Source organism: Lepeophtheirus salmonis, chromosome 8, assembly GCF_016086655.4.
Source record: "Lepeophtheirus salmonis chromosome 8, UVic_Lsal_1.4, whole genome shotgun sequence".
NCBI lineage: Eukaryota > Metazoa > Arthropoda > Copepoda > Siphonostomatoida > Caligidae > Lepeophtheirus > Lepeophtheirus salmonis.
The window spans coordinates 21457411-21601589 of NC_052138.2; positions in this window are offsets into that span (position 1 = coordinate 21457411).

Genomic DNA, 144179 nt, shown 5'->3' on the forward strand with positions numbered 1-144179 from the left:
ATTCTAACATCTTGATTGCACAGTATATATTTATAATTCATCTTCTAATAACACATTTAGAAAATGGGATTGATAAATATAATGCATATGTAATTTAAATGCAAAATAAATCTATATTTTAAATTATCTTCTAATTTGACTTAAAATGATATGTTTGTTTTCGTATATGTTTTTAAATAATGTTTCTAAAATGCTCAAAATTTGAATTAATACAAAGAAACTAATTGAAGTCATGTAATTAGCTCATCAAGTACTTATGACTTCAATTAGGAGTTGAAATTTTTTTTATTGACATGTAAATATATTTTTCCAAAAAAAAATATTTTATGATTCTAGATCTTGGCTATCGAAAACCCGAAAAAAGTATCTGGTCAAATCAGTAAAATAATGTTGAGAAATGCGTTTGTTTGGCTACAAAAACTTTTCCGTACAAAATGTCGCTTTTTAATTTTATATTACTATTTTTTCCTCGTAAGGTATGCATTTTTTACCTTTGCAAAAATTACTTTTTCAGTTTAATTAAAATGAGGAACTAATGTATGTTGCGTTGTAAGTTAAAGAGTAATGTAAGGCATCATCATTGATCAGAGTGGGGCAATAAGAAATCTCTTAGTTAACTTAATTTGGGAATCAATAGATTTCCTGGTCATCGTTTCTTTATTTGGTTTATAGCTTTGGAGTAGATCATGACCAAAAGGGAAATGATAGCTCCTACATTTAAAATGATTTAACTCATCCAAACTTCTGTAAGGTGGTATTGAAATAATTTAGTTTATTAGTGAAAAATAAGGCTAAAAGTAATTCTAAATCATTATTATTGGTTTTTAATAGTCTTTTATATAAGTTAAAATAATTTCACTATAACAAGTGGGGTATCAAAATATGGCTCAACACATTTTTATTAACCTTAGGGTCATGTTGAATTTTAAACCGCATATACCCATAACATCAATTGGACATGGTTAAAACTTTCCATAAAACTCAAAATGTAGAATATATTAGTTAAAAGCAGTTAGATATTCAGTTTATCATAATTTTTGTTTGTTTTTGTCGTACAATAACAGGTAGGATAACATTAAAAAGGTAAAAAGAACGCTGTTGGTTAATTGTAACAATAATTCATTGTACTGAAACATGCATTTTCCATATAAAACAATAACTATGATTGTAAAAATACAGCCATTTATTTATATATATTTGATTTAGAACTTCAAGAAAGAATCTAACAATCAAAGTAAGATCAAATAAACGACCTTATCCATATGGATGGTCCTTTTTTTGAAACTCACATAAACACAAGTTCCCCTCAACAACAAAGAACTTGAGTAAGATTAATTGAAGGTGTATTTTTTGTGTGTCTCTCTTTCTCTCTGAGTAGAAGTGAAGAAATCATTACTTATTCATCAAACTAAAGTTTTTTTTTCTTTAGAAAAAAAAAATAATAATAAAAATAAATAAGAAATGGTTTTAGGGAGTCTCAAATTGTCATTTGAGAACTTTTTTCTCGGGTTTGGAATCATCTCTCATGGCTTGAAACAAGGATACATCTAAAAAAACAATAAAATACAAAAGTTCATGACCTTAGTAGTGTAATTTATTTTTGTCCTTAACATGATCTTAAATAATATGTACAGTTCATGGGGAAAATGGAGTGAATGTTATCATAAACGGTGTATAATTAGTGGGATCTCTGACACAGACAGTGTTATTTTTGTCAGCTTTAACTATAATAAACTTATTTGACAACTAATATTTTTTGCATGCCAGCGAATAGACAAAGAAGAAACTAAACTATATTTTTGAATGTTTCGACTGGCTTAAACAATTCTTCTTCTTTTTTGATGGAATAAAGACCAAATTAAATGTAACTAAGTCGGGACAAAATGTAATACAATGAAATATGACGAAATAAGACAAAATTTAAATTGGACAAAGTATATAGTTTTATGTAAAATAACGAATTGATTCGAATATAATTTAAACTGAGACAAATTTCAATTCTCATCGCTAGCAAATAACTAACCAAGATATGTCAGATGATAAAATGCTGAACAAAAAAAACCCTATTTACAGTGTTCAAATATTTAAAATTGAATGCCTGAAACAAAAAAAAATAAGATCACTTGGTATCCGTTTGACCACTTGGTTTTTATCTTTGGAGCAGACTATGGGGACTTTTTTTTTTTTGTAGCTTACTCTTTCACAGTCTCTAATTCTTCTACAAGTAATATCTTTAATGCGTAGCGTTGTCAAAACGCTATTTAAACAAGCTAGTTCATAGCTGAAACTGCACTTATTTCTTTTAGCCAATATCTTAGTGTACGGTAACTAACTGCTTTTTAGAATATATATAAATATGTAAATGTACTTTTAAAAAAATTTCAAATATGTTTTTGTATTGAAACGTATTTTTTAGGTATTTTTAAAAAGCTTTTAAATTATATTAAGTCATTATAATAATGCCAGATTTTTATATATAGAGCATTGCCTTTTTGTTTTGGGTAAATAAGATATGGGTGTGAGTTTTCCTACATAGAAATTCACACAAATATGTTCATAGATAGATAACTAATACATAACCTGTTGCGTTCAAAAAATATCACAAACAAACAGATAAAAATATAAGGTATTTGAAATGATCATTTTATAAATGAAGTAACATTTTGCTCTTGCAAAACAATGATATCAATTGACGAAAGATTCATTAGTTTGAAAGAAAAACATAATAGGTATTCGAAGGAAATAATGAAGAAGGTAGTTTGAATTACGTACTTATAACAATCTAGATAAACAGTTGTTTGTGTTTCAATTTTTTTTTGTAACTGAAAAATAGTGACTTATATGGGCAATAATTATGATGGATATTTTTGTCAATGTTACAGTCTTATAAATATATGATGAGTCAAAAAATTATAACCATTTTTGGGGTAAAAAATAAACAATGACTTTTTTGATATGTTTTATTTGATACAAAGTTATTTATAATAATATATCAATTGTATCAAATTCTTGTTTAACTATTTTTCCACAAAAACATATTAAAATATTTGAAATACTTTCATATTATAAATCACAATAGCTCTGGAATGGAACGTCACAATGCTGCAAAGTGCTGCATTGCAAATATTATTTTTCGAAGGTGGTTTTTTATAAGTTTTGCTAAGCATTTATGAAGAAAATGAAACTACGTTCAAAATCTTAAAAACTTAATTTGAATATGATTGAACTTATTTTCCACACAATTATTTTATATTAAAATATATTTTTAAAATTAAAAAAAATATTGTTTACTATCACAACCAAATGTCATTCATTGCTAGTCTAATATTAGAATTCAGATTATACATGTCTTATAGACGCCACCATTCAGTTTCTTTAAAAGTTTAAATGTCCAAAATGAGCTAAATGCATTCAGCGGTTTCGTAGTCTATAGTGGACAAATTATAAAAATTTATCTTGTTAAAAAATGTTGGCCTTACAGAAGCTTTGAGATTTAACTATTGTAAAAAAAAAACGATAGTCTATTTCGTGTTAGGCTATTGACTTATTGAAATTTTTTATTTAATGATATAAGCCTTTACCTTGCTCAGTTTTATTTATGAATTTCTACCCATAAATATTTTTTGGGCGTAACCCCCCAAAAAAAAAAATGATCTTTTATGCCTATAAATCTCATTTTTAGTGTAGTTGATTCAGATCACAAGTAAGAGAAAAATAATGTAAGACTAAAATTTTGTATATATATTTTTTCAAACGTGCTAATGAGGCAGTATTTTTATTTATCGAGACTCCAAAAGACACTCGAGTTCTCGAGGCAGAAAAAAGTAACTTTTGTTAAACACCTTATCCCGAGGGGGTCAAATCCTAAAATAATCGTAATAAATCTAACCTTTTTTTTTATTTTATAGGTCAGAGGCAGACTTAACTCTATAAATATACATTCAAACCTGGTTTAAGCGACAATATGCCGTTTTCAAATTTAAAATTGTTACAAATTAAGAAATATTGTTTTAGAAATCAAATGCAATAAGAGCTCAGCTCTTCATTTCCCCCTTGCCTGACTGCTTTATACAGGTTTGATAGTATACGGGTTTCTATATGAAATAACATTCATAAATATTGGTTGAATTTTGATTCTATGTGACGTATTACTCTCATTTATTAACAATGGAGTCCATATCTTGTTATTACTAGGAAAGTTGATAGCAAATGTATTTCCTGTTGAATGTTTATGTAGATATTCAAAAGAGTTTAAAAAATTTAATTGAAGAATTGTTAAAATCTAATCTCTCGTATGATATAATTAAATATATATATATTTAAAAAATACAATTTAATTAGTGTATTAGTCATTTAGAAATAACATGCATAATCTGTATTTGAGATAATTAAAAACAGACTGCTTTTTGAAAAAAAAGAAGAAAAAAAACTTATTAATATTCCAAGATGAAAATGACACAAAAGGATTATCGTAGTATCGTCGTTCAAAGTGGAAGTGATTTACTTTAACAAAAGTCTCAATTGATTTTTTTTTTTACAAAACACGCCCTAACTAAGTTATTCGTATCGTATAATGAGATGATACTGTTTTTATTGTCTGGATTACATTTATATTTTAACGACCTTATAGATTATAAAAAATTGGATAAAAAGAATGTACTAAATTAGGTTGAAAATATAGAAACAATGAATTTATTGCCATGGATATGTTTAGTATAAGGGAGGGTTGGTTAGCCGTTCACAGCAATTATTGTTCGTAACCATTTATGAAAATAAAGAAACTAAAATTAGAAACACTAATCCGGTAGATTTAGACGTATTCGTTTGTTTACGACGCACCTGTTCATCGGATTATATCATCATAGTTATTTAAGGGACATTAATATCTTCGATAAACCCTCCCTGATTGAATGTATGTAATTGTTATTTTTGAGTCAAATAGTCAAACAACTTCTACATCCTGGAAATCAATTTAAATCCATTTAAATATTTACGAAAAAGATTTTGTTAGTTTATTTTTAGGATGAGTTGACTTTCTTGATCATATATCTGTATGACATTTGATCTTTGTATATATTTCTATTTTTGCAAGCTAATATGTGTTTAAATAATATTGCTTAGATATATTGTCATCTTGAAAAGTACACAATGGTCTATGTGAGATGTTATTATTATTTTTTTTTTTTGCATAAATTTTTTCTTATCAGTAACAACATTAATATATGTCACTTTTCTTAATTATAACCCGTTAAAATGATAAGAAAGTACAATGCAACTTAATTAGCAAAGGTTTCAACAACAATAAAAAGAATAAAAAATGGGTGACTTGTTTTCAGGTTTTTGGATATCACTATTAGAATGATCTATTTACGTACATATATCCATACATATGTTCCGGGTGTGGTACAAGTTTTTGAAACGTATTCAAATGATTGGGTAAACCTAAATAAACAATTTCTCACTTAGGTGTTTCCTTTCAAAAAATATGAACTTCCTATACAGTCAACTTTATTTACTGATATTTGACTAGAAAATATATTTGTACAATTTTTTTCCTCTTAGGGACCTCTTTTAGATTGCTTGCCCAAGTTTCAGTACGCCTGAATCTTCAACAATTCCGCTTTTTGGGCATCCAAATCACTGCTTTGCATACTCCATTGTTTTTTTAATAATCCACATGAAAAAAAAAGCAGATATTTAAATATTGTTCGTATTTATTCGAGAGACCTGAGACCTAGGAGGAAAACATGAAGATGCATGACATGCTTTCAGAGCTAACCACCCCAATCACTATAACGTGGGCTGTGAACTTTATTACTATGACTACGTGCAGATGGCCTACCACCTGAACGCCTCACTGAGTCCCAGAATTCGAACAATCCTTATGTTGTCACTCTGCGCCTTTTCCAAGCATTTAAGACAACAAACTCGACAAAATGGATTCCATTTTTTTCCAACTAGTGCAGGTTTGAAGTAGCTATATAAGAAAAAATAATCAATTGTCGGAGTGTCTGCGTTTGCCCAAGAGGGTGCACCAAAGTAGCAGCTTAGATAGCTTGTGCATCTTTTATATATATATAGGACTCCAGTTATGATAAATAGGTTGCACGTGATGTATATACCATTCTGAATAAAGATCAATATTATCTTCATATTTGAGTAAGTAACATATGGAACACAATACATTAATGAATATAAAATTGGTTAATTACTTAAAAAAACATCAATAATACTCAAAAATTAGTTGCTCAAATTAAATAAGCTGTACATGTGTATGTATGTAGTTTTTGTAATTACTTTGCGGTTTATTGCAGAATAGATTTATAAATATATAATTTGTTATTCAAGAATTATTGTTAAACTTAATTACTCAATAATAATATTTGTCCTCTTAAAATAGATAAAATAGGATAGATTTAATTGATAAAATTTGTAGACATATTTGCTTTAAATTTCAAAAATTATATAAGGTATGATAATTAATTTATAGTTTGAAAATCCCATTGAGCGAATTGATATCTAGTTCCTCAATCAAAAAGTAATAAACTATTTGACTTCCAGACTGAGACAATTGAATGTTCAAGTTATAAAAATATTCTTTCATAAATATTATTTGTCTTTTTAGTATTTGAATACAATAAAATTAATATAGTCATCATCACCAGAACAATCGAAATAAATTGCAATTTTGAAGCATTTTGAATGTTTAAAATTAGAAGAAATAGAGGAGGTAGATATTTATGCAGGGCTAGTAAAATTATTAGCCCAACGTTTTGTGGCTGTGTTCTTACTTTTTCACTTGGGATAATATAATTTTAGACTTCCTGACCGACGAGCTTCCTAAAAATATGCCCAATATCTTGGCTGGGAATGAGTGGAATCCTTTTGTCTCGACAGAGTACTCCATTTCTGGATGTTGAGCACAAGGTGCACAGGGCATATTATATACAAAATAGGAACAACAGTAAGTAAAGAATAGGAAACTGTGACAGAAGAGAAAATATTTATAAATGAATAGACTACAGCAACTGGCATTTTCTAATTTGAGAGAATAATTTATTTTTTCTACTTGGTCTGTGTTCATAAAGTTCGAAAATTTTTTAAATGTAGTATCATGTGCATTAAAACAAAAACAAAAAAACATTCTATTTCATTAGAGGGTATTGAAACCGGAAAAGGCCTCCTAAAGGAGTTTAAAATTTTGCAACACCTTTCATGTATTACTTTTCCTCCAAATCCAATTGATAATAATTTACTTATATAAACATCTCCATTATTAATTGCTACTACTATTTTTTTCCATATCAATAAATATTTATTTAATTTGGAAGACAAGTTATTTTCATGGCCACAAGGTTAAATTTACATGCATACTTATACGTTACTTATAAGCTTATCACGACTATTCTTGTTTTTATAATAATTAAAAAAAATCATTAATATTAATATCTTTATTCCGGAAATATAATAATTAAATAATCTCTGCATTAAACTCATGATAAACTTATAAAAGGATTATTCTAGCTAAAAAGGATTTCAATGCAAAGTTTTTAATAGCTTTATTACTATTTATATAACTGATGCAATATTAATCTCTATAAAATAGTTATGTTGCCTCTCTGTATGTGTTTCTTTAACTTGTACTTATTTTTCTTTATAGACACAAAACGAGTAGAAGAGCCTAATGTCTTTCTACCAACTATCATATAATATGTCTTTTTCAATGGTTATTCAGCTTTTGATAATGAAAAGTCTGAATGGCCTAGCCTTATAAAAACTATATTGTAGACTTTTCGTATATTTTATACTAGAGATGTTCAAAAGTAAGTCTTACAACCACATCATTCCAGTCGAACTTTACAAAATGACACTTTTATATATACATACATATATGATAAAATGATTGGCAATGTTATAAAAAAATTCTTAAAATTATCAGAAGAAAGATATTTTGTAGATCTTTAATATTAATTCAAGAATCTCAAACACAAGTTTATGAATAAAAATAAAAATGTGGTACCCTAGTTTGAGCCCCTTTATGATCTCTGAACTGAGAAAAAAAATGACAACATCATTCTTTGAACTTATATTATCATAGAGGAGTGAGGTCCTAATATGTACCAATATATTGATAGTAATTTTTTGAAAGATAAAAATATTGGCTTATATTTTGTGAACAACTTCCTTCTTTAAAATCTTAGTTTTATATAAAACTTGTTACAAGATTAATGGAAAAGTAGACGTATTTAAATGGTTTCATAGTTGAATGAAAAGAGAAAGAAAGTCATTTTAGGAAACATTGCCGAAATGACACTTTACCCAATGGACAGTTTGTCCAAGGATTTGAGTCCCTTGAGTGGCTAGGCAATGCAGCCTGTTTTTACTCTTTGTTTAAGAAAAACGGTTCATAAAGAGACAAAGAACCGTCGTTGTTATCTTCCTATTCAGATTCCAGATTGCTCCAACTTTACTGAACTTTACAGTTTTCCTCGCTTACATCTCTCATTTCTTCGTGCTCTCCTACGACCCGACCTTTAGAGTGCCTCCCCTAATCCTCTCAGTGGTTGGCTTCCCCAAAGCCAACCTCCTCTTCTTTCTAAACATCCTAGATCATAAGGGGGTAAAAATCTGAAATCACTACTCTTCCCTGACCTGATGCTAATTGTTATTTTGTATACTTGTTCGTCCATCCATGGCCACTTTTTCCATTCTATCGAATCCATTGAGATAGAGTCTCTATGATCGAATCACTGTAGTATTTGTTTATTATTTAATTTATTTAAAGTACGGTATAAGATTCGAACTACATGCTACTGTGTTGTGTTCATATAATGATCAATAATGAATATTATTTTTTGATGCATCCTCATAATTAAATGCATTAATAAAATATTCATTAATGAACACTTAATTATTGCAATTTGTGACAAATAATTAAACATTTTATCTTTTAATTTTGGAGTAACATGGATGGGAATCATAATCACATAGTATTGAAGCATCAATCATCATCAAATATATTTGTTATTTTATTCGGTAAAGTGTGAATTCGGTCAAATGGATTTCGGCAATGTGTCCTAGAATCAGGAAATGTAGTCCTTTATTATTTTGTTAATAATTTCATATTTGTGGATAACAAATTTGGGATTTTGCAAATTTTGCATTGTATTGATGTGGTGAACCGACATTGAGGGATCAATGGGCATAATTATTCAGTTGATGTGGTAAGGGACATGCCTACTGCTTCCCTTAGAAATAGTAATCACTTCTCTAGTTTCCTTTTGGGACTTATACAAGGTCTTCCTTCCCAGCTAATATTTACATCTATTACCCTGGGCTGTAGTTTTGGCCAGATATTAGATAGGTGATCTATAAAATGTGGCCAAAGTCAAAGTATATTTGGATAAGTTGAAGAAATATGTTATAAGAAGAGTTGTCATTTTTGTTCGGAAAAGCTGAGTTAAGAAATTAGAAAAGGAAATACGGTTGTTGCGTGTGCTCATTCTTCTTTTTTCTTCATTATATAATAGGTCGTCGTGGTGTTAACTTATCCCTATTAAGTCAGAATTATCGCTATATTTGGTTTAAATTGTTTAAAAAATGTATAATATATATATATATATGAATTGATAAATAACTATGATATTTTTCCTGAACTAATGTAATTGTAAATGTAGAATACTCGCGTTTTTATAGCAGTAATTCATTTTCTTCCACCAATATCATATAATAAAAAGTAGAATTAATTCCATTGTATCGCTCCCGCGTTTTCGTTGTGCCCTTTCCCCCTTGCAAAGATATCAACTCTAGATAAGACACAATCCTGAAAATTATCTAATTTTTTTTTTTTTGCATGATCTTCTTGTTTTCTCGTGAATTTCTTATGTTAGTCAATTATATGAGTGTATATTTTGAATATCAGATGTTTGATTTACTTTGAACAGATATTAATAAGCTTCAACTTATCACATATTTCCATTCATTTGATAAAATTGAATTTCTATTATTATTAGAGTTGCATACAAATAATATTATTATTTTACTTTTCCTAGATCATATCGTGTCCAAACACATTTAAATATGTTATACGTAGGTGTTACAATTATACAAGTATAATTGTTTTTCTATGAATGCATGATAAATTGTCAAAATAAACATATAATGAAGAAAGTTTTTTATATTTGTATATTTAAGTATGTAGTAAAGACTTACTATCAGACCTGTATGTATAAATTAGACTGCCCCTTTTTCGGGTTGATTTTTGTCACTCTGTGTACAGATTTTTTCTGTTTGGGACAATTATTAAACTAACTTTTCCTAAGTTTAAAGAATATTTTTGGCGAGGTATTTAGCATTTTAATTTGAAAAAAATGTAATTCAGACGACAAAGTGCTCTAAAGAAATCATGACAAGGAAAAATGGATGTGTATATATACTTTAAAGACAATCCTAGATCAGATAGAGTAATTGTAATACTATAATCCATAACCCAAAGTTTGTTGACCATTTTAAGCACGGTACATGTCGTTTTGATTTGAAAAAACTGTGGCTCAGTCGACAATGCGTTCAGAAATAATTATTTTTTAAAAAGCAATGCGTATAGATTCGATTCACAGTTTCTTCTAAACAAAGAAATTTATAAAAATATTTCAAAGACAGTTATAGATAGGAAGGAACTTTTGTTATACTATAATATTTACAAATACTTCATTGATACAGCTCTATCGAAACAATTAAATATTTTATTTCAAATGAATGAGACTTGTGGGCCAAATTGGCTAATATTAAGCCTCTTAATACAGTTTCCCTATTAAATCAAAGATAATTCTTTTTTTATAGTGTGATATGTTACATATGCTTGATTATGGAAAGAAATTACAAATCCTTGAACACTTAAATTAAAAAAAAACTGCGTAATATTTTTATAGATATGAAAATTACTAAAAAGTATAATTTTTGACCCATAGCATCATATTTGGTACAGTGTAAGAGGCGTAAAATTAGTACATTTTGATTGCAAAATATAGAACTATATCGATCCTTGATATGGAACTTAAAATCGTTCCCACATCACATACTGTCCAGTTGTGTCTGGGGCATTGTATTAGATATGATGAAAGTCCTAAATTTTAAGGCATCTTCTTTAAAAGTATTTCAGTTTAATAATTGAATAATTTGAGAAAACTTTCAGTGTTTTTAAAAGACGGGAATAGTAAGCCATTGTTTCTAATTTTAGCTTCATCAAAGTTTAAATTCTGCTTAAAATCGTAAAAAAATAGTTAATGATTACTCTACGGTTAGATATATTTGATGACGCCATTCATCAAAGATTTTTGAATAGAACAGCTAATGCATCAGATCTGGACGTGTCTTTTAAATTTAGGAGGGGAACTGACAAAATTTCTCCTGAAATTACTTTTTTCCATATTAATATGTCTTGTAGAACGTCAAAAAAGGTCAAAGAGAAATTAAACTCTGCCGGAGTCAATTTTTGGATTTTTCAATTAAACAATATTTATATGCAAGGTACCACTGTTTTAGACCAAAAACGGGACAATCTAATGCAGAGATACATAAATTATTTATTAAAGTGGCATGAAAAAGACTAGATACATTTTTTTAAATACTATTCAATTATGCATTACTTTAGTTTTATCAGTTAGTAGTAGCATGTTTCCCACAACTCATTTATCGTTATCTAAATTAAAACAAAAAACAACAACCAAAAAATAGTGAAAATTTCCACTCTATTTCGCAAAAAAACTGTTAATATTTAGTTACACATATGTAGGCAGAATTATTTTATAAAAAATATGTACATACACATGTATGTCTGTAGATAAATATTTATATAATTCTAGAAAATAAATGAAGTCCCTATTTCAACTGTAGGCGTTGTGTAAGTCACAATTTTTTGACCTTACATACAAATACTTATTATGGATATGTATATTCCAAGTAATTAGAGAAGTACGATTATTACCAACCACCTTAAATATGCGTATGGTTTTTGATGAATTAGCATATTTAATGTCTATTAACTCATACATATATGTATCTTTCTTCCATTCTTCTTCATAATTATTACGAAAATAGAACTCGTATTTATATTTGGCAAAACAATTATCAAAAGTCCCTGGGGTCTATGAATTTTTTAATAAGCATATTTTTCTCCCAAATTTTTTTAATTTGTACCTCACTTAAATAAAGATAAAATATTCGATTAAAAATCTGTTAGTTATATTTCCTTATCTTATAAATAATATGGTGAAATTTTGACAAAATTTTGTTATAGATTGTAGTATCTTGGTTTAAGTATTAAATACAACAATAAGTGATTACCGAAAATCACTTTTTTGTTTGGTGTGTTGTAGGTCCTAAATAGCAAAGTTTTGTTCTATAAGGGGATCTTTATTTATTTAACGTTAAGTAATAATAATGGTGAATTAATAAAATTATTATTATTTTTTTTCTAAATAAATCAACCATTAAACCAGTTAAAAATCAGATCTCTAAAGTCGATTTATTTTTTGAGTAAAACAGCCCTCAAAAAAAGTCTATAAAATTAGTAAAAACTAAAACAAATGTATCAAAAAAACACAGTAAAACAAAGGAAATTTAAAAATTTGTTTTAACAATATGTAGAACTTTATCGATATCTATCATTGATCTTCTTTTTACATCATTCAATCAATATGCAATAATTCATATATTAACAAAAAAAAGTCTCTACTTTTGAATCAGCACATATTTTCTTCAAGAGTTTAAAGAATGTAAACGGAATTTTAATAATGAAGTGATTAACAAAGATAAGTTAAAAGGAAGATAAAAAGGGAGAAGTTAATGAAACGGTCTTAAAATACAAATAAATATTTTAAACCATCTATTGGGTGGTTTTTCTGAATAGAGATAAGGAAACACGTGTCTGCCAAAAATGTATACTAATACAATTATATTTGATTTAAAAAAAAAGAATAAAAAAGTTAATCGTTCACTTCCGATGCGAAGAAATTATTACAAACAATAATTTTACATACAAGGTTGATTCAATTATGAATTATGATAAGTAAATAATCAAATCTCAATGTGGTGAAATGTGAATTAAACACTTATTAATACAATGGTTTAGAAAAATAGAATTTAATATTCAAGACATGAAATCTTTTATAAAATATACATTTGTTGGTATTTTTCCTTCAATTAAATATATATTGAAGGGTTAACTATCAAATTTCTTTAGATATTTGCAAGATTTAAATATATAGATGCATATATATATATATTTATTTGTCCATCATGAAATACTTCGTTTGAATATCAAATTATTTCATGAGGATTCCCAATTGTCACTTTTTTCATTTAATTATTCAGGAAGGTCTATGTATTTTTTGTATCATCGATCATGTTGGGGAGTTTGTAAATTATTTCAGCCTTTTTTAAGAGTTAAAAAAACAAAACAACAAAAACCAGAGAGATTATAACTCAATTTACGAAAATCCCTAAAAAATATAAATGAATTAATATATTTTTAGATTCTAATTTCCTTTTTCCTTTGAGTATTTTTAGAAACTCATTTTACAGCATTTACTTCGAAACAAATGAAGAATAACAAAACATATGTACTGTGGTGAGTAAACACAAAAATAATCTTGAGCAAAAACTAAAAAAATTATATGCATATATATTCTTACATAATATATATAGATACAACCCAATAATTCATAAACATATTTCGACTTTTATTTGAATTTACGGGATGAGTCAAATACCAAATAATGTTTAATTCAAAAAACGAGGGACATAATGATATTTCCATAAATCAAACAAAGTCTATAGGTTGGGAGCATAAAACCTTCAGTAGCATTTAATTACAATTTTATCTCTGTTACTTATAATTTTGAGGTTTTTACGTCACCAAATGACAGAAAAAACAAAAAAAAGTTCGTTTTTATTCCATTTTTCTAAGTGTAAAGATGTCGGAGTTTCAACCAAAAATATGTCCATTACAGCCCCATATAGCCAAGAAGAACCAAAACTTATCCAGCAACAATATCATGGACTTCCCGCTTGCCTCCATGTGGCCCTCCTGCAGGCCTGACCTCAGCCCACTGTACTTTTTAGTTTAAGCCGTTTGGAAAGAATGTCTGGCGCATCTCTCATCCAAACTTGAATTCGCTTCGATCTGCCATAATGACAGCGTGGTACGCCATAGACACTGCCTTTGCTTCACCGGTATGTCGAGATATTGAATAAAAAATTAAGGAAAATATAATATTCAAACATATCACAAATTGATATGAAGTTGTATGTTATTGATTGCATAAAAACAACTGTTTTTACAAATTAGTCATACTAATGAAAGTTTTGAATCCCCATTCTCTATTAATTTAAAGTTATTTCATTGGGACGATGAATTTTATGTCCTGTTGGTGTGCAATTTACAACCCCTTCAAAGGATTGGTTCATAGAATTTGATAATAATAATTCGTCAAAGAATAGAAAATATGCATTACAAACTCAATTTTGATAAAAAATATTTTAGCTACCTATTTTGTTAATGGGCTACATATGCAAGCATATTATAACAAATTATTTTCCATCTTCCTACATATCCTGCGTGGCTTATGCTCAATTTCCGGCTTAATGCTGATGTGTCCATAATGACTTGCCTCTTGTCTTCGAATATCATTAAAAGTTATTTTTTATATACGGGTTTATATTTATATATTATCAAGTTTTAATGAATTTTAATTTTCTCCCTGTTGTTTTTAATAGGTCAAACACTCGTCTTTACTATGACGGATCATTTTTTTTCTACATGTACTTGTATGTATGTATACACGTGGGTGGTCACCATGTAGTTGTTTTTCCTTCTAAATTAAACCCATGGTGATACGTCATAACGTACGGCTAAGGATACATGTAGGTGATAGCACATCCAGCTCTGAATAAACCCGCAGAGGATTCATGTGGTCAAATATACGACAGTAGTATTTCTAACAATTAATTTCTCAGAAGTAGGGGTGCACAAATGCATCGGGATCGGCAAGACTTGGCTTTCTTTGAAGTAATCTAAATCAGTTATAAATCGGCTTAATACAGCCGATTCCACATATACCTTCCACATATACATTGTGCATTAGAAAATCATTCTGTTTTTGATAGTAAGATATAAATCAACTTCATCCAGAACAACGTGTACATGGGATCAGTAGTATTTTTATTAAAAATATACCTTATAACAATAATTATTTCTCTAAATATCCCTCTACTGCGGCAAAAATGGACAATAGTCTGGGTCTAAAGGTCTTGTACACCTTGATGACGTTGTCATTGGACATGTCAGCCCAATCCTTCTTGACGAAGGCCTTCAGGGAATTAACATTGCGGTGGGATATTTTGTAGGCCTTGTTCCCTACGAACCCACCTATTCCATAGTCCAGTGGCGAGCAGTCTGGCAATGAGGGAGGCCACAAGTTCGAAGGCTATAAATTGTTGAGATTTTACTCGCAGCTAGCTTGAGTTGTTATGACCGTATGAGTGTTGTTGCAAAATGTAATCTCCTTTGGAGTAGTTGGCATCCAACTTGGGCTTCACAAACTTGTTTACCAGCTCCTGTTTGGCGAAGCACCATTTTCAAAAGCCAACTAGATCAAGAAGTTAAAATATTGTTGTATCTTAAACTTCCTATATTCTTGGAGAGGATCTTGCCATTGTTAATTAGCCTACTTACATTACTGACAAGTTCAACAGAGCGATTAACAATATCTGCGACATATTTTTGCCTTCAGGGTTATTGTTTGTTGACGTATCGCAAACAATAATACAACGTTTGAAAGCTGAAACCTTTTGAAACGATTTCTTATTTATAAACTAACATCGATTGCAAGTAATAATGGTTATATGGAGCTTACGTAGACTGTATGCAAACTTATTTTTAAAAATTATGAAACACAAAAGAAAATCTAATCTTATAATTTAAAATGGTCAACCAATGAAAAAAAAGTAAGGATCATAGTATAAACCATGGAATTGTAGATACTTGGAAGTCTATCGACGTCATTTTGTTTTCATTTTTTCCCCACGTGAGTCATATATCCTCCTACTTATTCATACTTTATACACTTACAGTTCTTAGCTCATAATTTTTATTTAAATTGCACCAATTGGAAAAAATGGAATCAATTGACGAATTCATTTTCCAAAATATTTTGAATAGTAACAGATCCCCCTTGGAATGCACGCTGGGAGCAACAACGTAAAAGTTACTCAAACTCTGGGACTTGATGAGGCATTCGTTTGCAAGGGTATTTTAAGGCCTCTAAGTGGGATTTTGAGGCAAAAACTATACAAAAATGTATGAAATGTCTCCAAATAAACTTTAGCTACTTTATCTCACCAGATTTTTTCCCTCCAAACTCGCCGAATCTGAATCTGATGGATTTTTTTTGTCGGGGACACGATCGAATGACAAACCAACCGAACGTCGTGTAACAAGTTAGACGATCTTATCAGTTGGATCAAGAAGGAATTCTAGGATTTGCCAAGGGGCGAAGTAGTGCAGGCCTGATCGTGCTTTCAGTCTCGAATAAAGACTGTTATTGAGACTGGAGGTGATTTTATAGAATAAAATAAGAATCCGTCAAGCTTTCGGAACTTGGTTTATTTTTTTAATCTGATAACTGGTTGGAGAGAAAATTGCATTTTGTAAAAAACAACATTTTTGCAGCACAGATAGCTTGTGCACTCTGAAGTGGTACGCGTACAACTTAAAGGGTGCTCATAATATCTCTGTTTTTGTGGAAGCTTTAATAAGAAGGGAAATTTTTGGTGGCCATGCAAAAATATCTAATTAAAAAAAAAAGAAATTCTAAATTGTCAAATTTTAAAAGTTATAAATAATGTTGATAATTGGATATCTTGATTTTTGTCAAGAGCTTTTAATTTGGAGTTTTTTGTAGCACTGTTCTTTCATGCTTATTTTCAATATTTAACTCATCATCGAAAGGCTATTATGAGCTAATAACAATCGATTGTGGAAAAACAAATTGAACAATTATCTTGCATCCACGTGTTAAAGGAACAAAATGACAAAAAAATCATTATTTAATTACTGTTTGTTACTCAGTGCTTACTGAAAATGGAACGATGATTCACTACCACCACCGTTATTATAACAAGAGGTTTAACATAATTTTCGTCTCTTCAAAATTAACCTTGATATATGTATGTACACACTTGTAAATATATGTATCTATGACATAAGCTTCTTCCATTTAAGGGAATGTGATATTTAATCATTTAAACCCACAGAGCTCTTTAAAAAAAAGTTAACGTTTGAAAATTAGGGCTATTGTAGAGGACAAAAGCAAATTTATTCTTTCAAGAAATGTTTTTGGCTATGAATACTATGTATATATGTACATCGTATATTCAAAATTGTGGACATGGGTGTCACTAAATGTAATACTTACTATAACTTACAAAGGTTTTTTTTTCTTCACATAAACTGTGTTTTTAAGGTGGAAAGACATAACTTTTAGTGAATATGATTAAATTTTAAGTTAATATGATTAAATTGTAAGTTCTTCATGCATACAAAGGTATTATAAATTACTGTTCAAACCGAATTGTCTCATAACTACTCTGGATTAAGAGTTATAAAATAGTTTATTGAGTAAGATTTATTGTCTATTGGATACATATAAAAACTATACAAAATTGATTAAATATGTTGTCCTTTGAATAGACCCCAGTCTTAAGTCTTGTAAAGCAATAACACAGTAGATTTGCATACTGTACAGTAAACCAGTATAATTTTCAACTTTTTTTGAATTTCGATCACTGGTTGTCCGGAAAAGTCGTCATGTGATATGAAAATTACGAATGCAAATTTAATTTTTTTATTATTTCATTTTTAGGTAGCACATCTTGTCAAATTTTGTAAATAATCAAAATTGATTTGCCAATAACGGTTGAAATACTGCATTAATCATTATGTAACTTAATTTATTTATTTGTAGTTTAAAAAGTATCCATCATAATTAATTTAAGTGTTTTTCTAAATCTCCTCTATGGAGTAAAAAGATACATTTTTTTTAATATTTTCCTTCTGAAAATGTAAAAAAAGGATGCACGCTATACGGGCATCATCAAATTTTTCTCACTTTTTTTCTTTTTTGCTCAATAAGACAACTTTAGAAAAATAAAACTTTTTGAATACTTTTTATAAGATGAAAAATGGCTTTCAAAACTATTTTATGGAAAATAACTAAAAATGTGTCCTTAGTATCTATAGTCACTAAGTAAATAGTTTTTGCTTTTTCATAATTTCATCGAGATGTACTACCTAAAGATGAATCGTAAGACAATAAAATTTTGCAAAGGTAATTTTCATATCCCAAAGTAACGTATCCGCTCAACCCGTAATCGAAATTCAAAAAAAAGTTAAAAATCAATCCGGTTTACTGCACAACTTGTTTTTGAGTATTATCTAAAGCAGGCTTTGCAATTACCACCAACTCTTGGAACAGTATTGGCCTTCTTCTATAACTAAAAGACAAACTATAAGGGGTTGCAATACAGAAAAGAAGGGGCCCCAAAATGCTCAAATCATACTCGCACCTTATTTCTACAGTTTAGAAATTATGGCGTGTGATCCATCCTATTGAAAGTAGTTTGTGCTTCCTAAAAACATCTTCTAGATTCATGGCAGTATTTTATCCTTCTGAAAGGCCAAGTCGTTATCCTTGTTGATCTTAATCCCATCAGGAATAGGGACATATGGATTTTTTTTTCTGCCACTTGAGGCCACTGCATCTCATATCATACTGGTTTTCAATGTGTGTTTAATATTACTCACCTGCAGGGAAGAACACACTTGAACTTCTCAGAAATGCATCAAAGTTTAGAGAAAAGGCCAAAAAATTGATAAACTTGAAATTTTATATGCATGGACACAATGCTTGTCATTCATCCCAATACAGAAAATATAATAAGGAAGTTCCTCTTTATCTTAATTGAAGAATCTATTTTATACCTCAGCATAAATTTTCTTCCCATATCAAATTTTGTTATTCTAATAACAATTATTGATCATCTCTCGAGATAAATTAGACCTCTGTATTAATAACACTGCAAAGAATTGTTGCTTTAAATACAATACAATTTGTATATATACAATTTGAGCAATGAATACGGATAAAAGGAATAATAAACGATAACAATATAATTCTAATTTTCTGATATAGTTTTGAACATTCTTATGGAGATTAAACAAATGCCAGTCGAATGTATGGATTATGCTTCACAAAAAATGTGCTTGATTCATTTTCCAGATAATAACAACATATGTACAAGCATTAATCCCTAGCTCATACATTTAATTTCGTATATCTTCAATTTTTGGTAGAAAAATATTGAATATTGAATTTATAAGTGTACATACAATTTTCAAAGATGTAAACAGTTTTAAATGTTTCGAAGAGCTAAAAAATGGGATACTTCAATTATTTAAATATACTAAATTATGTGAACCTTGAAATATACTGTTATTGTTTAATATATCGGTACTGTAGTATAACGGGGATATTAAGTAAAGTTTCATTATTCGGATCCCATTTCCCCAGGATTTATCGGGGCTATAAGAGTATATAATATAAATTTCAGTTAATTAAAAATAATCCATCAAAAATTTGCTTTTTTATCACTTTCTATTCAATTTTCTTTGTTGCAGGTCGGATTAGCTTGTGGAATTCAAAAAGTGGGACTGGCAGCCTCTAAAAAACAACCTATGCACTATTAGTGATAACGATAAAAATTAAGAACATAGAATTGAGGATTTATGTGCAGGACTATAAAAATTTAATAGTACTTATAACTGACTAACGGAATCCTGTGATTAGAAAATTGCTTCCTGGGATCCCACTCAAAGGTAATTTCCTGGGGAATGAGAATCCTTAGTAATGACGGATACAAAATGGTTCTTTCATAAATAGGTAATGACACCGATAATTTCAACACTCTTAAGTTATTAAAAAAATTGGCTCACCGAAGTCGTAACCCCCAAATTTTGCACCAACTCATTCGATCCAAAATTATACTTAATATAAAAGCTGGAATGTAAGTGAACATTTATAATTTAAAATAGTCTTCAAAGTGAAGAAGATTAATTAATTAATTAATTTCCTGAGCATAGCAATATGCCAATTTTCATATGGTATTTTATCAAATAAACCACTCAAATTTCTGAACTCTACTCCCAACATAAATCTTACTAACTCCTCTGTAAGTAGAGTCCTTTAAATTTCCCTTCACGAAACTTTTGGTTTATATTTATAGTCCACAAAATATCGAAATGTAACAGAATATAGATACCTATTTTGGAACCAAAACTGCCACGAAAATGTTGGTATCAGGACAGCACTGATCTATACATAAAAGACCGAAGGTTAACATTTTATAAGAACACTCTATTTCATTTTAATTGTAGTAAAAAAAAAAAAATTAAAACGAATTTTAATAAATCAAATTGACAACTTCAATACTTTCAGTCAAGCGAACTTTTTCCTAAATATTTCATCATAATCCATACAAGCTTAGTATTTATGAGAGTAATTCATAGATTAATATAAATTTGAGGCTTTTCAAAAAGATTTAACAGTCGAATAGCCAAGAAATGTATCAAACATAACTTAGGCTTCTACAATACAATGTCTAGAAAATCTATCAGTTTTGATTTGCTCCATTTAGTTTAACATTAAAGATAATATATATGATATAATAGTGTTGAAAAAGTTTTGATACTCTTGTAGGAAAAATTATATTAATGGATAGTGCTCAAAACTTTGTATTTTTTAAACAATAAAATCCTTAAAAATTATCAAAAATATTAGGCAAGAACTTTAATTTTATAGCACACCATTAACTTTAAATTATCTCTCAACCTTAATTCCAAAAAGAAACAGAAAACAGGCCAAAGATCATCTGGTGGGTTACTCCATTCTTCCAAACTATTTTCCAACAAATCAGCACTCAGAACACTGATCCCGGGCACAAAGTAGAAAAATCGATATTTGACAACATATTGCATTGTACATGTTCATGTAGGTATGGTAATGTCATCATAGGTACAGTTTTTAAATTCTATTCAAACCAAGAGTGCATAAGTTAATGTATAATAACACATATGCTTCAAACAAGAAATTACTAGTTAATTTTGACCAGTGACAACAGTTAAAACCTATGACAGTCGACTTTGAAAATATTTAGTTATTACTTTTTTTATTTTCTTATATATATTTTGCATAATACACCGGTCATTTTGACAATTTTGAAAATTTAATAGTTTGGTAAAGGAAAGAACATGACTTTTGACTTTTCTAAAATTATCTATCTTTGTCAGCAATTTCAAAATCCCCCAAAAAAAAAATATTAAAGATAATTTCGAGTGAAAAATAAATTTACGATAGTCCTTGACTTTTTTATAGTTGTATGGTTTAAAAAATGCGAAAATATGATTGGTTGTCTTCATTTCAACCAAAATTTGTCATTTTGGCCTGATATTTTTTTATTTAATACTATATTCTTTATATTTTTAATAAATACAATCAGACAGAGTAGATAAAAACGATGTCTAAAAACTGATGATACATATATGTACTTTGATAAGGAGTTAGGAGACTTGAATTTATATAGATAAATTAGGTTTGAGATCACATTAATTTAATTTTATTTATATATATATTTGTACCCGGTTAGGGCCTGGAAATCCTATAATAGACTGAAACAGTTATAACTTTTTTTTGGATCGATCAATTATGCCCTTTAAAGAAGTTTGGTCACATAGAAAAATTGGGTCTAGATCGGTGCACTAACAAATTATCTTTAATTTTTCCCATCTAAAATTTGGTCTATACCTATTTTATATATAAAGGGATGATGACGCCATCTGGTTTTTTTTCCTTTAAATTGTAAACATATGTCCAATGATGTAATATTAAGTCTAAAAAGTTTTATATATTAACAGTTCGTATAATTGAGATTGGGAGGAAAACAGTCACTAGATTGAGATCATTCAAGATTTGAAAATGAAAATATTTTGGTCCACGGTCTAATAGTGGGTCGAGATAATATCACTAAAGACAAAAAAGTAAACAATATCAGTTTTGGGCTGATTTTCAAAAAATGGTTTGTGCACACATTTTTACCCATCAAAGTCGTTTTCCAGATGGTGATGGAATATTTAAGTAGGATTTGGCGCCGTATCATACATACATCAAAGAAGATGAAAAAAAATATTTGATGAATCTACGATGAATGTTCCTGAGTAGCCAAGTAATTCCCTTACCTTTAATCCGTTACAAAATTTTTGTATACTAATGAAAAGCTAAACTCAGAAAATGTGATTATTCGATAATGGAAAATCTAATTTCGGTAGTAGTTCAGGTCTGATATCATGATTTCAATATATTATAATGTAACTTAACCTGATGAATTCAATGCTATATCGAGTTAAAACAGTTATGAATACAAAAAGCGGACATGTTGACTGTAATATTTTTCCATTAAAGAGTTCATTCTATGCAATTAAATAGAATTTTCTTAAAAAGAACAACTAATTCTCTTATTATTCCCTTGTACCAAATAATATGCATCACCCTATATTCATATACCTTTTATAAACAATTAAATAACATAAAAGGTTTTTGGGTGTAAATGAAAACCATTGAACGTTCTAATATAATGAAAAAACCGGCCTTAAAAATGTTAAAATCTCTATTCAAGAAGGTATTTAGTTATAATATTATTGTCATCACAGAAAAAAAATGTAACTTTGAAATTTAATACTTGTTTATCAATACATCGATTTAAAAATTGATGAATAAACTTATATTGCATTTCAGCGTCAGAATAATCAAAATGAGACAAATAAAGCTAATATATTATTTTTTTGTTCTGGTCGTGAGGAGCCAAGACAAAATTTTAATTAATTTTTAAATTAACAATATATTTTTATTTATTATTTTTTTAAATTATTTTGTCAGACTACTTTGGGTATACCCCATGTAATATAAATATGTGCAGGGCGAGGATTTAAAATCTGGAACAATTTAAACATCAATATCTTGGCAACCCTGAGATCTATGTTTATGAACCCTATATGACCCAAATTATGTTAAAGTTAGATTTTTAAATTTTTCTAGTATTTATGAACTATATTCTGTATAATTAGTCAATATTTAGTATAGAAATAAAATGTTTTATTTTATTCGTGTATTTAATTGATATGTCCAAAATTTGGTACATCAGACATAAAAATATATTTAATTATAGGTCAAATATGTCACATTGGGCATACAAATGCAAAATGTCATGATATGTATTTATTAGTAGATAATAATTAAAATAATGATAACATTAGCACATATCACATATGATTCATAGCACACAATTGTTAGAGCAGATGAGGAGCAATCAAAACACGTACACACCTATTAATGTTTAGATGTAACTGAAATACCACGCATGTTTTTGCGAAATACACAGTGTCAGTGCTGTTCCAAACGTGAACTGCACCAGTATGATCAGTTTCTAACAGATACATTCACAGTTGTTTGATTTATAGGTAATATTCCAAATGTACCAAATTTTGCACATTGAATCTTAAAAGGTGAAATTGTGCTCATCACATTCAAATAACTAAGCTGTATAAGAAAAAATACAAAATACTTTCGATTTTCTCCAAATACAAGCACCGTGTGGCTATTATTGTGCGCCTTTTATGCCAGACGCATACCCAAGGATGCAAATAACTCCATAGATAATTATGCTAGTGAGCTTAAATTGATGTTAAGAAATCTATTGTCATATTAGAATTTAAAAATTTTGCGGTTTGACCAAGTTGTGTTATAAGAACGAAATATATTCTGGAGAACTCAACAATTTTTAGATTTTTATGTTTTGAAGTAACATAAATGTGGCCTCCTATCTGAAACCTTCAAACTACTATGTTTGCCCGTCTTTGAGAGAGAGTTCAATAAACGTGTAAATACCACTTAGTGAATCCTTGCAGGCTTCTATTATCGAGGCTGCGGCCAACATGGACAGAAAGTTCATGATCAAGGCCTGTGTTAAGTCTAAGCCCATGTTTCGAGTCTGTGGTTGAAGCTGGAGGTGGTTGGTTTGAGTGATTGACTTAACTATGGCCCCCTAAAAGTAACAGCAGATGGTTTATGAATTGCTGAATTTATTTTTCGGAAATAAATTGTAACATACATTTTCCTTAAATTTTCCGGACTAAAAATCCCAACCCTGTGTATACAGTATTTCAATTTACTGTTTTTTTCATAAAGTATTTTTAAAAATAACGTTAATAATATGTATATATTTTGACCATAACTAGTGATTGATCAGGCCTTTTTTTTTTTTTTTTTTTTTTTTTTTTGATAAACTACTTTTATAAAATCTAAAGTCTATTTCATTATAGAAACATACTATCGAATTAAAACGCCCAACATATACCTAGAGCCCCTACAATAGTAGTAGTAGCAGCAAGTGCTTGAATATTTAAAAAAAAATAACAAAAAATCTCTCATTTCTTTTAATGAAGTAGGCGAAGTCTTCATGAAGGGAGAAAAAAAATCACTTAAAATGTGTCTAAACACGAGAGTTGAATATTTAATTTAACTCATTTATGCAGTGTGCAAAAATAAATAGATCTAAATATATTTATATATAATAGCATCACTGATAAAAAAAATATGATAAAAAACACCTCACGAAATTTATCTGAATTCCACACTTCCTTACGTCTCTTATTAACACTCTCATCTCTCAGTAACAAGGCTTACATAATGAGTCGTCTACTTAATAATGATTACTAATGAAATTTCGAAGATATATGATGTAGCTACCTATCTTATCAATCTTCAAAGTTATTACATGGTCGATATACATACATTTGTATAATAAAAAGTTAAAAACAGGTTTATTAAACCAAATTAATTTCCGTCAAGATATAAGATAGCTCGTGTCATAGAAAAGAATATGTATATATTTAAGTTCGTTACCAAATCCTTGGTGGTATTATTTGTACTTTTTGTGTACTTTGATTCCTTTCTTAATCTAATTAACTTTTTGTGGTACGTACATTTTTTTAAATATTCTTTGTTGATAACGATTTTCCTACTTTCGAACTACAAACATTTTCTGATAAAAATCAAGGGGCCACAATGTAACATTGTGTGTACATATATATCTAATATATATACAGTAGACCCCCAATCTCGACTGACTTAGTACTCAACATATTTGGAGTTCGACGCAAAATTTATGGAATAGTTTGTGTCGGAGTTCTAATCAAACTTTTAATATCATGTCAGATTAATGTGACTTTTGTAAATAAAAAGTTTTTTAAGCTTTGGACAAATGCTGCTGGTTGGGGATGTTGTTTAGTGAGTGATAACTATTGTAAGGCTGTCCTCCAAGCTTTGACCGTAATGTTGGTATGATGTGACTTAATGTACTCTTTCCGACACACACAAAACAAAGATTTTGTAGGATTCGATGCTTCCAGTCAGCTTGAAGTTGACACTGAAGATCAACAATTTTATTTACCTGATCCTGATATTGAGGTAATCGTTGATGTGGCCAAGTCAATACCAATGACGCTACAGAAGAGTATTCTGCTGAACTCTCAATTATTATTTTCAATTATTTCCAATTTTTCAATGATTACTTATGGCAGAAATTGATTTGGAATCCGACTGTGTCGCTTTTTGAATTAGTATCGAGTTTTGGGGTTCAAATTTATTCAGAGTATGGATTTTAAATCCCAAACAAGTTTATACCTCAATATCTTGGCAATCCTGAGATTTAGACTTTTGAAAGTGCCCTCATTGGATTCAACTAACAAAAATGTTATAAGAAAAATACAAAATCTTTGATATGTTCTAAGAATACAAAGGCCGTGCTGCCATTATTGTGTACGTTTGTACGGGACCCACAACCAAGGATGCAAATAACTCCATAGATTATGATGTAAGAGGGCTTAAACTGATGTTAACAGATCTGGTGTCATGTAATAATTGGTGTAATTTTGTACAGTTTATTCATATCGAGGCATTGGAACCAGATTTATTCCGTAAAACCAACATTTTTAAGATATTTATGTTTTTGGCAAGTAAATTTGTACCCCTTAGATTTGAGCCCCTTGGACTAATATTTGTGGGGTCGCCTGGAAAGATAATCAGATAAATTTCTAGATAACACTGTGACTTCTTCCCGTCTTCCATATTTGAGGCAGTGGCCCACATGGAAAAAGAGTTCCTCATCAAGACCTGTATCAGGTTGGAGGCTGTGTTTGAAGCTAAAAATGGTTGGTCAGACCTCTAAATTTAAGAAAAAAAAAAATTTCTGAATTGCTTAATTAATTTTAAGATATAAATTTGTACATACGTCATACATTCTATTTATTACAACGCATATTTTTATACCAAATTTGTTAAAATTCCACATGGAAATAACCACTGTGCAAATTGCATCTTTTCAAAAGATTGTTAGTTGTGAGTTTGTAAAAATAAAAATCAGTTTATGATCAAATCAAAAATACTAAAGAAAAAGGTGAATGCTCTTTTAGGATAATTCTATTTATTTTTTTAGAATGCACGAATGTTTTTTTTAATACTTGGGATCTTTTTTCTTCATCTTTCTTCAGTAGCTCATTTGCAATTTAAATACATATGTACTCATGTAGGTACATATTTTTATTGTATGCCGTTGTTGAAAGAATGAGGATTTTGCATTTATTTGTTGATTAGAATCATATCTGAGCTATAAATGTTGAAATAAAAGAAAATAACAATTTGTTTGAAACGATTCTATTGGGATATTATTAAGTTTGTTGATACCAACAATCAGAATTTAATAGTGTGCGGTAATGAGATATTATTTCTGGATAGTTAATAGAATTTCATGTAGGAATTTAATAGGAATATAAATGTATTATTTAATTTAAAAAATCCTACTTCAACTGTTTTGGGATAGCAACATCATGGGTTCATTTTTGTAGCATTGATATAATTAAACCCACCATTACTTCCCCGGGGTGTATATTCTAATGTTATCATATAAAGGAATTTGCAGATAAATTTGGAATATATTCCTGGCAAACTATAATTTTTATGGTACCCTCATATAGGAATGGCTATTTTGCGTTTGAGGCACACCACTCGGCAGAGTTCTGCACAAGTACCACATTGTTCAAGTCAAACTTATTTTCCATCTAAGGTAGTAAGACGACCTTCACGATCTTCAGGTACTCAGCTCTGTTGATCTTAATTCAGTTTATAAAAATCTGGTGGAAGGATCGAACAATCACTTGCTACAGCTGCAAAACCATGACTCCAGCTGGATTCTTGCACTTTAAAACTGTTGGGACTTTAGTTGGATCACAGGCAATTACTCTTGCACTTTTCTAATTAATCTCTGCGTCCAACACATTCATTTTTTCATCAACGTGCACAATGACTTTTGAAACCCCCTTGGGCTTCAAGTAATTCAAAAGTTATGGACATCAATCCGCTCTTACGGCATTGTCTTATTCTGTATATGACAGTATATATTTTTTGATAATATTTAATAATTTAACTATAATATTACATATTCTAAATGAAAAATTATTTCATACAACTAATTTTTGAATTATGAATTGACAGGTAAAGCACATATTGTGGCATTTCATTTAATTGTTGATAGTATATTACTACTATGTAGCAACTATTAAGAGTAATTAAAGTTTTAAATCTTGTGCTAAATATATTTGTCAATGTTGGAGGGGCTATACACCCCCAGGAAGTATGCGATTTTAGATTAGAAGGAAATTAACATATGGTAAAATTATTATAAATTTTTTTATAGGTAATAACTGTGTTTTTCAAATATACGACACACTTCTTTTGACTTATGTCTGACTCATGGAAGATATCTGTTCCAAAGCAAATAATAATGTTTTCCTTTTCTTTGCAAGAATATTCGACCAGGCCAAGTGTGATTATTTACCCATCTCTATTATTCAAATTCTGAGAGGTTAAAATTCATTTTATTACAATGTTCCTACGATCAATATTGTAGAAAACATAATGAGTTGTCGATTGCTAAGAAAAACATTGTCCCAGTCGCCAACATGAGCAGACAGTAAGAGAAGAGGATTAAGATAGCAGCGCTCCTTTCCATGGAATTGTCCCAGAAGGCCATCGGTGAGTAGACTTGGGCCTCTAGAAAAACGATTTACAATGTCTTCCATTCATGGAGACATTATATATAATATTATTGTAATGTAAATAAACATTTTACTTTATATTCATCCCTCTTCTAAAAACCTGCAAAAACAAATAAATAAAAACTGTCAGTATACCGAATTCTGAAAACACATTCAATCACACAACAAAAACGGAAACACGACCAAATAAAAATAAAATACAATAAGTAATAACTCACCATTCCAAATGCCATTGTAATACAATTTTTTTTTAATTGCTTATTTTTTAATTATGAAGTTATTATATAAACTATTTATTATCTTTACTATACGACAAACTATAATTTTTGCCAGTATGATCTAAAATGAGAAATTTATTGGACTTACAAACAAAAAAATCAATTTTTTGTACTTAAAATGGTTTTTTTCTTCAATTCAGAGGCAGATTGAGAAATTACTACAGTATTTTTTGATCTAAAAATATATGTATCTACAAATAATATTAATATTTATAAAAAATTTAATTTAGAACTTTCAAATTCAAAAATAAAACTAAATCAAGGGGTTGTTGAATTTTTTTAAATGAATTGAGTACAAGACAAGAATTTTATGTTCATCATTGTTATTTTTATGTATACTTTTTTTGTTGCATAAAAACAATCAGGAACACACCATTTCAATCAAACGGCTTAAAAAATCAAGATTTTGTTTACCAGTCTTGTCCCTCCAGAAAAATGAGACAAAGAATTATAAAAATTTTAAAATGTCATTTAATGTTGTCTCATTAACCACTAAATGTATCAAATTACACGTTCTTTTTGATTTAGTTAATACACAATCATCAATATTAAGTATACATTATGGCTTATTGTTTGGAATATTTCTAAATATCTATCTTCGAAACAAATATTCTTTGAATTTGTTTGACCATAAAATATATATGCGTGAAAAAAACCACTAAGTAGGAATTATTCTTTAATTAAATAGATAATAATTATTTTTTTTAGTCTCTTGAGAGGGTTTTAATTAAGTATATCTTACATATTATATGTATACCTATTGATTTAATTCTTTCTGTGGTAGCATAATTCTTATCAAAACATGTTTAATTATTTTTATTTTTTTCTTGAAAAATAATGATTGTTTACTCAGGTGCTTCAAGATGAAGAAAAAAAATCCACGAGTAGAGTGAAAACTTTTCATCATGCTTACTTAACTTTACCCCTTCAGTGATTAAAACCCTTAGATTGGAAAATACGTCATTAGTTCACTCTTTTTTCTATGTTATTTTACTTTCTAAAACAACACTTTTGATCATTTAACAATAATATATAATAGTGTTGTTGCAATACCAATATTTTTGTAAGAGTTCCTGTATCAAATTTCGTATCGTTATTCTGATGGTTTTTTGACTAAAATATAAAATATGTGTCATGTTTAGTTGAGTTAACGTATACTTGCAGTTTAATAGGGCAAATTTAGTTTGTTTTTGTTTTAAAATGTTTCATTTTCTAGCTCAGAGATTTTGAGGGTAATGTGACCGACAAGACAATTTGTTTATAAGATAATGACGCTCTAAGTACTTTTGCCAATATCAGGTTGGCATAGTACCGTTTTAAATGTATAAATACCTAGGTACTACATTAAGACCAATATACCAAATAACACTTATAAATATTCAAATTACTTTCAAAAAAAGTCAATGATGAATTAGTACACAAGATATTTTTTGTGTTAAATTTGCGTCTTTTTTTCCCTTTTCAATTATTTTTTATTCTGCAAACGTTTACATTAGAAATTAACATTTTTTAAAAGTGATTTTTCTTATTTTCAACATTATTTGCATATTTTGCCTATATTAAGATATTTTTTTTAAATATGTATAATCTTATGAACATTGACACTTTTTCCTAATGAGTCATTAAAAGAGGAATTAAGAAAAATACAAAATATTTGACTCCTAATAAGTAAAACTTAAAATATTTGAACGTACTTTTATTTTTTTGAAAATTTCGATTTCTATCTTTTTTTTGATCGAATGGAATTGACAAGTGCCTAAAAATCGAAATATCTCAAGTGTTTTTTCGCTTTGCTCAGAAGTATCAAAATGTTCATTGTAGGTAATCCGTAAATGAATTTACCAGTTCATATAATTATGAATTTTTCAACTGTTCTACATGAAACATTTATTAATTAGCTTTTGACTATATGTCGTAAAGAGTACTCTTCTTAATTTATATTAAAAAGCAATGTTTTTCTGTATTTGCATATGTATGTACACTCTTGAATCTTTATAATAACATAAACTCTTGCTTCATTCCATCTAAAAGAATGTTTCATTATATTGTTAGAGCATTTGATTATGTGACCATGAGACCTAATTGGAGTATTTAGTGAGCTTGTACAATTGAGAGGATAATCTGTTCTTTTACAAAAAAATCTTGCTGTTTGGAATGAAAAAGTATATTAAGAATAACATTGATTTGACTTAAGAACCATCTAGCGAGTAAAAAATAAGATGTATGTCATCTGTATAGTCATTTTAGCTAATGAAATAAGAAAAGAAAGGAATTTTTGTATTTAAAATATTGAATGTGACTTAAAATTAAGTTTAAAAACAAGCTTGTGTAAGAAAAGCATAACCATTGGGCGTTCTAGAGACTAAAGTACTACCTGGTATATCACATCATATTTAAAAAAATCTTAGTCTGTTATTATCACTATTGCATTTTTTGGGGATAACATACACGTAGTAAGTAGCTACATGTGATTAATGGTAGGTTTATTGAGATACATTTTACGGAATATAACCTCCAGAAAATGTCTGTCAATGTTGATTATGATTATGTTTTTGACACTTGATCCATACTCCGGAAAATCTTGGTCGACAACCTACTTTCAGAAGGCCAAAACATAGACAATAGGTTGTGTACTTGATCTTCTAGCATAATAATGACTTAAAATCCTACCACCATGTCAACAAAGGAGTGGCTCAACTGGGGTGGGAGTAGGAAGTTAAAATTTTTGACCCAGGCCAGAATTTTATGAAATGACCTCCTTTTAGAAAATAAATTCTTGAAAAATTGTTTTACCTTGTAAATAATTTTTTTAAAAGTAATTCTAGCAAATAATGGAGATTGTACGTAATTTATTTTAAATAGTTACAATATATTTATATCCAATTAGATCCAAATAAAAAAATTATTTGGATTTCTAAGGGTTAATTAGATATTTATTTTACTAATTTGCTATGTATTATCTTAATAGTGTCTATGTATGAATTTATATTTATGCTATATAAAAATAACAATGCTCCAATGATGGAATATCCAATTAACTTTTGTTTAAAATAACAGGTTTTAAATTGTATACAATATACGGAGATATATTGATAAATGCATGTCAATAACTTTTTGTGCTTTACTAATTCAGATAAATAGCCTTATAAAGCCCACTAGATTAATGCATGATCATAACTTTCTTTTTATATAGAAAATTTATTTGTTTTTTAAATTTAAAATCAATCATTTACGATAATTTAAAAATTCAAATTTTAATTTTTTGGTTAGAAATTAAGAATTTCTTAAATTTAATGTAACTAAGAGACTGTGCTTCCTGATATTTATAAAAAGAATGTTTTTATTTATTAAATATCTTCAAAATTTTATTAGATATTTTTCGAAAAACATGTGCTTCTAGAACTAATTCAATGACGAAATATCGTTGTAATAATATAAGGTCATAAGCAAGAAATTATCATTCTTGTCTGTTGAATAATCATTTATATGTTTGTAAATACATCTTTGAAGTTATTAAATGAAAAAAAATTCAAACAGCTCAAATCTAGGTTTAAAAAAAATGATATATACTCGTATATGATACGTATGAAATTTTAGAAATATGCATATTTTTATTGATTATTCATTATTTAAAATTAAAATTTGTGAAATACTAAATACTTTGATAAAAAAGTTTTTAAATCAAAATTGTTTCATTTAGTATACAACCCTTTAAATTTAACACAAAGTCGAATTGGTCTTTTCCACTGCTGATGCTAATTTATATGCCGTTTTTCCTTGTGTGAGTTACTAAATATATATTAAGCGTTTTGACGTGACGTCATCATTCTGCCAGCCATCTTGTATACATCAAAAATCAAACTTTACCCACATAAAATCCTTATCTCGTTTGATTTATATTAGTTTTGTTTATGTGATACTAAGGTGATTTCATGATTTTTTTTATATATATTTTTTGTAAATGTGTCAGTTTTGTATAATACTCTATCAATAACTTTGCATCAAACATGACTTCATTATCGGTTTAATATGTAATCTGTGACGTTAGTAAAGACATTCCATTTTACATATATCAAAAAACATACAGTGTTTGAGAATCATACACAATATAATTCTTGTATGTAGTTAACAACAGATTTAAACATAAGAATTGAAAGGATTTTTTTGTTCCTCATCATCAAACTAAAGTGATCTCTTTTTGTTTTTACCAAAAAAAGAAAAGAGTAGAGAAAAGATTGAGTGAGCATCAAGATAGTAAAATTGATGATTTTGTAATGATTAATAATATAACCGGTAAAAATAAATGATAATTGTTTGATATGATGTAAAAACCCAATGATATACACAACCATAATATAAAACCTTTTTTTATTGTCGATGTTCTTTTAAAAGAGATGATGATGGATATCTAGTTAATTTTGAACGATGTTTCCACGAATTCTTATTTTATATTTATTTCAACTACTATGAAATTGAATGTTACAGTATATATTATATTATTATTATTTTTCGAAGATGGAGTAGAATACGAGTAGAAGAAGCACTTTTATGTCGAAAGTGGACTAAATCCTTTATAAACGCATGTCTCTATTTCAAAGGGTAATAAGAACTTTTTTTCTTTATGTAAATTCAATTCATAAAGGAAACAAGTGCAAAGAAAAATAAAATAAAATACTGTTGCAAATATTATCTTTTGATTTCAAATAGCACCTACAAAAGTAAGTTATTCTTTCTATACTTCTTGATTTCTTCAAATTCATTGTGCTAAATATATTTTCTTCCAAAAAAAAAATTAAAAAATAAGAGTAACTCTTTTTAACAATACAAAAAAAACCGTATGAGTAAAAAAAAACTAATTGATTCATTGTTTGGCTAAAGTTTTTTTTTTTTTGAAATATGATTTACTTATTTTTTTTGAAAAGGTTAGTATTCTACATCTGTTATTTTCGCTAGTTTAAAGATTACATGAACATAGATCTATACATATTTGTAAATTGTATTGTAAACTCTAACAAAAAGAAACCGATGACTTATTACTAATTGGAATTGTGTTATAATAATATGTTTACAGCATTCTTGAGATAAGATTCACAAAATATTTTTTTTTGTATATAACATTCATTCAAAGTAATATTTCATAAACTAATAAGAATGATTTAGAAATGGGAACTCAAATCTAATCAACTCTGTAATTAAAATTTAATTTTAATATTTTTGTATTATTTTGTAAGCCAATATTAAAAACAAATTAGTAATAAATACCGGGTGTCAATTTAATTCTGATATTTTTTCAAGTTCATTTAAGTGGTCAGATGGAGTTGCACTTATTAAATATAAGTAATCATTATGGTATTACAATTACTCCATCTGAACTATGATATGTCTTGGAAATAAATATAAATAATATATGTTTACTTCTCTAAGAGCAAACGGGAATGAAACTTATGCAGTCTAATTTTAAGGTATAATGCTTATTTATGTTTTTTTAGTAACTTATTTCTTCCTAACATTTTATATTGTTTTAATTCTTTATGTACATTATCAGCAATATAAAAAAGTTATGCATATTGAGTTCAAAAGTATAATTTATCTTCAGTGCGTTGTCCACTGAACTACATTCCACTTTTTTAAATGATTATAGACTTACTCTTAATATGAATCGGAGTTCAAAAGCTCCGTAATTATAGATTTTCATCTGTTTGGTTTAAAAAAAAACAAAGTTTCAAAATATCTTAACGTATATTTAGATGCAAAAAAAAAACTGCAATAAGATTTCAGGTAGATTACACTTCAAAACCAAATTTTACAGATTTGTAAGGAATTAAACATAACTAGGACAGCTTTGCATAAAATAAAACGACTTTTCATGGGTGTGAATACCTTTTTCTTAGTTCATATAACTAAAATAACCCCCAAAACATAAAACTGATGGGACAGGTTTACATTGGTCAAAGCACTTTTGGTCTATGCACATCGAATCTCAACCCTCATGTATTATGTACTGTATATCAATGCGTATTGACGCCAGAGCCTGCGCTAAAAGTGAAACAAATTTGAGTGTAAATAAAAAAATGAATGACTGATGAATTGACAAAACTTGTGCCAGGATACTCTATTAAGATCTGGTAATCATTTAGAGGTCGTTGAAGTGCGTTTTTGAGGCCAAAGGGATTCATATTGAATAAAATATGAGTCCTATGTTATTTATACATTTTTTGCTTTTCAAGTGCCTAGTAATAAAAGTATACAAGATAAATACACAAATTTTTTATCTTATCTAAGAAAGGGTTCAAAATTGAATTTAAACTCTGTACAAGTTGCAATTTATAATTTTAATGTCATTTTACTAAACTTTAGCACCATATTTTATTCACCCTATATTCATTCATTAATGTAATCATTTAGTAATTTTCAGAAAATGTTTAAGTTACACAAATAATTAATTGACCAACTAATGCAGTTCCAAAAATGTTATTGTACTTAAGTCAGTTACGAAAAAAAAATGTTATCTTGTTTATAATTGGATATGTTCAAAGAGTATTTAAAGCTCTGCTTATCTTAAATAAGTACAAATGTGGTCACAATCTCAATATTTTTGTATTGATTAGAGTTCTAAAATAGTTGTCATTTTTTTATAAAACTCGAAACTAAAAAAATATATTTTACAGCTCTGTTACTTTAAAAAGGCATTAAAAAATGATGCAATGTATATTAATTAGTTACTTTTTTATAGGGATTATTTTCGAGTGAGGTAACTTTGACATTTATTTTTCCCCCTAATATTTTTATAACATTATATCACTGCAAATACTGATCAAAACACAATATTACTTTTTTCATATTTGTAAACTATAGTGTGTACGGTGTTTTGAACTACAACTGTTGATTGAAAATCTTACCCAATGAAAGGAAATGCTTGTAAAGCTTCAAAACGTATTCCTTGTGTTCAATAGAGTGAGTGGTATGGCATTGCAGAATAATGTCAGAATACTAATATTAATGTTATAAATTAGGATATTTTAAAGAACGGCAGAAAAGACTCAAATATACTTAAATATGGCATGAGTATGACGTGATTTAGTTATAAAACAATCTTATTATTATTAGAAGCTTCTCATAATTTGCAATCTACCCTAACAGCCATGTTTCAACTTAAATGTTGACCAGAATTTATTCGTATTATTTTCAACAGTATGAGATTGTATATAAAACTAACAAGTGTCATTGTTGAATGCAATACTTCATTGCAGCTTCAGGATTTTAATTTTACCAATGCTTAAAGGAGTTTGTGTCCTATGACTTCTACTAAATTTAACAGTATGAATGTGCATAGTTTAATTACTTAGTTTATAACTAAACTTTATTAGGATTGATTGTATATAATATCATTTTATTTTTTGTTCGATAATGTTGCTTGAATAAATACATATTAATAAATTGCGCCAAGAAAATGTAAAAGAACAAGTATTTGTTTTAACTTTTTAGACACCACAAATGAGTATGTCTTTATTTCTTTTTTACGTCAATTATGAGCCGTTTCGTCAGAACTGTATTTCCTTTTATCATACAAGTATATCGTTAAGTACTAGTATATGGTTATTGTTAGGACGTATGTACCTACCTTTTGAAAAAAGTCCGACATTGAATTTATTTTTAAAAAAAAGCAGAAAGGATATGACGAGTCATTCAACGGTGAGAACAACATAATTAGAGACTTGTCTAAACAATGTTCATGAAAAAAAAGCTACTATATATTAATTACAATGTTACTCACAAAGACATGGATTGAGTTGAAGCGTTATTCTCTTTTGAATATGAAGCGAGAAAAATTAGTTACTTTTTGAATGGTAAAATTTATTAAGAACTTACTATAAATTTTATCTTATTGTTGTAAAAGTTAGATGGACCAAATATAACTAAAGGTATATTATTTCGAATTATATATTTAGCCGAAGAATTTGTTAATAAAATAATTTACAAATATTTTGTTGTCAACTGTGTACTCTTTTGCACCTCCTGACTAAATTTAAATTAGATCTAATTAAACTATAGAAAATTCTCAAGAGTTTATTAATAATTATTCCGTGGTTTGGTAAAATTCGGTAGGTACAAGCAGATTTCGGACCATTTTTTCTGTTGTTGTCATATATAATAAAGTTTATGACGTTATTAATCGTATTTTATAAGTAGCCTTGGTCATTTATATTGGATATTGCAAAATACAATAAAAATGACAAGTAAATACATAACGGTCTTACCAAACTAATATTAACATTTATTAAGTATTTTGGTTAGCTGTATAACTATCTTGTATTGGTATATTTAGAACTCTGTGTTTTGATTTGTTGAGACTGAATGTCCTTAGTATGGAATAAAAATAGCCCATATAGTATGAATAAATGAAGACACTGGCTAACAAACAATCATTTAGTTTGAAACATTTTTTTTCTTCTCTTTTTGAAGGAAAGATAGAAATACAATAAAGATCATTTCATGACATATTTATCCATTTTTCCATATGCAGAGTTGTAATAAATAAACGTTCTTTCAAAATTGGATAAAACCTGCTCTGGAATACGAGTTACAAAAAGTGTGTTTAATAAGATTTATTGCCAATATTATAAGTATTAAAATTGTTATCAATATGTTCTCCTTTGAAACATACCATAGCCACTAGCCTTGTAAAAGCGCTAGTGAAGCTAGCCCACATAGTTTCGGATATAATATTGTCCTAAGCAGCTGATGCCATAAGCTAATTCTTGCTAACTATTGGAACAACATTGCAGGTATCAGAACAAAAATGAGGTTAAAAAGGTCAAAAATGCTCAAGATTTGACGCACACCACACCAAAACAATTTTTACATTATAAATATTATTCATCCTGTTGAAAGTAAAATTGAGTTCAACTCCTGGATAAATATCAGTACTTTAGTATTCAGAAAATAAAAAATAAAGTCATTTTTGATCTTCTCATTTAGGAATACCAAAATAATATGAGGCCATTGTACACTGTACCATAATAGAAGCCGGTTTTCAATCTGTGTTTATGACTACTAACTTGAATGGGATACTAAGTTATGACAACCTTGTAGTCAATTCTTAAGTTCATTAAGCTAATTTGGAAATTATATTATTAAAAACGTCATTGTGGCATTATATATGATATTAGTAGTATATTTGTTTAATTATTGTAAAATTAGTCAAAGTTGATTGATGAACACCATAACGAGTTAATGGTTCGCAGGTTTTTCAAATTACTAATATTAAGTCAATTTGAAATTAGCATCAACAAAATGCCTTGTATGTTTATAATATTATAGCTCATTTGCCAAAAATAAAGCATTCATCAACAGAGTAATTTAACCTCATCACAAATTATTTTATTTTTTTAATTGTTCAGTATACCTTTACTAAAGTTTATTCTAAGTATATCTTCAATATTTTTTGAGATATACAATTACTACTATTAAGATATAAAATTATTTCTGATTACCCGACTTAAATTAGTCAATTACATACTCTTACAAAAGTCAGTGACCTTAATATACATGTAAGTATTTTCAAGTACATGCATGATGTATACCTAAAAGTCATGTATAAATAAAGGACCATTGTAATTAAATACTTTTGGTATTATTCCACAAATAAGATAATCATTTTTTTTTGATGAATTTTTAATTTAATTCTTTTAAAACATGGAATAACTCCTAGAAATAACTCAATTATGATGGAGATTCAAGTTACTTTTTTTCAAGTAGTATTATACTCTATAGAGCATCTTACGAAAACAAGGGGAATATACATTACACATAAATATAGTATGAACTATTAAGAATTCATACATTTTTTTTAAGAACAAGAAAATTAGAAAGAAAAAAATATGTAATTGATATAATTACAGTACTTTCCTCGTTCCTACTCTACAGTAAAACAAGTACAAAGACTAACAAAGACATCTTCATTTTCTACAGATAATATTTTTTTTCACAAAAAAAAGAGATTTTAAAAACTATGAGAACGTATTTTTCTCTCTCCTTCTTCAAAAAAGGCAGTCAATGAGACTTAAAATGGCAGTAACATTAATAAGTGGACTACTTTTTTCTTAAGGAACCGTTGTTTTGCTTCAGGGAGATATTTCTACCGTGTTGATGCTAATTATTATAAATAGTAAGCATATTTAAATAATCTTCGTATTCTTTTCCATACTTTCTTTAAACAATTTCTTTAAAAGTTTTTATTATTAGTTCATGTTATTCAGTCATAATAAAGAAATCAATCGCTCAAAAAAAGACCTCACATCATCAAGAGAAAAAGAGAGTTACTTATGTCTATGAAAAGTATATTCAAAGTATAGCTATTTTTGTATGTTTGTATGTAAATATCAAATGAGTCGAGAAAGAGAAAATAGTGATTTATCATTGAATGAAAATTTTCTAGAGAAACGCCTCAAAATAAAACTGTCTGTAAAACATATATATATATATATATAAAGTTGCTTTTAAATGTCATGAGAAATGATTTTTGGAGTAACTTTGAATAATAACAATTAGACAATTTTAGTAATTATCTGTTGGAAAGGGTTTTTAGTACACAAAAGTTATATTATGTGGATTTTTTTAAATGAGGCATATTAGATAAAAAACACAATGCAAAAACAATATTTGAATAGCCATATTTTTGTAAATATGAGTCAAGCCCATCTTAATGACTTTTTTTTTTTTTGTGGTATTTGTTTATTATCAGTAAATGACACTCATTTTGTGAGTATTCAGTTAATCAATTTTTTTTGTACAAACAGTCCCTGCTTACAAATTCTGTTTTCTTGAATATTTTTATAGAGTCTAGCTCGGGTCTTCCAATTTATTTTAGGATAATTTCAAATCCATAATTGTAATATAGTGTCTATATTGTTAACTTTTAATATACTAACATACATATTACCAACACAAAAATCATATTTTGGTAGAAGGCATAAAAAAAGATGAAAAATATATTTGAGTATAATATATCCTAGATGGTATTTTATGTTTGTTTAGTATTTTTAGTAAGTTCAGTAGAAACTAGATTTTGAGTCTAAGTCGAGTTGCATGTCATAAATATTGAGTAGAAAAAATTGACCCTATGGGTTAAAATTTCACAATAATAAAAATTCAAAGCCTTTTTCTTTTTAAAGGATTGGTTGAATGAAGTAATTCATTGACTAATAAATGGTGCTTCATATAGTTATCAAGGCTATTTATTGATGTTTTCTTTAGTTTATGATATTTATTTCTTTTTAAAATTGCTTTATTAAATTTTTGAACTTTTATTGAATTTTTAGGTTGTATTTCTGTCCATAGTTAACTGTATTAACTATGAACTATCGAATAATTTGATGTAAATGACTCAAGTACATCTTTTAAACTATTTGTTCAATATTGAAGGATATTTATGAATGAAACATATTGTATTTTGTTAGTTGTATATTAATGAAAAAATAAAAACGTTTTTAAATTGTTTTTCCTTTCCAAGGAACCTTAAACATCTTTAAAAGAAAAAAAAACATTTAAATAAATCTTGATAAATGAAAATATTTTACCATTGGCTTTAAATTATGTGTCATATATTAGAATTTAATTAAGTCTTTGTGTTTGAGGTGTGCGTAAAATAAATGTTTGGATTGACAAAGATATTTTTAACAATTAAAATGAAGACATGTATGTTTAAGAATACATTTGTATTCTTTATTTATTTGAATAGTCTTTTATCTTATGAATAAATTAAATCATTTTTTTCGTCTATATCCATGTGCTAAATAATCCAATTAAAAATTAAATAAGCACAGAACCGAAATAGAGCATGATTACTTACCTAAAATAAAACGAAACAGTTGAAATAAAAACAGGTAGATCTTTAGATATGTTATAATATATACCATACATAGTATACATGTGATGATGAGTTCATTATAAGAAATTGGATTAAGGTTTTCTTTTACCGACGACTTGTTGTTGATATGAAAAATAAATTATATCAAAAATCATGGTTTTTTAGGGTATACATATAAAGATTAATTCTCATCCATCAATCGAAGAAGCTACTTCAAGCCCTCAAGATAAGATTTTTCTTATTCCTTAGTTGCTTAATCTTATTCATGATTCCTCCTACCAATTTTAGAACACACATCTGGATATAATTTCATGTTGTGTCCATTTTTATTCTTAAAAAAATAGAAATATATTTGGTTACTGTTATTTTAAACTAATTTATTTATTTTGAGTAAAGACAGTACGCTATTAATAAATATAAAGGTCCTTTGAAATAATAGATCGTAAGGTTCTTCTTTTTCTAGCATATAGTTTTTGGGCAGGATCCCTAGAAATATTTGTTTTAAATTGTGGGGTTCGTGAAAAATATCAGGATTGCAGAGAAATTTAAGTATTTATTTTGCTGTGTTTTTCTTAATTAATCAATTTTTGGCCATTCTCACCAATATATGTACTCTCGATTCTCATTTTCTTCATTTGTATCGATTAAACAAAATAGTGCGCAGCTTGTTTTTTTTTAATAAAACTCTAGCATCATGTTTATTTAAATTATGTAACCTGATCCTTCCCGCTATACAAAACTTAAATAATAAGTGATGAAAGAACTAATTTTTTTGCAGAGATGAGATTTGTAAAATTGTAAACTAGACAACCAAACTCTCGGGATAAATGTCAATTCGGTATGCATACATAATTCATTGAATGGGCTAACGTAGTTTAGTGGAGAACGTGTTCGGAAGAAATTTTAACTTGAACTCCAAGTGCGTATGTTCGATCTACGGTAGCTCCTAGATAAGTATATATACATAATTATGATGTATTCGGAATTACTAATACACGAAATTATAAGGATATTATATTTGTGCTGCCACCTTATGGTACATCACAATAATGAATATAGATTTTTTTCTTGGTCTTAACTTGGCTTGGAATTATTGAAATCAATGCACGTAACATACTTTCAATAAAATAAGAAGGCGTAAAAATTTCATAAAAGAGATAAAATAAACAAAAATTCATATATCAGGCAAAAATAAAATATAAGCCTGTCGAAAATTCTTAATAGGATAGTTTTTTATAAAATCACTATCCGTTTTAAAACATACATGTAACTTTCTCAATGGATAAAACATTGGAGATATCATAGTCCAAGAAAGCAAGTTTTGCATACAAAATATAAATAACCTTTGTAATAGCTGCATTAATAATTTTCTTCTTTTTTACACTAAAAAAAAACTAAGAAATCCTCTTTATCAAATTATAATAAATAAAATGATCCTTTAAACATTCGCCGATGGCGTCGTATATTGTATAGAGTTTTTTGCATTCAAAAAGAAAATTAACACGCGTCTCGTTATAGAATGGAGTAACGTAGCTCAGTGGACAACGCTCTCAAGGAGAAATATTATTTTAAACTCCATGTGCGTAGGTTCGATTCACGGTCTCTCCTACTATAATTCATACTGACTTCAAAGACCATTCCTAAGTCCGATATAGTAACTATAGTACTATTATGTTTACGAATACTTAATCACTCAAACTCCATTTGAAAAATGAAAGGAAAACTAAAAAAACTTAAAAAATATATAATATAAAAATTGTATGATGAAATAATTGAATGTACGATTTCTTAAGAATTCACCATAGGTCAACACTCCCGGATATCCCGGGACTGAAACCTTAGTAGGTAGTAAACGTCGTCAATATAATTATACTAAATTTTTTTACTAGACATTGAAGAGTCAAACCAAAGCTATCAAATATTCCAAAAGGGAAAATCAATTATACCCTTGTCGGCATTTACAAAAACTCTTTGTATATTTATTAATAATTATCTGATAGATTGACTCGTTTTTATTAATTGCTACGTCTGGTATGTTGGTATAAAAATGGCTATAACATGACTTAATTTAAAGATTTTCCGATTTACCATTCATCATGAACCTTTGAAGTATTTTTATAACTAATTAATTATCATATAAAAAATTTGCAAAAATAAACGACCTATATAATTAAAAGTATTTTTTTATTATATAAAATTGATAAATTCTTGTATGTATCAATGCTAATAAGATTTCCTGTAAATATTTTTTTTGAGACGGATGAAAATTTATATGAAATCTACTAATTTTTTGGATTGCAATGTTCGATAAGCTTCATTACTGAAAAAACCTTGTCTAATTATGAAAACGATAAATTGATGTTGCCTTGTTGACCGTATCTTTCTAATTACTTCATTATATGCTATTAGGCATTTATGAAGCATAAATCTTCAAGAAATATCGAAGGTATTAATAGAGCTTATAAAAATAGAATCAGTTTTATATAAACGGCATTCAATGATTTTGTATTAATATATTAGACCGCCAAGGAAACAATTAAAAGAAAAAGTATTTATGGACTATAAATATATATATTAGAGTGGTTCTTAAATAAGTCGTGATTTTTTTTTTTTTTAAGTTTGGTAAGATATAGTCCCAACAATGTTCTTCTCGATAAGTTATTAGGATATATCAAGTTTGAGTCATATTGATCAATGTTTAGAGGTTACGTATCGTCCATAAAATTAGAAATTTATTTATTTTTTGAAGGAAAAATAATATTCTTTTGTAAAATATTCAATTTAAGTCAAAATAGAACATTCCTTAAAAAATGTGTACTTTAGTTTAATAAAAAATCTTTCAAAAGTTATTGAATTTTATATTTACAAATGTAAAATACAGGTTTTTTAGTATATGTACAATGGACATATATTTTTCTTTTTAAAAAAAATAGCAAATAACTATTTTAGATGAAAAAAGGTTTCATATAGTTTTCACCCACAAGGATAAATTTTAATTGAAAAATAAATAAAAATATTGTTTTTATATTGCATATTATAAAATTTTTAATTTGGAAATCAACGAACCAACAATCTTAAATCAAAAAACCTTTATTTAACATGAATAAGAAAAACACTTTCAAATAAAGCTAAGACTGATATATTTTGAGAACGGAAAATGGTTGCATTCGGTGTGTAAAAATTAACTCATCTGCATAACTTGCACAAGCCAATTCTACAATTGTATCCTCGTACAATTAAAATGGCACGTGTTTTCTCTTCTATACTTATATTATACATTGATAAAGAACAAAAAAAAGTGATCACTTTTTATTTAAGCTGAAGTTTACTCATTTTAGAATAGAACTAATTTAAAATTTACTTAGTTTAAAAAAAAAGCATTCTAATTTTCTTGAAGTAGGACTTAACGTGAATAACTACAATAAGAAGTACTAAACAAACCAAATATATGGATACTCTATCTTCTTTAAGATGTGCATACATATGCCTACATATAATTCAAGAGATTTGATATTCCACATATAGCATTGCAGGTAATACGCCCTATTTTAAATTTTCCGATAGACACTCCCCCGTTGTCAAATTATTTTTTATGTGAATTTTGAATGAGGCATACAAAGTCATACTTATTTACATATGATAATGATAAAGTATATTCAAATATCAGAAAAAAAAGGGAAAAAATATTAGATTTTTTTTTGTGTAAAATGTTCTTTAATAAACTTGAAAGTTCAAATTATATACTTTATTATGTGCGCCTGTTTTTAGTTATCTTCTTTTAAATACGGTTTTAATTAATAACTTCCTAATTTTATTCACCGATTATAAGGTCAAAAATCTCTTTAGTGTTTGATAAACTTTTCAAGGATACAGATAAATAAAATACTACTCTCAACCTTAGTAATGAATCACTCAAATAAAAAATAGAAACATAATTACTAAGCTGTAAAACAATTTTGAATAAATAAAAAAAGATTTTATTGTTTGGCTTGATATCTTGAATAAAAATACAACAACAAGTTTTTTGAACTTATTGATTAGTCAATGCACCATGACGGTCATATTTACAATTCTAAAATTTTGAATCACTTTGTAATAAATAAAGATCTTTTTTCCCAAAAAAATTAATTATCTTTTAATTAACTTGAGTAATTCCTGTGGGATTTATGCACCCCAACAATTAGGTATGTGACAAAAGAAATTAAATATTTTCCTATTCTTTCCGTTTTATCTAAAAGATAATATATGATAAGAGAAAGTACTTCATATTGCACAGATCTAAAATTTGAAGGGGCTGATGTCGGTTTACAAATGGCATACTTTGCATTACCAAAATAGTAAAATGAATCACAACATACTAGATTTAAAAAATTTAAAAGGGCCATTATATATTTTATTTTATCCATTACACTGCATTTGTGAGTTTAAAGACTATTTTGAAGTACTTTTTTCCATTGAATGATGAGATTAAACAAAGCAAGGTATTGAAAATAATTTATACTGTGTTAAAGATAAAAAAAATTTCTACATTAAATATCTATTGATATCTATTGAAAATATATAATTGATTTTCTCCATTCTAGTAATAAAAATCTAGCATTTATATGGTCACTTCTAAAATTCTAGACATCCATGCACGCCTTTTGCAAGTTTTTTTGCACAGTAAATGGGCATTTTGTAACATACTTACAGTATTAAAATGAATATTTTAGCAGTATAAAACTTTGTTTGCTCTCTGTAGTTGTGTTATATAAAATTGCATTATTTTGGTTGCACAATAATACCCAATGTATATTGTTCTTAGCTGTCAATTCCCTGGTCTCACTATCCCTAAACTACTTCATAATTTATTGTTTTGATTAATAAACGAAACAATCAATTATTATATACTTATGGTATGCTCCGTTTCCAAAAAGACCGGAATAAAATTTCATGTTGATCCTTATTATTATTTATTAGAAGAAATGTTGGCATACAAATGTATAGATAAGTTTATAATAAATATTACTAAGCAATATGATAATACAGTAGCAAATAAAACATTATGTGTGTCTTTAATATTATGATAAATAATAAGTATTTCATTTTAAATATGGTAGAAATAATTTGATAATGATAGTTTAGAAGTGCTTAAAAGATAAATAACAATGGGTATGATTGACTTATTTGTCTAACTACAAACTGATTTTACGTCTTTTTATGTTTCTTTTTATATGAAAAGTTGGGTGATACAATAGATTTATGAACGTGATGACGCTATAAGTATAAGTGAGCAAGTTGAATACGTTTTTATAATTATAGTTATACCTGTTATTTATACACTATCTAAAATAGTATTTGGAGAAAAGTCTCTTAAATTTTAAATATTGTCGAAGATAGATTATTTCTTAAATTATTGGTAAACAAAATATATTCTTTACATAATAAGGCACTGCCTTTTTTATATGAATAGTTGAGTTAAATAAATAATATAAATGCATTAACAACATTCTTTGAAACCTCAATAACTATTTCTAAAAAAATATTGAGTAAATGAAATATATGATAAATATAGAAGTAACATAGAAAAGAGGTTAAAAATATAATAAAGACAAGATATTACAAGGAGTATTTCATTTTTTGGCCTTAGAAACATCCCAACGAAGGGTTCAACAGTAAATACTGAAGGTCAGTGGCTATATTTGTTATGGGTAAATAATAACATTATGTTTTTGTTAAATTACATCATAACACTCGTTAAAAAAATATAATTACGACTGGAAATGTGAGCAAAGAGGATAAATAGGGTAAAGACCCATGTTGTCACGTTTTATTATTTTTCTTAAGTGTGGGAATCTAGAAATTGACGTAACTCACAAAAAAAATTAATCTTTATTTTTAAAATATTTTGTAAAAGTTGGTTGCTCACAAATATTTTACATGTTATAGTATTAGATATGCCTTTAATGTCTACCTCAACTCCCCTCTACAAAAAAGAAACCTCTATTTTTTATATTGAAAACAATAGGATCTATTATTCACTTCCTCCAAGAGTCTTGAGATCAAATATTTACTAGTGAACACGTTTGAACGAAACATGAAAGTAGTAATTTTTTTTCTAATTTTAGAAATTATCTCCTATCTTTGTAATAATCCAACGCCTACTCTCATACTTTGAATATGATTAATTCTCTAATAAGTATTTACATAGAGATTTTATTCCTTGAAAGGGAAATCATCGGTAAGAATCTCCTTCTATCATTATGTAATATTTATCATTCTATGTATTTGATTCAGACAGAGTCAATTCTACCTACAGGAAATGAAATCATCAAAAAAAAATCCAGCTTTATTTAAAAAAAAATATTTTTGTATGTCTCAAAATATTTACATGTTACACAATTATAAGATTTATCAGTTTAAAAAATTTTTAAGAATAAACCAAGAACATTTTAATTATAAATTTAGAGAATCAAATTATATCATCAGAATGAATTTATCTTTTTCTTTTTATAATTTAGTTCAATTGCCTTAATTATTTACTGATTTCGAATTTCATTATTAAATTTATATATATTTGCTCATTTTTTTTAATCAATTTTCTGTAATGTTTTGTGTTGGCGTCGACTAAAAATAATCATGTTTGATAAAAGTTTTACATTGAGTCGAGATTGTGTTTGGGCAATATTATAATTTTTGAGTTTGATTGACTTCAAGTATTTTAGAAGATTCATTTATGTAATTTCTATTTTAATATGTAAAGTGTTTTTTTTTATTATAAAGAAGTAGTGATTACATTTTTTTTTACTTTCTTATTAAGGAATACTATAAATTTGGATAATCATAGTTGAGTGTTTAGTATGTTTTTATTGGAGTTCCAGAAAAGTTAATTTTTTCAAAAAGTTGGAGTAATTCATAAAATATTTTTGACTTTAGTAAAGTTACGTTTTTTTTTAGTTCGAGTAATACTCGAATCAAACACTTTTAATACTTAGAATAAATTTAAAAATTGGTATTAAAGTACGCATTAATATTAGTATTTTTAGGGCTTTTCATATTTATTCTAGCAAAAAATTCCCTTCCCAACAAACCGCTTTACTTTTTTTTTATAAATATATTCAATCATTTGGCGAAGAACCAAGTATAACAATGATTAAAGTTATATGCGAAAGTAGACACATTTGTAAATAATCTATAATAAAAAAATCAACGGATTATCATCATGCCAAAAATGACCAATTATATTAGATTTTTTTCACACTTTTTGACAAATATATAACGTTTGATTGCACTTTTGTAAGGGATTCAAGGTTGAATCTCATTTAGTCTACAATGTTCCAAAACGCTTAAAGGTTTGTCAATGTCTCAATGATCTTCAATGATAAGTCAGATTACTCAAGTTCAAATACATGGACGCTAAAATTTGATAAAAATTATTTTTTATTTAAACATATAGAATAATATGTAAAAATTTTAAGGGTTTTTTTTCCAGAATAAATGAAAAAAAATTAACTTAAGGTAATTCAAAAATATCAAATTGTTAAGAAAAGCCTTGTTGTCAAAAAATGACTCAAAAATTTGGGTAACAAATACATTGCTCCATTTCAATATATACTCAATATTATGTAACAAAATTAAATCAAAATCGTACATAAACAAATTCAGGAATAAATATACCAGATTGAGTTACATACATGAAATAAAATATATTTGGCCTAATAAAGAAAACAAGATTAATGGAATTTAGGACGTGTTGTCATCATAAAAGAGACTTTTTTAGACTTTCTTACACTAATACAATTTTTAATCTTTTATGATGGATTGGATTAAAAAAAAGAAAATACAAATTAAGAAACAACGAGTCATGAAATAAATATTACACATTTGTATGATTTGATAAGTATCATTTTATATTTAAACCGGAGGAACAAATTTGAGAGAGCCAAACTATGAATGATTATACGTTAGACTATCCTGTTTCTAGGTTTTTATTTTTTTCCAATTTTTGCTCACCCAAATTAGATGATTTGTCCTATTTACTCAATAAATCCCAAACAATCATAATTTAGTAACTTTTTTTAAATTTTCAGGGATTCATTCCCTCAAAATTTAAAAAAAGTTTCAATTAAGCAGCTCCAATTAAGAACATTTGCAGGCCTCTGTCAAACTGTTTATTTGAATTTTCAACATTATGGTTCTGGTATAGAGTAGTAACAAATACACTTATTATTGATAGTATACATAAGAGTCGTCCTCCTAAAGATCAATTTTGCTTCTTTTGACCTCTAGGGAAACTGCTGATCATTTCTTGTTAAACTGTTATGCCACAAAAATAGAGATAAAATAATACTAGTAAATTACCAAATATATAATATAATTTTTTTATATTGACCCCTACCAATACGAAAATAGATATTTTATATCATATATTTTACAATGCTCTATAAATTTAAATGCACGAAAAATCCCTACAACTAAACATGTTAAAATATGTTTAAAAAAATTCTACACTGTTGACTTTCAGAGTTTTTTTTTATAAATATCATTTAATTTAATTTTATTATTTAATTCATTTAAACAAGAATAAAGTTGTTGTACTTCGGTGCAAAAAACAAAACAAAAATACTAAGTCAATTTGACTTAAATTTGATGGTTTGTCAAATTTCCTCTATGGGGCCCAGGAAACCATAACTCTGTAATTTTATTTGTACCTCTACATATTCAATGAAATACAGGTTTTGTATTACTACAGTCTGATATTATTTTCTACATATTTACATATTCTAAAATATAGCATATAATAACAATGAGTTCCGTAAACCCATTAAAAGCTCAAACGCATATTTACAAAACTTTAACCCTATTAAAGAAGAAATAGTTTCAGATTATACAAGTATACAAAAAAGGTTCACTATTTATTTTTATTTTTTCAAATAAGATACTAAAGCTAATATCAACGGTTCTTCATTAGAAAAAATGAATAATATATTTAAGCGCAAACTATTTGGTCTTTCGTAAATGAATTCCTTAATCCATATATAAGTGCAGTCGCCTAAATTATAGACTACCTATGATTTGCTAAGGAAGACCCCTTGTAATAAAAACCACATCTATGTTTTCTATGAATGTATAAAAACATGCCAAAGAGTAAATATGGATAAAGTCGATCCATACGGTATGTGTCGGAAATTTTCTGGTTTTTTAGAGTTAAAAATGTCCCAGTACTCGCCTGCAATATCCCCTTTATGAGAAGAAAAAAAATTGTATCGTGCCAAAAATGAACTGAGAGTAGTGTTGTGGCAGTCCTCATTTAGGACTGAAGACTGGAGTCTCGTCAAGCTCATTTTCTGCCCGTTTCAATTCAGTCCCGCATATCAGTCCTAAAACTTATAAAGTTCGACCCTTGATGGCCCCCAATAATTATATTGCTCCCAATCAATATTATTTCCTCTTTTTTTAATAAGTTCTGTACTGATTGTTCGAAGGAACGACAGCCTTAAGGACCACTTCCAAGGATTGATAGGACCGTTCCTAAGGCTGAACTGGACTTGACCAAATAAATAAGGACACTGCCCGGAAGTCCTTAAGTTTTGCCAAAGTCAGTTTTTTTTTTTTTTGGGGGGATAAAAAATATTAAATAAAAACGACAAAGTATAATATACTCGTACGTACATAATGTCATATTTACAGAGGTACACATCTTTATAAGTAATAAATAAATATATACCATTCAAAATTAGACAAAATGACTTGCATTTTGGAATTGAATACAAGAAAAACTTTTTTTGTGAGTATGTAAATTTGTTCAACATGGTATTTATTTATTTTTATACTTTTAGAGTATTGTGGAAAATCAATGTTTTTCATGGATTAACAAGATGATGAATTGGTTTTACATACGGAATTCTTGACAATATTTTTCCAGATCTTTACGATTCTTTTTAATTTAGTAAAGTTATTTTTATTAACTTATTTTGATACAATAAAGTATTAGATTACACTGGATTAGCAAGTTTTTGGCTATAAATCCTCAACTTGTTACTAGAACAAGGTTAGCAACAATAAAATGGCTTGGTTTGTCTCAATGAGGTCACCAGAAATAGAAAGAGAGAGATTTATTTAATAAATCTACTTTGCTTGCCCAGCCATTTTCTTGTTGTCTAACCTTGTTCTAGAAAACATTGTAAATACTAGTATTTATTTCAATCTGAAAGTCCTATACTACACTTTGTTCATTTATAGTATTTGTAGGACCAAACTAATTAGGTCAAAGTTCATTCACTACCAGTCTCTTAATATAACTAGGTTTTCAAAAAAAAAAAATCCCTCTTGATCGTTCCCACACTCACAAAAAAAGTCTTTTTTTTTAGAAAATCAATTTAGTAAAATTATCATTTTTTGGGAAACGAGAGAAAATTTGTGGTGTATTACCTTTCTTAAAGGAAATCGATAACGGTTCATGATATTATGTTTCATCCACGTTTTGAAACTATAAAAATATGTCATAGCCGAACTAAAATGTTCGGACGTTTCGAACAAAGCCTCCACACTCTTCAATATTTATTGTAAATAAGTATAACAAATCATTAACTTAAATCCCTAAAAAAGCTAATCAACCTTAGATAAGGACATTAGGGATTGAAATATTTAGATTTGTTTCGACTGTTCATATTGATATCAATTACCATTGAGTAATAGTCAATTTATTATCAAAAATAATTATTTATTTAATAAGGGTAGATCTACAAGAATTTTGCTCGTAAATCGTGTTTATGGTAATTAAACTAATGTAAGAAAAATGATTTACCTGATTTTGCTTGATTAGTATATTCCAATTGTTGAGTCAAATAAAACAACGGTCAGAGTATTGCTTTGAATTATGTTCATTTTTTTTAATGACAATAAATAATATTAATTTTTATACTATGAATAATAAATTTGAGTTAATGTACGTAGTAACAAAAATTGACATCCATAGTCCGGCATAAACTGGGTAAGAAGCTTTTCCAGACATTCTAAATGCACTCAGGACAGGCAAAAGCCTATACTTTACTCACATAAGCTTAAGATCGTCCTAAATAATATAGGCCTTGCAGGTATTTCACTCCTGGTGAGTCTAGATAGAGAAGTTCATTGGATTAGGATTTCTACTCTTTGTTCTGAAGTTGATATGAAGACCATGTTTAGGATGTTGTCTATGGTCGTCCCTAACCTCCAGGTTCTTGGAATCAATTTAAATCATATCGATGGTGGTTCAGATTGCTTAGCAATATCTATTTTAGGCAATCCCACGTGGTGGATTGCAAAAATCTCCATTTGTTTTTGTATTACTCCAACATTTATTGATACAATCAAACAATTTTTCGGTGTTTATATAGCTAGTAATTAGGTATAATAATTTGTATTATAAACTTTCAAAAAGTTGAGAGGAAAATTTGACAAATACTCGTAATCAGAAGAAATTTATCAAGCACACCGGTGTTTAATAACAAACCATTATTTATGTACTATTGCAATACTATATCAAGTCAAATATTTGCAATACTATCTTTGAAAGTATCAGTGCTAAAAAAATCAATTTGACAGACTTGCATAGTCATTTTGTTGTCTGGTTTAATGCTCCATTAAATTTATTATTTTAACATTTAAAAAATACCATAGTTTGAGATTCAGTTTGTGACAAATGTTTGCAAGACATTTGTTTAGGTATTCTTCGTCATTTTTTAAATGACACGTGTGTATGTATACATCACTACAAGTTATTGTCTGGAATGCATTTTCATTCTATGTATAATGTACAAATGTCTCTTTTAATTATACAAATCAAAATTTTACCGCAAATATGACGTAATAAATATATTCATGTATGTAGGTGTTATAAAAAATGTATTTATATAATTTGTAATAAAACATTTTTATTTTTTTGTTAATGATATGTGTTTAGTAGGGTTGTATCGGTCATTAATATGGGCTTACAATCAGTTCAATCCAACGCCACAGAACGCCCCTCTTATTGGTCCTTAATAAACAAATTGTAGAGTTTCTTCCAGATGTTATTATAATCACTAGTACTATGTAGTAAATTCGTGAAAAAGTTTTGAGACTAAAATGTACGATTTAAACAATGATTTAAAATTTGTATATCCATATAAATTTTATTCATAAAAATAAAAATGATGATATGAATTAATCTTGAATATGACCTTCGTAAGACCTTTTAGGTAAGGGTGGAGTCTGCTAGGTACTTTTGATGTCTGGCCTCTGGCATGGTAGACCACTGCTAATTGAGAGAGTCCTTGAAGTCCTCAAGGATTGAGTGTCGTATTCTGCATGCTTTGGATTCTACCTTTCGCCGGATACCATAATCTACTGGATTCAGATATGGTGATGCAAAGCCAAGAGTTCACCAAAAACTGAACTGATTACTCACTTTTTCTCCATATCTGCTGAGCCTTGACACAGTGGATCTTAAAAGATTGATGTTCCTGACAATCTCCGTCAAGGAGAAATCTGGCTGATCTCTAAAGATCTTGAATAAATCTCTAGTAGTTAACTTTCTTGGACGACTACTCCTGTTGGGTTCTCCGAAATCCTCACCCTTACTTATGCGATTCTTGAAACGGTAGACAGTTGTAGTTCTGGTGAAATGGTAATAAACTCTAATGTTTGGAATTAACGACAACAAAAAGAGTAGGCCACGGGCTCTCTGTACATGAGACGGAATGTCTAAATTTTTTCTATATACCTAGTGTTTAGGATATCAACTAAAAATTATATTTTTAAGTATATACAATAGAGTTGCAGTTTGATAACTGAACTTATGAACAGATTAAATAAATATAATTAACATTTTAAAGCCATAATTTTAGACCATTTGAAATTAAAACTGAATTAATAAAATAGATAAAAATCAATTTTCTGGTATATTTAATAATAATTACATATTTTGCAATTTTAATTAAATAATTTGTGGAGATTGGACTATTCAACTGTGCATGTTCTGATTTATTTAAGTATAGTATTTAAAGATAAAATATATTCGAGTACATATATAAAAAATGAAGGCCTAAATAAATACAGTATTGCTTACCATGTAAAAATTGATTTATTATGGTATTATAGTATGTACATGTAACCTTTTGCCAAAAAAAAAAAAAATGATTGTGTTCGATTGCATAAATAAAGCATGTCTTTAAACATTGTAAAATAAAGACTATCAATGATATTTAATCGAAAAATGAATTTCAATAGATTTAAAAAACTTTTTGTAGGTAATCTACTGGTATTAAAAATTATATTAATACAATTAATTGGGTTTCTTCAATGTTGCATTTAATGCAACAACATATCGAAGGTGTACTTATATATAAAGTCAATTATATTTATAAGTATTTAAATAAGGTTTTTGAACAATTATATAAAAATAGTTAAAAAGTCAATCATAAACGTGGACTTACCATCAGTCTCATCCGTATCAACTTAATATTGAACTTGGTTTTTTTTTAGATCTAAAATTATTAGTGTCTAACCATTATAAAAATGACAAATTGCTGTTCAATTGGTTTTTGTTCTTAAGAAATTTTGTTTTTTATTAATAAAAAACAAGCAACCTTTAAAATGATGACGTCACGTGAAAGAACCATGCTGCTTATTGATACGTATAAATATATTTCTATACATATCTTTCGGAAACTGTATTTATATACAAATTATTTTGCACCAAATTCGATGTCGACTTTAAGATTTTTTTTATCGACAAATATAGCCCATTATGCCAACTAAAAAGCTCAGAGAGTTTCTCTAAAAAAATATTTATGTACTGAATTTATACTCTGAAACAATTATTTTTATATTTATAGTGATAAATTATTCAGGTCAGTCTTGTTTAAGAAACGAAAATTTCATTTAAAGGTCGCTACTTTAATTGATCGCAACTTAGGCCATGTACAAAGTATAAAAACGACTTTATGATTTTTTTTGCCACCTCCTCCCCCATGCTTGCTTTTTGTACCCCCATAATGTAAGTACTTTATTATAGCTTGTTTTAGCAATTTTTAAAACCACACCCCTCCTACCTGGGCACTTAGTTTATATATAGCCCTAAAAAAAAAAAAGGTAGATTATATTTTAAAGGTCATATCGAAGTAATATATAGATTAATCAATAAAATTATGTTTCCTTACTGTTGGTTTTATTCGTTAGTATTCCAAATTATCTTAAAATAATTAAATATAAAGCCCATAACTGTCCAAAATGTGTCAATAAAATATTTGGTACTTTAATATTTATTATGTAAATGAATAAATTATTAATTTTACCTTTTTCTGAATTTTTATTCAATTTGATTATGTCATGACGCATAACAAATCTGGATAACTCACTGTCTTAGAAAAATTTGGTCCAACCAAATATTCCGCCCCTCAAAATAAGTAATGAGCAGTATTTGATCATAACAATGACTACAAAACTAACCTACATATTATTCTCCAATTTTTTAGGAGACACTTCATAAGATTAGTTAATAGGAAAAATTTCAATTTTGTGAGTTACAATGTGGTTATTTTTATCAGTCACATTTACAATTGACTAAAAAACTAAAAAATACTAAAATATTTTAATGGTTTGTTAGTAAAAACAATCAAATACACAAGGCGTAGGAGTAAATATTCGTGAGATTGCTGCCAATTTATTTGAATAGTTATAAAATTAAATTAGTCAAACATATTTGATGATTTAGATAAGAGGCTTAATGTATTTATGACTTAATTTACAACCATTATATCTTTAAAATATTTCTTTTCAACGATTAGTTGTAATACATATTACTTTTGTCTAACATTATCACTCACAAAAATAAAATGTCATATATAAAAGATAATTAGTGCTTAATAATTGATTTTTTTAAGTGAAGTCCTTTTTTCGTTATATAGATGCAAGTTAGATATATATTCATCATGATATGATGAGCCAAGGAACATTTTAGTCTCTATAGTATAAATTAGTCTATACATATATTAAATTCTTTTAATAAGACACGAAAGCTCAGTTGGATTTTTTTTCTTAGATCAAATATTTACGGAGTTCTAAGATACACACAAAAATGAGTTTACGTAGTAATTAGATACATACATACAGATGGAATTTGCTTTATTAATCAAGATATGTAAAACCTATTATTGTGTTGTCCTTATTTAGGGCTGATGACCGCAGTCCAGTCCGACTTGTCTTTCCTTATCGATCCTTTGTTACGTCATTGACGGTGTTTTCCCTTTTGTATTACTTTATTATATAATACAATAAATTATACAACTAAGTGTATATATATAAGAGGCTCTTTTTTTATTGCATTATAATGAAAAAATTAGTATTTTTTGCAAGATATATACAATGTTCTTAATATACAACAATCAAAGACGAAATTTGCACCTTCTTTCATATTTATATAATACAACATAAAATTGGTAATTTTTAATATGAACAAAGTCATTTTTGGTCATTTTTATTGAGGCTTATTTAATATAATTTCCCTTAGCCTCCATATGGCCTCTCAAGCGGGAACAGGCCTTGATGACATATCCATGGGTATAGATGCTAAGTGATCCTTGTTGGGGGACAACAGATTGGCCTTAGTTGTGTGGAGAAGTCTATTAGTATGTGCCTCAAGGTAGCACGAGACAAAATAATCCATCAGATAAGGAGCTGCTGAGGGTCACTGGTCCATAGTCTTGAGGCCGTATTAGTTCTCATCAAGCCAGGCAAGATACTTGTTAAATACATAGAAGGGTGCAGAGTCCTACTGCGACACCCAGAGGTGGCTCTTGGGTTATCCAGGGGATCACTGTCTACTCCATTCATTGCAGGTAGACACATAATTACAGTCCATCTCCCTTCCTCCTCTGTGAACTGAATCTCCGGCTGCTCCGAGTATAGGTCGTTAATTGTGACAAAATGATACTGAATGAATTTTTTTGTCTGTACATTACGGATAATTTAAAAAAAAAGATATTACTACAACTTTTGTTTCCTGGGGGATCCAAAGAGGGAACGGATTTCATTTTATATCCCTGTATATCTCATGTATCTTATTTGGGTGAATGAATAATTAATGTTTTTACGAAAAAAACAAGGACAAACAGTCCTAAGATTGGACCGGACTGAACCGAAAAAATAAGGTTCGACACAACACTAATAACAACTACCATGGACATTATAATGTTGTGGTGGTTAGGCACTCCATGGAAGTACTTGCATAAGGATTAGAAAGGAAGTAATAAAGGGATAATGACGAAAAGTTATATGCTGAATAATTTTAAAGTGGAAGTTGAATTATGGGCAATTTTGTATCAAGACTCAGGAGAGCCCTTTAAGTTAATAGTACCTATTTAATTAGTGTGATTTTATATAATGGTAATATGTTATGATGATGATATTTGAGGGATTATTGCCTGGAAAAATAATAATACACGTACCCGTTTACTCCTCAATACAATGATGTACGTACAATTAAAAATAATTAAGTCATAAAAGTTAATATCTATAGACATGTCTGAAAGAATGAAATTCAAGTTATTAAACAATTATTTTTAAATGTTAAGTTGTTGTAGAAATATAGTAACGTAAATAAAAGGCAAGTACTTTGATATCTAAAACTGTTAACTAATATATATTATGTACTTCTTTTTCTTTTAAATTCAAATATCCAAAATAAACTTTCTATCATTTTGAAATAATAAATCATAATGTATAGGGAGTGTGTCAGCATAAAAGCAAAACCTGAATTATTATTTATATTTCTACTTCATAAGCCTAAATGCCCCAATATGTCATAAACAGTAAAAAAATATTATTTTTAAGGGAATTTGTTCAATAATATTTGTTTCCTTGGAAATCAAAAGAGTGCTTACATGACGGTAGGACCCGACAATATCTATTATTTTTTCCAAATTTTTGACAATTTACCTTCCAAAGTGTAATGCATCTTTGCCATCAAAATTACTTGAAACTATATTGTACTTGATTGACTGTTACAGTATTAGGATGCCTTTTCCCTTATCGAATACAAACTGTATCATATGGCGAATTTTTTCTTTGCCCTTGTCCATATTATACACGCCTTCAAAGAATACTGAGTCAAACCCTCCCAAAACTTTTTTATAGAGAAAGTTGTAGTACAAAATCTTATATTTTAACACCATATAGCGTAAACCAATAAAACTTACACAACGCAAGATACACATCAATTAAACCATCTATTTGAAAAACATTGGATTTGTTATTACTATATATTTTTTTGGTTGTATTACAATTAATTATTTTAATATGTCATTTGTCATAGGCGTTATTATGAGTATAATCATGTGAGTATTGGCTTAGGAAATAGAGACCCAAGGTGCAGGCATTAGATACAACCAACATTTACAGAAATAATTTTTATAATTTTTTGAATCAGGGATCCCAAATGAAATACAAATAATGAATATACTTAATGACTTGTATGAAACTGATACACTCAAATGGTTATGTTGTGATGGTTGGATATCAAATTATCCTCAAGTCCCCAGGCAAAGGGACACACTTTTTTGTTTTAAAGTGCTTGCTTTAAGAATACTATTGAAATTATAGATTCTAATTATGTACTTCCTTCCATATTACTTTAACTCAGAGATTTGTCAATTCGAGATATATTTTCATCAACCTTTTATATGGTCGATATATTGTTCGTGAGTTTATGAATTTAAGTCAATTGAAGGCTTTATGTTCAAATTTGTAGGATATATGGACATACCCAGGAATATTAACTAACTGATTGGTGTGTTTATTTATTTGGCTTCTATTTGGCCTAAGCACTGCAGATTTTCAGACATAGTGGCAATTATATCCTTTGAGTTTGAAAGTCTCTATTTGAAAAGTACCACCTTATATTGTAAAAAAATGTCTTCCAATTCAAAACTTATTTGATTTGTTGTTCGTCGGAAATTTTGACTTTCAACGGTTTTATATATAATACCGGCTTATATATATTGAAATTTATGGGATAAGTAACGATTAAAAATAATGTTAGATATTGTTTAGTAACATAATTTATTTGACTCTCTTTTGAACCATTTACAGTGGAGAAAAAAAGTATTTGATCTTAAAATGAAAATATCTGTCTATAGTTTTAATGGCCGGTCTAATTTAACACTTAGAGCCATTTATGAACAAAAAAGTTTTTGGAGGATGAACAATGCTTAGTATAGTTCTACAAATACCATCCCCACTGTCAAGCATGGTGGTAAAAATATTATGTTTTGGAGTCATTTCTCTACTAACAGTAAATGAAGACTTCACCGCTTCAAAGAGAAGATGGACAGGGTCCATCCTCCTGGAAATCTTGGGCGACAACCTCTTTTACCCGGAGCAGAGCAATAATAAGTCGAGTAATGGATCTTTCGGCACTTCAATAACCCAAAATTTATGATCATGGTAACAAAGAAGTAGCATAAGAATAATAACCTTTAGTTAATGGAGTGGTTTGGTAAGTACGATTTCATTAATTAATGAAGGTTGAGTGATTAAAATTTATTCATATTTCCATATATTATAGCATAAATAATTAGTTACGAAACAAAGCACACATGAGCTCTCTAGCTTAAATACAAGTCGAGAAAATAACAGATTTTTTGTCATCGACGAAAATGCATTAATGCACTCCAAGCAGTTGGGCGTCTCCAACATCACCGTCTATGCCGTCAGCAAGTCCAAAACGTTGAAGAGGAAGACGGGCTCTGTCAAAAATGCTTAACTGGATCTGGATGAGTTAAAGAAAACATCCCAAGCCAATCCCTTCAAGTCCATGAGATATCAAGTTTTTTTCACCAGACTGTCGACAGAGCCATCAAATAAGTGGTTGGGAAGAACCTTGTGAGGGTGAGAGGCCACATTTGACACCAGTAATGAAATAAACTCATCTCCTCCCTTGCAAGACTCTTTTGACCTCTTTTTTGACAATTTTAGACCCTCTACAGTCCTGAAACCCACCCCCTTGACTACATCATTTTGGTGCATGTCGAGGGAAGTCCTGCAGTGTCCGTCATCCAAACACCAAGGCCCACAAGGCCACTGTCAGTCAGCACTGGGACGCCATGACAGAGGTTGCCAGGCCTTTCGCCATCGACTGAAGGCCATATTTGCTGCTCCAAAAGCGGCTAAATTAATGTTTAAGAGAGCTTAGACACATATATGTATAGTATTATTTTTTTTTGAAATTCTCTTGTTAATTTATGAATTATATATTGCTGAAATTTCAAATTCAAAGTGTTCATATTTTAATGGACAACTCGATATAGAAGTAGTTATTAATACAATTAAAAATAATCGATTGACGATTACAAACTTAATTTTTGGTAAAACTCATCCTTACTTTTATTTGTGTTGTCAGTGCAAATATTCATATTTGATAGATTGAAAAGGTCCAAATATATAGCATTGTCATTATTTGATAAAGGAAATTATGAATATATCAAAATAACCATTAAGTTCATATGGTGAAATTGGATGTAAATGTCTGCATCCTTAAATAATACAATTATACTGTTCAAATCATATCAAAAGGATTAGAAGCAAATAACAAAAGAAGTTTTTCAATTCATGCAACTAATGCTAGAGATGCATTCATTTAAAGCAAAAATTTAATTAATATTATTATTTCTATGATGACATTTTATATTAATATTATAAATATTTCTACGAAATTAGAATACATACAATTAAATTGTCTCTTTTCTTGCTTGACATTATACATATGTACATATTTTATTTTTATGCATTTTTAATTAAGTTCTCTTTTTTTTTTGTGAAAGTAAATGGGTAATTATAATTTCATAATATTAAGCCATGTATTTCTTTTTTATGCTACCAAAAATCCTTCTTTAGTGAAATAGGATAAAATATTTTTCCAAAAGTTATAAAACTGCTTTTAATTCCATTTAAACTAACTATTATAAAAGTTATAGTAGGCTTTGAAACGTCTATTAAGAATTAATGTATTTCTATTTTTTCTGTGATACTGGCTTCACATGTAATAACTATTTTTAATCCAGATTTTTTAGATACAAATTATTAGTTCCCTTATAACTCGTTCTTCTTCTTTTAATTGGAGATTTAAGCATTGCTACACATATTGTTGTGTTAATTATATCTTGCAACCTTTTTTTCTAAGAGAAAAAGGCTAAAAATTAGTTGGCAGTTAGCCATTTCTCAGCAAATATAAAAACAAATAGTTAATCATTGGTGTTAGTTGTTTACAGCATAACAAGTACCAATTTGATTTAAACCAATCAATGTTTCGAACACTAATGATGGTCCCCATCATCAAGGTTCGAAACATTGATCTGAAGCATTCCCCTGGTGCTGGCAGGAAGCCCACTGTCTCAACAAGGCAAGTAAAGGCAGTGTTCAAGAGGACTCCCAACAGGTCCATTGCCGACATGGCCAGAAAGATGGGAACGTCGAGATCAACTGTTTCAAGGGCATTGAAAAGGGCTGGAGGAAAGTCCCTGAGGCGTACTGAACGTCAGCGAGAAGTCAGACTTGAGCGTGCCAAGAAAATCTTGAATGATATAAAGAGCTCATCTGGACGCATCATCGATTTTTCAGATGAGAAAACTTTTACGGTCGATCCTGTTTTCAACAGGCAAAATGACCGTGTTGTGAGCTTTGTAGATGTACAAGATAAGCACCGCTATGTGGCAACAACAAAGCACCCTGCTTCGGGGATGATGTTGGGTCTCGTGGCCTCCAACGGGAAGGCCATGAAGCCGGTATGGTTCCCCACTGGCTACAGATTAACAGTGGAGGATTATGTGAAGATTCTGGTGTCCAAGGTCCTTCCGTGGATCTAATCTATAGTCGGCAACTCTCCTTGGGGTTTTCAACAAGATGGAGCACCCGCCCACGCTTCCAAGAAAGCTCAGGAGTGGCTCAAGGACAACATGAACTTTTGGCCCAAGGATTATTGGTCCCCTCATTGCCCAGATCTGAACCCACTAGACTTCTCTATCTAGGCGCACGTGGAGACCAAGGCCTGAAAAAAAACGACATAAGAACATAAATGCCTTAAAGGCTGTTGTCAACAAGGCCTGGGCCTCCATGGACACCGATTACATCCAGCAAGTCTGTGGCAGCTTCAGACGTCGCCTGACCAGTGTCATTGAGTCAAATGGTGGCTAAATTGATTAAATTTGATCACAAACTATTTTATTATTCTAAAAATGTATGAATAAATTGTTTCTCAAGTCATTCGAACTGTCATTATTGTCCGCGATATGTTCTGAACAAAAATCGGTAAATAATTCTGCACGGCCCGGTACATAAAGCTTTAATTTATGTGAGCAAACGCCTTGTACGATGTAATGTGTAACTGTTATTTTATATATCACAAGAGATGTGAAAATTTCTAGAATACGGACAAGTGTAAAAACCATAAAATGAAAAAGTGTCATAAAAAATATCTTAGTTCTGAGATACATATTTTTACAAAAATCTAGTCATCTTTGTCTTCTATATACATTTTTATAATATTCCTTTTAAAAATAGATAAAATGAAAAATGTTTTTGAAATTACTTTATTCTTTATGTTTTTTCGGTCAAAAATTGGCTTAAATTTTTCAAAATCTTACAAATGTTCAAAAACAGGGCAAAAATTCTCAAAAGCTAAATTCTATATATAAAACTAACTATAGATTCGGTATCATCTCATAAATCAGGGATATATTTGACTAATTTACTCTCAGTTCATTTTTGCATTTAGAAGATCTGATATTGAGACGTAATTTTTCTTTTAAAAAAAAAAATATTTACCTTGTGCAAACAATTTCTTAGTTCTGGTAATTTATTTGTAATTTTAGTTTTAGCGCTGGCAATTTTTATCTTAAACTTGAATTTCGATCGAGGAAATTAACATATTTCTGAAGCACGTTGCTATTGTAGCAATTATGATAAATTATAAAAGAAATAACTGTGGTTATTGATATAACTGAAAGGAAAAAATAAATCGCTATTTTCATATTACGGGATTATTATATTTAATTTATTAATGATTTGTATAATATAAATTTTATTTTTATTAAGAAATATTTGTTATGATATTAAGATTGATGGAAGAAAGTAAATAAAAATATTTATGCAGTTGTACACTTAAAAGATAACAGGATTATTATATTTTCCTCCCTGTCTTCCTTATTATCCATTTGCCTTTAATTTAGAACTTAGAACAAATTGTGACATGACAAGTAACATTTTATTTGTCTTATAATGTCTTATTTAAGTATTATACCGACCATTTTAATTAATGTTTTACATTTCATTTCAACAAAATTTGGATAAGACAGGCTCCTCCGTCAAAAATTCAACACTTTTTGAAAATGGCAAAAATCATTATATTTCTAAAAATATAATAAAATTTGGATAATTGAATACATAAATATAATCAAGGGACAACTTATCTACATACTCAATCAATCTTTTTCCTTAATGACCAGTTTTGGCCTGGTCCAAAAACTTTGCACAGCAGTTCTTTAAAATGTTTGGTTGTAGGTGGGCTCAAGCAGTGATGATGACGCTCTTCAGTTGGTCCTTTGAATAAGTTGGTCCTTGGTGCCAAGAATAACACAGCCCAGGGGGAACAGTCAAAGATGGGAGGAGGCCAAGAGTCTTACTATTGGTCTGGTTGTTGTCAAATTCACAAGCAAGGTCATTGATTGTCACCTTTCTTCTTCTGCCTTCAATGGTGCCTTTAACTTCCTCAATCAATTCTTTTGTCCTTTATTTCAACCTTGTGGAAGCTTTGGGGGCCCTCTCGTTGTGACTCGGTACACAGTAGAGTGATTGAAGCCCAGTACTTTAGAGATCTCTGATGTTGATTTTCCATGTGTGGATAGCTCTAGAATTGTAACTCTGGGTTGCTCAATGTTTTTTGTTATAAAGCTCTTATTTCTCTGTTGAATCTGCTTATTTTTTGTTTACATTTTTATAAACAATATCTTACTATAAGTTATTAGGGTTAAACATCAAAATATAACAAATAGGACAAAGACACAACATTTAAAAAAGACAGAGGAACTGTTTGAATTTCCTTAAAATGGCTTATAAAATCGTATAATCAACAAAATAACTCATAAAAAGTTTAATTTACGGATTTTTCGTCAGTGTCTCTTTATTATTATAGAAAATGATTAATTTAGTTTATATCTCAAATTTAATATTATCCCCTATACTTAAAAAATTATTAAGAAAATAAATGAACAAATATTGTGCAAATAAGTGTATTTTTTATATCCTCTCTGACACATCAATTATAAAACAAATAAAATCTACTGGAAGTACCTTAACAAGGCTTTTTCACGTATAAGCTAAAATACTTTATCGCTGTGTATAAATTAGAAAAAGTCATTTATTGATAAGGTATAATTGAATTACTAATAAGTGGATAAAGTTAATCGTTCTGAGAAATATAATCTCTCCTTTCTCCACGCTCTAAATAATGGAGTATTTATAATTAATTATTATAAGGGGACAATAACCATTTCAATTTCCTACTCAATTGATGCTGATTTAGCATATTTAAAATTAGAAAAATGTCATGAGTATATAATGGATGAAGATTAATGATATATTCTATGTTGTATTTAATAAGTTATGAAAAATTATTTTAAAGCAAATCAGTGTGATATAACAAGTGTATCTTAATTTATAGACATTGTTCCTCAGAGTATGAAAATGCATAACTTTAATACGTTGACTTAATTCGTACCTGAATTGAGTTTGTTCAAGCATTGATCCCATAATATATTACATTAAAATATGAAATGTCTTGTCCCGTCGCGACTCAATTGACCAGTTTGTAGGTCAATGCAAATTTTTGGTCAGAATCCATCATTGCATTTCTCAAAAACTCTTATATTAGACATTCTTATCTCAAGATACTATTGTATATGAATTGATAATGCTAACTGATTGCTAAGTCAATAGGGCTTTTGAAATTTAAGTTTGACACTTCATGTTTCCAAATGAGTTAAGTTCAAAGAAGTGCAATGAAATGTTGCTTAAAATATTGATGCTATTTGTAAGCACAAATAAGATCAAAAAATACAAAATGGTTATAAAAAAAAAGTTTTTAATTTTTCTGGAATAAAAATATTGGAGGTGAAAATATGAAGGTCAAAAAGTATCGAAGTGAATTTTTCATAGGAATGACTTGGTTTTATGAATTTATATATCAAAAGTGGTAAGAAAGTTTTGAGAAAACTTTTGACTTAATTACTCAGGGTATACTACAACAATTGTATTTTTTCCCTCTTCTATAGAGAGCCAAGAGTATCCTATTTTTTTTTTTACTCTAAATTCAAAGCATTAGAGTTTGTTATCATGTCGCAAGATCAACCAAGGCCTAAAATTGCGAACCATCAACCGTGTAAAAAAGCGCATGGATAACGTTAAGGATTATTAATTCTAGGACAAGAACTCTTGGCCTGCCCAATCAACAGGACTTAATCCCCTGGATTATAGTATCTAGTGGCCAGCAGAGTTCTGGCTCTGCAGGATCTAACACTAAAATGTCGAGCTCAAAAAACAATTTTGTCAATGAGCAGTGGAGTGGTATGTTACTAGCCTACATCAAAAGCACCTTTATCAAATTTTGTCAACACCTGAAAGCCTACGGGGGTTAGAATTTTGATACAGGTTTCCTTTATTTTAAATTCCTTTTAAAAAAATCCACCTACCTACATGCTAATAAAATATCACTTAGTAACAGCGTGTCATTCCAAATTCATATTGTTTAGTAAATCAATTTCTCAGATTGTTTAGAAATAATACATCCGGTCAAATTCATATTAAATTCAACGTTAATTATATAACTAACGTTTAATTTAACATGTATGTCTGAAACTAAAAAAAAAAATTAGAAACAAACAAAATGCTTGTATTTTTAAAATGAAATACAATAAATGGATTTGACTTTCAAGAGAGAATCCACTTTTGAACGCAATAATAAGAATAGCATAAAATTTTAACTTATTATTGCACAACGTGGCAGATTGAGGCACAGTAATTTATGTACTATCATAAATAATGTCTATAATTAGAAATTAAATGCCATAAACAAATCAAATTTGTATAATTTTTTTTATCAAATAATGGGAAATTGTATGTAGAGAACCGTTAGGATGCATTACAAAATGTATATTAGAGTTCGAGGAATCATATAAGTAGATATGATATTGATAGAGTAAATAATAAGTAAGAAGGTAATGATTAGGATGTCCATATTAATCTTAACAACGGTTCTATGTAATTTTGCCTCTTTTCAGAGAAATACTTTATTTAAAATACTTGACAACCAAAAATGAGTTATATCTTGTTTTTAGATATGTTTGATATAATACTATGATTATGAAAAATTTATTTACAAGTCAAGTCACGGAAAAACTGAATAATTATTACTTTACAGTCATTTGATGGTTGGGTGTTGAGGTTAATTAGTACAAGCAATGTTTGATATCAATCCACGACATCTTTCATAATGAATGTTGGAACGACTCGGTTTGATCAGACTTGAATAGCTAATTTTGTTACTCAACTCAATTTGTGAGTCGATTTTCAAACATAAAAATACAATTGTCAACTATTTCTTTCTAAATGATAAAACTGATGCCTAAAAATCTAATAAGTATTTTATTTCTCTTTATCTAAATAACTCCTTTTATTTCAAGGTCATACTTTAAGTAATTGTAAAAATTGGGAATATTTTGCTGTTAATATTTACACATTATTTTAATATTTTATAGAATGTTTAATGTAATAATTGTTAATATACAATAGGAACTGTTTGAAGTAAATCTTTTACGTCATAACCCAATCAAGTACAAACAAGATTTTTATTTTATCAAGATACAGTGATTTTACAAATTCGAATACATAATTTAAACTGACAACATTTCTATTTGAAGTCAAAGTATGCAGATATAAAATATTTATACTTTTATAAAATTGCCAATAGATATATGTTTCTTTCAAAATATCAACTCAATTTGACCTTTAATACCTTGAATCAACCAAATTTAGTCGACACACTATTCATTTTAATATAATAATTTAAAACATTCTCTTATAGTGCTGTTCGGTATACCATACCGGGGTACTGACGAATTTATAACTAATTGGAATTGGAACTGGTACATACAGAACTATTAAGCCATCAAAGTATTCACTTTTCAATTATGTACGATAAAAATTTCTGAGATAACCCACTTTTTTTAAACAAAAGTAACATGTAAGTCCACGCTAATAGCTTTTAACGGCCTTTTTGTCTTATATTTTTAGTTGAAAAGTGTCGAAATACCAATACTAATTACGAAAATAATGTTCATTTAACAACAACGCTCCTGTATTAAGTTAATAGTAATAGGAAGTATTACAGTCCTTGTTATCTGCCAAGTCGATCAATTTGTATTTGTGTTGTTGTTTTTTTTCAAATATCGTTTTCATAACTCTTTTAAATAAGTTTAATAAATCTATGTATACATTGTAAATATATTTTTTCAAATTTTGATCAACATTTTAAATATAGAATAAGGGGTATTTAAAGGTTTGTTAACAATTTGGTTGGCCAAGTAAAATATTAAAGATCTTGTTTTTTAGGAAATATATGGTCAAAATATGGTAACTAATAAGATATTTCCTTAGAATCAAATTTTGTATAAAAAAATCGGTAAAATCAATATTTTTCAACGTGACAAATGAACTTGATTATATTTATAAGAATTATTTTTTTCTTCCCATCATAGACTTCAAATAAATCTATCCTCCATAGTGATTTCGTATCTTTTTTAACGTAAGATTTATGATAATGTTATCTCAAAAAGACTCAATAACGTGATAATTACTTTAAAAGAAATAAAGAATAACATCAATCGTCAATATTAATTAGTTTATCATAATCCCCACGCGTATAGTCTAATCATAAAGTATATTTTAAAATGATATGGACTTGTATTATCTTTTAATAGATCAAGTTTTGATTATAGTAGTAACGGCTACATTTTAATGATCTGAACCAATAATATTGATGGAGGCTTAAAATGACTAATTTATCATTTTGATGATTGTATAGAAGTCCTTATCATGGCATGTTTTATGATTCAAGCAATCCTATCAAAGGAAATGTATAGGTATTTCTACTATTGACTCAGCTTCCCTCTATTTTATGGTTATTGGATTATTTATGTATATACACTCCTGATTAAGTAGGTAGTACCTAAGGAAGTATAGAAACCGATTATATTTATTGGCTTAAGTTTGTAAATTTATAATTTTTCACTAGGACTTTTAAATAAACAATATCATTTAACAGATAATTTATGATATTCGAGGGTAATAAAATTCAATATGCGTACGTTCTAATATCTTGATACATATGTGTTAGCTATTCACGTGTATGGATAATTCTAATAAGATTGGAAACTTTTCACTAGATAACAATAATAAATGTTCCAAATTTTAGCTGACCTAATAAGTTATGAAAAGTTATTATTTCTTAGATAAAAACCATCATGAATTAGTCATATAGGGTTTTAAACTTACAGAATGTGGAACAACAATCTGTTGGTCAGCGGAAGCAAAACTATTTGGTTCAAAAACTCAAGTTTTTAAAGTTGATTTGAAAGAAAATTTATATTCACAAAAATTGTCATCAAATCACAAAGAATACATCTAATTCGATATTTGATCAACTATAAGTAATGTTAACCTCAACACAGCGTCTGAAGCTCATAGAGGCTTTGACAATTTTGTACTTTGGGGAGTAGGCTCAGACCTTGGAGATATTAGATTTCAGATCATGAACATTTCGGTGAGAGTTTGCATTTGTGATACCCTTAATTGCATCCCAACAAATGTAATCATGAGTTCAAATCAGGGTCTGACAGAGGCCACCGGACTATGATCCAGAAATTAATAAAGTTTTGGGCGTAGAACTAGATCTGTGGACGTCTATTTGCTTACGTTATTGGCATTTTGGATATTGAGGATAGTTATCACAATGATCCCGAAGATGGCAACTATGTCTCTTCGGGTTATATTTGTGTCAAACAGGAGGGATACAAGACGCCTTTTTGCTTCCTGTTCAGTCATTTGGTGGCTGATTTAAAACATAAATGAGATCAAAGCAAAGTTTATTTATGATGAAATGACATTGTCAAAAAAAAAAAAAAAAAAAAATATTTCAATCAAAAAATGCATTAATATGTGATTAATTCGACTGAAATTTTGTACACTCACACTCTGTTTACAATAGGCAAATTAGGACAGTCTTGTCGAGGGTCCGAAAGGAGAGAACTTGACTTATGGAAGACATTGATTATCTAGAAAAATCGGAAATTTCAAGTTTATCGAGTCTGTAGAAATCATTGTGAATAAAAGCCATCGTATGATATCTAATATAACCTTGGTACATATTAAACAGCTATTTGCAAAATGAGTACCAATAATTTTTGAATCCCAACACAAAAATAAGAGAATGTTATTTTCTAATAAAGGTACTTATACGTTAGTCCAATATTTCTATAGTGCAGACTTGGCCTACGTGTGATTTATTTTTGCTTATGTAAAAAAAAAGATTGGCTGGCTCCTGGTTTTAGTCTCTGCTTTAGCTAATTGGAAAATAGCTAGAAAAATGTTCCCGAAAGTGAAGGTGATTCTATAGAAAAATAATATTTTCATTTCACGTTAATATATCAATTTATGAATTATTTATCAGCTTACATGCATATAGAACTTTGTTACACTTGTAATCCAAACGTTCAATAATATATTAATAATTAATTCATCAAATGCTAATTTTTGGACTATATTTTTTTATATTCTTCCTAAAAGGAGCCTTGATTATAGTTTACTATGACCATGAAATATCAATATGATAATTTCAAACGCTCTCATTGAATACCTACATACAGACAGAGAGGGATGTTATTCCTGTATTGTTTTTGTACAACAAGGGTGTAATCATTTCTCAATCATCAAAAAAAATATTCCTTTGTTTCTTTGGAACCTTATCAGTGAACGAATCTTAATAATTCATCAGAGGCTTCATCATCACCTTCATATTTTTTGGAAGCAATAAACAAGGTCATGATAGCTCAGCTTCTTCTGAAGTCAATACTCATTCATAACTGAGATGAAGTGATTATATTCTTAAAGAAAAAGAAAAAAAAAGATTATTGAGATGAATTACGTTCATTTTTTTTTATTTCTTGGTCAAAAGATCATCTTCCATTTTTTATGTACAATTACAGGGGAAGGAAGTCCCTGTTGAATGTTGTTTATTGGGTATTTATCTCATCTTTATCATGCTCACCCGTATGTTTACTACAAATTATCTACATTTTCTGTTGAGTACCTAAACAATTAGTTCTTTATCATGAGAAATTCACGTGTCAGATGGATACATATTATATTGATCTTTTAGGTAAATAGATTAGTCGTTAAAATGGACAACACCACTTTGTATTTAAAATTATAAATAAAAAAAGTACAAAAATAAAATAAGATAAGATGAATTGTAAATTCCATGCACTTTCTGCATGTAAAAAAAAAAACAAAAACGAAAGACATGGTAATTCCGACAATTTGAAGAAGGTTTCGGAGAAGGGCAACAAAGCTATAATTGCGTTTTATTAATTTAGCTGCAATCAGTTATGAGAGTAAGGAAATAAACACAAACTTGCCTATGTATCTAACAAAAACATAAACAGGAATTACTCTGATGTCGATCCACAATTCTCCTTTGAGTTCATTAAGGACTTACAAATATAACTCCTTCATCAATTCTCAGTGTACCTATCCGTCATTCCTAAGCGCACGTAGAAGTAGTTACTTTTTACTTAGATGATCTTTAAAAATCTTTAAAAATTAAAGAATAATTATAGCAGTTTTGAAAAATGTAAAGCACAATTGAGATTGTCAATTACAAAAAATAAACAAAAAAAGCCTCACACATATAAGGAGGAAGAAGTTTTTATTAAAAAAGTCATCAAATAAATATGTCTTTAAAAAATTTGAAATATTTGTTTTTATAAAATTTTTAAATATTGAAAGTACTTGGAAATCTTGAAATTTTCTGGGGGTGGTATGAATTGTAAAATGTTTGAAAACCACTGAAATAAGGAATTGGTCAATCAATGCTTTCAAAGTAATTTCCTAAAAATAGCATTCAATACATCATTACACATTGCAACTTTTGCAGATCTGCTTATTTGCATAATTAATGATCGTTATAATGCATAAATTATGTAAATTTGTGCCTACAAATTAAATACCTTTATTCTTTTAAAATATCTTAGGATAAGGTAAGTCAGGTTGTTCAGCTATTACTTTCCTTTACAAACTGATAATTGATCAAAGTAAAAAGTCTCTTTCGTATCATTTTTGGCAAGGAAGTTGTCTTAATTATTTTTTGGATAAATTTTTTTGCTGTCTTAAATTTTAAATAATGTATCAAGAGTTGCAAGTTCAATGTTTAATTAATTCTAATTTACAATTTTCTAATACCATTATAAGACAATTAAGATACATCTAAGGAGGTCATGTTACTTCAAAGCACCCTCAAAGTTATATTTTTTATCACCCCCCTCTTCCCTATTCTACTATTTTTAAGCTGTTTTTTTACAGAACCAATAAGAGGATTGCTTTAGTTTCAACGCTTTTTGTACATTTGATATTTTATTTTGAAATGAACAACATAAATTTAAATTATATATTTGGATTTTTATCTTAAAAGGGTTAATATTTTGCCAAAAATAATAAGAGACCTAAAATATTGATACTATTGTTTACAGAAATTACCTCCATCATAGCACGTGTTGGTAGACGAAATATCTTAAAAAGCGTACACCCAACATTTATTTTGATGTTCATATCAAAATTTGGAAATTCATTTCATTGAGATACAAATATTTATATGTGCATTCCTCAGACACCATAACAGTTATGAGTAAATTAACTGATCCACCTCATAAACCAATAAATATTTTGATGATATGATGAATGTCACACGTCATAAAAGTTTTGTGGATATGGGACAATAGTGGAATTTTTATTTCATTTATCACTTCTTTATTTGATGTGATGAGAACATAATTAATCAAATTATTGTATATATAGAAAGTCAGGTTTATTGTAGTACTACCTTCTCAAGAATATTCCTTTTATCAAGGTTAATTAATTTTTATTTATTTCTTATTTTAATCCTTAAAATATCAATATATTTTTTGGAATAGCTTGATATTATAAATGAAACTAAACAATATACTGTATATTACAAGTTAAAAAGATCAATTTTGATTTAGTTTTTCAATATAATTTATTTTTATTTTCATATGGAATAATGAATCAATAATCAATGTAATTTTGTATAAAGAATCTCTCTTTATTAAGTATAATGACTAATCAAAATAAGTAATCATAATAGGTGTTGTAAAAATAAATCCATTATTTTTCAAACAGATGTCCTTAGTAATGTTTATCTCACGTTGTTTAAGTGTGATTGGTTCAGGCTGGAATCGATCTATATCTATATATATTTATTTCGTATTAAAAAACTTGTCAATCATTTTTGTGATAATTAGCTCAATATTGTTCGAGAGTGCACCAAACATAGACACCCGTAAAGAGAAAACAAGCCAACCAGCTGAAAATGTAAATAGTGTTGATGGTTTCGATACTTTTCACAGCCAATCAGATCAGCAGTAATGAAATGAAATAAAAAGATCTTTAAAAATAATGGATTTCTTTTTACCATCACTATTATTAAAGAGGTAAATAAATTAACCCCAATTAAATTTTTTTTACCAATGTATTTGATTAATCTTTATTACAAATTTAGTCATCTAATCGCCTACTTTATAAAATATTTTGTAATTTTTTGATCACGCAACCTTACATTGCTTATTTATTACTGTAAGGGAATTAAAAGTTTAAGCTGAAAAAACAATCAAAAATTACTTTTTTCTGACATATAATCTTTTTGAAATGTTATATATGGTTTATTCTTAAGTTCTATCTAAAATATAACGAAATTAAAAATAATATTAATTTATTGAAAAGATACTTCATTCTTATATTTTTAAACATATTTTGTAGGAATTTTAATTAAGATCACATAATAAGTTATTAATCTCTCATTTGATTCAATGTTTTTATGAATTGATTTGAGCTTTTATTTTCATCTACATATTTTGTTCTTTCACCTTAAAATATGGGTCTCAATCAAAGTCATACTCTAAAAACCGATGTTTTTAATGCATAATGGGGTTAATGGTCATTTTTCTTTACTGCACGGCTTAAATAAAACTAATAAATAGGGGATTCCGAGGGTGGGCGCTCTAAGAATTTGATTTTGTTGCAGAGTTTAATAAGTCTTAAGTTGTGTAAAGAATTCTATATGCTTATATTGGGAAAATTTGACTCATTTGTATTATAGGATTTGTTTTTGTCTTTATATGTATTTAGAATATAATATTAGACAAAAAATCTGAGTTTTATTTAACATCTAGAAGTAGAAACAATGAAAACAAAATAATGTGACCCATAAGGAAAAAAATATATCCAATGGATTATTATGGAGTATTATTTTAAGGGATAAACACAATAAAAGTTTCCTAAATGTATGAGTCATATAAAAGAAAACTTGGCCCTTTTATTCTTCTATGGTATTACATTATATTTAATTATGAGTTTATTTATAGTTTATTGAAATTTGATATTTTACGTTGACTTACAAAGAAAACAAAAAGTTAATCAATTAAGTGGACGTTATCTAGTTTATTTTTTAAGTGTGTGATGCCTCACCCACACACAACTCTCAATCAAAAATGTATTTTTCTAAATCAATGTCAATCTATATGTAACTACACATATAGCCAGTCATCAAAAAAGCAAGCTAGAATTATTATTACGAAAAATTAATTGTAGATTACATTTTTATTCTTCAGTGAATCATCATCAACTATTTTCAACAAATTAATTTTATAAAAGCTTCGGTCCAATATAAGTATCTTAAATCAAAAAAGTTGTAAACTTAAGCTAAAATTGTAGGATATCCTAACTTTTTCCACATATTAAAATTATATGTTGACAAACCACACATGTACATACATACATGAGCTTTATATTCAAATTTACAGGATGGTTGAAATATTTAATAATTTTTACTGCATATAGTTGCAGACATTTATTTGATTTATAAGACTTTATTTTGCCCCGATATGGTCTTTGTTCTATGTTCTATTTTTTTGATTTTTTGATTTCATTTTTCTTTAATTCTAAGAGACAAATTGTTTTTATGTTTAATTTGCAGCTTCCCAAAGGACTAATGAAAAATTTTATTAACAGAAACAGATGTTGAAGAATACAAAGTAATCCATACTCCTTTTTGGGAAAATCAGTTATTGCTTGCTTTAATGTTGACGGTCGACACGTTTAAATTTATCAATGGTTTGCTTTTAAAGATTTAATGACATTGTTACTTAATTGTATTAGTTTTATATTTTATTTTTACAACTTTGTTGTTGCTTTTTTCAACTTTATATTTCATGACAAAGTTATCAGATACATTTTGAATAGGTTAATTTTTCCATCCCTAGCTTTTATAATTGAAATTTAATTGTCATTCTTAGGGTCTCTTAAAAATACATTTTTATTAGCCCTCTTGACTGTTGATAAGAATGAACAGAGTTGTAAAATGTTGTTTAAAAAAATCTTTTTTACTGTATACTTTTGTGAGTCATTGATAAGATAATATATACATTGGTGCATTCAACTTTATGTGTGTATGTAACCCAATAAAGATATGGTTTGCATTTATTAACAATGTAATAAAATGGATAGTTTTTTTGTTCCTAGGTTGGGATAATAAGATATAGGAGTAAATAATATTCAATTATATTTGCTACAACCACCAAAAATCTGATATAAAGCTTAATACAATTAGTTGTTCAATACTCACCTATTTATAGCAAAATATAAAAATAAGTAATAATTTTATGCGTAAAAAATTAAGTTATTGATGAAATTAATTAAGAATTTTCTATTAGATACAGTTCTTCTAATCCAAGAACTTATAATTGATAGCAAATATTATCACAATAATTTACATAAATTTTGAAATATCAGAGTCTCAATGAAATATGGGATCACATTGGAATTAATGAGGATTGAAATTTTGAATAATATTCATGAGTTTAGAGTTGAGAAATGGAGCAAACAAGACCAAATAATTAGAGCACATTTTTGGATAGCGGATACTTTCCAAACGTACTAAATTGAAGCCGCTTAGAAGCTGATAAACTCCATATAATATTTGATTAGATTTAAGATCGTCTACATTGTAATGTTCTTTCTTGATATTAAAAAATATTTGCATCGACAAGAAGAAGAAATCTGCTTAATTTAAGCCAGTTACGAATGTTGATGTATCTAATGCAAATCTTATTATTAGAGGGGGAAAAATGAGCTCATTCGGCGTGTATTTAAAAAAAATATATATATCTCATTTATATTAAACTAATTTACATTGAATAGTTTTTGATTTTTTGAATATAATTGTCTCTATAAAAATTTTGATACATTGGTTCAATCCAAGCTTTAGCAATATCATTTGAATAATTTAAAAAAATGGTTAAATAATTTTATTGGGATGGGGGAACATAATCAGAAAACGAATCTCTTGAATCATTTCAATCACTTCCTTTTCTTAATTTGTACATTTTGCTAATAAAATTGACAACTTGTACACACAGATTGTAAAACTTATTTTATCCAGATTTTTCCATTCTAGAAGCAATTTCCAAAAAATCTGTTGTAGTTGAAACATAAAGCTGGCGTTGTGTAGATGCAAGCCCAAACCGGATAGGTATTTGTAGCTGTTCTGAGAAACGTTTTATTGTAGACGAGGGCTTAGAACCTGTAAAAAGTATAACTCGTGAATCATATATTGTTTGGAAGAATTCATAGAATTTATGTCATTAACTCGTTACACTATATCCATTCTATTCCACCACGAAGATGTTACAAGAAAGAATCTAAGCTTTGGAATTTGTATTCCTAATATATGGGATGGGGAGGTATATTCTTTTAGTTTATTTTTCTGCATCTGTTGGTGGTTTTCTAATTACACATAGAAAAAATACAGGAATTTTCATCTCAAAGAGTGCCAAAAATTGAACAAATCTGAAAAAGTATATTAACTTTTTATATTTATTATAATTTTATCAATTTCAAGTAGCATTTATTTTGGGTTAACTATAGACATGCAAATATTTGTAAATAGAAAGTTGCTCGGTTTCAATAATTAAATACCAAATATATAATAAAATGGTTTAATTAAGTCAATCTTTGAAGTTTCAAAATTCATTTGAGATAAAAAAACATATTTAATAGTTATATAATTTAGCACTCATATACATAGAATATCACAATACTAATAAATTTAGAAAAAAAAAAAAGAGTATAAAACAGAATCTAACGTGATCAACTTTGTTTTACTAATTTATTTTTGTGACAGGATATAGGAAATAATATTTGATGTTCTGTGTCATATATACCCAAATGGAATAAAATAAATATATCTTATAGTAATTGGATATTTTAATCAAATGAAAGAACTAAGAATAACACATTTGAACCTCTGAATATGTTTTATAATCAAAGATATGCTTATTTTAAATGTACATTAGTAAATATGTTATAAATTACTACCTTGTATATTCGGAAGACTATCTGTAATATACGTTTTATTTTCAGGCATACAATAGAATTCGCAAATAAAATAAGGATATAACTACATATATATTTGTTAGACATTCCCATTTTCTGGTTAATATTATTTCCCCTGGTCAAAAAACCTTTTTTTAAATCATTTAAGGGGTCTAAAATGTGATAAAAGAGCTTTCAATATTTTATCAAACATGGCAAATTTTAGCTTTAGATGAAGTGATAGTTGTTGAACAAAAAGAAATAACTTTATCTCTGATAAATCAAGGTAATTGCAAATATTTAAGTACGTCTTAGACCCCAAAACAAGGTGGTAGATATTTATAATGATAAATAAAAAAAAATTCTTTTACTCATTGCATCATATTTGAGCAAATTTCGATCCAAAAAATCCTTTTTTAAATTGAAATTATTTGTATTGAAACAAAATTTGCTGGAACAGTATCCAACATGGTAAAGGTAATTGTTTTTAAAAATTTTTGCAGCGAAAAACATAATTAATTTGCCAATGCAACATTCTAATATTCATTATATTATGTATACATACATAACAGATTTATATCTACAAATCTGCAAGAAAGTTGAAACAAAGAACCATCTAAATGTTTATTTTAGATTAAACTAAAAGTACAAAATATTTTTTTCTGTATGCTCTTTGTAAAAATAAACAATGATTCTATCTTTCTCCTCAAAAAAAGTCTTCATTAGATTTCTATTGAGTTGAAAACGTACATATGTACATCTGATATGGCCATTTGAAATAATTATTTTTTTATTTACCAAAATTAAAGGTACTCACACCATAAAAATATATAATATTTTCGTAATAACAAATAAATTAAGAAGACAAAATCGATAAGATGTGTGTTTATGAGTGTCTCACTTATGTTGATAGTAAAAGGAGATGAGAAAAATATTAAATTCTGATAAGAAAAATGTAGACTGCATCATTAAAAAACAATCATTAACCTATGCACTACCTAACTTGTCCTCATTGAAGTTCAATACATATGTATAAAATAATTACAAAAAATAAAATTAGCAAAGAAATATAAGATCAGCCGTTATGTAATTGTTTTATGGCTCGTTCAATTTAAGAGATTTTAATTAATTTTAATGATTTTTCATCAAAATGTAAGGTAATAAATTATATATTTTTATGAGTCTGGATTGTAAATTCTAGATTAATGCGTAAAAATGTATGATAGAAAAAGGAAGACATAGGATGAGGGGGGAGAGGTGAATGTCCAATAGATATTTTAACTTTGCTTCCAGAAATTTTCGTCATTGTTCATATAGGTAGTTTCTATAAAGTCAACACTTCTTATAAAACAATATTTAAAAGTACTTAAAGCAATACTCAAGCACTTGAGACATTTATTAAGAAACTGAATAAGTGTTTTTATAGGATTTATCAGAAAATTTAATTTTATGTTTTTAACTTATATTCTTGAATCTATACATAAATGAAGACGTGATGTTACATACATGATTAATAACACCACCAGTGAACTATAAAAAATGTGTGAAATTTGATATCGGAATCAAGTTTAAGTATTTTATGATATTTATGAATATGTTTATGTATATAGGTATATAGAATGGATGGGGGAGGGGTGGGGGGTTTACAGGTCAGGTTCTTGTGTATTATCAATTTTTTTACAGTTTTTTGCGTTTAAGGATTTGAAATAGTTTTTTAGAAGGAAATGTATAAAAAATAAACTCAAATTATGATTGACATAATTTTGACAATTTTGAAAATGACTCCAATTTTTTTAAGGATTCTCTTTGAGAATGAACAAATTTTTATTTTTTTACTTCAAAAGAAAAACCTCATAAGTGCAATTAAGGATATATATTGATTTGGTTAGAGATATAATCTTTTGAATATTAAGTCAATTTATTTATAGTCATGATTATTCTTTTCTGAATAAATTATAAATTAAAACTACATTTAAAAAATTTATATATTCAATTAGAATATTAAGTCATCAGGCCTTATGATTTTTTACTAAATCAACTATGAATAAGCAATTGCATTTAGTAATAAAACCTTTGCTCCAATTCAACAGTTTATATGTATTTATTTTTTTAATTTATAAATTAATTAGGCAAATATTCTCTTTATTTATTTTTGGCTTTTTTTAATTTATTAGTTTTGTTTAATACAAATACATGTTTAGGTTTACTACGAAATCTATAAATTGAAATAATTAAACTATGGAATTATTAAATATTATCTTACAAATATGGGTTATTAAAAAAAATTGAAATTATAATTTATCAATAGTATATATATATATACATAACCTATAAATATTTACATTTATAACTGTTGATAGATCTTGTCGATCAATTACTTATATAGACAAAAAATAATAATAATTTATCAACCACAGCGAATTTTTGCTTCAGAAGACGCAAAAATATCAGCATAAGTGGATCCATCATAGATCTTATTCCTAAAAATATACATAAATGCATGGACGATAAAGTGATTAAGAATAACGAGCATTATGAATTTTTGACTATGATCAAAAGAATATTTTTACATTTGGCTTATCAAATAAATAAATCTTATTACTAAGAGATAAGCATGTACGTACGTATATTTAGAATAATAATAATGCAGTTTCTTTGTAGTACTATTGCAAATAATCTTTTTAGCAATAGTAGGGGAGACAATTGAGTAAAACTCTGCTATGATACCTTTTTCTCGACACCAAAAAAGCTATAGTCCCAACAAGTTACAACCACATTTGACTATTATAATGGAGTTGATTTAGAATAAAAATTATTATTTGTTTAACTTTCTTTTAAATTTTGAATAGAAACTAAAGGGTAATATTTCAGCAAAAAACACATTGAGTTTATTATTGTTTTTGCTGTTACTCATATCATTTGAATTATTGACTCTTTTGCTATCAGTTGATCTAATATGTTCAAAATTACGAACTAACTCATTGAAGAGAAATTGTAACGCTTAGTACAAAGGGGTTAATTGGAACAAGTGTTGCAACATTCCTCATATTCTTTATTTATAATTATTCACCGATATATTCACGCTTCACAGCAAGCATGTTTTGTTTTTCAGGGCAGTGCCTTCAAGGAATTTGTGAAAAAGTGACTTTATCTGATCTATAATACTGATCAGTGATAAATAATACTTATTAGATTATATCCTAATTTACTATAACAGGTTTTGTTTTATACAACTGTATGTTTGTTTGTTCGTCACCAGAATTACGGCAAAAGATTTTGACCGAACTTGGTACGAAAAATAGTGTATGGTCAGAGTAAGAGACCATTAAATTTTGAGAGGTCAAGGTAAGACAAAACGTAAAAAATGCATAATCCACCATAACTTGAAAGACATTGAGATACATAACTCAATTTGGTTTTAGGAAGGAGTTTTTGTTCTCTACTCAAGGGCCAATCTAGTACATGAAAAATATTATTATGTCTAATTTTTTTAAATTTCGACTATAGAATTGTTTTTTTTATATATATAAACAGTTCTTGGCGTTTCACAATGAATTGCTGCATTTGACGTTTTGCAATTTGCCGACAAACTACTGAGTTGTATAAACTTTAAAATATATTTCACAATATCAAATATATATTTGTATTTTGATTTAAATTTTGGCATATATCAGTCAACACCAATAGATGAACAAAAAAATATTATACAACTTTCCCGATCTACCCTACATATAAATTTAAAGTAATTGGCTCAGTTGGTAAAAATTCATTGATATGATTTGTAAAATGCTTATATTTAAATGGATCTTATTTGAATTTATTATATGCATGAATAATGATATATTTATGAAAAAAAGTTCTAGGAGTGTACAAATAATCATTCATTACAAAAAAAAAAAACTTTTATCGAGTTTGTGTTTGATATATTAAAAAGTTTATTAGTTTGTGAATGTAAAAAGTTTTTTTTAACTCCATAGAATTGATAAAAATGATACTTTGATCTAATAAAACAAAACAGTGAATTGTTTATCAAAAGAATAAACTTCATTGTTCAGAAAATAAATAAAAATTTTGAAACTCATTTATATGGCAATCTGATTATTTTTGCTAAGACGTGTATTCCCAAGTTTTTGTTTAAATTTTTTTACAAATTCATTTTTATGTCATTTCATAAGGGAAATCTTGATTATTTATTAAATTATATATACACAACAAAATAAACAAAGAACTACTTGAAGAGCAAAAAAATGCTATTTAAAAAATAACTCAAAATGTGCAAAAAAGTGTTTTTTTTCATTGCCATAAAAATATTTCAAAACACTCTCTTGCACAATTTGACTCAAAAAACACAAAGAATTTTTTTTGTTTATTTGTTTTTGGAAAAAAATAACAATAATAAAAATAATAAGAACGAACCCATGAACATTAAGGAATCTCATCTCATTATTATTTTACAAGACGGTGAGAAGACATTGAGATCTGCCATATATTGTATAATATTATTTATATTCATCCTCTCAGAGAAGATAATAACTGTTAATATAGACGTAAAAATATGTCTGATATATAAATATTGGATGTAGTTATGTACTTGTTTATTTTTGTGCAATTTATTTTTAAAAAAACCACAAACTGATACAGTAGAAAACGTATTATTTTTGTTATTTTTGCCTTATGTGAAATTTGAAAAAAAAAAAAAATCAAGGATAAATAATGATAAATCTAAGATTTTAACAAAAACACATTCTTGTTATAAGGTAAGGATTTAAGAAGGTGCTAAATATTATAAAATACATTAGGGTATGATCAAGTTTAGTATAGTTTTTAACTTGTATACTCCCAGTATGGCGTATTTGTCTCGCAAGTTCTTAACCCTTCTTTATTGAACAATTTTTTAGTCAATTGAGTATAATAGAAACCCCAAAAATTAAACGAATTTAATTATATGTTCAACAGTTGTACGATTACAATGAATACGACATTTTCATCCTATATCATTTTTTTATATAGCTATTTTTTCAATTGGTGTTTCCATATTTTATCAGATGCGTTTTAATCATTTGTGAGTTTTTGTAGAAGTTTATACAATTTGTATGAGGTAGAAGTTTAAAAAAATAATCAACACTTGTACTCACAATTTCAATGGTAATTTTTATATACCACGCACACTTTTGATTAATTTGCAATAATTCCCTTGTATTGCATGCTCGATTTCGGTTATTTATTTGTTTACTTCATTATTTCGATGTTAATTTTGTCAGCTATGACAAGACAAAATGTTTTTTGAATGACAATTACAAGACAAAGTTGAAATTAATACTGATTAATACTACCTATATGTGAAATAAGTCGTACTTAAGCTGAAAAATTATTAATACTTTATAGGGTTTCATCATTGCATGGCGAATGGTTTTGTTATTTTTTTTATCAATTAAAGTATATAAGTTTGACATATAAATAACTTGATACAATTTTCAAAATACAAATGATAGCTCGGCTTAAGGTGAACATTGATTTTTTTGGCAAATTGTGTGTAGGAGTATTTACTTCAGATTGTTGTAATAGTTTTATACTTTATTTAAATTTTGATTGGTCTATAATATTACAAATATAATACGTTGGTTTTGTGGTTATTTAACCATTGAAGGATATTGTTAATTTTACAGTATATATTTGTTATTCAATCATTTAATTACCATGTTTATAAAAAAATGATTTAAGGACAAATGGCTATTAATCCATTATTTTATCTAATGAAGTCTTAATATAATTACAAAGTTGAAATGAATTTAAGTAGAAATAAAAAAATAGGTTTATGTTATGAATATTTTTGTGAAGGCATACGCATACTGCATATTACTAAAATAATATCAGCATATTTAAATGCAATTATTATCAAATCCTATTACTAGACTTTATTGTATCATTTTTTATTTTTTTTTGCTGAAACTTTCACTTATTTACTAGTTCAGATAAGTTATATAATAATTTGAATTTAAAATTAACTTGATGCACTTTCCCAAAAAATTATAATAAAATTTGAAAAAGTGCAAAATATAATTATAATATTTTTTGCACTTTTTATAAAAAGTAAATACTAGCTATTTAAGTAAATTTTGCCACTCATAATATCCGTTAAATGTAAATGATGTTAAAAAGCTATAAAATTGTTTTTTTAAAGTAAAAATATATTTAACAGATTACAAACTATCGTAAGAAGAAGAATCATAAAAATCATACATATGGTCATACAGATGTAATTTTTGTTGAAAGTTATAATTGATTTACTTATACATTTTTTTCTACTAACATCAAGATATGAGATAAATCATATAAATTGAAAAGCACAATTACTTTTTTGCAATAAATTTTAGTTGTATGTAATTGGGGTCAGAATCGTACTTATATTGTTAAAATCAATTTTCAATGCACAGAAGTAAGACTTACCAAATTGCTTTCACATTATTTTTTTTCTACTATTTGATTAAATTCGTTGTTTGATTTTGCAAAAAATAGTTGAATAAATATTATTTATATTTGTGCATTAATATCTTGGTTTCCAAGATGGAGGAGCTATTTTTCTACCATTTGATAGTAATTAGTTGTTTTCATTATGACTTGTACTAAAAGCTCATCAGTATCAACTTAAATTAAGTTATGAAACAATGTAACTATATAAAACAATTCATAAATATTTGAAAAAACAAATTAAATATGTACATATTTTTTTCGTTTCTAATTTTTTAAATAAATTTTTCATTTTATATAAATATTGAATGGTATGTACTAATCGAATAACTTCTATTCTTTTTATATTTGAGGAGCGTAAAAGCGTATTTTTTCTTTGTTTTTTTTTGTTTTGAGAGAACGTCTAATGTTTGCCGAATATTTGGGTCTAAAATTTGAAAAAAAAAAACACGATTATTTTTGATTTACTCAAGAGCCTCATGTAGCATTTTACAATATACATGGTAACCCTTACACTTTTTGTAGCCCAGTTGGGACTAATAATAATAAAGTTTATGAGAAAATATTTTTTCGATTACTTTAAGTAATTTTTTACAACGCATTAGTTAAGAAATAAGGTTTGCTTAGCTATTTTGAGTTTGAGGAACTTCTGAAAAGGTCATGGCACTTTAAGATTTTTAAGATATAATTTTTTTCGTCAAATTACCGCATTATAGCATCGAATTCAGTTTATGTATCTTTTTTCACAACTTCAGAATAAAATAGGCTGGAGTTGTGAGAAAATATAATCTCAAAAACTGTACAGTCTACATAAATAAATATAAGTACACTCGTATTTAAGCAAGTATAGTTAGTACATGATAAACTTTTTTATGTCCTTTTGAATGATGTATTATACTTGCCAAGTATTGCTTTGGTTTACGATATATAAACTATCAAAATTAATGAAAATGCTAATTTCTTTTCTTCAATACCTCACAATTGATTTTTTTTTTTAAATTAATGATCCAATATTTTATTTCTAAGTAGGATAATTAATGAAAAGCATATCAAATTTAAGTCAAATATGTTCCTGTTGAAAATTTATCATGGAATATAATAGTATATTTATAAATATAATAACATTATTTGATGCCTCTTGATAAGTCTATGTATTTTTTTATATCAGTGCTTATACAACTTCTAAATGGTACATTAATATTTGATTTGCTTGATATACATAGGTAAACCAAATGTATAATTATTTTTTCATTGTTATTGATTAACAAAGATCTTGAGAAGAATAAAACTATCCAAAGGGTTCAAAATAACTATTTCTAAATCTTACAAATACAAAAATCATGTTATAATTGAATGGGAATATAGAAAAAAATACATCGAAGAAACTAAACTATCATAAGAAAACCAATCTAATTTTATTTAAGACCTCATTTAATCCTTTTGTGTCAACTGAGTAGTAGATAAATAAACAAGAAAAAAACTAAACTATTAAAAAAAAATGTTTAATAACTTCCACAGAGACACAAATTGATCTAAATACCATGTGATTATTATATCAATTTATTACAATCACTACATTATTGTTCTAAGATTTTATTGAAAAAATCACTATGCTTACGTCACAGGAGTATGTACTTTTTCAATCGTGCTACAAAAACTTTACACCCCAACAGGCTTCCTAAAAATATAACTGATATATTAGATGACTGAGGGATGAGAGGAGATGACACTGTTGTTCTGTTTGCAACGTGCGCGGTCACACATCCGTTCATACAAGTATCTAGGCTGAATAACATAATAAACATCTCCATAAATTTGAAATCAGAGAAATCCTTTGTCCTGAAATAGCAATTCATTTCTGTATGTTGAAAACAGAAGACTCAAATCATATTGAAGAAGAAACAAGAGAAAACGTACACAAAGAAGAAAAGGCTGTAATATGTCAGGAAATGTCTTTAGATGATAAGGCTGCTGTCTCAAGAAAAACTGTCCTTTTTTTTTGTGCCATAATATTCTATTTTCTTGTTGTTGCTGCATAGTAAAAGATAGAAAAAAATTGGTTAAATCTCTTATGACATACATTTAAACCGAAAACTTGCCTCTCCATTTCATGTTACCAAAATCTGAAAGGTGTTTGCCCATAGGGCATCACGAAGATTTGAAACTTTTGCATGCTTGCACTTTTCTTTGTTTTTTTTTCTTCGAATATTCTAGTTTTTTTGTTTTGATTCTTTCGGTTCTAGTGTTTGTAAAAAATTAATGTAAAATCAGCATTATAATATACCTTGACTGTATATATTTTTTTAAAAGATGGAGTCAATAAGGAGAGAAGAACTAAATGACCGCAAAATTTCTTAACAAAGTTTGGATTTATTTTTTAACTCACAAATTCTTCATGAGTTTATAAAGTATATTTTTTTAAATATAAGTTAAAGACTCTAGCTGAAAAAATATCCTATAATTTCATCGAAACTGTCGGATAAGTTTTGTATTCCATGCCTATTGTAAATATTTAAAAACATTTTTACTGAAAAGAAAGAAAAAAAAATGATATTGTACATAGTAAAAATATGATCAAGTGTTAATAAAAACAATTATATTAATTTTTGGAATGTCACATATTGAGAAATCCTCTTCAAAATTGTTCATAATAAAACCGGGATACCCTACCTATTGTGCGTATATACCCCGAAAAAGTATTAAAGTGAGGATTAAAAGGTACAGTAAAGATTTGTTCACTCTTAAAATACTAGACAATTTTTTACCTGAGCCATTTGAATCATAGTTACTCTTCACCTCATTTATATGGTTCATAGGAAAATTTCGTTGTTAGTACGAGTTGTCTTCCTTAGAAAAACGTTATCAAAATAAAATTAGTTAAATATATAACGATTTGTATCTAAAGGTGTTATTATCTAAATGCGTTTTTATGAAATATTTCTCTATTATCTGTTTTAACTTCATTCCATTTTGAAGCAACAACATTAAAATAGGCTTTTGGAGCCTATTGGGACAAAAATTTAAGTTAGTTAGCCTTTATTCTTTGTCAATGTAGGAATTTCTTTTATCTTACTTTTTCTATAATAAGTTTTATATTTTGTAAATAAATGTATATGCTTATACTGGGGTCATTGGTTTTCTAAGAGTTAAGATATATTTCAGAACTAAATAATTTTGTAAAAGGATATTTCATATACAGAGATAAAATTTATTGAATTAATATGATAGATTAAATAAATTCATTTTTTACTCTGACAAATTTTAAACTGAGAAATGACATTAATAGGGTATCCATCTTAATAGTTACTTATATAGGTATATCTATATTCTACTTTGATATACATACAACCCATTTATGGCAAACCATCGGCTTATTATTCTTTCTACGAGAATATGTAAGTATGGACTCTACGTTAGGGTGGAGCTAATTTATTTAATCTTCGAAATGTTTGGTCTATAAGGTTTCAAATTGTGTTTTGATCAAAAAAATAATGTATTCAAATTTAATGTCGTTTAATGGAATACAACTAAACGCTCCTAAAGTTGTGAAGAAATTGTTCTTTGGGATTAATATTATCTAACTGCCACACAAAACAACTTTTTAAAATATAAAAATAAACTTTATAAAATTGCTATAAACGTAATTTAATGAATTTTTATGGTAATTTAGTAGTTACTTGCTTAAAGCAACGATTGTTGTATTTAAAGAAATCGTATACTTTTTTCGTATAAATTTGCAGATACGTATATTATTTACTTAGTTAAATAAAAAACAATAAAGTTTAATAACCTTCTTTTCTGATCTATATTTAAGGTAACATCATTGAAGGAAGCGTCATCTTTGGGCATCATAGTTCTTTCCATTATAATATTTAATCTGCTGTTTACAATATGGAAATAAGATTGTATAACATATTAGGCTCTGATCTATAATGAAGTTAGGCATTAGAGGGATATATTTTTCATAGGTTGTAAGGCTCAAGTCATTTTATTTGCTGGTCCCATTTTGGAATTCAATCGTTGACTATTTTCTATGATATAAAATAATTTTTTTATATTCCTTTATAACTGGGCTATTTGGGATCCAAAATCAACTTTGCTGACATATCATGAAAAGGGTCAATAAAACCAAATTTTAAAATAAAATCTCTTTTTGGATAATAAATTTTTTTTAAAGAAAATCCAGTAGAATTTGTTTGTTTTTTAAAGAGATGACCTCTGAAGTAATTTGAAGCACAAGGGCTTACACAATGTATATGTATAATTTTACTATTACTATTAATAGGGTCCACCCTACTACACACATACATATATCTAAAGAGGAGAAACGACTCTAAATAAGTCATTGTTGTGAAAAAATGATAATAAATGCGCCTTCTCTCCATAAAAGGATGAGATTCTTACCATGATTCTGACTGATATAATTAATAAGGAAAAAAAAGAAATCTTGGTGCAAATATTTATCTTCCAAACAAAAAAGATTTTTTTTAAATAGTTTCATAAATATACTGCTGTTTCTATTTGATATTTTTTTGTCTTTGTCATATGGAATCATTATAATTGAATTATAATTATTGGTTGTACTTTACAGATATTTTACAAACTCTGTCAATTTATATAAAAAATTTGATTATACATATAAATCTGTGTGGGATGGGTAAACATGCAAACAATTTTTAACAAAAATTAAGGAAAAAAGCTTCATTTGCTATATGAGACTTAATTCAGCCTCAAATATTATCGATTTAACAAAAATCTAGTAATTTTTAAATTAATTAAAATTGCATCTGAAAGATATAGCATTAAAAAAGGTATAAAATTGAGACTATGTTAGAAACATGGTTGCTAAAAAATTAAACTAGGGTAGAACGGAATTATAAATTTATGCCTAAGCTTTTAATAAAAATATAACATTAATACAGTAGACTTCGTTAATGTCTGGTATTAGAAATACTTCATCTAAATATTTTAAAATATTAAAGAAACTAATCAGTTCTATACATAGAAGCTATGTTTTATACTTTTATATTATTCTGTTATCAACGTTTCCATAACAGTCGACTTTTAAATGATAAGGTCTTTATAATTAGCTTATATATTTTTTTAACAAAGCATACATTTAGTATGCTTTTACAAACTTCGTTTTCTTCAAAAAAAAAATATGACAAATCAAGACATTATTGATCTCTGAATTCAACTTTTAAAGAAATGACTATTTTGAAATAAACATTCTTTTTCTCAAAATTGAATCATGAAATTAATTTAAGCTTAATTATAAAATTAACAAAATGATTTTGAAAGGGGACAAAGTATCTGCAAAATTTAGTTTTTGTATTTCTTTTTTGTGATAAGTGTTTTGTAAACTTATTGAAATTTCAAAAACAATAGAAAAGTTAATAATCCAAATTCCCTTAAACATAGCTTTTTTACAAATAAGGAAGTTAAAAATCGAACATATTAAAATACTAGAACCTTTCTTTAAAACTAAAACGTTTTTCCAAATAAAAAACCTTTGACTTAACATTCATATGAGATGAGAAACTTCTAAAACGTTTTTCTTTTTCCAATAATTTGCCATAACATTTTCAAATGTATATAGATTTTTACAAAAAAATCTCTTAAAACTTTTCTTTTATAAACAAAACATTATGTGAACTTCTGATTTGATTTTTCCAATCCCAAAATGATATCAAACTAAGTTTTATATAACAGTAGTGAAAATAAGATTAAAAATCCTTGGTTTTAAATCATGTTTTTGACTTTTTACATAGAAAAGAGTTTACTTTTTTGTTCGAAAGAAGGGCATAAACAATACATAAGCAAATAAATATCATTCCTAATATATGTAATATATATATATTTATCTAACTGATAGGGAATTTATTAGAGTTATTTGTTACTGTGGGTATAATTGTGCCATAATAATTGATTAGAGAACCCATGCGTAGGAATGAAGTAGGAGTGGGTTTATTCTCATCATTATTCTAAGAAATTATTATTATATTTTATTGATTCTTTAATTGTGTATCTGATATACAAAGAGAAAAAACATCTTCCCCCTAGTTAATGCTGGATGACATTGCCAAATGGTTATTTATTAAACAAATTTGATGAAAGGTCTTATTTTACAGATTAGCAAATAAATCCTTTGAATATTCTTCTTCACTTATGAATAATTGATACATGTGCCAATGATGACACACCATGTTAAAGCCATAAAAATATTCTTTGTCAAATAATTGACTGTTTGATTTGAATCTCTTAGAATTGTATATAAGTATAAAGAGGGATAATAGACAAAGTATAATTTATGATACATAGTTAATGTTTTCAATGCATTTTTACTTCTCCACAACTAACTATTAAAAAGGTTTCTTATCTCTTACTTCAAAGTGATTACTGACATTTTAATGTTTAGATTATGTTCATGAAGAATAAATGCATTTGGGCAATAATGTAATAGTAATATAAATATGATTAACCATTTAATTGATTTTAATTACACGCTCCTTTAATTCATATTTAACTTTGTAGTATAAATGTACCTATACTTTTGTCTAAAATGCAACATTTTCTTAATAGCGCCCCTTTGTTTTATTTGTTATATTTCAACTTTTGATTATTATAACTTATTATAAACAGTTGTCTAAAAAAAAGTGTTAAAAAAATGTTAGACGATAAAGGAAGGAATTAATTCACCCTCCCCAAAAAAAAACAATGGTTTTAATTCAGGTGTAACATTTAACATTTGTCTTGCTCATGTCTTCTCCTCGCTCTCTTTTTGCCACTACAAACAACTCAACTCTAATAACATACCAAAAAGTGTATGGAGTAACAACTAACCCCCATGTTTTACCAACATAGGTTTATGAATGTATTAAGGTACAATTTCTTCAAAAAAAATTTGATGCATATTAATCCCTTTATTTTAATAAAATAAATGCATATACAAAAGTATGTTTCTAAGATTTTCATTGAAAAAATAAAATAAAAGAATACAAATTTCAGTCTCTCAATGCTTAAAATATAAAGTTTTTTTATTTAATTGTATTGGAACAAAGCAATTCATTATTCCATATTTGCATTATAAAGTACAGAGCGTAGTGCAAAGTATTGATTTATTTTTTGACCAATTATATTAGAATAAAAAATTTAGTTAAAAATTTAAATCCAATTTTGATAATCGTTATATTAATAAAAGCCTAATCGGACAAGTATTTTCACAATCTATATTCCCATAAAATTCAGTTGCCAATTTGTTATTTTAATACGTAAAGAATACTTGTCTGATTAAATTATTTTTCAAAATAGTGGTATTATTCTATTTGTTACAACAAAGTCTTTTTCTTTAACTTCGTATGTTTTGACGAATTGTTTTGTATAAATACATATATTTATTAAGTTATAAAGTTAAAATTGTCAGAAAATATATCTATAATGATTTTATTTAAATTATATTTTTAGAAACAGTATCTATGATTTTATATCACTATCAAATTTTTATATGCATAACACCCCTCAACCTATTTTCAAAAAAGAAAACAGAACCCTTCTAACATAATAGCTTGGAAATCTATATTTTGGAAGAACAATTTTTTTGTAATAATGTACTCAGTTTTTTTATAGTGTATGTTGCATCTTATATCGTTAGAGTTATTAATTATATTGCTAGCAGTTAATATAATTTTATTAAAATTCAGGAGGTATGCGAATGATAAATTTGAAATATAATAAGGCCCAGTACAATGATAATAGTAGTAAGGGGGAGGACGTAGTTTTTCTTGTATTGCTTATTCTACTATAAAAATTTTACACATTGGTTCATTCCATGAGAAACTTTCCCAAGAAAACGGACTTGACTAAAATATAGTCTGTAGTATTATTAACAATAGACCAGTTCATAAATAAAATTTTAAATCTTTAGCTTAATTCAGCTCTAATTTCTTAATCTGATAGCCTTAAAAACGAAGAAATAAAGTATAAAGTATTATAAAGAATAAAGTATTTTGATGAATATTGTAAATCTAAGAAATTTTAGGCAAGTATAATACAACATTAAGATCCTAATAATTAGGCTAACAAAAAATGTTTTTGATATTTTTTCATTTTTCTTACGAAAAAAAGTAAGCCATGACCTTAGTGCTTAGCTCTAAATTTTTCAAGGTTTATGGTCTCTTATTTTTTGCTTCAATTTTAACTATATAAAAATAGAATCCTTATAAAAAAATTTTAATTGTATAGTAGAAAAGCTATAGAATTAGGTATAATATTGTGATTTAAAAAAATCGTAACTTCAGTTACATAATAAAAAGAAAATAATGTATCATGGAACATAACCTATAATAAAAAAAATGTATAAACTATAATTTCAAACTCGATGTTGGCTACGGGGACAACTGCTTCAAATGTAACTAGTCAGTATAATTACTGACTAGTATAATTTCTTAATAAATTCAGCCTTTATCAAACAAAAGTCTCGTATGTTGTATTTAAACTTTTGACATGTCTAGCTAAGACCAGCTCCGAGTAATTGAACCAAAAACCAAAAGTGTTACAAATGTTTCCGGTCTTCCCTACTATAAACATGATATACTAAGTCACTCCTGGTAACGAAATAATAACAAATTATCTATTAGTGCCTTCAATTTGTTGTTCACCTCGATTAAACAAATAATGAAATAACAGCCTACTCAGTATTAAGAAGTTATTAAATAAATGGGCGAATTTTGTTGGTAGGTAGCTATCACTATAATAAAAAGTACTTCAAGAATATCAACACTATGTATTATATATTTATGTACATTCCTGGATATAAATTTGAAGGCTTTAAATATTAGGCTTCATTGTCTATAGGGACCTATAAGTATATTGAAAGACTAAGGAAATAATTTATGATGTTTTCTCTGAAAAAAATGAAGAAAATTGAACGTGTATAGAATTGTAATTATAATTTTCTTTATATTCACTGTAGCACCATCTTCGAATGTCAATAAGGAATCAAAGGTCCTTGAATACAGAAGAGGACGAACACTTTAATGGCTCTATAAAAAATACAAAGTGGCAACATTGCCATTCTAGCAAATTAACAGTTAAGCTATGAGTTTTAAAATCAAATTTAATTTTAGCCCTACTTTTGAACGAAAAAACATCATTTAAGCTCTCTAGAAAAAATATTTTTAATTTCCAGCCAATCTACCACCTACACCGATTTTACTTTTCCATCCATAAATGCTGATATTTTCTAATTTATTTTCAAAGTCATAATAAGAAATTCGCGAATGTCATGATCATTAAAGCCTTTTTATGCTTAAAGAAATAGTTATTTCTGTCAGATTTTAAGCTTATAACTTACTGTTTTAAGTTCACAAAAAAGGTAGATTTCCTCTAAATTTTTATTTCAGTGTTTGTAATAGGGTGTCCAGTTTTTAGGGTGACCTGTTTGCTCAATGTTTTGTAGTACTTTAATGAAAGAGTTATGTTTTTAAAATTTCAGTCTTCAAATGGCGTTTTTTGACCTCTATAGCCATTTCAAAATAACTTTGTTTAGCGACATTCTCTATTTGTGAAGGGATTCAGAAGTTTCAATTTTAAGTAATGTTGTTGAATTTCAAAAGTTTTATTAAAGCTTTTCTCAAGTAATAAATAAAAAAATATCATCCTTATTTTTCATTTTGAAGAAAAACAAATTATACCCCAAAGAATTACTTCGAGGGGGGGTTGTCCTGATTTTTCTTCACCCCCTTTATAAAAAAAACAACTATAAGCGGTCTATTTACATCTTTGAAAAACAAATAGTGAGCAACTTCAATAATTTGTATATTAATTATTATTAAATAATGACTATGATAAGTAGTATTACTTTAACATCAGCTTTTTGCTTATAAATAATTATTTGATAGCCTAATATATAATATCAGAGTTGAATTATTTTGGGTCTAAAATGACAGTACTTATAGTTAATTATTCTACAAAATTGACATAGTTTAATTGTGAAAGTGCCAAATATTTCAAAAAAAAAATTCAATACCTTTGTTGGATCACTTAGAATGTAATTTGTTGGAGTTTATGGGATTAGGGAAAATGTGATAGTCTTATTAGAAGAATTCAAACAAAGTGAAAATATTTTATTCTTTTAAATATGTGACATCTTTGTATTTTCGTGACTATGTGTATGTACATCTCTTTGTTCTAATTATCATTAAGTAATGGTAAGAAAACCTTCCACAAAGGAATGAAAAGTTATTTTAGTTTTTGATTAAAAGTTCTTAATGCAATAAGGCTGACTTACTACCTTACACACAAGGTCTTTATGGGTGTTAAAATGAAATAAATATTAGAACAATAACATAAGGTTCATATGAACCTACATACAATTATCGTTAGTTAACACAAAAATAATCTTGTATAAAAATCAAGAAAATTATACATGTTTAATTTATTTTTATGCATACATTTCAATAAATTATAGACATTGTTTTGCTAATTATAATATTTTAAAACTTTGCCATGTAGAGTATTCAAATTACTAATGTGCTTGAGATAATATTCCACAAGAGCCTGTACGTCTCATCAACAATAGTGATTTTTATGTCCCTTAAACTGATTTCCATGCATGTGGTGTAAATTCTAAATATTTTTAATAAGTACCTTATGGCCAGTAAATCTTATTTAATTCAATTTTTGTAGTTCTTATTCTAGAGAAGGTATCAGACAAATTGGAAGGGAATTTAATTTAGCACAACCTTTTAAATTAATAAATTAAATTTAATAACATGTGGCTGAAGTATTGTTGAATAAATTTCATCAAATATATAAAAAAATAACAAGATAAACAAAAAAATTTGCATCAAAACAACAATACGATGTGTTATAAATAAAGGATAAACGTATTACTATTAGAGACAAGGACATTTTTGAGGATTTAATAATTAAGTATCTTTCTATCTCTATAATATGTCGGCTAATATACGAAGAGCACCTAATTTGTAGAGATATCTACAGAATGACCTTTTTCTATCTATAAAACTATACACATACCTGTCAAATCATATTCTAATCAATTTGAAACTAAGCGTAAAGAATGAGTGAGTAAGGGGAACTTAACGCTTTCTTACTCAAATTTAACGACTCATCAAATGTACTATTTATGGAATTTAATAATGATAAAATACTTATAATTTTGGATGTATTTCTGTATTATGTTAAAGCATTGCAACAGATATTTGACTTATTTGAGATCAAATAACCAAAAAATTGATTAAAGTAATTATCTTTAAAGTATTTGATATACGAATGTGCATCCATATTTGATTGGAGGTAATGTTTAATATCAATATAACAAGACAAGTAGAATTATTAATGTCCTATATAAAGTTATTAAAATATTCTTTGAAATTAGTAAAACAGACAAAACATTTGGTACATCTTATCCCTGAAATAATTTTGTTGTAAATATGCCACATTCTAACAAAACGTCTATTTAATATAATATTAGAGGAAAATGTGTAAACTTGTAGTTTGTTTTACAAATGCAACGACCATTTGACAAGTGTATATATATAATATGAAGGTTTTAGATTTACAGCATTTTCGTTTAAAATTTTCGTATGTTTAAAATACAAAATAAAATTAACATGGTAACCCTGAAAATTTGGGTAATGTTTAAGAGAAGAGGAGTTAAGTTGTTATGGTGTTTCATTGGATTCGCTTTGAGCGAATTAAAATAAGCAAAAGTCCCACTACTTATCAATCAAAAAACTAGTGAATAATTACTCCATTTTCGATCCTCAATTCTACTTTATGTCCAACAAGGACTCACATTTATAATTTCTCAACAATCATAAGCGTTACTTGTTATTATTTATGAGCACAAACACTACTGATTACTTTTAAATATATAGCCCTTATTTCTTAGGTTGCAAATTTGTTAACAAAGTAAATTAAATATAACAATTCATATATTTTACTTAATAAATTTTTGTTCAATATTTTTTTCTTGAGACATAATTAATTATACCTTATCCTACCCTGACCTATCATTTATTTTCACCGAATAAAATTCTTTTCTAAGGAAAGAATATAAAAAACATTTAAGGATTAAAAAACATTTTGATAGATTTATTTCGTAGTTATACAAAAAAAATATATACAAATAGTCTACAATGACTATTATTTTTCCATATATCGACTGCAAAGATCAACCCAATGACTTAAAGAAATATCTTAAATTTTACTTCTGTATTGTTATTATTCTTTTAAAATCAACATGTTCTTTTACAGACTTAAAATGACATTTTATTTATAAAAATCATTTGTAAATCTTTGGCACATAAAAGGAAGTAGCCGAAAAAAGTTACGTCTATAAATCTGACAAATCAAAGAATAAGAAAACTTATTGTATTTTTAGTGGTTAAAGAATCAAATACATTTATAGTGGATGGAAAAAAAATCTTACTACTAGGGAGAGAAATTTCATTGATAAGAATCACAAATCAACTTGCTATTTTTAAATATGAATTTCTTAGTAAATTCGAAAATTGCATTCATTTTTATAAAAAAAAATATTCCTTTGTATCCACGTCTGGTATTTTGTTATTGCATATGACTGGAGAAGAAAATGAAAAGAATTAATCTTTATAAAGACACATACCTATAAAAGACTTTGGGCTAATTTGATTCCGGATAAGAAATCACTTTCACATCACAGGTTTTCATATTAATTCCAAATATTATATATAACAAAATCGTCAAAATATAGAACTACTTTTATAGGGGAAAAAATAAAATTGAAGAGACATAATAACAATTGAACAGAAGATGTTCATTAGACCAATCGATCAATAGACAATTCTTTATATATGTAACCTACATAAATATGCCTTTGGGAAAATATATACATTATGAAACATTACTTTTATTAAATTCGAACAGAATATGAATTTTATGATTAAAGAAAGTTCAAGTATACAAAAGAAAAAATATTTTGTGTTCCATTAATATGACTAACAAAGATTAATATTATTGTATTTAATCAACCAATTAAATAATTTATGGGCCATTGGTTTTGTAATTAAACTGCAATCATAAATAAAACCTAAATGATATATGGACTTTTTTTAAATTCATTAATTAAATTATAAGGCTACAGAGCGTTTTTAATGACGTCATAAATTGTATTATGATTGAGGAAGATGTCATTTTGGAGGATTATAGTTGATATTTCAACTATATTAAACGGACAAATTTTCAACCAATCTTTATTAAACCTCAACAAATGGCTTTAATAATAAAAAATAAATAGTGATATGTGAATAAAATATGTATTGAAAAACTCCATGAAACGAAAAAATTTGAACAAATAACTTTTTTTTATCAAGGATAAAGGACGAGAAAAGTTGGATAATGAAAAAATGTTAGTATTTCCATTTTAATAGTTAATTTATTGTCTACAATATGGAAATAAAATTGTATAACAATGTAATTACATATTTTCAATATTTTTAAGACCTAATATAGCTAAAATATATCTATATACCTAAAACTAGTCACTACATGGATAATTTTTGAAAGACAATAAGGTCTTTCATTATTTTCCTTAATATGAATAAAAATAGGTGTTTCCTTATAAGCTTAGTATCCCAAAATGGCCAACAACAAGAATGCTGACGTCACATCAAAAACGCCTTGCAATATCCTTTTCATATTGTTTCTTTTGAGGGTGTTGAACGGTTTTCTCATAAAAGTCCATAAACATATTTCTTCGAAAAACTCATAAAAGTGATTCATGATGACAATGTTAACAAGAACACCTCTGAAAAAATAAAAATAAATCCTAATAACCTACAATTAATGAATTATTTTACTATCATCTTTTTTAAAATGCTTTGTCATACATTTTAATTTTATATGACATCTAGTCAATAAATATAATATTTATATACATATATATAATAGTCTCTTCATCATTGCATCATAGGTTATATTTGTTTGAATGCAATGCATAAAAGTGTATTATATACCAATGAAACCTCATTTAAAGATAATATTACAACCCTAAACTATAAAACTTAATCTTCCCATCATTTATAAATAATAAATATATCTTGTTGTACGATTTTTCAATAGATAATTTGGATAATAAAGTATGTTGCTAATATCCCAAACAGTCAGTAGATTATTGAACTGTTCAAAAACTGTCAATACTACAATATTTTGTTTTTATTACATATTTGTGGCATATTTAATTTTTATATGTAATCAAATTAAAGCTTTTATCATGAATTTTTTTCCTCGAACTTGTAAAAGCTTGAGTAACAGAATACAAATTAAAATTGTATAATATGATGAAAACTATCATGAAAGAATCTTCAATAATAATTTATGTAAACTTTTATTTTAGTTATAGAATAAAAACTATTTTTGAGCGAAAAAAAGTATTTTTTCAAAAGATAAATATTTTTTTAATAATACTATTTTTTGATGTTTTTTTTTCAATTACTTATATAATTACAATTTTTGGTTATTATTTTATCAATATTCAATACTTACAAATTGGGAAAAAATTTGAGCCATTGTAACCTAGAGTAAAAAGGGATTAATTACAATAAGTATTGCAATTTCCCTGATAGTTTTTATTCATATTTATCATTATACATATTTAAGATTAATAACAAATATGTTTTTTAGCCAAGACATCATCACAAAAAAGGTTGTGAGAGTGAATTTATTTGATTAATAATAATGATCAGTGATAAATATCAGCATAATAAAGGGAATTTCGTTAGAGACGCTTCAATTTCTTTTCCGTCAGGGAAAAAACGACACCATATTTATTTTCTTCCTTCGACATTTAGAAACTTTATTAGTATGCACTTCATCATGGAGTGATATACACTTGATCATCTATTGCAAATTATCCAGATTTATTATCAAATTAACCCGTCAATCGTGACAAATTTATGAATATTAAATCATCTTCAGTGATAAAGCTCATTTTGGCTCAATAGCTTTGTTAATAAGCCAAATATACGTTAATGGTCGGGCAACAATTAACAAGCGCTTCACGAGACATCATTGATATCCCCATAAAGTTATTGTTTGGTGTGGAATTTCTCCTGGAGGGATCATTGGGCAATATTTTTTGTTAATAATTATAATCGCCATGTTATTGTAAATGGAAATTACTATCGCACCATGATGATAATTATACTTTTTGGGGCCCAATTGCAAGTTATGGATTTGGCAAACATGTGGTTTGAACAAGACACACAACAAAATAATTTACTGAATAATGGAACATAAAAAAACTATTCCTAGTTTCCTTTACCTTAGTACCATAGGGGCAAAGGGAATCCGGATTATATAGGAAATTGCTGTAAATGTGTATAAATCAATGATGTCGGAACATTAGGGGCTAAAGGGCTATTGACTCCACTTTTTTAGACTTACAAAGCTGTTGTTGTTGTAAAAATTTATATAATAAAATGGTAAGGTTGCGTGACTATATCGCCATCATTATATAATTTGGCCACCGTCTTGCAAATACATTCCATGGGTTTTAATGGAAATATGTAACTGTACAATAGATTTGTCCTTTTTTCACAAATGTTTTGAATTTGAAAATTTATAAAAATTGATCTATGGTGATCAATATTTAGAAATTGTGCAGAGCCTTTCAAGTTGAAAAAGTCACTATTTTATAAGAAAATATGTATGCATATCTAAAAAATAGAATATATTTATCAAAATAGAGCATTTTTTTTTTTTTAAAACAATTTGAGATGAATTACCAATATTTCAAAAGTTTAATTATAGTTTTCCCCTAAAATTATGTTTGTCTGACATTTAGAAAAAAAAGCAGTCTACAACATAAAAGTTTACAATTAAAAAAATGGTACTAAGCAGTGTGATCAAAATATTTTTAACTTTTCGTACTATTGTTTTCTTACAAAAAATAAAACATAATTTTTCAGCTGAGTGTTTCGACTGATAGTGTTTCCTAATGCTAAAAATTTTCCGGACTTAATTCGGTAATTAACAAATAACGAAATCTCGTTTTTTTTAAATACATAGCTATGCCCAAAATTAATGCTTTTACTTGTGGTTTAAATGTTATGTACGTATAATAGACATGCAAATTCCATAAAGTCTTAAAGATGCAGACATCAACAAAAAATTACTTATACAATTAGACTACCGCTCTTCAATGCATTTTTACTATACAGTAATGAATTTAATAATCTTATAAAATGCACTTTTTAAAATCACTTTTACATTATATAAGGTGGGCATTAATTTGATTAAATAGCATAGAAGCTCATTTGATTAAATTTATTATTATTTAAAAACAATAAAACATATGTGCAAAAAAAAAAGCGTGCCAACATTTAATAACTTTGACATTTTGACAGATATGCTCACACGCTTTTATATAATAATATGTATAACTAATTGCATTTTAGCTTTTGCTACCTTTTATTTATAAATAAGTTAACCAGTTTTTTCTTATCCATACGTATAAAAAATTATTTAATAGAATTTATATTTGACAAAACTAAAAAGGATTTTTAAAATTTGTAATACCTTTTAAACGATATTATGTATATTTATATATGTTAATATATAATAACTTTTAATATTATACAATTTGTTACTTTTCTGCTTATCTGTCCCAGAATTTTTTCTGGAATATATCTTGTATGTATAATATTTGTGTTCCACATTCTATCTATTTATAACTTATCAAAAACTTCATATGTTCAATATTTTATATGCAATACTGAGATATTAAAAGATTATGGACCTAATTACGAGGATTTCAGGAATATTTTTTATACATTCTTATTAATTATCTACTTCTACTTTAAATATGAAAAAGAAGATATATGAAGAATGACGTCACATTTTTGTACAAGAAATGATATTGTCCAATAGTTTATTTATATACATATGAGGAGTGTCTGAAAAGTTTCCGACCTCAATGTCAAGATATCGGCACTCATTGAGAAAAGCTGGTCACTTCTGTCTGGCATCTGTTTACAGTTACTCGCCAAAGTATAGGCCATTTTGGAGGTGCAGTTGTTATGTAAAACTCGTTTTAGTGAACTCATGTTAGTTTTTTTGTGAATATGGACAAAATCTTGTATCGAGCTGTTATAAAATATTTGTTGTCCAAAATGGCTAATATTTTGGTGATTAACATTCAACAGGTGCTAAATAGATATAACTAGCTTTTATTTACGAGTGCTGCCATCTTTACGTTGGTACTTTTCAGATCATTTTCGTCAGAGTAATCTACAATCTGCAAAAAACCAAATTATTTTCTTATGCAACTAATATTTTAGATTATACCTTTATATGTAAAAAATAAAATGGTGAAAAAGTGTTGATTTATTTTTTAAGTATCTTTTAATTAAAAACTAAAGAAAATCAAATTTTACGTTGTTCAATTACTGATTTTAATGTATGGATTGGCAAAACTCCCATGGAAAGTACTTGTATTTGCATTTCAAGAGAAGTAACGGATTGCTAATTAATAGTAAATAACAGAACCCTGATATTACAATATTTTTCTACATTTTTACTAATGATGTATTGACAATATTCCTCTTATCTATGTAAATAGACTCATTACCTTATTAGTGACTAATTACAGTAGATATGGATCAGGTAAATACATTTCCATATTTTTTTAAATGTATTCTCCCAATAACCCATAAGAATTGAAAACTCATCAACATTTACTTCAATTGAAAATAAAATAAAAACCACGATGGGAAATATATATATGATTGAGAAAAAGCAGAACGATTCAATACGACAATATAATCTATATTGTATTATTTTCTTTATTCGATAGATCAATCAATAATAATTTCTTTAAAAGCTGAGAAAAGTTCGTTTCTTTTTTTTTCTCCTTTATATTATAGGTACAAATCGCTAATGGAAAAAAAAGTAGGGGAGAGTGAGGAATAAAGAAATGCTATCAAGATATTAAATTCTACATATATGTATGTGAATTGATTGCTTCAAAAGGGAATATAAATGAAGTACGAAGAATTCAGTGAATAACGGACATATATATAAATTAACAGGAGTTTAAAAATAAAAGGACCTTTCAAATCAAATTGAAATGATATTGTATACGTCATCGTCTCAAAATGTTGTGATATATTGAATAAAGGTAAGTTTTATAATACAAATACCAAATTTTATTTTTGACGTTTCATAAACCAATTGTCCAATCTAAATAAATAAGGCATCTTAGTAAAATAGAAATGTGTACAGGGTCATTCAAAATATACATAGTTTTGGAAGTTGTGAACATCAATACTTTTGTAAATGTTTGTAGTCGTATAAAACATTTTTTCTATACTCATTTCGATTCCGTAATTTTCTTACAAAGGATGTACTCCATCCTCCAAAAATAAGAATTCGTTCAAATAAATCATTTGAGTCCTCTCAAGGACACACATCCAACGTTTAATTCCTTTAATAGAGATATCACATAATGATAATCAATTTCTCATATAATCCCTTTTTGAGAGGATTAGAATATAGGTAATGAACCTTTTATATAAATATGTTAGGATTTTTAACACTTTTGTTCTCCTGATTTATCAATAAGATATGAATCCACTTATTTTTTTACCCTCCTGAGCTATTGTCAGTTTTTAATGTTAAATATTTCAACGGTAATAATGGTAGAGCCTCTTTCTTCTTTGAATGAATCAATTACCATTAGTTAAAAAAATGTTACCAACTCTCTTCCCAAAATGGGCTTCCTAAATATACATTTTGACCAAAAAAGCTATTAAAAAATTCTTGAAATAAATAGCAATCCACATCTTTGTATAATTACATTCAATTTATCAAAGAGACAAATATCGTTAAGTAGTTAAGTGTACAAAAAATAAAGGCAATAAAATATTGAATAGTAAAACTATGGAATATGAACATAATCATTCATGTCCAAGAAGTATTCGATACATCGAGGGTACTTGTGTTTATTTATTTAAACAAAAACCGAGAGAGACTTATCCTCTTAAAAATATATGTAGGTACAGATATATTTTAGCATATGATAATGATTGGCATGAATGAATCATAAGAAGCTAAATAGTTGTTGCAGGATCTTCCAATTTTAAGGGAAGAAAATTTGATTTTTTTGTTGGGCGCATCTAAATAAAGTTATTATGGGTTTTACTGTAGACAAAAATTATTGTTCAAAGTTTCAGGCCTTATGGAAGCCCGGTGCTTGGGACAAAAAAAAATCTATAACTTATGCTGTGTGATAATATAGACGAAATAGTATATATTTTATGATAAAATCATCCATGTGTATTCCTAACTTTAAAAAATATCTAATTAAGAAATAGTTACCTTATTTTCAGGCTAGAAATTTCAAATTTCAAGCAACGGCCTAATGCTAATATTCCATCATTTTATTGTAAAATAGATTTAAACAAAAGTTCCCAATTCTAGAGTTTTTTATAGATAAATGTGTTCCAAGGACACTCTTACGCATGGGAGAGAAAAATCATAACTATAATGGGTTTAAATTTATAAAACTATCATTTATTGTTTGGTATACCAGTAATATAGCGATACCATGCAGGGAGTAAAATTACAGAATGATTTTCTGGAAAATATATTATTACTATATTCTTTTTTTTTTAAATAACTAAACGCTCTGACTAAATAAATGTCCTTAATGTCAGCTGTGGGGATACCCCCCTGGGTTAGAACTACGGCTGTATATATACTGAATCCAAGGTCTTACTTATTTTCAGTGTAGTTTCTCCATGCCAAAAGTTAGGATAATTCATCTAGCCCTTTAGGAGTATACACATATGTAATATTTACTACATATAGAACTCCACAATTATAGTTAAAGAGATCCCTTCATGCTAAGTCAGGTTGGCCTTAATAGATAAATATAGCTCCCTTGAACGTGAATATATTAATATAAGTTGATAAAATTTAGTTACTGCTTAGAACGTTTTTAAATTCAGTTTGATCATTTGTGACATAATATGTCTACTTTGATTCACCTTGAATGACCTCATGCACTTATTTTAGAAATAAGAGCGGGATCTTTGTTTCCTTAATTAATCATCTCCAACTCTCCGAAAATAGATGATACGAAGCTTAGAAATGTAAGAATCAATAAATTATCTATGTATGTACAAGTTTATAATTACGAAATCTAGCGCTTTTGATATGGCTATTTTTTTAGATTAATTCAAAAAAACAAATATTGATCAGCAGATATAATCATTCAGAATATAATTAACTCAATTTAGCCTCCCTTGGCTTCAATAATGGCCTCAATTCAGATACTGAACTGCCCCCACATCCTGGAAACTAGGGCTCAATATAAATTATCACATTCCATGGCGATCGGTTCGATCAGGAATTTCTTGTCAGCGTGAGGACCTCCGTTGGCCTTCGACTCAAGGTAATTTTAGACAAAATAGTCGACCAGGTTCAGGTAGGAAGAGCTAAGAGCCCAAATAATTTTGGGTATACAATTGTACCAGTGCTTCTGGAGCCCATTATGGCGCCTTGGTCTCCACCAGTACCTTTCTCAACTCCACAACCTTTCTTCGGTCCATCCCTGTCATCTTTGAAACCACAACATTGTTAATATCCTGATCCTTTTTTCACCAAAATGATCACAAGGCGGAACTGTGATATGCCTCTGAAAGTATAATAGGCTAGAAATCTTCTATTGTTGACTCCAAAGCAGTTTTCTGGTAGTTAAGTGAAACGTTTGAATGATTATTTCACCACAAAAAGAGCATTGCACAATTTCAGTAAAATCGGGAATCTGTTGTTAAACACTGTGGAAGTGATGATAACAAAACCGTCTTGACATGAGAAAAATCCATTACTATTTGAGCTCAGTATCAATCCATGTAATAGAACTGTTCAAATTTCAACTTTTTTTTTTTTCAAACCATTTAATATTTGACTTTTTCTCGTTCCCCAAGGTCTATCAAAACTAAGTATATCTGTCATTTGGATTTTAGACCGCGGCTATATCACATGGCCCATAAATATTTATTGTTAGTGGCTCTAAAAAAAAGCAAAAAGAAAACGTGATTGTTTGTATTTTTTTTTTTTAGCTTGGCAAAAGGGACAAAAAAGAAAAAATATAAAAAACAATTATTTTGTTAATATCTGAGGTAAAATTTATCCATGGGCACAAATAAAAGGTTAATGCATAATTATACAAATTGAAGCACTTTGATTTGATTTGATACCCATATCAATGCTATACGATAAGCAATTGGGAAGCTATAGTCAAAAGAATACAAACCATTGCGGTTGTTTTTTTTTTTTGCCTTTTTTAGAGCCACTAACAATACATTTTGAAAGCCAATTCGGCAGTCATAGTCAAGGTCCAAAATCCAAAATACTTGTAAATTTAATTTCTATAGACGTTGAAAAATGGAAAAGAATCAAATATTAAAAAGTTTGAAAAAAAAGTTCAAATTTGAACAGATCTAATTTACATTGTAGTGCATATCCATGTAAAGTTTATAATTATTTTTTTATAAAGATATATTCTTTTCTCGAATGGTCATTTGACTATATTTGAAGGATTAAGTTAAAACATTTATAAATAATATTTATTGTAAACATGATAAATTATTATAGTCAAATATAAATTATTCCATAACGAGAACAATCATTTGATCTACATACATATGTAGAATGTACATATACAAAGATATAAGTTGAAATAAGATAAGGGCTAGATATGTAGCCTTTTATACAAATAATAATAAGTATTCAATCTAATTGAATAGTTCTTTCTCCCCCAACATCATTTGATTTCGTTATCATGATGTATAATTTCATGACGACATATTTATATATACATAGATATAAAACATCAGACATTTGATAGGAATCAATGAATTCATTTTGTATATATACTTCAAAATTAATAATAAAAAATAGACAAATGATTTTGTTAAGATATCAAAATATATTTATTTATAACCCAACATATCGAATTCAATATAACCCCTGAAAAAGGTATGAATCTGTTAAAATTGTGAATGTCCTGGGAACCATAACTTTTCAAAATAATTTTATTTTTGTAACACCCAATATTTGAAGGGTTGTAGAAAATATGACCTAAAACGATTGAGATACTTACTGTAGTTATAACTCGAAACTATATATTAAATTTAATTAGATTTATTATCATTATTTTAAGTAAATAGATTTTTTTTTTTCGGGGGGTTAGAAGTGTTAATACTTTGTTGAACTCGGAGTGTGGAATTGAGGATCGACATCAGCGTAATTCTTGCTTATATCTTTGTAGAAACGGAATTGGATTTATGTCTATTTGCTTCATATCATAGATACTCGCAAATAGCTTAATACCCGTCATAACAAAAGGTATTTTACTCTTCTCCTAAACATTCTTCAAATTTTGAGGGTTATAATGTCATTTTTCGGCTTCTTTATTTAGCATACCGGTAGGTCATATTTTCTACAACGTAAAATATATCAGTGCTCTAATTAATTATTTCATCTTATTTTGAAATGAAAATGTAGAAAATATATAATATATAGTAATCTCTGTCAGCATATTTGCCTTCATTATCATATATTATATTTTTATCACATAATCTCAGGCGTGATTTTTACCCTCACCAGTATTTTGACACTTTTCTCATCTCAATGTGAATCTTGGTCCACAATTGACACAAAGAACGTGGGTCAGATCTCAATTGGCCATAAAAACATCGGTATCTAACTGAGAAAGAAAGGTTGTAAGCTATTTACAATTTGATTACACGACCAATTCATGTTAAAAAATGCAAAAAAAGAAAAAATAACTGTTTATGAAGAGGTTTATGGTTAATTGAATATTTGCATGATTAAAAACATGAATACATAAAGTACTTTATATTGCATTCAAAGTTGGCTTATGTTATTTTGAAAAGCTTCAACTATAATTGTACTAACATTTATACTCATATTACGGAAGTAATGTTACAATTGTTAACATTTTACTAAATATTTTTTGTGGTTAGAAGAAAATTATAATTATAAATAAATAAAAATAATGTTCATTCTTTGGGATTAGTGGTTTGTTCACCCAATGTATTTATGTGACAAAGTTGATGAATAATATAATCGAAGTAACATTTATAAATGAAACATTCAAAGGGAAAACGTATATATGCCAAGAATTACAATGATACCGTCAGTTATGCCATTTGAACATCATTCCCAATGATAATAAATCAAACACAAGGTCAATCTTTACAAATTTGTTAGTTAAAATCCAATGTTTCTCACGTTAGACAACTTTATCCTTATTGTGAAAACGTTTCAGAGAAGAATTATAATAAATAAAATATATTTTTGAACTTTTTGTTTTTTTGAATTATTAATTGAAAATTACTTATTTAGTGTGTTTTCTGATTCTAAATTATCCTAAAATTTACTCTCACTTAACTATAATGGTGTTTCAGATGTAGAAAAAAGTTGCTATTTATTTCATTTTAATTATTTATTATATAAAAATATGTTATTTTTTATATGTTGTATATGTGCAACAAAAATCATTCCATCTTGATAACTTTTTGAACTTTTAAAGTTGAAGTTACATTCATTAATATGTAGGTAGTTAGTCATAACTTACAATAAAAAACACTTTAATACTTCAGGAGAACAAGGGTTAATGTCCTTTATAATTTGATTTTGGAATGCGCAGGAGAACGCAAAGTGAAAATTGTATAAAACACTACCAAAAATGACGCTACAATATTTTGAAATATTTGAGGTATTATAGTGTTTTTTTAAAAGAAAATTATAATTAACTACGGACTGTGATATCATATCAAATATAATTTTTAAAGTATAATTGGGATTTAATTAATTTAAATGGCAGGTCTTTATTAAAGCTATGTACAAAAAAAACCCGTGCATATTTGAATATAGTTTTAATTACTAAAGTTAATTAAGTAGATCAGTCGATGCATGTAATGTCAAATATAAGCCAAGATTGATTTTTTATTCACTACCAACATTATAGGCTATTCAAGTCATTATTATCTAAGTTTTATTTACATTCCTCATATTATTTGCATTTATGTACATACTTTTTTTACGTATATATTATTTTCAATGACCTTTATATTTAAAAAGTAGATCGAGCTCATTTTTTTGAAGGTTTATATATAGTTTTTCTAGATCGGAGTGAGATTTTACATTTTTTAAGGGAAAAAACCTTAAAAAATATGTATTATTGCGTGCTGGTAATTTTTTTATTTTGATTTTTTTTTCTCCTCCTTATTTATAAGGTCAAATACACATACGTTATAATTATAAGTACTTAATTACAAATTACCTTGAGAATAAGATTTTTTTTATAAAATACTTTGATAAAAATATTAAAAAAAAGTATTTATTCATTTGTAAATACAGCACTTAATATATAAAAAATTTGTTGCATTTCTTTTATGTCATTAAATTATTTTGCTATTACATATTTTTTATTTCATTATATGTGTCATCTATTGACATGAAGAATTTTCTATACACATCTACAGAAGGAAGAGAATATTCTAGCCTCATCAGTGGCATCTAAACTCCTAGCTGCTACTTTTACCCATAAATGGCTATCTTGATCATATATACACAGCAGTTCTACAAAGACTTAAATCAGTACCACATTAATTTAATCCTCTTACTTTGAAAATTTGAAGTACAATCGTATTTTACATTGTTTAATGAGTATTTGTGATAACTTTCAACAGTTTATAAAGATATCTTCCGTAGTAAATATCGATTTTTCTTTCTAATTAATTTTTTTTCAAAAATAGAGAATGTCTTACTCTAAACTAAAAGGTTTTCTTACATATTAACTATAATTAATTTGAAATTATCTACTATTGTTGTACTTTAAAGTATAAAAATTCTACACTCTTATATTTAAAAGTGTAAGATAATATGTTAGGATTAAAATTTATTTAGATTTGCTTAATTTAATGATATGGATACAGTATTTTTCTAGCCAAAAGACGTTTATTTTCCTGAAAAAATTTTTTTTTTTTTTTGCATTCATATTAGCTAAACTAAAAAGTTTCATTCATATTCTTTAAAAAATATTTCTTGGCATTAATGGTTTCATGGATCTCTTGAGAGTGATAATATTAAAATTATGCTAGTGTGACAGGCTTTGGCCCTCAATCTCCACTACAAGAGCAAAAGAAATATTATGTAACCAATATGAATAATTAATATTTAACTGTATCACGTCCTAAATTTAATTTTAACATTTTTTATTCTACATATATCTGAAAAAAAAATATATTTAGCAGGGGCGTGGATAGTGGGAGAAGCTACTACCCTCATTGGCTCTATTTTTATCAAATATTATTGCTATTTCAACCGTGTTAAATGTATATTCTATGTTAAATCTTATCAAATTTTATATTGTCAACACAGTCATTTTGCCAATTGATTTTGGGGTTTCTTTATTCCTCTTTTTAGAAAAAAATTAAGAGATAAAATCAAGATCACTTCATATTAATTGAAATAAATAACCACGTTGATCACCCTACCAGATCTGAAAGTCTAACTGTTCAGAAAATTAAGCTACTTACAAAAATCCTACATGAATACGTGGCCCTTTTTAAGAGAACTTATACTTATTTATTTGAATAAGAATTTCAAATTATCAATTAATAAGTCAAAAATAATATTACCTTAAACAAGACTGAATGAAGTTCCTTTAGTGTAAAAAAAAATTATCTTCTTCATAGCAATATGGAATAACAAAATCTTTGGACTTGCCAATACTCCTTTCTATGCATGTTTTTACCTTTCTCTGATGCTATCAAACTAATAACAAATGGCATAAATTTATGAACTACGATCTTAAACTTGCTACCGTTTTTTCATTGCATGAAGTGGTATCTTTAATACATCGTGTGTATTTTGTTGTTGCTATTATAAAAAAAATTACTATAATTTATTGTTAATCGGTAAATGCTTGTCTGTTTGAAAATATAATTTGTTTACCTTTTTTTTTTTGCAAAGAGGGAGCAAATAAATAAATGGCCATACATAGAGATATAGTTGGATAATGAAGGTGATTCTGTTGGGAAAATACGTAAGTACACATATTTTTTGAAGATACTAACGACAACATAATTTATGAGGTATTCTCGTTAGGCTAAAAAAAAATAATAAATTGACCTCAAAAAAACTTAGAATCAAAGGCATGACTAACATTGGAAAAAAACACTTAAATTTAGTATTCAAACGAATATTTAAAAAATATATATATTTTCACTCTTAAATATATATCAAAAAGACAATTCAATTAAATAATATTAAAAGAAGGCAAATCCTTTATACAATGGGAAAATATATATTCTGTTTCAGCTTGCCAGTGTTTCTTTACAATAATTATTATTTAAGAACTAGAGTTGTAAATTTTATTGACTTTCTGTTTGTAAAAAAAAAAAAAATTAAGAAAACAAAAATGATACCCTGGTACTTTGAAGTGTGTTTAGGAGAAGGGCATCTTAGCTGCCAAAAAGATTTTTTAGACTAGTTATAAACAGATATTAGAGAAGGGGAATAAACACAAATCTTACACCATATACGATATAATATATTATATCTGAAGTCAATCTTCAATTGTGCTTAAGTCCAATAATAACTTATCACTCGCCAGCCCATCTTCCGTCTGTGCTATTTATTAAAACCAGTTAATAGCTTTAACTTCAAATATACAAAAAACAATTTTATTCAATTCTTTGTCATAGTTTGAAATTTGCGAAATTCCTTTAGCACAAATAACTCCAACGATAGTGATGCAAGAAATCGTTCCCATCAGATCTGGTGTCACGCAAGAAATCTAAATTGGTACGATTTGTCCAAATAAAGTAATTAAAAGCAGTTTTATTCGGGAAAAGCCAATATTTTTAAGACTTTTGTAAAATTACTAAATATGAATTATCTAATCATCCACAATTATAAAATTAGATATGTTGTTATGTTAATTTTGCATCTTTTTGTAAAAAATAACTATTCCTTTAAAACATCTATATGAAAAGTTAATTAAAGAGAAAACAAAAAAAAAGGAGAAGATACCAGTTATTAAAATACCAAAGTTCGGTTATTTGCTATGCGTGAGGTCGGATATGATTTTCAAAACTGTATGAAAATATAACTTAAGAATAAAACTTTTTTTAATTTATAGAACTTGTCATTTTGCCTTTTGGAAAAAGGAATATATATTGTAACACCCTGGAAATTGATAATCTAAAATAGTAGTTGGATAAATGAATAATAAGTTTTGTAGACTTTAGATCATTTCTAAGTTCATTCTTACCAAACAATACATTTTCAACACAAATAAAGACATCACTCTCCTCCGCGATATCCAAAAGAAGTTACGAGGATATTTTAGTCTCTGGAATGAATAAACACTCCCGAGAAGTAATGGAAGGTTAAAGTAATTCAGTCAGTCTATTACTGAAATAAAAAGTGGATAATCTTGTTAATTTGGGGGTATATTACAATAAAAAAGTTACAGTTTAAAAAAAAATATGATTCGGAAAACACATTTTAGATAATAACTAATCAATCAATAAATATGAATTATTTTATTAATTAATCATTCAATTGTATTTTAACTCATATATTTTTACAATTTCTGTAAAAATAAAAAGCTGAATATCCTCCCTACCTAAAAATATACATATGATGAGAAAATACTTATGTACAATAATTCCATATCGTTGTGAATCAATCATTAAGATTGAGCAATTCATACGTTCATATGTATCTATGCATATGAACAAATAGTATTGACTTATTTTTCTTTTATTATAACCATATACCATTTGCAGACTATTTATTATCTTACCTACATAAACGGAAAATGCAAAAGTTATTTATCATCACTCAGAACTTTCACAAAGAAAATAAATAAATAAACTTACTTTTTGCGTTATACCCTATTTTGTAAGTCATATATTTCAAAAGACAAAAAAAATATGTATTCATAAATTCTTCAAAAAAAAAACAAAAAAAAAAACCTAAACAAAACTATTGTGGATGGTTGAGTCTGTGGGACATTATTTGTTATTCTATATAATTGTTCTTTTCTTCAATTAGGGTAATAAATGAAATGGTTTTTTCTTGTTCTTTTTAAATTGTAAGGTTCATGAAAACTAAGAATAATAAACAATACCCATAATTTGAAATAAGGTTACGCACGGGGGAGGTCTCCTCTGCAGAAAGGAAATGGTGTTCTATTTGTTAAATTGTAACTAAAATTATAATGCAACTAAAAAAATGCATTGGAGTAATATAGTATGCATAGTAATTCTAATGTGTAGTATGGCTTAAAACTGCATTCTCATTAGCCAATTATAATTATATTAATTGATATCTAAGTGGAGATCCTTTGAAAGAAAAAAAAGTGCACTTTTTGATTTAATTTGTAGAATGAAGACTTTAGCAATCGGATCATTTATTGTGGAGTATATTTTAGACATATTTTTAAAGGTTTTTAAGAGTGTAGTTCATTATTTTGACAAGACGACGTCATAAAACTTTTGTAAGAATGTAACCAAAAATAATGGCCAAGATTGTTTTTCAAATTGGATGAATCAAGTTTGCGTAAGCAAATAAAATAAAAAAATTCTTTAATTTTATATCTACATCTCAGAGGATAACCTCTAGGGTTAGGAATATGAACATTGTCTAAATTGTGGTGAGTGTAAAAAGTACGCCTAAAAGAATGTCCTGAAAAATACGGTAACTTTGACAAAGTACGCTATATTTTTCAAAATTGGGAGGAAAATATATATGAGCAATTACATTTTTATCTTACTAGCATTTTAATTTTAAATTTACACTGACCGCAACTTAACCAATATTTAAAACCTTTTATATAAACTCAAAAACAATGTAATAACCATTAAGAACAGATAATAAAAATTGCCTCAATTATATCTTTTTTTCAAAAAACAAATAGAAAAACGGAGAAAAATCAGTTCGTGGTAAGACATTTAAAAAACAAAACAATATATATATATTTTTTTATTTATAATTGCTAGAAATTGTTCACATCATAATATAAGATCATTTGAATTCAACCAATCAATGTTCACAACACTGATAAAGGCAAAAAAACAGTAAGATAGACAGCTGATTACAATATACAGTGTTATTATAATTTTGGTGAGTTAACACCGTGGAATATGACTAATAACATTTTTATACTCATCATTGTAAAAAGAAACTTATCTGTAAAGTTTACATAGCAGAGTTTCAAAACTAGGGGTTTGTCAATTTCTGTACAAACTATTTTCAAAATAATAATTTAAAAACAAATCTTTATTTTGCCTAGAAGTTTGCATTTTGAATCATTTTATAAGTCAATTTGATCATACAAAATAATAATACATTGAATAGTTTAATAAAGTACAATAATAAGCTGATATTTTGTGAAGGAAGTCTATAGGAAGAAAAAAAACCCTACAGACTCGTAGTATATTTTAAAAATACCTAATTTAAAAAATATATTTATTACCTTTAGGGAGGAGTTATTGCTCTGATTCTGTTCTAGGTAATTTTAACTACTTATCGTCTAATATTTTGCAAACATATATGATGACATGAATTTGCAATTTAAAAAAGATTCTTCTTTAATTTATGCTGATTAATGATTAAAAAGTGAATCAATTATGCAAAAGTTTGAATAAGTACATTTGTAATATCACAAACAAATAAAATAGCTTCTGTACTCCATTGACTAATTTGAATTATCTTTTTATAAGAGAGCATAATACCAGAATATTAAATTTTTTCCAAATACCTTTCATAGCTAATATTAATAGGACAATTGATATACTTTATATTGAAAGGGTATTATTGTAGATGTTTTTAAAAAAAATAGAAAAATCAATCAGGCATGATTGTTGTTTACTGAATAGTAGTTTTTTTACTATAATTTAGTATTTATATTTATGCCATCTTGCGGTTATGAAATTGAAACAAAGTACCTATTTGTAGTTATTTTAATATTCATATGTTAACAATAATTCAGGATTTTGCCATTTTGCGGTTGTGAATGTTTTGTTAGATAGTTTATGTCCTATAGTGGTTATTTTGTCAGGAAATTTTCAATTCGTCTTGTCTTTGTCTTTTTTTATCACATTTCTTCTCATCTATTGTAGTATTTTGTTCAGAAGAAAAAAACAAAAACAATTTATAATTATTTTTTAACGTATATTTTATATAAAAGGTATGTTCCAATATTTTAACGCTTCTTGTATATAGCCGTAATTCGTCTCGTTTTGTTACATCTTAACACTAATAGGATAAAAGTTATTTTTTAACTCAACGAAAATGTTTGAGGCGAAGGGTCCTGAAATTTTGGAAACGTAAAAAGAGAGACGTACAAGTCATAAAATGAAACTTTTGAAAAATACGACTCTGGAGTTGTTGGTATGCAAAGCAAAGCTATAAGCTAAATGACAGAATAAAAAACAACGTGATCTATATTTGTATTAAGTAGTAGTTGTATATACACTTTTTTATTCGCTTTGCGTATCAAGTATACTGGAATATTACTGTATATCTAACTATTCACCTTCCATGAATTGACCCTTTTAAATAAATAAATAAGGGGAATTATGCAAACAGCAAAACAAGTTGCACACGACATAAAGGGAAATGAGAAAAAATTATAAAATGACGTCATCCCTGGAATCTTAACAAGTAACATCTTACGTTAAAAAAAGATATCCGTACGACCAGGAACCTTCTCAAACCAGCAATTGCGTTTTGAAACTTTTTTTAAGGCATTGGCAATTACAACCAGATAATTACATAATGCACATCTTTAGTAATTTTATTTTATTTACGGTGGGTTTTTCTCATTTTTATTTCGGGAACCTTCACCTCAAAGAGTGATCAAAAATTCAGCTTCTTCGTTTCGTCATCATCATGCGAAAAATATTTGTTGACAAATAATTTTCGTGTAGTCCTGGCTAACAAATATGTATAGAAATACCAATGTCTTAATGACCTCCCTTTTTCCAAAAAAAAAAAGTTTGAAGTACCTTATGGCTCAACATTTGATAGGTTTTTTAGTTAGTTTATTTTTATGAGTAAAGTAAAAAGGTACACACAGATGAAAATCACTTCAAATGCAATAAATCATGGACTCTATATATGGACATACATATTTGGGTTTATGACTCCTCCCCCCTCCCTTCACAACGTGTCCTCTTCAACGCACAAACCATGAGAGGAACCAAGAGAATTTATGAGTCTCCTAATGTCAACATGAAATCCCAATAATAATAACAAAACTTTTATGTATCGTTAAATAGAATAAGATAATAAATACAAAAAAGTGAATACTATGTATATAGAAAGAATGAAAAGCTACCACAAGTTTGACAATAAAATTTATTTGAAATCGTAGTCTTTTGTAAATCTTACGAGAAGACAAATTTGAAAAATTTGTTTTATTATTATTTTTTCCAATTCTTTTAAAAGGGAGGTCATCTTTACTGAAGTATGTAGGGTTTTAAAGGTATTTACTTTCATTTTCAAATGGTCTTCATTTGAATTAAAATGTCTGTGACATTTTAAGTAGTTCAAAGTTATTTTAATTTATAATATAAAAATTCACATTGTCTTATATTTTAATAATATTAGACACACTTTAAAATTCGTACTCTTCAGACTCAGTTTAGACTTAAAGTTGAAGGATATATAGTTGAATAGGTAAGTCTGAATGTTTTTTACTCAAAACATCCTTTATTTCAAATTAATAATATTATTTTAAATAATAAACTATATAAATACAGAAATTTAATCTGAATCACGTTGATAATGTTAAAATAAATTAAACGTTAGGTGGCATAAAAGTATTTGCCGGGCCTCATGTGGTCACTGTGTCGTAGTGTGCTCACTCCTCTTCAAAAACAATCTTCTTAAATTTTTTATTAAACATACTTTAAAAAAGCTTAAGTAAAAAGTAAATTAAAACCCTTTAAACGTGAGCAAATTTTTTTGTGCAACGCTACTAGTATAAAAACTAGAGACCCATTTGCAATAGACAATTGAAGCTCTACTATATTATATATATATATGCTAAATCATATTTAAGAAACAACTCCACGTCTACATACATTTGAATATGATTTTGAGGCCACTAGTTTTTTTTTTATCATGATTATTACTCAGATAACTATATAGCAAAACGAAACCCTGCTGATTCAGTTAATAGAAATGGTATTTGACGATCAAAAAAATGTAGTAAAAACCATTAACAACTTTCAAAAGTCTTCTTTTTTTTTTCAAAAGTTGGGTGTTGTCACAATCTTAATGGAGATTTCTTCAATAAAAGGATTATATCAGATTAAATTGATAAAGCAAATCTCAGTTTTTTTATATATGAGTATAACTCTATGTATTATTGAAGCACCTTTGTTTTTAAAACGAGTTGTACAGAATATTACTAAACGCACGTGCAACGTTTTTTCTAGTTGGCAATCTGAACAGTCCATATTATTTGCCAAAGCTGTTATCATTTTTATTTAATTCTTGAAAAAAGAACAATTGTGTATCAAGCAGTAACTAGTGCAAGTGCTTTTGACAGCGCCCTTCTTACTCTTGAACATTTCGGACTTGCCAAAAGTGTAGACGGTGATCCTGGAGATGCCAAACTGCTTAGAATGCGCGAATGGAAATTCGTCTATCACGTTCAAGTGTCATTTTTTTACTTGTACGTAAGATACAGAGCTCAAGATTGTTTTTGTTTTTTTGCATCTAAATATGTATGCCTTAATATATCAAAATAAGAATTAATTTATGTCACTCAATCTTCAATAACTATTGAATTAGTAAGTGTTCAGATTTCAATAGACCACGCCGTAGATACTGTGTGGGATGTGTGTGTATTTCCATACACTTATAGCTGCTTGCACTTAATCCAATGAAGATCATGACAGCTAAGCTGCTTTTCTTCTAAATATTCTTCAAACTACTAAGCTAACCATAATAATTATATGTTTTTGTTTTTAGCACACCGGTTTAGTATGTTGTATTCAACTCTATTTTGATGTATCTTTGTTGAGTCACAGAGATTGCCCCTTTTCTAAAGTCTATCAAACTCACTCCAAGATAATACAGTCATTGAATGTGAACATAACTGCATGCATTCATAGCAAATGTCATAAATAATATACCAAACATATTATATTGTTTATATAAAGATCGTATTTCACTTATAAACTGTCTTAATTTTGACATCATCAAATGCATAGCATTTGTATGAAATCTTAATATGGTTTTGCTATTATTATTATTATTGTTACTATCAAAGTATTCCAACATCTGCGTATGATCATATTAAATGGAATTATAATCAGATTAACTTTTGGAAACAGTTTGGTTCAGAAAGAGTTAGGTACATATATTCTACTTATTATGTTACTCTCAAAATTAGAAAAATATCATATTCTACATACCTACCTCCCTTAAGGCGTGTTACTACATTTATCATTCGTGTACAGACACCATTTATATATAAAAACCTTTCAATTTTATTCTACAAACCTTAACAACTCTCCTTTTCAAAATAACGAGGTTTTGTCATTTAAAATATTTCTTGTTTGGCGAAGAAAATAGACCTTTAGTAATTTTTTGACTTCTTTATTTTTATAGGAAGAGCTAAAGGAGGTTTGAAGATTATGATATGCAATGGTTTTAGAAAAAATTCTCTGTACATGCATACAGACATGAACAACGTGATATTCCACCTTAACTGTTTTAAGAAGTACGTAAGAGAATAGACAAATTAAAAATATATCAAAGAAAAATGTACATATTGGTTATAATGGTTTCTGAAAATAATTATGTACCTTATAGGTTATTCCCTATGTAAGAAAGAATAATTATTATAATATATTTAATGTTGTATTTGTACTAGAATGATAAATTGGAATTGCCCAATAATAATATTATGAATGGGTTACAAAAATAGTTTTCCCTTTTCTCAGAAGTATTTTCAAAACTTGCCAAGGCCATTTTACAGATTTTAACTCATTTTTGCATGAGGCTGTGATATATTTACTTTAGATATTTCCTGAACAAATTATCTAAATAATTTACAAAAACTTTCAGATATGATTGGTTATTTGATTATACATATGACGACTTGACGATGACTAACATATTTTCTCACATCAAGAAAATGATGTATTGCTCCATGCATCTATATAATCAATCTATTATTTTAACTTCATACTAAAAAAATGGGCAAAATCTTTCAAAAATGACTTTGAAGAATTTTGCAAAGATTTAGAGTAATCCTTAGACTAACCACATCATACTTTAAATGTGAATTTTCATTCTATTTCATTTTCAAAAATAGTGCTAGCTTTAATTGTACATAGTAGGGTTTCTAATTTGCAGAGAAATTGTGTTTTAGCAAGATACAGAAAAAAATCACAAAAATTTATAAATAATTTCAAACAAGTAGTCTGATTCATACATTTGTGAACACTTCACAATTAGTGAATGTGTCTGACATAAAAACGTAAAGTATTAAATATTCATTGATGATTTGTTATTGCTGCTTCATGTGTCAATGTGCATTATTTGTATTGTTGCATATGTCGTTAAAAACTATAATAAAAGTGAATAATATACATTTAATGTTTCATTGAACAAATTACATATGGGCAGCTTATATAATGAAATATTTGAATACGAAATTTCCAAGAAAAATTTATTTTCTCGCAAATATTTGGTAGATGTGAAACATTGAGAAATCTTGGGAAAACGGACTCCCAAACAAATAAACTCTATTATATAAATAAATCATCACCAAATAGAAATTGATAGGCTTAATACTAAACCATTGGAGGTAAAGAGTTTGTAAGGTTTGATTTAAATATGTTTTTTTTTTCTTTAATTATACAAATTTTTGGAAAGTGCAAATTTATTTATAGTCTTGTAAACTAATGATTTACATAATAGCTCTGTTGGAATCAATGTATTTAATTGATCAGTGCATTGCATTTAACGGATCACTTTATTTTGTGTCAAATATGAAAGTTTTCAAAATATCGTGATGGAATAAAAATGTCCTTAGATTATAATCTATTAGTTATCAAATGTAAATAGTTATTATTGTCAATTTCATGGGAATACTCTAATGACGTGAAGAACGGATTTAATAAATGATACATGTTATGGTCAAAAGGCTATTTAACTAACCATAAGAACTGTGATTAAACATTTTTTTGATGATACAGTGCATAGAAAGAGGGACTATGTCTTACTATTACTTAATAATACTCAATATACTTTGAATTATGTAATTGTAGAAGAAATATACAATTATAGGTATAGACGAAATTTGGATTTTTTACAAAAAAATATGGTCAGCGACAAAAGAATAAAATAAAGTTACATACTAGATCAGTCCAAGGGGTAGGATTGATCTTTTTATACTTTGAAAAAGTTCTGTTCTGAGGTTCATTCGTTAATCTTTTTAAGCGAAACCACAACCATTTTTGATTTCGTCTTGGTGTAAAATATGCCTATGTAAAAAAATAAGAAATGGACAACTTAATGAACACTGTTAATTGATTTCTTTCTGTTGAGCCGCTCAAAAATGAACGGAAGGTATAAACAGTACTCATTTTTCTCTCAATATATAACTCTGTGAATAGGTAAATGCTCTACTAAAACTTTTTTTTATATAATGACAAAAACAGTTTTGGAATTATGGTGTTAATAGTATGTGACTTCATTTTTTATAAAACTAGTACCCTACTTAAGAATAGGTTTTGAGTCAATTTTTGATTGTTTACAGACAAAATTCCTTTGTTTCGTGGACAAATGTTTTATATTCACGCAATATATATAGAAGAATTTCAAGTTTATTTGGACTCATCTTTATTTTACGTCCAAATAATTTGAAAAATCATCTTCTCAAAAAAAATACCTACCTATTTCAATCCTTTTCAAAATATTGAGTAGGTATATTCGAACTATGTACGATTGTTTAAAAACATTTTTCAAGTATGTTATTAAATATATGTATTTATATTTCTGTGTGTACTGATTGATACTTTTGACATTAAAGAAGTTGACACTCAAGGAATGCTCATTTCTAATTTAATTTTAATTTAAAAAATATTTGGAAGAAAGTAAAAACATTGAAAATGTCGGTTATTCAAAATTGAGATTTCACCTTTTTTCAACTAATGAAGAAACATGCGACTAAAATGTAATATTGTAACTTCATTCAAGGTCTTTAAGTCAATTCGCCACTAATTATTTTTCTACGAGACATATTCACACATTCCATTAATTGTATTTTATTTCATTCTTGCTTTAATGACTTCATGTCCTTTTTGAAAATTTATATTTCAAAGCCATTAAATTCTTGTACTACGAGTATGTATAAATAAATAAATATAAGTGAGTCCAGTACGTGATACTATTTAGTAGTGCTTAGAATATATAAGTATGATTAACATGTCTGTTTGTTATTGTCAATTTATATACATAAATATGTATTCATAAGATGTAAAAGTTACATAACTAACAGAAGGTAAACGTAGAATCCTCCGTTATTTTACTGGGGTATTTATTCACCTCACTGACTGAAATATCTTTGCAATATTTTTTATTTTTCATATGTTTGTTCACCTTCTTTGTAAAATTTATCATATACCGGGTGTGACATTGAAATCTGAACATTTCATACTTTTAACAATTAATAAGATATATTTCTGTTCTCAATAGAAATGTACAACATATATTTGGATACCAGCTATAACGCTTTATTGTCTCCTTTAATCATCAATGTAACCCTCTCTGGCGTCCCGGATGATCTCAAGAAGCCTCATAAAGGCTTGGCACGTCTTTCTGATGTATTATTTGGAAACATTGGCCAGTGTTCGTTTACAGTGGCTTTCAGGCCTATGATGTTTTTGAGCCTAAGGTTAAAAGCCCTAGTCCCTACATACGATCAGAATGAGCAATCAAAATGGTTGGCGTCGGATGAATTCGGTGGTTAAATTTCATTTCGACCAAAATTGATGTTTTTGTAAGTTAATCCCTCTTTCAGCAGCTGTGGCAGTATGTGCAAGAGTATCTTTTTGTAGCACCATATTATCATTTGTTAAGTTAGACAGAACACATACGAGCAAGTGAGCCTCCTGGTTTTATTTCCTCTATCAAGAAGCGTGCAGATCTTCACGTGAGTGTCACGTTCAGACGTCATTTTCTTGATTACTTAAAAAAAATAAACAATGGAAATTTCTACACAGTGTTATGAATGTTCAACGTACCTTAATTACGCAAAATAAAGTCTGAAAAAACTCAGCAGAATCTTCAATTTGCCAATAACATAGTGTTCATATTTCAGTGTTGCACCCGGTACTTACTTTATCCATTTTTTTTATTGATCTTCATTAGTTTCATGGTTATTTAAAATTCTGGAATTAATTCTATCAAAGTTTCTAAGAAGGTTTTTTTATAGTTCTTATATATAATAATAAAGCAATTGTATTTATATTTACATATATGTATGTATTTATGCTGAAACTAAGTCATTTTTGAATTTAGATATTTGATCTAAGAAATAAGAATACAATGGAGTGTGCACGTCATATTGAAAAAAATATATATATATGGAAAGGCAGGACTGTAAATAGTATTCCCTGATGTATATCATAATTCATATACATTTACAATATACGTTAAGAGTTGTGTAAAATATAAAACGCTGCTACGTAAAACTGTATGAAATCTCGCAGGCGTTCTAGTAGTTCAACTGATATTTAAAAAAAAAAGAAGCAAAGTACTTTATTTGAATTCTAAAAAATGAATGTGACTTTAGATTCGGTTTAGCAACGTGCTAATGTACTTCCTTACTCATCAAATTAAGCTGCTATTATTATTATTCTTTCTTTCTAGAGGAAAACACATATAAGTATTGAGTGACTACATGTGAATATACTAATGAAAAACAGAGAGTAACGCCACTGAATTGTTGGGGAGGTTTTTCTATATTATTTGAGCAAAGTTTGTATGTTCCTTGACACCTAATGACTCGGAGCAATGCAAGATACTAACATTAGTTATATGTATACCCCCAGGATTAAATTACTAAAAGAAAATAGATAGAGAGTGGGAGAGTTTTTTGTTGAAATATTCATCTGAGGTTATTTCTTCATAGCTTCTAAATTTAGGCATCAAAAACATTTATTCTACTAAATTTTAACAGCTTCTATAATATTGGGGTGCCTAAACACGTTCGAAAAATTACTTGTGCTATTATTTGTATTATAGAAAAGAAGGTTTAAATATTGTATTTAAAAACATGATTACCAATTTTTGTACATAATTTAAACTTCCTTATTTGTTTGGATTAGAGTGCAGATTTTTATTTTATCTTTATTATTATTGGGCTATTGCATTTCAAACTAAATTTATTTTATTTTGTTAATGGTAAGCACTAAGCATAATAATATTTTTATAATATTACCTATATACCACCCACTCATACCAAAAAAAATGCAACTTTTTCTTTAAAAAAATATAGCATCATCTAACATTTACCTTCCTTTGTTGTTTGGGTCTTCAGTGATATATTTTCTATGTTAAATGACTATAGTGTATTCATTAAAGAATTGATTGTATTAATATCTTTTGGCTTTATTAGATATTTCGTTTATTTTAATATAGGAATAAAATATATCAAATTTAAAGATTAAAATTGCTTATACAGAAATTGTAAAACACATGTCGATTTATTGCATTGTGACCCAAATGTGACCCTTTGTGACATCTCTAATTTACATTAATTTTGTTCTCTGGCTTAGAATCAATAGACAGTAAAATGAGAGACAAAGTCGTTTTTGAAGACTTATTGACATAATAATTTAGTAGGAGTTATAGTTTGTTTTTGATATTCTACGGAGGAAAAGTTCACTAAAACACAAAACATCCGCTAATATTTTCACAAATATATGAAAATAAAATACGACAATAAATAAATTTTATATAAATTTATGAAAAGATAAGTATTCTAAATTACCTTTTAATGTAATAGGTGTGATATAAAAGTATACAACAGATTTTATAACGGTAAGCATATCATATTTGGTACTTTAGCTTTAAAAACCTCAATTTTAGCAGCATGACAGTTTTTTTATTAACTATTTCATTAATGGAGCTTTTGATATATGATCAATGGATTATTAATAAAAAACAATAAAAAATTTATTATTTTTGACCTTGTAGTATTAAAAATGTATTACCTAATATAAAAAATGCTAAAATCATGTTTATTTTGATATTAAAAACAGAAAAGCATTCAGTTTTTTATAAGCATTATCAAAAATAGTCAGTTTTTCCTTATTAAATTCTAACCTTTAATCTCACACGCATTTAATTTTGACTGATTTAAAGAAAAAACAAAATCTTTGTTTTACAAAAAGTACAAAAAATGTAATATTAAAAAATGCGAAATTACTGAACATGCATTGGATTATTGAACATTTTAGGGTTTAAAAGGTTTGTAAATAGGTAAAATAACTTATTAAATTACTAACAGATCATCGTTTAAATTAATGACTCTCAATAGGAATGATATATTTATAAATTTATTTAATAGTTCCATGCATTTCTTATGACATTCTAAATCTAAGAGCTTCTGATTTACATAGGAAACAAAAATCGAGTAATAACAGTATTTCCTCAATAAAAAAAAACTTTATTATCGAAATTGTTTAGATATATACTACATGCGTTTATTTGAAATATAATTTGTTGTTTGTAAATGTTATGAGTCCATATTTTTTTCATATTACATACATATACTAAACTGTTCTACACATAAATTATAGTTAAATAATGCATTTTATTGTTTTGATTAATTCTATAATTAATAAAGACGTATACACGAAATAAACTAATATAATTTATCATTTTGCTTCAATAGTTTTTGCAATAGGCAATATTTTATCACATATAATCAATGTGTGGCCAAGATTTAATATCATTTCAATTATATTAGTTATTATTTGTTCAAGAATTTAACGAACACTTTTTCTATTTTAAAATAATACAATTTTGGAATTTTATAAAAAATATTTTATCTTTGTAAGGCTTTATTAAATTTTTGTTACTGGGAAAACTGCTTAAATTGAAATAGTTTCTTGGTTGGTGGTCAACAAAATAACTAATGTCATAGTATGATTTTTATGCATTTTTTTATTTTTTTTGAGTAAATGGATAGAAAAAGAGAATAAAAAGGTATTTTATTCGGTTTTAATTGTTTGACAAATTGCTTAAAAGTTCAATTTATCATTTTTGTTTATTGATAGAAGCTTTACATTTTGGTCGAGTGATTTGAATGTATACATGGATCCAAATTTTCTTTTGATTGTTTATGGTGCAAAATTTGAATACATATAATATATACGAATGTAAAAAACACAAATTAATACATTTTAATTTTTCGCAATTTATATGTTTAATTTATTCAAATTTATATTTTATAGTCATATGATTATCATTATGTTCTATTTTGTTTAATTATTTATGTATATTTTTTAAATTAATATCAAATAACTTCTGTTATGTAACTAATTTATGTTGAACTTGTATTAAAAATTAAAACAATGGAAGCTGAAAAAACAGTTGTTTAGAACAGGTGACCTCTTAAACTAGGTTCCCTTTTTTGTCACAATTTTAAATTTGAAAATTAGATACAGCTGTTTAGTATACAGCACCCTTATAACTGGTGGCTGTAATATCAACTTCTACTGAATGCTACAATGATTGTATTTTAAAATTGTTCTCAAACTTTTTATAGGGTTTACCACTTGAAAAAATTACACCAGGATGTCCAATTATGACCAATTTGAATATGCAATAGCGGCAAATTTACTTATTTATGACATTCATTCACGTACCACTAAGGGAGTTGGTTTATAAAAGGCTTATAACCACTCATCCATTGGTTAAAATAAATATTATGGACAACTCATTACATTAATAAAGGCTTTAATGGAGGCTTATTCTTTAGCATTTGAGCAAGATTTTTACAACAAAGGTCATAGTTTATACGGCTGAAAATAGACTTATTTCTGGAAAATTCATAAATTGGTACAAGAGGCCTAATTTTGTTTTGAAGAATTTAAAAAAGTCAAAATTCAAAAGAAAAATCCTTGCAAATAGATAATTTCTTTATTTTGTGTTTTTATTAAGTTTACCAGAAAAAAAAAAGTTTTCATTTTTTTTTTTTACGTATAGCTGATTAAAATACACTTAAATCCTTTGAAATTTCAAACCCTTTAAAATCAATGCACAAATTTTGAGATCTGATTGCCAATTTTGTCTGACATTTTGAAAATGTTTTTATATATTTGATTTTTTTTTTGCAAAGTTGTTATTATTTACATTACTTTTGAATTGCAATTCATCTACTTTTTATTAAATTGTTAAATTAGTATTGCATTAATAAATTTTTGCCCAACTTAAATAAATCAAATGTTAAGAGCAATACTATTAAATATAATAATTATCTAAAATATTTCTCCATCAATAAAAAAAATATTCTTTAGTTCTTTATTTATTCGTAAACAAAAATTTATTATTTATACCATAGTAAAACGAAAGAAAACAAATTTATGTTTTAAATATTACATAAAAAACATTATAGTTTTAAATGATTATTCTTTTTAAAACTCTTACAATCTTACACATGAAAAAATCAACAACGTCTCAACATAAATAAGCATACATATTATGCAAAATAACCACATATAAAATTATATTTAATAAGTCTTTTGGAGAGATAAAAGATGAAATCCTTAAATCTCAACTTTACATATTCTTAAATTTTAAATGTTTTATAATAATTCCTAAAGCATTCCATATCTTAACTTATTTAATCAGATCCGAAGCGTATTTCAGGACGTACTATACAATTAAAAAATCTTTGAAGAAAAAATTGCAAATCTAAAAACAGCATTTATCAATATAGTTCTCAGTTCCTTCCTATCAACCACTCCATCCTCCTTAATACCCTGAGCTACGAAAGCCTTACTGTTTCCAAAAGAAGTACTGATATGTTTTTTCTGAAAGACGTCATTGGTGAGTAAAAACGCCATCAGAAAAAGAACCTTAGTAAGATGGAGTTCAAAATTTCTTATTAAGTTAAGGTTAATAAATATAAAAACCCTAAGAACAGACAACGCAAGTCTGGCAAAACAGCCGTTTAAAACCTTACACATGTTAGATCACAGTTTTTGGCACGGTAGTATTTATAAACACACCAGATATCTGAGACTGTACTTTAAAATTGATCCAATCGTTGATTCCTCTAAAGTAGTCCTTAGTTATTTTGTTAAAACTGTTGTAAACGTCTAGGTTAAAGCATTTATGCAAAAATTATGCTCAACTAAGATATTTTATGTTTTTAATTTGAATATCATCAGAGAATGTTAAGTCATTAATAATGGCAGTCGATAAGATTTATTCAGAAAACTATTTTTAAAAAAGAAATTAGTACATGTATGTTTTACAAACAGGATTTTATCTCTATAGAAATATAGATATCCTTCCAAAAAACTTATGCAATCCCTCGTAATTTGCTATATAAATAGCTTACAGCATCTACATACGAAAGATAATCCTTTAGAGCTTAACAGATTTATCAATTAATTTGGAACACAAGTACCTATGAATGTACTCTGTATATAATATATTAATTAAATTTATTTATTTTGCATTTTCTTAAGAAATGTCTACCTATCAATTATGCAAATCCTTTGCATAAAATAAATTTATTTTCTTTGTATAAAAAATTACGCAATGTTCCATGTATTTATTTATCTTTTTTTTCTTGCAAATATATATATAATAATTGACATTTTTAGCATTCCAATGTCTCACAAAGATAGCGGTAGAAAGTGTTACTTACATACTTGGCTTGTTACTTTGATTTAGAATTCATGTATTTAATGTCATAATATATTAAAGTTCTAGATTTAAGTTACATATTTACTGCCTTGTATGATAGAACAAAGCGAGGGAGAGAAATGATACCAACAGCATTCCTGGGGTAATAATATGTGTTTGTAACTTTAAAATTTATGTAGCACTTCATTTTACGTCTTTTAAAATACTTAGTGCATACACAATGTATCCGTTTGAATTATTAAATACATTTATGTATATGTAAAATAGAAATTTGTAACCATTTGCCAAATAACCATTTTGGCTAATAAATATATTATTTCAAATTTATATGAATATAAACAAATGTGTTATAAAGGCTTAGACAAAATGATTGAGATTGAAACTGTTTGTTTTAGAATATAAAATATATACATATATTACGTGTGGCTTTGTTAACACATAAGAAATCTAGAAATATTTTTTTCCAATTTTTTTTTAATTGAATTTGTATTCATTGACGAATTATAGTAAATTTCTATTGACTAAATACTCTTATTTACAATTTAGAACCGCCGTAAATTATATTTCAAATAGCTAAATTTGATTTCCTCAATAAAATAATGATAAGTTATCCTATTTTATTTGCAATACCATATTGTGGGCAATATTAATCACTTAAATCAAATAAAACTTATAAACTATAAAATTCTTGAGCATTTTTACTCACCCTCCAAATTTGAATACAAATTCTATAATTGACTCAAGTATGAATTGTTTTTATTTTTATTTAAGATTGTTGTTATGTTGATGCACCACATATATCTTCATAAATTAGGCTAAAACTCTGATTTTTAATTAAGAAAGTTGATTATCATTCAAATCGTCGAAAGGGTTTAGAAATGTAAATAACTAAGGTTGGCTGCAAAGCACCATTTGTAGACATCTTAGACGTTTATAATTATACTTTTAGATTGTTGCTATTGATATTATTCAGTTACAACCTAACAAATAAAGTCACATTTGTTTTTGAATTATATTAAATAAATTTAATTTGAACACAACTACCCCTAGTACATTCCAATTAATTGATTCAATTGATACCTATGCCCGACTGTTTGACACTGTCTGTACTGGAAACTATATGTAGACTTTCAACTGCTTAGGTAGTGCGTCTTATCTAATAAAATTGACATGAGTAACTTTCGTATAGTATCAAATGAGGTAGATTTGATCCAAATTGCCTTTCAACCAATCAGATATTACACATAAAATCATGGAGAGGTAAGATTCTATATTAAATCTACCCATTAGAGGCTCAGAATTGCACTCCAAAGGACGCACATTGACATGTACGACAATGGAATTTTTACTTAATTTATATTTATACTCTTGGTATTCAATATTTTTGTTCATTTGAGCTCTATCTTTTTGAAAGTGCTTTTGAGCCAGTATCTTTTTGAGGGCTACAAAGGCTTATTGATTACTTCAGAATCCAAAATATTTAAAGTGATGCATTACCAAATAATGTAGATTTGCGACTGTTTTTCTGAAGGGGTGTATCTCATTTGATAAAGTTGACTTGAATAATCTTCCTTTTATATCACAACAGGTGGATTGGACACAGATTGTCTGACAATCAATCAGATTCCAAATTTTGTTCTAACAATATTAAACTCTAAATCTTTTTGACTTAAGACTTTTGGCTACCCCTGTATATTGCATTTCATGATATTTGCTCATTGAATGCTACATTCTGGGGTTGATTGACTAGAATAATAAAAGTAATGATTTCACATATAAAAACCCATAAATTGCCCACAAAAATGAAACAATTCTAAACTTGATTTTCATCTCATTATAAGGGATATAGTATTATGTACTTATGTAGGAACGATTTAAAAAAAAATGCATATACCTTTATATATATGTGTACACAGAACATTGCATCTAAATGTTCATTTACCTTTCTAACAGCTAAATGCTTAAAAACCTCTTTAAATAAATACATAAATAGTACTGTCTGACGCCAACAAACCTTTTACCGTTAATCTACTTTAAATTCAAAGCTGCGGATTTAGAATATAAAGAAAGACAAACTTTTTTATTTATTATTATTTTTGGTCTTATTGTGAAGTATTAATCTCCATATATGATGTTGTTGTATTCATTATGAAATATATTTATGAAGCATAGAAAAAAGACAGTCAAGAGTTGGCTATGATAAGCTAATTTAAAAGTAGGGGAGACTTGGGAGGTTATAAATGGCCTAATTTTTCTCAAATATTGAAAAAACTACGTCTATCAAATTTATATAACAACTGTATGATATAATGCAGATTAATATGGGAAAAAAAACAATCATTTTTGACGATTTTTATTTGCGATAAAGACTGTTTTTGAAGGGATACTTTTGTAAAAATGCAGTCTGTTTTTCGTTGTTTTTCCTATAAATAATATAATTTGAGTTATTGATATAATTGTATTAAAACTTAAAACTCACTTAGTGAAATGAAATTGTCATTTTATATAATTACACTTCATATCAAGCATGTTTTTTTAGCCAGGACAGAACCATAAAAACTTTTCGGGAAATAACTTTTGTCTAATGAATCATATAAATCTTATTATATATTAATCTGCCATAATATTTGGAATATTAATAGTTCAACATCATCCAAAGTCTAGTTATGTACTTATAAAAATAATAATATGACTTTTTTTTTTAAACTTCTAAAACAAGATCGATATTTCTTAACTGTACCAACCATCCCTGCCTACGGGACAAGGTCCAACGTTGGGCTTGTCTAATTCAAATGAAATATGTGGAAATCAATATCCTTGTATAACATTTAAGTACATTAAAAAAATAACAAACATATCTAGTTATGTTGTGTTACCATTTAGCGAGTTGAAGTCAACCCAACCTGAAATAATTGAACCAAAAACAAAGTGTCACAACTGTTGCAGTCTCCCCTACTATGTGTGTACCAATTTAAAAATATCTCTGTATGAAAGTTTCTTTGTGTGTTATGAAGAAATTGAAGATGATTGTAATGTACATATTGAATTTCATTGATGCAGTGATTTTTTTATGAATACACTTAGCCACATAAGTACATACATCTTAGATTAAGTGACTTGAATATCAAATTATAGGTTTGATACATGATCTAAGAGTCAACAAGATATTATTGAATCTTTGTTCTATAAATGTTGTATAGATTCAATTCTTTTGCTGAAGATAAAGTATGCTTCTTGGTTTAAATTTAAATAAACTGATATTTCATTATAGAACGGTTGTACTGACTTAAGGGATTGCATCATATATTGAGGTTACGCCATTTTGGAAATACAAGTTTATATATATTTATTAACCCTATAGCACCATACGTATATTTGATACATGAGTTTTGGAATACTCGATTGAAATTTTTTTTGCAATTGCAATGATAGAATTGCAAATATATAACCAATGGATGATGTATTTATGTTTTTCCAGTATTACAAGGATATTGTCTCATCCAAAAAGTGGTACAACTATGTGTCTTTTTGGAAAAGACAAAATATAATTGTAAAGATATTTTAAGGAAAAAATTATTGATTTTTTTTTTTGAAAATCAGCATGAACAGGCAATCCATTACTTTGAATAAGATGATTTTTTTTGCAATTTCTAATCAAAACTTTAAAAATCTTTGATTAAAAATAACATTTCAGTACAAAGACTAAAATAAGGATTCGAACTTCACAAAATCAAAAAAAAAATACCTTCTGGGCGTTTAATAGTTAAATAAAATTTCAAAAAATATGAAAGAAAGTTTTTCAAATAGCTTCAACAATTTAAAGAAAATTAATAACTGTATTGAATACAACTTCATGCCAATTAAAAACAATGATTTGAATAAAGTCAAATTAATTGGTAAATACTAAAAACCTTTATCAAATGGCTAGATTTTTATAATTGATTTTGTTTGGGATTGATTAGGAACAAGAAAAGTAGAATGGTTTAAGAAAATTATCTTCATTTATCGTTTACACTTCAAATACATACAATAATGTAAAGCCTAGAATTAAAGTATTATGGACCATATTAATGGGATGGGTCTGAGTAATACTCTTACACGTAGACTCGTAACCAAATTTCAATGAGGAAATACCTTATCATACTTGCAAAAGTGGGAATTCTATGGAAAATTTACTGGTATTTTTTTTTTAATATTCAGATTCTTATTTATTGGTGAGTACATATTTTTATCTGTCTAGTTGCCAAATATCTATCACTATTGACAGATAACTTTGTATAAGTGTTCTTATTTTTTGGTGATGTCATCATCTGTCTTGAAAAGTCAGTAAGAAATTATGACGAGTACATCACAAATTGTTATTTTGCGAAACACTTATTCATCATTAGTGTCTCTGTAATCATTTTTACATGTGGGGAACAGAAGTATAAAAATGACGATATAATACTGATTGTAACGCCATTTTTCATGGTTATTTTCTTATAAAAAATGAGGGGTCAATGCCCTGTCCTGTTATGGCACTTATTTTCATTTTGTTGCATTAGTGCCCTTTGCTGTATATGACAAGGTTTTTTTGTAACTAGGGTGAAATTACTTGAAGGTATTGAAATACCCGGGTATATACACAGTTCAACCCAAATCTATAAAATATAGCCAAACCCATATCTTTATACAATCTAATATAAAATAGAGCTAGACGTTAGAAATATATATTTTGATAATGATTTAAGTCCATTATTTTGTTATTTAAATCCAGGTTAGTAGTTCACGATCATTCCAAAACATAGTAATAAAAGGGTAATCTTATAAAATCCAAATGTTAAGCCCCTCATATGGATGACATCAAAAATACTGAGGTCACATGAAAACGTTCTATGGTAAAGCTTTTAGAGTAATTACTTCATAACAGAAGAAAAGAATGTATGGCGTAATTTTACACTTATATATTGACAATTCATTAATTCTTTAAATGAATTATTGGAATTGTTGATAAAGATTCTTAACAACGTATTTATTATAGTAAAAAGGGACTTGTCATTTTATACATTTCAAGCCATTTACAGTAAAAATGCGTTAAAAGTTTTTTTTTTAATGGAGAATAGGCTCCCGCAATGTGCTATAAAAATTAATTATTCTGTCTTTGTTACTAAACTCCTTTACTCTTTGAAAAGTTGAAAAGGAAATTAATCGATGAAAAATGTGAAAAAAAAATTTATTAGATTGTAAAATTTAAAGAATTACAATTCTATTAAGATCGTATAATTTTAAAGGATTTTATATTTTAGACACGCCAACTTATTTTCAATTAGGGAAAAATTGATGCCATATTTTTTTTTCTGTTGTTTGACGTTTGGGAAACTTGATTGGTATACCCTTTATCATGGAACGATATACACTTGATCAGCGATTGTAAATTATCAAAATTTATTATAAAAATAACCGTCCAATTCTGATGCTGAATTTCATTGCAAAATCCTCTTCAGTGATGAAGCTATTTTTTGGCTAAATGGCTTTGTAAATAAGCAAGACATACATTTTTGTTCAGACAGCAATCCACAAGTACTTTTTGAGACATCATTGCATCCCAAAAAATGACTGTTTTTTTTGGACTTCATGCTGGAGGGATCATTGGGCCATATATTTTCGTCGATGATGATAATCGCTACATTAATGTAAATGGAAATCCCTATTGCACCATTATAACTGATTTTTTTGGCCCCAATTACAAGCTATAGACACGACAAACATATTTTTTCAGCAAAATAGTACCACTTGTCACACAACAAACGTTACAATCGATTTATTGGAAAGAAATTTTTCTATGCGAATGATTTCGAGAAATGGACCAGATGATTGGCCGCCTCGATCGTGCAATTTAACGCCTTTAGATTATTTTCTTTGGGGTCACGTGGAGTAATTGTTCTATACCAATAAGCTAGCGACGTTAGATGAGCTCAGAGAAAATATCGAACGTAAAATTGCTTTAATATCACTCAATTTATTGGAAAAAGTATTGAAAAATTTGGTTCTGCCATTGGACTTCTGTAAACGTGTTCCTGGTGGTCACGCTAGAGAAATCGATTTTTATACATAAATTAATATGCTTATAGTTTGTACTTGAAACATAAATTTGGCATATTTTTAATTGTTTATGTTTTATTAAAAAAAAAGTTGGAGCGCTCTTAATGAAAAACACTTATAATGTTAATATTATTTGTGATGTTAAAAAGTATTCACCTTCAAAGCTTGGCTGAAAGGTTTAGTGACGGTCCGATTAAAAGATTTAGATTTTTTTTTAACCCAAATTTTCTTAAAAAAGTTTTAAAACAATTATTAGTTTATATAATAGACGAAATGGAGACATAAACCGAACTAAAAATCTCAAATATGTTAAATGTGACCTGTAGGACTATTTATCGACTTAAAAAACTAATATAGACAGAAAAGACCTTGAATTAAAATTTATATCTGGCAAAAAGGTTATTTAGACATCGAAAGGCTAAAAAGGCTTTTAGAACGAAGAAGACTGTACCAGTTCTAACACACCCAAAATCATCAAAAAGGCTGGTGGTAAACTCTTAAAAGGCTGTAAAGGCCACTTATCACCCTAATGAAATGAGCCCATTTTTGACGTTGCCAATGAATACTAAATAATAATCTGCATCTTTTCATTTGGAAAGTCTGATGACCCAGTGAGGAACATAAGAAATGATAAGTATTTGACTATGAATCAGGATATTGATGAGTAGTTGGACCTTCACAAGGGTTATAAGAAAAAAGTAAGGTCAAAATTCCTTTAGCTAGAATGCATTTAAGGATAGTCAAACAACAAAATATATATAATGAAAATTTGTTAAAACAACTTTACAACACTCGTTACCCAATAAGTTTAAAATGTATCAAATCTATTAAAATTGGAATGTTGATTTTATAATATTATTATACAGTGGTTATAATTAATTTTTTCCATTATAAACCACTTTTCAGCCCTCATCCTACCTACATAGTTTGTCTTTGATCTTAATAAGTAATAGCTATTTTGACAATTTATATTTGTATATATACATGAATGATAAAATTAAGACTAAATTGAATTTGTAGGATGAAACTAACTTAATAAGATAATGTTTTATTATTTGATCACTATCAGTTGTTTTATAATATATATTAAAAATTCTTTGTTATGTCACTTTGATATACTGTGTGATACTTTTTGTACAATTTTTTTGTTTTTTGATTAGCTCAAATTACAAATAAACATTCTTTTACTTCTAATTATACTTTATTTACATCTTTGCACGTAATATCTAAGCATTTTATCTAAAATATTTCTTACAAGGAGTAAATGAGTTGAGAAATATTCAAAATAAGGAGAATTTTTGAATACTATCACATACAAATCTTAATCTCTCTTTGTACTTGTCAAGTCAGAGAGTTTTGTCACCATATGACTTACATTTTATAGCATTTCAAGGTAGCGTAATTGAAGGTAAGTATATGTGATACGTAGATTGACTATTTTTAGGGCCCATGGGTAGTGCATATATTGAAATCTGTGAGCTGGCCCGATCTAAACATTTTATCTAATTTGACTACCAAAAAAGTTTTACAAAAAGGCATAATTCTAAAACTATTTCCTGTTCTAAATACTTATAATTCAATTTATTTAAGCAAAAATTTAAGATTTTCTTACCATATAAATTTTCCTACAAAATTCCATTTTTAGCTTAACATAATGGTTTCAAATAGATTATACAATCATTTCCTTGCCCCTTCTACACAATAAATTTAAACTTGCAACAGAAAGACAGATCTCAACATCCGCAATCGTTACGTTCAATAGTTATTATAAAAACAAAAGTTCCTAACTCAAATTCAGGGCTACCTTTTTTTATATTAAAAATGGGTATGAAATTCAACATTTGGCAAAGAAGGTAAGAAAAAGTGGATTTGCATTAGTTTTTAGTTCATTATTTCAGACTTGCGAGCACTAAAATAGCTCTGTTAAATACAAAACATGATATAAAAAGTGTTAAAAAAACCTAACTACTAAATAATACAACCCAACACAAGCCAACCCGATCTATGGATAACCCGCATATCACTAGTAAGAATGTAGTTATGCAGCTTATTTTTATTCAAAATGCATATAATTTGGAAATGATCGTGAACTGAATAACCAAATGATTTGATTACTTTTATTTTGACATGCCTAATGTTAATTGAGATCATATTAAATAAATTAATTGGTACTATAAATAAAAAGATTCAAAATTGTTTTGAAGATTGCCTTAATTATAAAGTTGTAATTTCTAAGACATGAAGTCATTCTTAATTAATTTAAGGTGGGTAAATTTTTTTGATAGAAGATATAACGAAATAAACATTGACAAATTTATTAGATATAACCTTAAAGTTAATTTTATAAGCAACAATAAACAAGCCAACAACAAACAAAAGAAATAACATAAAATTATATTAAAGTAGATTCTTATTTGTATCACCAATATATTATTACAAAATATTATTAATTTAAACATTTTTGAAGTATAAAAAATTAGTTATAAATTGAACTAATTATCAATACAGCTTTCCATTTTAGAATAATCAAAATTAACATTTCCATTTAAAATTATAGAGTATTTACGTAAAAAGATCTTATGATTTAAAATATATAAATCTTTAATTAACTTTCAAGTATGATTTGTATTAAGTACATATTTAACATATTATGAATTACATAAGAAATAAAAAAAATCACATCCCCAAATAGTTTTATGGCCCCCAAAAAGAGCACAATTTAAGCAATTACATATATTATTTTAAGTTTAAAATATTGCAAAATATTTATATTTTTCATGATATTATGAAATTAAGTTGTAACTCTTTTTGGACATATAATTAGAAAAAATTATAAAAGTATTTTTGCTCTGGATTTTCATTTTAAAAACTCAACAATTAATTATAGTTGACTAAATTGATGATGAAACACATTTTTGATCTTAGTTGTCCTAATTTTTAATTTTGAAAGGTATCTTCCATTAAAATATTTACTAAAACAACATCTTTTTGGGAGTTTATCCATGACAATTTAGGGAAATGGAAAACTTCATGCCTTCCCTTATTTCTACTTCATCAAATCAATTTTACCAAGAAAAGTTGCAAAGGAGCTAAACACATATGAAATTAGCATTTAAACAATTTTATGAAACCTTATCAATATTTTTGGTTAAATATGCAGAATATTGATGTATTATTGTAATTATGAATACAAAATTTGATATAGGCAACTATGCTAACCAAACTGTTTACTTTTTAAGTTGGATCAAGTTCGAGTTGGTGAGCAAAAAAGAAAGAGAGATGCCGACTTCAGAGACAGTTTGAAGACTAAAATAAAGTCTTAACAAACCATCTCATTTCCCTAACTAGATAAATGAAAGTCAGTTAAGAGACAATCAGGAAATATTGTGAAGGAAGAGATTCGCCTTAAGAGCTTCGTTGGAGTTCTCAGAAAACTTATAACAATATCTGCAATAAGAAAAGGATAATCTTGTTTTTCGAATATATGGCCTCCCTCATCTCTTAATATCAACCTGATTGACTATTGATTGACTATTTATGGTGGAGAGTCATCGCGCGTAAGTTCAATTCTACTCCTTACCCAAATTTGAATAATTTCATAGAAAACAAGGTTCCTGAGAGAAGTACCAAGAAGGCCTCTAGTATTTTCTGTCTTCGTATTGAGGCATTTATTACTGGGAGGAGTTGCCATTTAAACAAAAACTCAACGTTATTCATTGTCTATAGGTCAAGATTTTATGACATTCATTCCACAACAAGCTGTTAAATCAATTGACCTTTTTTCCACATTTTTAATAAAATCTTTCCACGTAGGGAATATATATTTTAAAGCATTATTTACCCACAAATATGGATGTATCAATATATGTATATATACATATAAAACAAGTTGCTTTAATCTTATCTTTTCTAATAAATTCAAGTTATAAATTCTACATACTATTGTAAAAAATGTATTTTTTTTTTTATGAGATGATACAAATATAGACAATTGCAATAAGGGATGATAATATACTTGAATTCTCCTATCAGCAATAATATTTTCTTATTGAATCTTTATATCATATAGTATTTACGAAAAAATAGTTTATTTTGGATAAATAAGAGTTTTTACTCAAGAACAAAACACTATAGGATACATTTTAGTCATTACATCTGTGAAATACATTTATCAAAACTTTTAGTTTATAGAGCTTCATATCAAGGATATTTATTGTTGTACTAGAGATAAGTTTATTATGTTATGTACCTACATATATGTAAAAGTTTTAAATTAACTTTCTTAAAGCACATGATGGAGGAAACATACCTTTTATGCATTAAAAGGGATACAACTACATACAATGTATCCACACGTAAGAAACATATTTTTTTAAAGATAGTTCATATTTTTCGGTTTATCCTCTTTACGGAGAAAATGGGCAAGATCCTTCCTTATTTTTAATAGTTTGTTTACGAAACGATCGATAGTGGTGCCATCTTGCAAAAAAAAATAATGATGCAACGCCTTGAATGCCTCCAAACCCCATAGGTACTGCCGGAGCAGCTTTAAAAGAATGTGAATTTTTTAGTTAGTGCATGTCCCTTTAGAAAACCATATTCAAAACTTTTAATTTAGTTATTGAACTGGGATATTACCCGGTCTGAGATTTATAAAAATGATTCTTATTCCTTTAAATCTACATTTTATAGCCAATACTTTTCAATTTTACCTGATATATCTAATCATACCATATGCAATTCTGTATCTATTTTGATAATATATTTTTAAGGATTTATTTTTATATTCAGCAATTTTTCATTGATGTTTAGTGATTTTATTTAACTATTTTGGAAAAAGTCGTTTTGTTGTTGTTGTTTTTTTAAGAAGTATTTTTGTAGCTTTTATTTTATAGAATACAAGCAAGATCATCAAAATTGATAGGTACTAATTTGACTCCCAAGATTCGAATAGAGGAATGAATATTTCATACAAATTTTTATTCAAAAACATAAATTTAATGTTTTACTATAAAAATAAGTAATGATTTATATTCAAACCCCAAACTCATGTTGTTAAATCATTTTAAAATTATAATAATTTTTTGTCGATGACTTATACAAATATTTTTTTATTTATTTAATTGATACTTATGACTACAAAACAAATGGAATAGCTAAAAAAATTTAATGACATATGTAATTATTCTAATCGTTCAATTGTGTTTACCATGTAATTATTAATGTTTCACTGTGTAGTACTGAAATACTGTGGAAATACTTCTCGCTCAGAAAATTAATGATTTGACCGGATTTATATGCTAAGAGAATTAGAAATTATTTTTATAAACAACAAGACCTACTATTCTGGTTGAAGAATTGTCATTGACATAGGAAAGTTTAGGCGATCTTTAAAAGAAAATAAGGCTTACTATAAATGAGTATTAGCATCTCGTAATTCCATTCTATAGGCTACTTTTCTACTTTTGGGGGATAAGGAGCTTGTAAATTTTAATAACCTCTTCAAAGGTAAAGATGAAGTAATTAAACATTCAGGAAATGTCATTTGAGCACAAGTAAGTTCATTCCTAAGTATTTTAAAGGTAGATTTTGTACAGCCAACCAGATAATATTTATGCTAGCATAAAACAAACAAAAAAATAACTTTAATTGAGGGGTTGACTACAGATAAGTGATATTTGACTGAATGGTAATAAATTTATCAATTTCTTGTTTTTCTTGAAAAACTACTTATAACAAGGTACATACAAAAAAACTAAATTCAAATTAAGCAAAAAAATGCATTTTATATACATATAGAATTGATAAATAATTAATCAATCATTTATTTCATTCCATAAGATAGATCATTTTATGGATTTCAGATAATGGAGATACATAAGCATACGGCTACATCAAGGGTTTTATTAATTTTTAAAAATTCAATGGATGAATCTAGATGTGCATAGAAAAATGTGGCATTCTAACTAATCTCGTATTTAATGAGGGCCGGAATCATTTTATGGCAAATAGTGAAAGAAGTTAACAAAATTTAACTCTTTAATAAATCTTTTATATTACGTATTTTATTATAGTGGTACTTTACTAGCTGAGTACAAATCTGAAATTCGTCTTTCCGGATCAAATCTGTTTTTTTCGGGAAAACTCAACTTATTTTTTTTTTATTAGTTTTATCTTTTTTATAGCTCTGAGTCAACTTTTTAAAATGAAAAAAATCAATAATCCACATAAAAGTTAATTTAATTTTTGTTAAATTTTATCTTTACTTTTTTATGTGATTAGTTTCACTTTAACAAAGTTGACTGGAGGTATTTTGTTTTTTCTTTATTTTTTTTGTTAGTCACAAGGATTATGGCAAAATTAAAGAATCAATTTTGATCAAACTTATTACGAAAATTAAATATGGTTTCAGAAAGAGGCCAATAAATTTTGAGAGGTTGAAGTCTAAGCTCAAGTTAACACGAAACGTAAATAATCGACCATAACGTTCGCACAAATTAAGAAACATAACTTAATTTGATTAGATGGAGAGTTTTTGTGCTCTACCAAGTGACCATTATTGTTTTTTATATAATACCATCAGATTTTAAGAGTTTTGCTTCAATAAGAATAACACCTCGATTTTAAATAATTGTAAGGTCAAAGGAACTTATTTGAGAAATAAATAGTAAAGGTTTAATTTACAAAAAAAAAAGATTTTGTATTAGAAGGTACACTAATCAGCTGTAATATTGATTTTTGTGGCAGAAATATAAAAGGTAAATTCTTAATTTTTTTTAAATTACATAATTATTGAATATATAGTATAAAGAATAAACTTTATTAATCCAAATATAAATATATAAACTAAGGAGTTTTATTACATAATAAAATTATATCAATCTTTTAATGATTATTTCTTCAATAAATGGAAAAAAAATTATTTTGAACTAGACCTGTATTTCCATACATCATAATCATTTAGCATTCATATTTACATTCAATAAATTAACATAAGATGAACGGAGGGTAATGAACCCCCTTAAGCGATAGTGGATATGAAAATGATACCCATTTATTTTTTATATTTGTTAATGTTTGCTAAAATTTAAAGTAAATTATTTGTCACTATTTACAGAGATTAAGCTTGAATCAGAATACTTCATTCTTAGCCTTTTGTCTTTGCAACCATGATTTATAGTCCTAAAACACTCGTCCTATTTTTCTGAAGTTCATTTGCAAGAGACAAAGATGTATACAAAATTATATGTTGTAACATTCTCTTATTTATCCAAATATATTTTCATTTGCTTCATTGCTACATATTCTGATAGAAATTTATTTGCTAGTTCGTCAAAAAAAAAAATCCAATTAAGAAAATAAATTTATTAAGTATTTGGACGGTGCATCCATCATGTGCTTCACCTAAATAAGATAAAACTATTTATACAAATCTAATAAATTCACAGCGATTTAAAATATTTATTAATTTGATATAATTAAATAATCATTGTTTTCTTCTGTATCAAGTGGTAGTCAAAAAATATATTTTTTGATTGTTGTTGTTTTTTTCATTTGTCTTTAGAGAAACTGTTTCTATTTTATAAAATAAAATAACAAGACTTTGCTGTATTTTTTGGAGTCGTTAGGTGACGATAAAGAAATAAAATTTGCGCTAGTAATATAGATATGTACTCCACTTTTCTTTTAATTTTAATAGAAGAGACTGATCTTTAGCTACATATGTCCGTTTTTACATGGTTATTTCTAAATCAACTAGTGAAACTGTTGTAAAATATTAACTTATGTGATTTGTTCTTTTTATGGATAAAATAGACACAGTTTTGATACATTAAATTGAAGTTTAGACACTGATTAAATACTATAGATGAAACTCATATCCGCCATTATATTTTAGGAACAACAATAAAATAACAATATATTCAATTTTTCCCCATTTTGGTGGAATAAACAAATGTTATATTTTACCAAAATAGGGGATAGTCTTAAACCACAATGTAATTTTGGAGGGAAGTTTTTGATCTGACTTTTGAAAAGTAATTTCTTCATGTTGTTTTAAGAAAAAAGTGTATGTATATGGAGCAAACATGTCTATATAAAAACATATCTTATAATAATTACATTTTCTTAAAAAATCAATACTCAAATATAATATTAATTAAGGAATTCTTAGGGTCATACAATAATTGATATTATTTAATGAATCACTAGGATACTATTTAATTTTAAGTATATGTATTTCACAAGAGCTTGTTAATTTTTTTCATAATAACTAATATGTACATACTTCTATTCCTTACCCATATTACGCCCCTTCAATAAATGAGCAAGAAAAAAAACCTATTTTAATTATACTTTCAAGCAGTTCATTAACATGTTTCCATCATTTACATAGATTGGGTAATTCCTGTTATGAATTTGCCAAAAATACATCTTGTCGTTAATAAAACCAAAGTCATCCATCATGCCTCTCTGACGTTTTAATGAATGAATAATTTCTCATTTATATTTTGAGTATATCTTGAAAAATAATCATTAATATTTTTTTATATTTCTCTCAGAAGCTTGTTTTATTTTTATTTTGAGGTTGGAGCTTCTCTCCTCCCTAAATAATAGATAAAAATCAGCAACTAACAAGTTTATATCCATTTTTTAACAAAATTACATTGAAAATGGAATTAATATGTATATAATTTGAAGTAAATGCAATTACGTATTTGAATAACTTTCTCTTGTTTGGGTGTGTAGGCATGGGATGTTAAGACTTTCAGTACATGCATATGCATGTAAGTATAATACACATCCATGGTCTCAAGGTGTTATTTTGATAAGAAATGCATTTGTAAAACATTTGTACAAAATACCCAATTATTTATTTCCTTTCATTTTTTTCCTCGGGGTTGGGGAACCCCACATTTTTATATTCACTTGTTTTGTGTTTTTGTTCTTCCTTTAACTAAAATTCCTATATTTATTTTTATTAGAAGGTATCTTACTTTGTATATTCACTTCAAATACAATTTGTTGACCTAGTGCAAAAACATACTAAGAGACAAAGTATGAAAAAATCAGTTTAATAATTTTTCGGAGTAAATATAAATGGCCCTTCTTATTCTGCAGAAAAAAAAAATGCCAAAAAGTCCATGTTTTCCATATTTCAGAAGACAAAATATGCTAAATGCAATGGGGTATGATTTTAGTTATTTGCAAAAACATGCCATCTGGATATAACCATCCTTTCTACAATGCAGTGTTATTGTTTGTGGAGAGGGCTTTGAGTTTCTTGGTATCTTTAAAAAAATTATGAGCCGCTTGTCTCATTAAACGCCGTGTAATTTACGCAGGCTTATTTCCTTTGGTTATAATGTGCAATAATAGCCTATCTTTGATCTCCAATTATGGATGGTCAAAATTAACTAATCTAACAACTATTTATGAAAGAAGTTTAGGATTGAATCTATATTTACAATTGGTGGGAATGTCGGGATGGAATGTTATTTTGTCGCCAATAAATAAATTTTTTTCGTAAATTGAATATTTAGTGACGAGGGGATGCTAATGAGGATATCATATTTTGAAACTCCCAGTTTCAATATCGGCATAGATATAGTTACTTAAATATTATAAGGCCAAATCTCTGTTCAAGTTTTGTCCAGATTCCATGTTATCACACTGGGTCAACGAATTTCTAGGTCAGATAGAGTCATTGTAGTACCATAATACTTACTTATACTTAATCAATGCAACTGCATTTGACAATTTAAGGAATGTTAAAAAAATATATATCGCATTAGTAGTTGAAATTAAAACAAATCATTAAGGGGTATATGGGAAAGATATATCTTTGTGAGTGTAAATTAGAAATAAAATAATACGCTTATGTTCATTGATAGACAACTGAGATTCTATAAACAGTATAATGATCCTTGCTGGCTAATACGTTTGAATGTGCATAATAAAGAAAAATTATGATTAAAATCACTTATTCTTTGCAAGTTACCAACTTTTTTTTTTAAATGTATGCAACTGAAAATTTCTACAATTTTCTCATCCCTAAAAATAATATACACAAATAACACAATGACCATCAAATCTTTTAATAAATTCAGAATATATTATTAATTTACAAAATATTCTGTATAGGTTAATCAAATTTTGCTTAACTTTTTTTTTGTCATAAAAAATGAAACTAATGACTATAGCTTAAATAATATGTATTTCTTCAATTAACACTTATCGTGATTATATGAACACTACAATTATTTATATACCTGAATCAATGGCAAATTAAATTTATCAGAGATATTCTTTAAAAAATATAAAATATTATAATACTTCATATTTTCAAATTAAGAGAATTAATTTTTGAATAATAACTTCATTAACATCGATTTTTCCATACTCAATATTTTTTTTTTTTTTTTTTTTCAAAATTAAAGTATTATTTTATATTCTAGACTTTAGGTGGAACTATTTATAAAGTATGAAAAAAATAAACTAAAATTCATTTGAAATATTGTTCTATTGAGTTACTTTAACATATAAAATTTGGATTCCGATGGTTGAAGATTATAAATTAAGAAAATAAAGGTAATAGTAAATAAGTCTAAAATACATTCATATCTGCCTAGTGTGATAATTTGAATTCTGCCTCAGAATCTCTATTTGCAGGAAAATATATTGTTCTCTCTTGTTTTCATTCATATTAATCAAAATAAAAAAGTTGTCGAGGGTTCGAACAAACTCTTCGGAGCCACCTTTACAAGTCAAAAGGAAAAATGATTCCTCTACAAGTAGGCGACATCTTTATTAGTCACAAATAAATCTTAGAAAAAGATTAAGAAATGCTCCTTTTGTGGCTTGGAGGAAGAAACATCTTTTAATTTATTTTACAATGTAAGCCGAACGTAAGCCACGTATTAAGCATGACTATGGTGCTCTTGGAGGCTTCGTTTCAAACATTGATTCAAAGAAAGATTGGTCAGGGATGTAATTCCCTTGCTATAAAAGCTTCAAAAAATCGATCCTATCATTTGAAAAGTCCTGCTTGTCATAATCTCCACACGTATCAAAAAGTCTATGATTCTTAAAAGCCTCGATAAGTTAGTCGGAAAAGAATTTCATCTTTTAAAGAAGTTTGGGGAAAAGGGAACTCTTGGTTTGAGTTAATTATCAGGCTTTCTACATAACCCTCGTTTCTTCTCAGGGTCGAAGGTTTTAACTAGTTTTTATTTTTTATAAAAACTTATCAAGTTCGCATTATACAGCATTATTTTCATTACTTTCAAAAGTATGTAATCTTAGAAGATTTGAAATAAGTTATTATTTGCTTGAAATATATATATATATTTATAGGCCATAATGGATTATCACAAAGACAAAAAAATAAAAAGTTGAAAGATATTCAATAATTTCATTGATATAAATACAATTAGTAGGGAATATCTTATGTATTTAAAACCCAAGAAACTATTTACGTTTGGATTATTACAAAGGAGGAACTTAGGGTTAAAATTCCATTCAATAAGAGATCCATCTTGTAATTTGTTAATAATCATCATTAATGAATGGTTTTAAATACTTGGAGATTAAAAGGCTTTAATTTCAAATTAATATTTGAAATATTATAAAAGTTTTTATAACTTTTGCATATCTAATAAATGGGGCGGAAATTTTACAGAAGACCATGAAAAATGATTATTGTGTATAATTAATTAATATAATGAATGAAGCATCTTGTTATAAAAATAAAAGTTCTTTTTTTCATTGTTTGCTTCTGCATAAATACATACATACATTGAAACCATCTGTTCTTAACATTTTCTGAATATTTTGCAATGGCAGTTGCAAATATGTTTATTTGTTTTTTATTAGGTCAAATTAAAAAGAAACAACTACCACAGGTAATTATAACCAATAAAATTATTTTAATAAAACAATTGGAAAGTGGAGGGGGTTCAAACCGCAGTTTTATTATGCAAGAACACAACAAGTTAGACGCATTGCTGCAATCACGGTAGCTCATATTTCATAACATTATCACTATAAATTTATTAAAGTATATTAAAATATGATGAAATATTGTAGGTAAATCTTTATCATTGTTCGAAGTTCAAAGTTAGCGTATTTCATAAGCAATAATGCTTTAATTAATAACCGTACAATATAGAATAAAATCTGTTGTAACGGTCATCTGATTTAAGTGTGCCATAGTTACAATAGTCCAAATCAAGTTCCCTCCTATGAATTTCATAAAATAATAAACTGCAATCTCCGGGAAGGGTTATTGTAATTATTATATAGCTACTAAATAGATTCATAGCTGACGGTCACTTATTACCACTTACATTGACTGTTGAGTACAAAACAAACAAGAAGTTTCCGGCTATTTCAGACCCTTTGTCTAGAATGC